This window comes from Stenella coeruleoalba (assembly GCF_951394435.1).
Source record: "Stenella coeruleoalba genome assembly, chromosome: 18".
Classification (NCBI taxonomy): Eukaryota; Metazoa; Chordata; class Mammalia; order Artiodactyla; family Delphinidae; genus Stenella; species Stenella coeruleoalba.
In genome coordinates this window covers 55,849,539-55,993,717 of record NC_137164.1, presented here as the reverse complement: position 1 = coordinate 55,993,717, position 144,179 = coordinate 55,849,539, and positions in this window count along the sequence as shown.

Here is a 144,179-nt window from a genome sequence, read left to right as displayed (position 1 = left end):
AATATTTGGTGAAATTCACCAGTGAACCCATATGGGTCTGGTGCTTTCTGTTTCAAGGGTTATTATTAATTCATTTTCATTGATACATATAAATATTTCAGATTATCTATTTATCCTTTTGAATTTTGCTAGTTTGTGTCTTTCAAAAAGATTGCTCATTTATCTGGGTTATCAAACTTGAGGGCATAGAGTGTCATACAGAACATTTCTTTATCATCTTTTTAATATCCATGGTATTAGTTGTAAGACTCTCTCTCTCACTTCATTAGTAATTTGGGCCTCCTCTCTCTTTTTTTTTTTTTTTGCTAACCTGGTTGGAGACTTGTGAATTTTACTGATCTTTCCAGAGAACAAACTTTTGTTTCATCAATTGCCTTTACTGATTTCTTGTTTTCAGTGGTATTGATTTCTGCTCTAATTTTAATTCTTTCCTGCTTCCCTTGGATTTATTTTTCCTTTTCTGGTGAGTGAATGTGAACATTAGAATATTGATTTTAGATCTTTCTTCTTTTGTAATGTATGCAATCAATGCTAATAATGATCCTCTAAACACTTCTTTTGCTACATCCCACAAATTTTGATGAGCTATAATTTCATGTAGTTCAAAATATAAATTCCTTTTGAGAATTATTCTCTGATCCGTGTGCTATTTAGAAATGTGTTGGTTAACCTCCATATACTTGGAATTTATTACTGATTTCTACTTTTATTCTATTTTGGCCTGAAAACATACTTTGTTTTCTATTCTTTTAAATGTATTAAGGTGTGTTTTATTGTCCAGAATGTGGTCTATCTTGATGAATGTTCCATGCCGGCTTGAGAAGAATGTCTATTCTGCTGCTGTTGGATAAAATATTCCTTAAATGTCAAGTATCCAGTTGATTGACAGTGTTGTTCAGTTAGTTATACCCTTACTGATTTTCTGCCTCCTGGATCTGTCAGTTACTGATAGGGAGCACTGATGTCTCCAACTATAATAGTAGCTTTGTCTATATCATTGCACAGTTCTATCAGTTTTTGCCTTACATATACACATTAAGGATTATTATACCATCTTGGAGAATTGACCCCTTTTTCATCATATAATGTTTCTCTATATCCCTGATAATTTTCTTTGTTCTAAAGTCTAGTTTGTCCAAAATTAATATGGCCACCTGCTATGCACTGAATTGTGTTCCTCCCAAATTCATGTTTAAGTCATAAGCCCTAGTACTTCAGAATGTAACTGTATTTGGATTAAGTTTTTGAAAAGGTAATTAAGCTAAAATGAAGATTATTAAAATGATCCAATATTACTTGTGTTCTTAAAAGAAGAAGAGATTCGGTCACAGATACACATACGGGGGAAAACTGTGTAAAGACTTAGGAAGAAGATGGTAATCTATAAACCAAGGTTAGAGGCTTTACAAGAAACTGTTCCTGTCAACACCTTGATATCAGACTTCTCGCATTCAGAATTGTAAGAAAAGTAATTCTGTGTATTAAGCCACTCAGTCTGTTAGTACTTTGTTAGGATAACCCTAGGACACACTATGGTTATTAACACTTCCCCAGCTTTCTTTTGATTACTGGTAGCATGATACATCTTCCTCCAGCTCTTTACTTTTAATCTGGGTCTTAAATTTAAAGTGGGTTTCTTGTAGAAACCTATATGGTTGGATTTTGATTTTTTTAAATCCACTCCAGCAATCGCTTTTTTATTTGTTGTACTAGACCATTCATGTTTAAAGTGATTATTCATATAGATGAATTAATATCGACCATATTTGCACCTTTTTTCTATCTGTTGTCCTTGTTCTTTATTTCTTTACTTCTATTCCTTTTCTGCCTTCTCTGAAATTGATCACATTTCATGATTCCAATTTCTATCCTCTCAGCATATTAACTATACTTCCCTTATTTTTTTTATTAGTGGTTACCCAAGAGTTTGTAAAATAATTTACAACTAATGTAAATCTCTTTTCCAATAGCACTACACCATTTCATGTATAATACACACACCTCACAACAAAATATTACCAATTTTTCCCACCTGTCTCTTAAAACATTGCTGTCATTTATTTCATTTATCCACATGCTATAATCACTCAATACATTGCTGCTATTATTATTTTGAAACAAAATCTTATCTGTTAGATAATTTGAGAGTGAAAAAATAAAATATTTTATTTTACCTATAGTTACTCCTTCTCTAACGTTCTTGCTTTCTTTATGTGTATCAAAGTTTCTGAACGATATCATTTTTCTTTTCTGTGAAGAACTTCTTACAACATTTATTTCAAGGTAGGCTTACTGGCAAAATATTTCCTCAACTTTTGTCTTAGTATTTCTTCTTCATTTTTCAAGGATAATTTCACTAGATACAGAATTTTAGGTTGGCCTTTGTTTTTTTCTTTGAACATTTCAAATACTTTACGACACTCATCTTATATCAAGAGTAAGTTATTATTAGCAGACCATACCACTTATTATAAGGTTGAGTTGATAGCAAAGCAGAATAAATGTTTATTGTAAGGGTTTTAGTTTCAATGAATATAGAAGATGTGCTTCTTTACCTAACATGAATATAAATTTCAGAATTTATTTTTAAATAAAAGAATACTTACTGCTGAATTATTCATACCAATCAATTCTAGTTTTAAGGGAATAAAATAAAACATTAGATGCTTAAAATAAATGAAAATATTTTGTATTCAAAATTAAATAAAAACATTACAGGCCCTCGGGAGAGATTCTTAGATGTGACTTTTCCAAGCGACCTACTTTTAAGCAGTCATAATTACTTCCAATCGTCTTTCTATGCAATTTATGAAATGAAGGTTTTACTCTTTAATGGGTAATCTGCATTCTCTTAAAGATTGAAAGCAATGTCTACAGCTTAGTTATTCTTCACTGAAGCAAACTTTTTTGGGACTCAATTCTTATCTTATAGTTAAAATTCACATTTCAGGAAATTAATTTCAGGCTTGAAAGACAAGAGGCATACATATATCCGATATGGTTACAGCATAAAAAAGCAAGCAACTTTGATTTCTAAAGTACTAAATGTCATGTTCTGGAACTCTTCTGAGATAATGTAAGTTAGATCCTAATTTTCAAAGAAGTCTACATGGAAATAATAAGTGCAAAATAACAGATCCAGTATGTGTGGTTGATGTAATTAGAATACTCATAGGAAATGCTTCAGTTAACAAAAGGCAAGAGTTCACATCATATTTAAACCAAGGCAGTGTGAACAATGAAGATTTTGAAACATTTTATTAAAAAAACCCTATATTTTCCTAATTTCTTTAAATCTGAAGTAGTTAAATCATATACTTAGATAAATGAAGGTGATTCGATGGCACATCATTTCTTTTCAAGTCTAAACTGTGAACAGGTAATGGTTATGCAGTGTTGTATGTTTTGTTTTGGAGTCCAATGTTCTTTGAGTTTTGTTTTGGTGATATTTTGACTTTATGAAAATCAGGATATTAAGCTTAAATTCTCAGAGCCATAGTATTCTCCTCTGTAAAATGAAGATGATACTTAGCCTGGTAGCAATATAATTGTTTTGAAGATGAATGATATACATTATGAAATAATTCAACCTATTTATATACTAAGTAAACAACGTTAAGTACCAAACTTGTAGTTAAAAACTGGTAAACAACTTTATAAAAGAAAATCTTACAATTTGCTTACCTTCAATAGGCTCTAAAAATCAGTAAGATTATGTCAAGTGGCGAACTGATCTCAGTGAAGATTTATTTGTAAAACAATAGAGTTTTACAAGTGAATAAATTACCCTAAAGGGCTATGATTGCTTCAATAATGTAAAACAACAAAATTTAAAGTAAATTAAAATAATAATTCTTTGCTTTGGTTGCTACTTTCAATTCACTAGTGAAAAACAGAGGTTCAAAAAAATGAAGTTAAGTATACACCTATCTTAAGTCAAAGTTGATATCTGAATACGGGTTTTCCTAGCTCTAAGATCTGTATATGTACATTTTGTTTTGCTTTCCAGTAGACCACCCCAGTCTTCATTTTTTTCTTTTCTTAAGATTTTAGTATTCTCAGCAAGTCTTGGAAGTTTACTTATTTTCTCAAGGAGTTCTAGTTCTATGTTCTCCTTTTCAGTATAATAAAGAATTTGATACATGCTCGCATTTTCTTTTAAGTGCAGTTAAGATATATAAGGTAATTTGGAGAAATTTTCAAATTACCAGAGGCTTTCTTATTCCTTCATCACCCAGGACATCACTTTGCTGGTGGTTTGCTACTTGAATAATTAATTTATATGTAATATGTTTTTAATTGTATCTAAGAACTTATCTTTGTAGCTCAAATGCTTACTTAGGTTTTATTTTGATATTTTATTCTCAGAAATTATATAAAAACAGAGTAGTCTAAAATAATTTAATTTGTAGATAAGAGATTGCTAAACAGACAGTTATAAACTTTTAAGGAATCCTTTATCAAGGATGGACTATAACACCAAAATGTAATAACAGCCCTAGGAAAAGTTCAGGCCACAAACTTTAACACAATTTTTAATATTCATGTGACCTTTAGACTTGCTATTACTTTTCCAAACAGTTTTTCTAGAAGATCTAAGGATATTTAAGAATGAGATCTGTTTGTCAGATGCCTTTTGATTAGTCAGCATAACATTTAAAAAAAAAAATAAGTGAACGTCTAAAATTTTGGAGATAAAAATCAGGATTGGTGAATTATCTATGAGAGAGAGTGAGACAAAGATGACATAAAAGCCTGCTGAACTTCCTTCCTCCCACAGGTGTACGGTATGTACAGCTACAAACGGAGCAATTACCCCCAGAGAAATGCAGAAACAAACTGAGTGAATCCTATACGTTGAGCTAATGAGAAAATACCCACATCAAAGCAGGAAAGGCTGAGACACACTCCCGCCATAAACCCCAGACCCGCACAGCACCCTACAATCAGGAGGGAACCCCCAACTCCCAGATTCTCCCTGAGGAGAGAAGGGTTTGGACCTCATATCTAGTGCCCAAACTTGTAAGACTCCCAATGGAAGGACGGGGCCCAAAACACCAAGCCGTGAAAGCCGATGGCAATGAAAGCCATTGACGAGTCCCACACTACAGCAAACAAAGAAGCGGTTTTTTTTTTCTTTTCTTTTCCCTTAGAAACTACTTATTTTCTGTTAACCTTATTCCATTTTCTAAGACTCCGTGGAAAAACAACATAAGACCACTCAGTGGCTGTTCTTACCGTTCAGAGGCCTGAGCAGTGGGAGCTGCAGTCCTGACTCCAGCAGAGGCCTGAGGCCCAGTCGGTCCTCAGCACGGAGTGGCAGGATGGGCACTGGGGCTCTTTCAGCACCGTCTGCGGCCTCGGGTTGAGGCGCAGTAACCTCGGGAGCTGTAGCAGTCCGTTCACCGTAAATTTCCTACTCATTTGCAGCCTTTTCTGCAGACCCCGCCCTCCCTTTCCAGTCTCTTCAGGATCTGTGGAGATCACGAGCGAACGCCCTCGATTTTCTCGCGAGAAGATGCCGCACATGCGCAGAACTTCCCAGGCCCGGCCAGTTTGCGCGGCTAGACACCCGCTGAGGGAATTTCGTTGTTGCTCAGGTGACGATGTCTGCTTAGCACAGAGGACGGTCTGGTACCGAGAGCCTTGGTAGACAGGTTAATACCAGACACCTCTAGAGACCAAGAGTCGCGGCTCCTGGAAGGCTGCCTGGATCTGGTGATCGGAGGCTTAGGAGCGAAGCTGCGGCAATAGGAGTAGTTCCAGTGACAGCAGCGAACGTCAGCACAGCTCCCTGGTCAGCATTCCTCGTAAGGAATTCCCTGGTAAGCAAACCTTACATCATTCAGGTTTTCAATGACAACAATAGCACGAGCTGCTGGCAAAAGCTTCTCTCAGGTTCTCCTCACTTGTATGATGTAGATGCCATCACTTTACCTCTAGCTGAAGTACTGTTCCATGTGGAAGTCAAGGTTGGTGCCTCCTAAGTGGATTCCTGCTTCAAGGAATTTAGGACATCCTTCTCCTGTATTTGTAGCATGTCGGTATCTTCAGGCATTATAAAAGTTTCCTTTAATTTAGGACGGGAACCCAGAACAACTTCACGTGGACCCTGTGTATCTCCTATAGGTTATTGTTTTGTGGTTTCCAGGGAGCTTACGTAAAACTTAAATGCCTAAATCTTGTGGGCATTTAATAAAGCTTTCAAGAGGCATCAGGAAATTCAGGAGAAGGCAAAAAACTATTTTTGGAACTTCTCTTGCCTTTCACAATTATTAAAATATTCTCTCATATTTTTATACTGTAGGCCATTCCCAAGCTCTTTTTAAATTATGCATGCACAATATGCATGTGATATATTCAGAGGGTGATGATCTGTCCAAGGTGATAGATTTGGTAACTAGCAGAGCCAAAAACAGGACCCAAGTCTCCAAGTTTTAATTTGGTACTGTATGTCTTATACTAAGGGAACCCTTGCAAACAACTTTCCGAAAGCCTGAGAATCAAAGAGTTTACAATATAAAAACCTACCCAAGAAGTCTGTGTGTGCGTGTGTTTGAATGTGTGTGTGTGTTTTAATAGCTTTTTGAGTCTCTGAAATTCCCAGTACATGGCCTTCTTAAAATATGAGGTCAGCTCCTGAAATGATTTTAAAACAACTTAATAACCCTAATTTTATTAATTTGCAGTACCAAGGATTTTATTTTTTCATTTCTGGAATACTTTACTATTCTAATAGTAGAACAAAGTAATATTATTATGCATGCTTGTCATAATGCATTATTGAAAAAACAGTAAAATAATACTGTTTGAAAATCAACTTTTCTTATTGATCAATAAACTTCCCTATACTCAATAGCTGAAATGAACCCCCAAAGTGAATTAAGATGAGTGTGTTTTGGTTTCTCTACCCCAATATTGCAATGTTTGTGAAAAGATATACAATCAAAAATATTTTAATTCAGGCAAACATAGTTATCTTCATTATTCTTACAATATTGACTCATGCTCATACGATACTTGTTGCATGATCTTTTCGCGGGCCTCTCACTGTTGTGGCCTCTCCCGTTGCGGAGCACAGGCTCCAGATGCACAGGCTCAGCGGCCATGGCTCAAGAGCGCAGCCGCTCCGCAGCATGTGGGATGTGGGATCTTCCCGGACCGGGTCACGAACCCGAGTCCCCTGCATCCGCAGGCGGACTCTCAACCACTGAGCTACCAGGGAAGACCTTGTTGCATGATCTTTTGCCAGCCATGTTAAATCTTCCTGTTTTATACTAAGTTTTTTACACATCGAAATCTATGATGCTAATATAATAAAGAATGACTTTAATATTACTTCACTTACATTGAAAATTCATTTTGACTCATATGTCCTTGAAGTTCTATTTTATCTTATATTTAACAATTTGTAAATTTTTTACACATCCCTGCTTTTCTGTTTCCCAAAGAAACTGGGAATGGAAGAGCTATCATATGTGAAAATATCAGTAGATAAAACTGTCACATTCCTAGCATGGTCAAAGTAGTAACTTTTTATTCTGGCAAGAACAGTCTGTTCTAGTATTTCCAACTCAATTATTTGTACAGAAAGGCATCTGAATGACTTTCAGATAACTCGTGATTTTGGTCAAACTTCTATCACTTTTCCTTTTGCCATCCTTTCACCTCTATTTCTCTTTTACTAAATTACGGAATTTTTCAATGATTTTTAAAAAATAATTCACTTTTTATTTGATAAAATACATTTTTGACTTATTTCCACTAAAGCAATGATAATCTTCATAATAGTTTTAGATCTCTGTAAACAAAGAAATAAAAAGAATATATGCCTGCTTTAAAAATTGTCCAAGTGATTGAGAAAAGTTAAAAGTAAAAGTTACTGTAAAAAATACTTTCCTGGGCTTCCCTGGTGGCGCAGTGGTTGAGAGTCTGCCTGCCGATGCAGGGGACGTGGGTTCGTGCCCCGGTCCGGGAAGATCCCACATGCCGCGGAGCGGCTGGGCCGGTGAGCCATGGCCGCTGAGCCTGCGTGTCCGGAGCCTGTGCTCTGCAACGGGAGAAGCCACAACACTGAGAGGCCCACGTACCGAATTAAAAAAAAAAAAAATCTTTCCTAAACATTGAAAGATATTTTATAAGCTCAGCTCTTCATGTATGAATTTTTAATAATTTTGTAATTTTTTGTTTTGCATTTTTAGTTGCTTGGTTCCCACCACTGAAGACAAGTTTATAACCATCAGGATGTTCCTGAAATAATACATCAGTAAGTCCTCAAGGTTATTATAATATTCAAAAATATTAACAAAATAATATACTGGCCAATACCATGACATATACTGTACTGGTTTATGAAAGAATATTTGTGCTCTGTTAAGTAGTTGGCAGGATGGCATGAGTTTTCCCTCAGGTTCAATACTGCTTTCATCCAAGTTCTAGCATTAACTGTAAGACTATTTTCCACACACAGTAAGATAACAGAGTTGAAGTAAGACCTAGAGAGCTCCTTACGCTCCCACTGAGACAGCCACTTTACTTTCTCTCTCAAATATCCTGCCTAAGCGTCCAGTCCCATAAAAGGACACTGTTATTAGCATAGCTACCTACACTTCCGTGGTCATCATAACTCCCTAATTTAGCGTGAGAGCTAGACTCATCATGCCTTTCATTCTAGGTGATCTCAGTCCCCACAAACTAGTGAACCTCCCCCAAATTCCTTAATATTTAGACTCTTAAAAGACCAGCACTTTGATTTGCTTGCTATAATGTGATTCCTCCCTGTTTGCAGTCATCTATGTCCTTCTGTAATTCCCCTCATTCAGTGAAGATTTTCATGTGCTTCCTTGTATATTACCAGTTATATATTTCATCATTCATGATCATTCAATGTAAATATCTATTCTCCATAGTTTCCTGACGTTTTCTCCTCTATTGAATTTTTCTTCCACCTGACCTCAGACATACTAAATGCCACACCTAGGTTTGCAGTGAGTAATAATTGAACCACCTCCTGAATTTCAATATCTTTTATCTTTCTATCACCTTCTATCTTCATAATGCAATCACTCAAATAACTTGATTCTAAATTTTTATAGTCATTTCTATAACCTACAAGTTACTGACCTTTTTTACTTTTCATCAGCCTCTCACAGCCTGACTTCTCTGTATACAGAACAAGTTGTCCACATTTATAATTATCTCCTTGCATATATCCTCAGGTTTGCTCTCTCCCTTGATTAAATTCCTGAGATTGGCAGGGGGGTGTGGATTACAACCACATTTGAATTTTACATTCTGCCTGCAATGCAGCATGTGAATATAGATGGGGACACACACACAAACATGCACGCATGTGCACATTCTCACCTTTCATTAATCAGTATAATCCTCAAGGGAGTTCTCCTATACTTATATCAATTCATTTTTCCTATTTTTCTATGCAACTAATTTTCTATGCCTTCTTCTGAGTCCTCAGTTAGTTTTGCTTCTTACATCGCTGAGCTACTGTAGGCAATCAAAAGAGATCTCCCATATCTACCCAGTGCAAAAATTATCAGACTTTTCCTTTGTTTCCCCTTTACAATGAATGATTTAGAAATATTTCCATCTGAGGCCAAAATCTCCACATGTGCATTGAATCCCACTGGTGTATCGCTACAAAGAATTCCTATTTTTAAGTTTCCCTTTTTTTTTGCCTCAAGAATAATTCCTATCAACAGTAAGAAAATACTTTAATATTTTTCACTGCAAAACAAATGAACAAACAACCTTATCCAACATCTTCCTCCACTTACCACTCCTGTGCATGCTTCTGTTTTGTAGCAAGTCATCAAGGAGTGCTCTACTTACATTATTCTCCATTCTCTCCTGTTGAATTCTCTGGAATCCAGGCCAGTCAGTTCCTTGTCCCCACTACACAGAGGAAAGAAGCCCAGTGATCTCCACTATGCCAATCTAATGACAATTTTCATTCTACGATTCATTCAATATATTAGCTGCATTTGACGTAGATTGGTTTTCCGTGATAACCGCTTTATTTTGGATATCAACTTACTACACTGTTCATTTAAAACCTTTCTCTCGGGCTTCCCTGGTGGCGCAGTGGTTGAGAGTCCACCTGCCGATGCAGGGGATACAGGTTCGTGCCCCGGTCCGGGAAGATCCCACATGCCGCGGAGTGGCTGGGCCCGTGAGCCATGGCCGCTGAGCCTGCGCGTCCGGAGCCTGTGCTCCGCAAAGGGAGAGGCCACAACAGTGAGAGGTCCGTGTACCACAAGAAAAAAAAAAAAAAACTTTCTCTCTAGGTAGGTAGGTAGATTGATAGATAGGGATAGAAATTACATATTTTTCCTTTATGTATCCCCAAAATCTGTACTCTATAACAACCCAAGAAGGCTTGAGCCTCTTCTTTGTAAGTATTCTCTCCCTACTTATTTAATAAACTTCATTTTTAGAGCCATTTTGCGTTCATAGCAAAATTAAGGGGAATGTACAGAGATTTCCCATAAACGTCCTGCTCCCACACACGCATAGACTCCTCTATTATCAACATTTGTTATATGGTACATTTGTTATAATTTATAAACATATATTGAGACATCAATATCACCCAAAATGCACTCTTGGTTTTGTACATTTAATTTTTATGGAGATGAAATATGTCCTTCATTTTAGTATCATATAGAGGATATTCACTCCTGTAAAAATCCTCTGTGTTCCAGCTATTCACCACTTATCCTCACCCAATCCCTGGAACTCACTGATCTTTTTACTGTTTCCATAATTTTGTCTTTTCCAGAATGTCACATAGTTGGAATCATATAGTATTAGCCTTTTCAGATTGGTTTCTCCCACTTATTATTATGCATTTAAGGTTCCTCCATGTCATTTAATGGCTTGATAGCTCATTTCTTTGTAGTTGTGAAAAATACCCCATCGTCTAGAATACCACAGTTTATCCACTCACCTAGTAAAGAACACCTTGGTTCCTTCCAAATTTTGGCAATAATGAAAAAGGCTGCTATAAATATCCATGTGCAGGTAATTGCATAAACATAAGTTTTTAACATCTTTGGGTAAATATGTTTAAGAAGTTCAGTTTGTTGGATCGCATAGTAAGAGTATGTTTAGTTTTGTAAGAAACCACCAAACAGTCTTCCAAAGTGGTTGTATTATTTTGCATTCCTACTAGCAATGAATAAGAGTTCACATTGGTGCACATCTTGCCAGCATTTGGTGTTATTCGTGTTCCAGATTTCTGCTGTTCTACTAGGTATGTAATGGTATCTCATTGCTATTTTAATTTCTATTTCTATGACAACATATGATGTGGAGCATCTTTTTATATGCTTACTTACCATATAATCTTCTTTGGTGAGGTACCTATTAAGATCTTGGCCCATTTTTTAATCAGGTTGTTTTTTTTCTGTTGAGCTTTAAGAATTATTTGTATATTTTGAATAACAATCCTTTATCAGATATGTCTCTTGAAAACATTTTCCTCCAGTCAAGGGCTTGTCTTCTCATTCTCTTGACATTTTGCAGAGCAGAGGTTTTAATTTTAATGAAGTCCAGCTATTCAATTCTTTCTTTCATGGATCATGTCTTTAAATTTGAATCTAAAAACTCATCATCATACCCCAGGTCATCATACTTCTACATCATCTTCCAGAAATTTTACAGTTTTGTGTTTTTAATTTAGGTCTGTGGTCCATTTGGAGTTAAGTTTTGTGAAGGGTATTAATTTTATGTCTAGTTTTATTTTTTGCCTGTGGATGTCCTGTAGTTCCAGTGACATTTGTTGAAAAGACTATCTTTGCTCTATTGTATTACCTTTGTTCCTTTGTCAAAGATCAGTTGACCATATTTTGTGAGTCTATTTCTGCGCGCTCTATTATGTTCCATTGATCTATTTGCCTATTATCTTGCCAACACCACACAGTCCTGATTACTTACATCTATAGTAAGTCTTGAAGTACAGCAGTGTTAGTCCTCCAACTTTATTCTTCAAGCATTGTGTTGGATACTCTGGAACTTTCGCCTCTCCAATATAAACTTAAAATTTTTTGTGTGTGTCCTCAAATTGCTGGGACTTTGATTAGGCTTGCATTGAATCTATAGATCAACTGGGAACCACTGACATACTGACAACACTGAATCTTTCTATACATGAATGTGGAGTATCTCTCCACTTATATTGTACTAAAGTTTTGTAGTTTTCTTCATATAGAGCCTGTCCATATTTTGTTAGATTTATACACTTAAGTACTTTATTTTGGGGGGTGTGAATATAAAGAATATTTTGTTTTTAATTTCAAATTTTATTTGCTTACTGCTGGTATATAGGAGAGCAATTGACTTTTTTATATTAACCTTATATCCTGCAACTTCTTTATAATCAATTAGTTCCAGGATGTTTTTTATAGATTCTTTTGGATTTTCCACACAGACCGTCATGTTATCTGGGGACAAATACAGTTATTATTTCTTCCTTCCCAATTATTCCTTCCTTTTCTTAATACATTAGTTATGATGTTGAAAAGCAGTGGTGAGAGGGTGAATCCTTGCTTTATTCCTGATTTTAGTGGGAGAGCTGAGAATTTCTCACTTTGAGTTTCTAAGTTTGATATTAGCTGTAAGTTATTTATACATATTGTTTATCAACTTGAGGAAAGAGTTTACTGAGAGTTTTTGTCATGAATAAGTGTTGGATTTTGTCAAATGCATTTTCTACACCATTGACTAACATTTAGGTTTCTAATCCATAATGGATTCTATTTCTATCATAAAACTAACCTAAGAGAATTTTCTTTCAACAACAAAAAAAATGTAATGGTCACACTCAGTCTCCCATTTGCACTAGCTATACCAAAAGACTTCTTTAGCGTCAAATGAGTAATATATATATATTATATATATATATAATATATATATAATATATATATATTATATATATATATAATATATATATATTTGGAGTTAGTTTAGTTGGCATGTGGATAATATTACCTCCCAGACATACTTGCTCTCTCTCAGCCATTGCCATAGCTCTGAACATTGTGCAACAATGTCTGCTCTTCCCTAAATAAAAATAATAGCAATCTGGAGAAATCTAACTTCCTATACAGGGGGATGAGTGAGAAAATCCAAATAGCTTTAACCCAGAATCTTCTGGCCTGTTCGGCTGGAAGGACTTCTAATTTAATGTAATAATGTTGAATGGGACTGCTCACTTTGAAAAAGAAAATAGCTGACTTAGGTCAGTTATTCTCTAGGAGCAGATTCTGAGGTGGGGATTCTTGTTCAAGTATTATTTGGGGTATGCTTTCAGGAGAAGGGAAATTGAGAAGGCAAGAAGGGATAGAGAAATAAAGTTAAGCAAGAATATATTCTTAGCTTTAGAAACACAGACAAGTCCTGGAGCACAACTTAGAACTTGAGAACTTTTGTCTCAACTTGAGACAAAAGGCTGGCCTTTGGCATCCCCATGTCAGGCATTAGGCAAGGTCTGCGTAGAGTGGCTCCCATTTGACCATGCTCAATTAAGAAAAGAGGGAAGACTGAACTGTTATCAGGCAACAATAACAGCTGGAGGATGGAAAGCAGGCCAAGAAAGGGGCTAGGGATTGGAAATAGCAACATCTACTCTTAGAACTGACACTTATACAGCTTTTTGGGGCCAGGTTTCCCTACAGAGAGATGCCTCTGAGCTTTTTCATTTTAGATATGGCCCAAAAAACCCATCTTTTGCTTAGCAGTCAGTACTCCTCAGTAAGAGTGAGTCCAGTAAAATTAAATCCAGAAGGTCTGGAGACCTCCATCACAAGATATTTGGAAACACTTGAGCATATCTCAATGCATATCAAATATAGATTGCATCTTAGGAATATGATAGATTTAATAAGTTTCATTTCTGCTGTCACTAACTAGGACGTGGAATTAGTACCTCTGAACTTCACAAAGAAATGGTAACCAAGGTGCATAAACAGTCACCAAAACACTAAGTTGTTCTCTCTTGGTAGTTTCTGTGTGTTTGAATTCTTTGCAATAATCTTAAGTAAAATACATTTTAAAAATCTATTTTTCCCATGGCTCAACTATATAGAGGAAAGTATTATTTTTAATTATTTGATTGTGTTCTTCAAATATGAATATTATTCTGCCTAGTATTTTGCCATAGTTAAAATGTTAAGCTCAATAAGAAAAACATGAAAATATCATTACGATGTTTAGATTTTGCCAAGATTGTGTGTATGGCAGGAAAGGAAGCCTTGAGCTCTCAATGTTTCTAATAAGAACATTGGGATTGCACCATTCGTTCCTCCTTATGTACTCCCTCCTGAAAACAGTTAAACATTTTCCCCATTCCTATTTATCATCCCATGTTTTTCCCTTCTGGTTAATTCTTACCACAATAAATGTGATCAATATTCTCCCAGACACTCAGCAAAAAAAAAAGTAAATTCTTCCCCTTTCTCCTTTCTCACACATTCATTCACAAAAGCTTTTCCAACTTCACAAAATTTTCATTCACACTTCCCTTACTCTTCTTTAGGATTTGCTCAATTTTTTTTTACATATTTGTGGGCCTCCCATTACAATCAACCCACAAAACTGCTATAATATCTGTGTTTTGGAAACACAATCTGAATGTCAACAAACTACCTAAGACTTTACCCTCCCTCCCCATTGCCTGGTTAATAATAGAATACCTTCCTGGTATAGCACGTAAGATGTTGTAATATGACTGTTACATAGCTTTTGATACTGAATCTACATATATCCTGAGTCTGTCCTCTGATCCCATTCCTGCACCTCACGGTGACCTTTCATATGTCTGAAATACATTTCTTTTCGTGCCTATTCTATTCCTCAGTTTCTTTCCACTTGGCTAACCTTATCTTTTATTCATACACCCCTTAACTGTTACTTTATAAGGAAAGCATTTACTGCTTAGTAGTTATGTAGGCAGTCTTTTCTTTTTTTGTGTGCACCCCTTTTACTGGTTCTTAAAATGAGGGTCTACCAATGCTAAACTTTCTCTCTACTTTGGTGTTAACATGTTGTGGTTTCACATTTCCTCTTAACTGTAGGAGGTGTTTTCTAGCAAAAAGAATGTGAGATTGGCTAATTTTTGTTGTTAGAAACAGGAGCAGCACCCCTCCGTCTCACAATAGCCTTTTTTCATGCCTTTATCATGATACATTTTTACTATTTGTTTACTGTATTGTGCACTCCTTTTGTCCCTGATCTAAAGTCAAAGTCCAAGAGAAAGCAGGCTAGCTAATGCAATTTTGTTACCTGATTATTGTTACCCTAATTAATGAGTAGAACTAGAAAGGCAATTCAGTGTTCCCAATGTTATATTTTACGCTTGTGTTTTGGTCATTAGCACTTTCATACCATAACAGTTCATGTAGAAATCTATATATATATTTCCTATTCTTTTTGCTTAAGTAGAAAACCAGAGAATATTTGTTCTGTATTACATATTATAGGCTAGATTTGTAGATTTACTGGAATAAAATAATGCAACTCTAAAATAACAGTAATGTAACATTACTAAGAGCATAATTTAAATTTTGTTTAATTGTAGTAAAAAACACATCATAAATTTTATTGTCTTAACCATTTTTAAATGTATAGTTCAGTGACATTAGGTATATTCACATTGTTGTAAAACTCATCTCCAATATTTTTTCACCTTGCAAAACTGAAACTCTATATCTATTAAAAAAACAACTCCCCTGTGCCCCATTCCCCCAACCCCTGGTAACCACATTACTTTCTATATATATGAATTTGACTACTTTAGATACCTCATATAAGTGGAATCACGTAGTAATTGTCCTTTTGTGATGGGTTTATTTCACCTAACATGATGTCCTCATATTGTAGCGTGCGACAGGATCTCCTTCCTTTTCAAGACTGCCTAATACCCCATTGCATGTATACACCACATTTTGTTTACCTATTCATTTGTCCATGGACCTTTGAGCTGCTTCCACCTCTTTGTTATTGTGAATAGTGTTGCTATGAACACGGGCATGCAAATATCTCTTTGAGATCCTGCTTTGAATTCCTTTGGATGTATACCCAGAAGTAGGATTGATTTCTACATAAACTATAAATACCCCCAAGGTTCCCAAGTGAGACAAAATCCCTATATCTCAATCTAGTTATGAGATTGAGCTCAGAGTCCAGAATTTCTGGTTGATGCTTTATGTCTTCCTGAGGGAAGGGGCACTTGATGAGACCTTAGTTCTGCTCCCTGGAAGGAGCTTCCATGTTCATGATTCTCCAGAAATCCTGTTTTCACTTTCTGGAAGATCCCTTCATTTCCATTGTTTTTGGCATTAGCAACTTGATAGATTGAAAACATTTCATCCTGTTTCCTTTCAGCAGCTTGTAGAGGGGACACCAAGGCAAGCTTTAAATCTCAGAAGTTTTTAGCCTCTTTATTCACGCAGAGTGGAAAACATAACTCTCCTTAATTTAATTGACTTTTATTTTTATTTCTTTGGTAACGGACACTACTCTGAGGCAATAATCACACTCATGATAATTTTCATAATCTACTCCTTATATTTGTATACATCTTTGCTTTCCCATCCCTATGTCTCCCTTTATGATTTAGTCTCAGGTACTGTGAGCCCACAGTGCTAGACTGGGAGAAATGATTAGCTTCTTTTCTCTGAAGTACAGTATTTTGTCCAATTAAGAAACAGGATTTACTGCCAACCACACTATTAATCCTTTAATCTGAGACTTCTTAATCTAAACAGAGCTTTGAACAGTAAGTGTGATGTACATATGATTGGTTTCATGATTATTGTAATGGTGAATTCTAAATGTTTTTTGTAGTCCATGACTTCCTTTTTTAAAAATATATTTTAGAAATTGCATGTGAGAAGCAGCTGTTTTTTCAAACTGCTAAGTTTTTGTACTCCTTATCTCTTTTCATTCCTTTTATCAAACCTGAAAATTAATATCTGACCTTTTTTTGCAGTCAAGAGCCAATCGCCAATCATACACACTTCTAATATTTGGTTTCCAACTTTTTGTCTAAAAGATATAAGGTCATTACATCCATGATCTGTCTTGTTATTATCAAACGTAGCCAGTTTACCAGTTCTTTTTATCACTCTATTGCCTGAGTCACTATTTTTCCATGTTGCAATAAGAGTTTCTCCTATTTTCTGCTCACTGCAGGGCTTTTAAAATGTGCCACACATTGTAGTTATTTGTTAAAGCAGCATCTCCTTCTGTGACTGTGTATATCAGAATGGGGTCTGCTATGCTGAGGTAGTAACAAACTGCTTTTAAATTCCACTGGCTTAGTAAAACAAAATTTTATTACTTACACTTTTTCCAACATGAGTTGGTTGGCTCGACATTAGCCTCACTAGAAAACAAAGATCAGTTCCATTTCATTTTGACTCTGCTTCCAAGATCACCATGACAGTAGAAGAAAACAGTATAAATAGTGTGGCTTGTAATACTTCTGCCCAGAAATGTCTCCTATCACTTAAATTACCACTCCATTGGCCAAATCAAGTCACAGGTCCATTCCTAACTTCAAGGGCATAGAGAAACATAGTCTTATCATGTGCTTCTTTAAAGAGATGGCCCAGAAATCTTTGGTGACTAGCACTAATGTCTAACACAATGTCTGTATACCAACAACACAAAGGAAAGTGAGACAATCTATCCATAAAGAATGAAAGGAAGTTTAGAACTTACCCAGCATAATTTTCTATTAATATATATTCTCTTTCATTGCAAATATTTGAATAGAGCTTTTTTATATTTAATTTTGTTATATTATTTTGAATATTTAGCAAACAGTTGAAGATACAGTAGTTGCAAATTGGTAGGGGTTTCGTTTTATTCCCAGGTCATAAAGCTCAGAACACATGTCCTTAGAACAAAAAATAATGAATAATTATATATTCTTTTTTGAGATGTAGAGTTAATCCTGGTTAATTGTATAGTTTTTATAGTAAGATTATCTGTTTTATCTAGAATATAGTAATCCAGCTTCTTTTGGAATAACTGATATATTCTGATTTTTATTTGTGTAGTTTTTTCATTTTGAAATGCATCTCATCAATATACTTTTTAAAACTTTTAATTAAAACAAAAAGTTTAAAAACACTTTAAAAAGTCTGTAAGGTAAGCTGTTTGGATAAGAGGGAAAGAAAGATTCTTTTCATTCTTTTAAATTTTGTCAAGCCATCACCACCTCATAAAACCCTTCAGGTAGATTTGATATGCTCTGTTGTTTTTCCTTGGCCCTGCTGAATAAATTGCTTTTAATTTCTTATTTAGAGGCTCGAAATGCCACTGAACATGCCAAGATTTGTTTTCTAAACTATGATTCTGCTTGTGTTTTTGTTTTTTGTTCCTTTTGTTTCCTTCTCTATTAATTCAAATGCAGTTGGTGCCTGGCTTCCAGGCATTTGCATCGCAATAACACCCAGTGGCTAGCTAGAGAGCCCTGGCCTGGAGCCAAAGAAGCTGAGCTGTCCCAGACTTCCTTGTGCTTTCACTGCTCTATCAATGAACCTTTGGTATTAGCTGAAAAAGGTGCAATAAATCGGGCTGTTTCTTCAGATGAAACCCTATGATTGAATTAAAGAGCGTTTTAATATTTTACAGGAATCGCAGAACATCTGTTAAAATCTAGCTGGATATGCTGTGGTCTAATGGACTAGAAAAACATTTTGTGACTGTCCACTCTAGTAATTTTCTTGGCTGCCTTTCTTATTGTTAATGTTTCAGCAATTGCATTGTGTGTCACTGAGTGATCAAAGCAATTTCCTCTCACAACTCAAAACTAGGCAGTTACCCTCTTTTTCTTTTTTAAATTTTCTTTTTTTTTTTTTGGTAATGAATTGTTGCAAGTATCTTCATCTTAAAACCTTAACCCCAGCAAACTCAAAGGTGTTTGACTATAGTTCAAGAAAGTATGAATTCTAAACAAAAATTATTACCCTACTACTGGAAAATTCATTTAAGAATTCACATAACACATATCTAAGAAGTAGAATTTTTTCCATAATTGAAGTCTAGAGACAAAATGAAAAATAATTTTGACATTCTCTCCTTCTCACACATATACATAACTGAAAATGAATAAACTTTCATTGTTTCATCATTTCAAAATAAAATGTGAAAAAGATGATACTTTAAAGCCTGGGTTCTATGATATCACTAATGTAAATTTGTTCATCTATTTATCAATTTAATAATTATTATTTATTGCCTTCTATGTTTCAGGAATGATGCTAGATTCTGTACCTTAAAAAAGTTTATAATCTCTTAAGAGAAACTGGTAAACAGATAGTTAAATATGGTATGCATAAACAGAGCACAAAAGAAAATTTGGTTGGGTCAAGGTTCCATTTACAACAAATCATTTTGCTTTGTAAGTCTTTCAGTCTCAATTCTAATCTGTTATAGAGAAGGAATCTGTTCAAATTTTATTTCATCCAGCACCTAGTACCTTATATTGCAAATACTTTTCTTCCCAGTCTTGTTAATTGATAATGTCCTATTATATACAGCATAATTCATGGTACTAACACTACTCTTAGTTTTTCTGTATATCTGTAATTACTCTGCAATGCTAAATGTGTTATCATGTCTCACAGCAGTACAAAATCGATGTGAAAGTGTTATTATTCACCAATGTACAGTTCCTTTCCAATTTAGTACATAGGGGAGGATCATTGTGAAGTTAGGGGTGGTCAGCTTTTTGCTCTGGCCAATGAAACGTGAGTGAAGGTACATGTTGTACCTTCTCAGTGAAGTCTGCCTGAATGACACATTTAAAGTTGCAAGTCCTCCCAATCAACAATCCTTATGACACTGTTGGCTTTGTTTTCTGTATAGTATTTATTACCATTTAGAAAACAACATATTTCATGTAATTGTTGTATGCTTTCCCATGCTCTGAAAGGTACATACTTGAATGTAAGATTAACAAAGGCAAAGTATTTCTTCAGTTTTTCTACTGATATTTTTTTCTTTCTCTTTGGATCTAAAATAGTGCTTGGAATATAGAAAATACTGTGCAAATTAACAGTTATCACTGGGGAAGGGTATGTGATAGGCAGGAGTATATGGTTGTTTCCAAAACACTGGAGATACACATATGTGTGTGTGTGCATGTGTAATAATATATACACATGCACACAGATAGAGTACATATACACACATTTTATACATATTATTTGCACATTATATATCAATATACATTAAATGTATAAAATACATTTCTTTATATAAAAGACACATACATGTATACTTTCATCTATGTATATATAGAATATTAGAGATATACATACATACACTATTTCTTGTGTGCTTGAGTTCTCTTGTTATTACTCTTTAAATTGTTCATTTATATTATACATATTTTTATATATGGTGTAGTTCACTAAAAGCATTAAAAGAGTAAGTGTAGTGGGAGAACAAATTTAGGAGACTTAGATGAGAAAGGATTAATATTATTCCAAGTAGAATATTTCAGTTTAAGGTTCAGAGACGGTGTATTTCTGTGTATTTCTGATTATGATGATGTATTGGTGTGGCAATGGGATATAAAGTTAAAGTGGAATGGAATGAAAATTGCAGCAGTGGATGTGTTTAAGGATTGATGAGACCAGGTTTAATAGCTCTTGACATCATGAAGTATGATGGCAGGTTAGTCAATTGGAATGAGTGTCATTCAGGAGCCCAAACTAATTTGGAGTAACGATGAGTGTGGTAGAATCATCAGATTACCATTATCACAAAGGTGTTGAAATTTTATGCTATGCTTTTAATAATAGCCTTAAAATCAATACATGTTTTCACCTTCCTGTCATTTCCCTTACCTCTTTTATTCGAAGAAGCGAATTCACAGAAGCTCCTACTGCAGGTTCTGTCCCTTCTTGGTTTCTAAAGCAGTGTAGACACGAAGCAGAATGGTGCTGGAAATTTAGTTCTCCTTTCCTTCTTCACCAGCCAAGCATGGTGGACTTACAAACTGCTAAGGCAATCCATGTAGCTTTCTGACCACTCTAATGGAGAAAAAAAAGCATCATTTTCATTAATCTAAGTCTGTTTTCCTATAATCATGATCCACATGTCATAGATTAGTTTTCCTTTGTGATGAAACAGATTAAATCTAAACCTTTCAAATTTTAACTTGCTTGAATCAATAACACATGATTGACCAATAGATTGTGAATTTGTTTTTTTTATTTGCCCTTATCAGAGGTAGCATTTGGGCAATGGATTCACTCCATGACTGAGGTTTCTGAGCCTGATTTCTAAATAAATATGCCATCCCTTGCCATCTCATTTTGGAGGATTGAACTCTTGATTTTGTTACTGTGTTTTCCAGAAGCCTGTCTATTTTCTGTATTCACTCTTGTACAGAGTAGACTAATTATTTCCTCTGAAGAAGCAAAAGTGATTGTTACCATATAATGTTTCATAATATTTGAAAATAAGCATTATGTGATAAATCTCATTTCTTCAGATTTTCCAATTTTGGGCAGAGCTTTTGATCTCCACTACCTTTGACCATTCATCTTGTTGGAAAACACTGTACACAGAAAGGAACAGACGAAAACTGAGTCATAATCCTCCTCTTTCTACACATTGAGTGAAAAATGAAAAAGTACGTACATTTTTGAGAGTTGCAACACACTGATAGAACTTCTGTTAACCAAAAGGCATATTTCCCACATGTTAATGTTAAGCCAGGTAATACCCATTGCAAATATTAGTTGTTTTACTCACTGAAGTATAAACTTCATTTTTCCACTGTTTCAATCAACTTATATTCAACCTGTTGTTCTAGATGCTCATATTACTTTAGGACCATGATTCAAACATATAACTTACTGTCCATTGTCCTTGCTCCCTGAAATCCATAAACTTGTATAATGTTAATCCAATAATCCATAACAAATACTTAATGGAACATAAATTTATTTTAATGAACAAACAATTCTGAAAAGCCAGAAAGGAATCCAAACTTTGACTAAAAACAAGACAAAGATGTTGAGGAAAACAAAAGAATTTTGAACCAAGTAAACCATAAAACAGGTACGGGACATATTTTTTAACATCTACATAGTGGAGAATATAAACATATTCTCTAAGAATCAATCTAGTTGACTCAAGGAAAACACTTTGTGCTAAGTGAAATACAATTTTCAATAAGGGGTAATAAGAGAGAAATTAAGAGCAAGGATAAAATGTTCAGTCCTACACATTTAGTCAAGAGAGAAGAAAAATGTGAGAAATTTGTCTCTGAGAAAATTTAAACATGACATGACAATATATAACAGTTCCAAGGGAAACCCACCAGTTACTGAATTTGAGTGGAAGAAAATAAAATTTATGAGAAACGTAATGGTCCATCAGTCATATTTGCTATAGGTTTTTAGACTGTGATTTAGCAAGAGCTGATAAAGGCAAAAGTTTTGAGTTATTTCTTGATTGACTCAGAATTGAAATGTTTAGTGGAGTAAGACAGCAAATAGGAACTGGCTAATGGCTCCAGTTGTTGAGTAAAAACCTAGAAATTTAAGAAAAAAATATTTTCAATGCTGATAAAATTTAAATCCAAATAATGGGACACATATGATAAAGCCCCGAAGAATTAGGCAGTAGCTGGGTTACAACTGTTGGGAGAAATGGAGGCTTATGGCTGGAGAGGACCAGAGGATCAGATTGTAGGAGTATTCTGGGGAAGAAAAGTCTAGAATTTTTCCCTTTCCCTTCATGTTGTGACTCTGAGAGCCTGAAGCTAGAGGTATGACAACATGATTATGAGGCCAAAGTTGAAAATGACCCAGGTTGTACTCACAAACATGTTCACACTTTCGAGCCAGTAGGAGTGTTCATGCTGCCACAAACCCTCTAAACTAACGTAAGGCATAAGTAAGAAATGACTTAATTATTATACACCCCTGGCCCAGACCTTGTAATCCAGAATCTTGCCAGATCCACTCATATCAAAAAGGCAGCAAAGCAGTAGAACCAACAGGTAGGGTTATATTAAGAATATGCTAGACTATTATTACTAGGTTGAGGAGCCAAGAACTTGAGGGTATCTGGACTGCAGACCTCTGAACTCTCTTTTACGTAACCCTTGGAATAGGGAATAATTCAAAGGAAAGCTACACTCAAAAACAAGAGCACGGTCTGTAATACAGCGATTTGGAGATAAGCTGAGGCAGGGTCCACATGGAATGATGAGGCTCACACTGCAATCATAAATGGACACCCCTCCTCCACTCATGGGGGGAACTCACTTTAGGGGATAACTTCGATTTATAGCTACAAGAAGATATAACTAGACTAGGTATGGAGTACATCAAGCAAATCAAGATTTGTTCACATTGGAAAAATTAGAAGAATTAAAATTAAGAACTCAGAAAAGTTAAAATCCAAAAAGATGTTTAAAAATTGGAAACAAGAAGGAAGAACAATAGTATTGAAGAAGTACTAAGTGAAATATTGACCATGGAAATGATAATACAGTGTATAAGCTGAATATAAAAATATAAATCCAATTGGATAACTAAGGAAACCAGTAGGATATATATATATCATATGTATACACATATATATCTCCAATGAGATATATATATGTATTTGATAATATGTAGATTCAAGTCACAGAAGGTGAACTCTGAAAGGCTGCAAGAGATGGTCCAAATCACTGTAATACAGAATACAAATTATATCAGTGATGATATACACAACTAAATCCATCCAAATATAGAAAATCATAGACCTCGATTATCAAAGCATTGTTTTGGACATAGGCAATTTGGAAAGAGCATTTTTTGAAAGATAGCAAGCTCTTGGAAAGTTAGTAAATTGGAACAGTCATTCTGGAAGCTAATTTTGTAATATTAAATTAATTATGGGTATGCCCTTTGACCTGATGAGCCAAACTTAGTCCAAACATGTAAGATATAAGTATAAGGTGTCCCATATTATTTGTATCAGCAATGTGGTAAACTAGTAACCATCAATAAGGAATAATCACCATCTAGTAAAATATCATGTACTTCCATTCAAAAACATGGAAATGTTTAAATTTCACAGCACAATTTCAATTATGCAAAAGTAAAACTATTAAGCAAAAACATAATTATGCATTTTGTGCAGACTCATGAATATTTAAGGACTTCTATAAAAATATCAGAGTAAGTTCATATACAAGTGCTGGAGGGATGGAAGGAAAATGAGTGGAAATCAGTATTAAGTGAAAAAATTAGAATAACAAAGGGTTTTACATGACTCAATGAATATAATATACTATGAATTTAAGAGTAAGATTAAACTCCCTACATCTAAAATTTTAGTTAAAAACGTATTTTTATAGAAAAAAATTTTTAAAGAAATCACCTTCTTTGAGAAAAGGTATTATATTAGCAGACAACATTAAGGATAGGGAATTATGCATTGCTTATATTGATTATTTCTTTGTTTTCAAGAAGAATGATAATTGACCTGGATATGGTAAAACAAGTAATATTATGAAACAATTCAATTGCAAAGGAAGTAACAAGATTAAATAAAATGCATGACTGTTATATATGCATGGACTTCTTCCATTACAGGTAATATTCCTACTAGATAATGTAATTGCAGATAATATTGGCACACTATCTAATAATTTTTAAATATTTGCTTAAAAGGATAGAGACGCAAAGAGTAATAACTGCTATTCCAATTTTAAGATGGAAAATCATGTGATTTCTCAAATTAAGAATTAGTAAAGGTAATGCCTATCATTCAGCAATATTTCAGAAAAGTTTAAAAGAATCTCATTTAAATCCTTTTTGATATAGTGCATTAATTTTTAGAAACTAGAATAAGGTCAGTAATGGTATCATGTGCAAAAATATTACATTTCCTCTTTTGATAAGATTCTAGACTCATAAATATTACAGATTCTGTATTTGAATTGTTGAACTATGCAATTGGAAAACAGATCACTAACATTATCTTTTTTTAAACATATTTATTGTACTATAATTGCTTTAAAACGTTGTGTTAGTTTCTGCTAGATAACAAAGTGAATCAGCAGTATGTATACATATATCCCCATTTCCACTCCCTCTTGCATCTCCCTCCCACCTTCCCTATTTCACCCCTCTAGGTGGTCACAGAGCACTGAGCTGATCTCCCCGTGCAATGCAGCTGCTTCCCACTAGCTATCTGTTTTACATTTGGTAGTGTATATATTTCAATACTACACTCTCACTTCATCCCAGCTTATACTTCCCCCTCCCCATGTCCTCAAGTCCATTCTCTACATCTGCATCTTTATTCCTGTCCTGCTCCTAGGTTCATCAGAACCTTTTTTTTTTTTTAGATTCCATATATATGTGTTAGCATATGGTATTTGTTTTTCTCTTTCTGACATACTTCACTCTGTATAACAGACTCTATGTCCATCCACCTCACTATAAATAACTCAATATCATTTGTTTTTATGGCTGAGTAATATTCCATTGTATATATGTGCCACATCTTCTTTATCCATTCATCTGTCAGTGGACACTTAGGTTTCTTCCATGTCCTGGTTATTGTAAAGAGTGCTGCAATGAACATTGTGGTACATGACCCTTTTTGAATTATGGTTTTCTCAGGGTATATGCTCAGTAATGGGATTGCTGGGTCATATGGTAGTTCTATTTTTAGTTTCTTAAGGAACCTCCATACTGTTCTCCATAGTGGCTGTATCAATTTACATTACCACCAGCAGTGCAAGAGGGTTCCCTTTTCACCACACCCTCTCCAGCATTTATTGTTTGTAGGTTTTTTGATGATGGCCATTCTGACCAGTGTGAGGTGATACCTCAATGTAGGGTTGATTTGCATTTCTCTAATGATTAGTGATGTTGAGCATCCTTTCATATGTTTGTTGGCAATCTGTATATCTTCTTTGGAGAAATGTCTATTTAGATCTTCTGCCCATTTTTGATTGGGTTGTTTGTTTTTATGATATTGAGCTGCATGAGTTGCTTGTATATTTTGAAGATTACTCCTTTGTCAGTTGCTTCGTTTGCAAATACTGTCTCCCAATATGAGGGTTGTCTTTTTCATCTTGTTAATGGTTTCCTTTGCTGTGCAAAACTTTTAAGTTTCATTAGGTCCCATTTGTTTATTTTTGTTTTTATTTCCACTTCTCCAGGAGGTGGGTCAAAAAGGATCTTGCTGTGATTTATGTCAAAGAGTGTTCTTCCTATGTTTTCCTCTAAGAGTTTTATAGTTTCTGGCCTTACATTCAGGTCTTTAATCCATTTTGAGTTTATTTTTGTGTATGGTGTTAGGAAGTGTTCTAATTTCATTCTTTTACATGCAGCTGTCCAGTTTTCCCAGCACCACTATTGAAGAAGCTGTCTTTTCTCCATTGTATATTCTTGACTCCTTTGTCAAAGATAAGGTGACCATATATGCAAGGGTTTATCTCTGGGCTTTCTATCCTGTTCCATTGATCTATATTTCTGTTTTTGTGCCAGTACCTTACAGTCTTGATTACTGTAGCTTTGCAGTATAGTCTGAAGTCAGGGAGTCTGATTCCTCCAGCTCTGTTTTTCTTTCTCAAGATTGCTTTGACTATTTGGGGTCTTTTGTATTTCCATGCAAATTGTGAAATTTTTGTTCTAGCTCTGTGAAAAATGCCATTGCTAGTTTGATAGGGATTGTATTGAATCTGTAGATTGCTTTGAGTAGTATACTCATTTTCACAATGTTGATTCTTCCAATCCAAAAACATGGTATATCTCTCCATCTGTTTATATCATCTTTAATTTCTTTATTCAGTGTCTTATAGTTTTCTGCAAACAAGTTTTTTGTCTCCTTAGGTAGGTTTATTCCTAGGTATTTTATTCTTTCTTTTTTGCACTAGTAAAAGGAAGTGTTTGCGTAATTTTTCTTTCATATTTTTTGTTGTTAGTGTATAGGAATGCAAGAGATTTCTGTGCATTAATTTTGTAATCTGCTACTTTACCAAATTCATTGATTAGCTCTAGTAGTTTTCTGGTAGCAACTTTAGGATTTTCTATGTATAGTATCATGTCATCTGCAAACAGTGACAATTTTACTTCTTTTCCGATTTGGATTCCTTTTATTTCTTTTTCTTCTCTGATTGCTGTGGCTAAAAGTTCCAAAACTATGTTAAGTAATAGTGGTGAGAGTGGGCATCCTTCTCTTGTTCCTGATTTTAAGGAAATAGTGTCAGTTTTTCACTATTGAGAATGATGTGGGCTGTGGGTTTTCATATATGGCCTTTATTATGTTGAGGGAAGTTCCCTCTATGCCTACGTTCTGGAGAGTTTTTATCATAAATTGGTGTTGAATTTTGTCAAAAGCTTTTTCTGCATCTATTGAGATGATCATATGGTTTTTATCGTTCAGTTTGTTAGTATGGTGTATCACACATTGATTGATTTGCATATATTGAAGATCCTTGCATTCCAGAGATAAACTCCACTTGATCATGGTGTATGATCCTTTTAATGTGCTTTTTTTGAGGATTTTTGCATCTGTGTTCATCAGTGACATTGGTCTGCAGTTTTCTTTTTTTGTGACATCTTTGTCTGGTTTTGGTATCAGGATGATGGTGGCCTTGTAGAATGAGTTTGGGAGTGTTCCTCCCTCTGCTATATTTTGGAAGAGTTTGAGAAGGATAAGTGTTACCTCTTCTCTACATGTTTGATAGAATTCTCCTGTGAAGCCATCTGATCCTGGGCTTTTGTTTGTTGGAAGATTTTTAATCACAGTTTCAATTTCAGTGCTTGTGAGTGGTCTGCTTATATTTTCTATTTCTTCCTGGTTCAGTCTCAGAAGGTTGTGCTTTTATAAGCATTTGTCCATTTCAACCTTCCAAAAGGTTGTGCTTTTCTAAGAATTTCCTCAATTTTATTTTCATAGAGTTGCTTGTAGCAATCTCTTATGATCCTTTGTATTTCTGCAGTGTCAGTTGTTACTTCTCCTATTTCGTTTCTAATTCTGTTGATTTGAGTCTTCTCCCTTTTTTTCTTGATGAATCTGGCTAATGGTTTATCAATTTTGTTTATTTTCTCAAAGAACCAGCTTTTAGTTTAATTGATCTTTGCTATTGTTTCCTTCATTTCTTTTTCATTTATTTCTGATCTGATCTTTAGGATTTCTTTCTTTCTGCTAACTTTGCAGTTTTTTATTCTTCTTTCCCTATTGCTTTAGGTGTAAGCTTAGGTTTTTTATTTGAGATTTTTCTTGTTTCTTGAGGTAGGATGGTATTGCTATAAACTTCCCTCTTAGAGCTGCTTTTGCTGCATCCCAAAGGTTTTGGGTCATCGTGTTTTCATTGTTACTTGTTTCTAGGTATTTTTTGAATTCCTCTTTCATTTCTTCAGTGATCTCTTAGTTATTTAGTAGTGTATTGTTTAGCCTCCATGTGTTTGTATTTTTTACATTTTTTTTTCCTGTAATTGATATCAGTCTCATAGCGTTGTGGTTGGAAAAATACTTGATATGATTCCAGTTTTCCTAAATTTACCAAGGCTTGATTTGTGACCCAAGATAGGATCTATCCTGGTGAGTGTTCCATGAGCACTGGAGAAGAAAGTGTATTCTGTTGTTTTTGGATGGAATGTCCTATAAATATCAATTAAGTCCATCCTGTTTAATGTGTCATTTAAAACTTGTGTTTCCATATTTATTTTCATTTTGGATGATCTGTCTGTTGGTGAAAGTGAGGTGTTAAAGTCTCCTACTATTATTGTGTTACTGTTGATTTCCCCTTTTATGGCTGTTAGCATTTGCCTTATGTATTGAGGTGCTCCTATGTTGGGTGCATAAATATTTACAATTGTTATATCTTCTTCTTGGATTGATCTCTTGATCATTCTGTAGTGTCCTTCTTTGTCTCTTGTAATAGTCTTTATTTTAAAGTCGATTTTGTCTGATATGAGAATTGCTACTCCAGCTTTCTTTTGATTTCCATTTGCATGGAATATCTTTTTCCATCTCCTCACTTTCAGTCTGTATGTGTCCCTAGGTCTGAAGTAGGTGTCTTGTTGACAGCATATATATGGGTCTTGTTTTTGTATCCATTCAGCCAGGCTATTTTTTTTATTTGGAGCATTCAATCCATTTACATTTAAGGTAATTATCGATAGGTATGTTCTTATTACAATTTTCTTAATTTTTTTCCTTGTTATTGTAGGTCTTTTCCTTCTCTTGTGTTTCCTGCCTAGAGAAGTTCCTTTAGCATTTGTTATAAAGCTGGTTTGGTGGTGCTGAATTCTCTTGGCTTTTGCTTGTCTGTAAAAGTTTTAATTTCTCTGTCGAATCTCAATCAGATTAGACCCTGTCAGCCACACAGCTCAGAAGAAACGGGAGAAAAAAAAGAATAAATAAATAATAAAATAATTAAAATTATTTTTTTTTAATTATTAAAAATTATTAAAATAAAAAAATTAAAATGTAATAAAATAAAAAGGAGAGAGCAACCAAAGTATTAAACACATCCCCTATGGTAACAAGCGCTAAAAACTATACTAAGATAAACATAATAATCAGAAACAAGTCAGTTGCAGACAGCAAACCCCAAGTGTACAGTTGCTCCCAAAGTCCACTGCCTCAATTTTGGGTTGATTTGTTGTCTATTCAGGTATTCCACAGATGCAAGTTGTGGAATTGATTGCGGGGATTTAATCTGCTGCTCCTGAGGCTGCACAGAGAAATTTCCCATTCTCTTCTTTGTTTGCACAGCTTCTGGGGTTCAGCTTTAGTTTTGGCCCTGCCTCTGTGTGTAGGTTGCCCTCAGGCTTCTGTTCCGCCCAGACATGATGGGGTTAAAGCAGCAGCTGATTATGGGGCTCTGGCTCACTCATGCGGGGGGGAAGGAGGGGTACAGTATTTACAATTGGAATGTGGGGCGAGCCTGCAGCGGCTGAGTCCAGCATGATATTACAACAGCCTCAGGCGCACCATGTGTTCTCCCAGGGAATTCGTCCCTGGCTCATGGGACCCTAGCAGTGGCGGGCTGCACAGTCTCCCGGGGGTGTGTAGGTAGTGACCTGTGCTTGCACACAGGATTCTTGGTGGCTGCAGCAGCAGTGTTAGCGTTTCATGCCCATCTCTGGTGTCCAAGCTGATAGCTGCAGCCTGCACCCATCTCTGGAGCTCATTTAGGTGGTGCTCTGCTGCCTGTGGGCAGACAGGGTAAGAATCCCTTCTCCTCTCGAACCCTGAAACAATGGTCTCTTGCCTCTTAGGCAGGTCTAGAGTTTTTTCCGGACTCCCTCCCAGCTAGCAATTTAGGCACATCTAGGTAAATATTATTCTGACGATTAAGTCTTTTGATTTCCCTGTCTTAATATAAAATAGAAAAATTTAAATTGGATATTACACGTGTGTGTACATCTATGAATATACCAAGCAAATCTTAAAATTTATGACTTAATCAAGATTATTTGGATATAAATATACAGAGATGTATATCAATAACTAACATGCACATAAAGGTATATGAAAAAATTTAATGTTACGGATCGAAGGGGTTATCATGTGTCTAGCTCCTTACGTGGGCCCCAACGGAGACAAAATAAATTAGATTTCAATTTAATCCTTACTGCAGAGTCTGACATGTGGACATTTATTCAATTCTTCATCATCATCATAATCATGTTTATGAATTATAGTTATTAAATGCATAAAACTTCTATTAATATGTAAAAATATGAAAATTACATCTTTTAGTTGATTACATAACTTGCTCTTAAATGATGTCTGTGATCTAATCTAAAATTAATTACAAAATATTTTATTGTAATTTTTTATGCATTCTGTTTTTAATTGACAAGCAGTTAAGCACATTAGAATATGAAAATATTTAGGTGTAGACTTTTTTTCTAAGGTAAATTTCTTGAAATATAGATGCACTCTTTTTAAAAATGTGAAAAGAAAGCAGTTTAAAAGACTAAGTGTAATGTAATGCAAAATTATCATAGAGTACTGAATGCTTTTCTATGGAGGTATTTCCAAAGTTTTTACTAGTCTTCATTAAACTGTATTGAGGATTTTAATGGAACAGAAGGGAAAAGACTGATTCAGAATTGCCAATTGCCATTCAACAGTCTTTCTCTTCACTATGTCTTCTGCAGTATTGTACTCATAGAACACTGAAGTATCACAGTATTTCTTGTCGACTGGCAAGAAGACAGCTCTGAGGATAGTTGTACAGCCTCTTAGAAACTAATTAGCATTATTACAAAGGATTGTATATTATAATTAACAATTAAACTTAAACTTTCAGAACAGAAGCTGGTCCTCCCTAGAGGAAGCTCCACATAGATTATTGCTAAAGGAAGAACTGAATGAAAATTTCTTCATACACCAGTTACATAATTATGATTTTTTGCTACAGTCATTACTCTTTAAATGTGCTATATATGTGCACCTATAACTTTGAATACACATTTCTATATAATTAGATATTAAATAATATTTGCATTTTTTATTGAAAACATTGTATTGTGACTACTTTTCAAATCTCTAAACTAAGCGCTATTATAATATTTGTCTACACCTACTTTGAATAAACATTTTTGATAAACAAAGGGACAGTATAAAGATCTGAACTACTGATTCCTAACCATATCCCAGTGGATTTTTGAGACATCTGGGACCAAATGTTCTGAAAAATATAACCTCTATTATGTTCAAAGACTTGATATAAAAGTTATCACTTTCAAAGAAGAGTCTAAACCTTAATTAATCAATTTTGGAGGGAAATTAAACATTGCATATGTTACTTTTCTTTTTCTTTTCTTTTTTTTTTTTTTTTTGCGTTACACAGGCCTCTCACTGCTGTGGCCTCCCGTGTCACGGAGCACAGGCTCCGGACACTCAGGCTCAGCGGCCATGGCTCATGGCCTCAGCCGCTCCGCGGCACGTGGGATCCTCCCGGACCGGGACACGAACCCACGTCCCCCTCATCGGCAGGCAGACTCTCAACCACTGCACCACCAGGGAAGCCCTTCTTTTTCATTTTTGTACTTATGACTATATTGTAATTTCAGGGAAATTGAATCCTTTTACTCTCTAATCAGCAACATAAAATTTTGGATGGGATTAATAATGATGTAGGGTGGGTATTCTATTTTCACCTAGCAATTTGGTGCACTTGCTCATAATTGGTAATTTTAAGAAGTAAAAACCTTTTTTGTTTTTGTTTTTTTTCCTTAAAAACTGTAGCTCACTGTGTTAAGCCCATTAGGTACTCAAATATATGTTTTTGAAATTTGGAATTTATGTATATTCATTATTGTTAGCAAATTTCCTAAATGTAAGCTAAGAAACCTAGGAGACTTTCTGTTGAGTGAGCTAAACCTTATGTCATATATATGTGCTCAAATTATTCTTGGCATCAGAAGTATGATTTTATAAACTGAATCGTCCAGATCTATACCAATTATTTTTGAAATCTAAATTTTAAATAGAAAGACTTACTATTTATTTAAACTTTAAAATGTATATTATTATAGATATAGAATCATTTGATATTTTAATGAAATTACCATGTTTGCCACTTAGCCAGGGAGCACAATGGCCATAATTGTTCTGGGCTCCTAATATTCATGCACTTATATAATCTTCTCATACACTGTTCCCATATGATGAAAAGAATGCTGAAGAAGTGGTAATGTGTGACTTCTAGGGTATGTCATAAAAGCCTTTATCATTTCCAAGTTGGTCTCTTAGATGACTTGCTTTGGAGAAAGTTCACCGTCATGCAATTAAAACAAAAATCTAAAGATCCCAAAGAAGAGGTGCAGAGAGAAACTAATACCCCTAGCCAACAATCATTACCAGTTGGCCAGCTATGTGAGTGACCCCTCCAGTCTCCAGGTCGTCAAATAACTGTGGTCCCAGCTGTTATCTAATTACAAATCCATGAAAGACTCCAAGCAAGAAATGTGAATCTGAGCCCTTCCTGAACTATGGACCCAAAAAACTCTGAGATGCAATAAATTATTACCTTTACAAAAGTTATTAAATTTTGTGTGATTTGTAAGATAGTGTTACTAATTAGAACAGATAGTAATCAGCTTCATGAAAGTGTAAAATCTGATTTGAATATTGTTACATAGAAAGGTTTAGAGTAGTCAGGACAGATTTTTTTTTTTTTACTTTACATTTTTATTATACTTTTTATTTTTGAGATGGTTGTAGATGCACATGCAGTTATAAAAAATACAGAGCACTCCCACAAACCCTCTACCCATTTTTGCTCAGTAATTACATCTTTAAAAACTATAATACAACATTTCAATGAAGATATGGGCATTGATACAGTCAAGATAAAGACCATTTCAAACCCACAAGGAGCCTTCATGTTATGCCTGGAATAAACCCACTTGAAGAGCAAATGGGAATTTTAGAATTAAAAAAAATTAATAACTAAAATAAAATCTCAGTAAATGGGCTCAACAACACAATGGTGGAGACATAGAAAACAATCAGTGTACTTGAAGATAAAACAATAGAAATAATAAAATCTGAACAGTGTAGAGAAAATATTCTGCAAGAAATATGAGTAGAGCCCTAGGACCTTTTGGACTATAACCTGAAGATCTAACACCAGTGTTTTTTGAATCCTGAGAAGAGAGGTTAAAACGAGTGGTTCTGAAAAGTACTGGAAGTAATAATGACTGAGTCCTCTCCCTAACTTTGGCACAAACCATAAACCTACAGATAGAAATAACTGAACATCTCCCAGATAGGATAAACTTGAAATCCACACCCATATATATATAATCAAACTTCTGAAAACTAAAGATGAACAAAAAATATTGAAAGCGTACAGAGAGAAATGGAACTTTAGCAATGGGGGGAAAACAATTCGAGTAACAGTCAATTTGTCATCCAACACCATGGAGGCCAAAAAGTACACTCAACCAAAAATTTTATACCCAGTGAATTTACCCATCAGGAATGAAGAGAAACTCAATACATTCACAGATGAAGGAAAACTAAGAATTTGTCAACAATTGACCTACCCACAAATAATGGCCAAAAAAATGTTCTGTGAAAATAAAGGAAATGATAAAAGAAGAAAGTTGAGAGCATCAGTAAAGAAGAAAAAATAATGTAAAAAGAAAATGTGACTAAAAACAATCCATTTTCTTTCTCCTGATATGTTTTCTCCGTTATGTTTCATGGTTGAAACCAAAATTAAAACATTTTCAGATATGGATTTAAATATATGGAGAGGAAATTTTTAAAGACAATTATAAATGTGAGAGATTAAAGAGATATAAAGTGAGATAAACCTTCTACACTTTTCTCAAACTGGTAAAATGTGAACATCAGTAGACTGTGATGAGTTTTATATGTATAATGTAATCTCTAGAGCAACCACTAAAGCAATGCATGCAAATACCTATTAGCATATTAAAATGGAGTTTTTTTAATGTTAAAATCACCCACACTAATGTAGAATAAAGAAAACAAAGATATGAAAACCAGAGATAACACAAAATAAAAAATAAAATGACAAATTTAGCCATAATCTATCAATAAATATCCTAAATATGCATGATTTAAGCATTCTTTTGAAAGAAATTGGAAAAGTTGATTTCAAAAACATGATCCAACTCTATATTATCTACAAAAAAATTACTACAAATATAAAAATTAGGTAGGTTGAAAGTAAACTGTTGGAAAAAGATAAAGAAACATTAATTTAAAAATCACCGTTATTAAAATATTATAAATATTTGTTAGCTCAAAGAAATAAAAATGTAGTAGGCACTTTTGGTGATCATGTGGTATCACATGAGGCTCCCTCTGACTTCAGCCTCAGCTTCAGTGGACAGTGCCATACAATTTACAGTTTGGATTCAACCAACAGTATTCCACAATATATCTGTGTCACACAGCTTTCTAATTTCTGTCTCAGAGCCTTCATTGAAAACACAGGAATATATTCAGCTAGATATGCTTATCTGAATTAAAGGCAATTGACATCATTGGAGGCAGGGAAATGTCCAACCTATGAGGTAGGATTAATGCTTTGGCTACCGTCCTTCAGGTGCACAATTTGGAGTGACAGAAGACCTGGCACAAGTGAGCTACCATTAATACAGCAGCAGCTTTAATAACAACCTTTGAATTACTTTTTTCTTCACCTACCTCCTTCTTCCTGCAATCTCAGTCCTGTTTCCCAGGATCATGACCCATACAAATACCAGCACCCAATCCTAGCCTCTTTTCTGCTTTCAGGGAAAAAAACTATTAAAAGTTACTTTTTTTCTTAGAGGTAATTAGCTAGCTATACTCTTTTTTTTTTTTAACATCTTTATTGGAGTATAATTACTTTACTCTTAGTAATTATAGTAACAGTTTATCTATTTTCTTATTTATTTAGCTATTTAAAAGTTCTTAATATTTAGTCATAAATATTTAATCATAAAATAATATTTTTCTTTGTCATTAACTATTGCAAATTTTTCTTGAAGTAATAGATATATAGTTATGTGTCAATTGATAGCATTTCAAAATATTAAATATAAAGGAGCTTTCATTCCCAGACTGCAATAAGAGCTGAATTGAAAGTAGAATTTGACCCTAAGACAAATTCAAACTATTCTTGGTCTATAGAACACTATGATGATGCTCTGACTTAAAATTTAACAATGTGGTCAGAAAACATTAATTTAAACTTATTGTGAAGACTACATTCATTCTTATTCAACTGTTATTGTCATGTATTATACCAATAATATTAGTTGCTTTTGAATAAACATTTGTATTTTCTCTTTAGATTGAAAAAAGATTTTTCAACAAATCTGCTTCATGTTTAGATTATAATACATGTTAAGCAACATGGTTATATACCATATCACGTATGATTTTATTTGGTTTTATAAGGAAAATTTTGAAAAACAATACTAGAATGATGAATAAAAAAGTTAAAATCTCAATTTTGTCTTCTTGCTGATTTGAAATTATGTCAATGGAAATGACTGAACCATTAATTTAGGCTAAGGAGTCTTGTCTCAATTTTATCTCTTCCTTACATCCCTAAGGTTATGAGATAATGGATGTATTGTTTCCGGGTAAATGTACTTTTTATCGCTATTGCAGGGTAGTAGGCATTTTTGTTTCAATGATTTTCTGTCATTCTGTGAGAGTGATGGAGTCTGTGACTTATAAAACAGTGTCGATAAAAGGTTTTCTTGATACATTAAGTACCTTTGCAAACCCAATGTTCAGTTTCTTCACATAAGAAGAATAGAGTTTGGTGGTACCTGTAATGAACAAAGATCTTCAACAAATGTGATTTGACTCCACGAGGAAGAAGAGCATAGAAGTATCTTCTTTTGATTATAGAGGTTTGTTTCACTTCTTACAAAAAGTGTTTACATCTCTGAAAAAAACTGAAAAATGGTTTATTTTTAATGAATGAAAGTAATAAAATTAATAAAATGATTTTTAAAAATTTTAATGAATGTTGGGCTTCCCTGGTGGTGCAGTGGTTGGGAGTCCGCCTGCTGATACGGGGGACACGGGTTCGTGCCCTGGTCCAGGAGGATCCTGCGTGCTGCGGAGCGGCTGGGCCTTTGAACCGTGGCCGCTGAGCCTGCGCGTCTGGAGCCTGTGCTCCGCGACGGGAGAGGCCGTGGCGGTGAGATGCGTGCGTACCGCAAAAAAAAAAAAAAAATTTAATGAATGAGAGTAAAAATATTCTTAGAAAAATAAGATTCAATTTATTTAATGCATTTTATAAGTGGAATTTCACAACCTGAGTAACATAGTTCCCCACTGAAAAACTATATATATACACATATACACATGTATATACATATACACATATATACACATATACATATATTGTATATATATATATATATATATATAAAACATTCTGATATATAATTTGCCTATTTAAAGCACACAATTTTAGTATAGTCACAGAGTTGCACAACCATCACCACAGTTAATTTTAGAACATTATCATCATCCTTCCCCAAATCCCACATACCCAATAGCAATCACTTCCCATATCCTACCACCACCTGGTTTTATGCAAAATAATAAACTTTTGTTTTTGTATATTTGCTGACAATTTTACTATTTTGGATATTTCATATAAGTGGAATCATATGCTTGTAATAATTTGATTCTTCTAGCTTTCTTTTTTACTTGGTCTAGATAGCTAAAGCATTGTCATTTTTTCTCCTATTTTTTCATAGAACCAACTTTTGGTTTTATTGACTTTATTTTCTATTATTTAAAATTCTGCACTAATCTTTATTATTTTCTTCCTCTGCTTTCCTTCAGTTATTTTGCTCTACTATTTCTAGTTGCTTCTGGTGGAAGGTTGGTTATTTATTTGAGATCTTTCTTTTCCCCCCTGGCTTTATTGAAGTATAATTTTAAAAATTGTCTATATTTAGTGTGCAAAGTGATGTTATATGTATACATTGTATAAAGATTACTACAGTCAGGTTAATTAATATACCTATTACCTCAGATATTAGTCTTTTTTTGTGTATATATGTTGTGAGAATGCTTAAGGTTTATCTCTTAGCAAAGTTCAAGTATACAATACAGTATTATTAACTGTAATCACCATCTTTTTTGTTTTCTTTTATATGGGCATTTAAAATATATTTCTCTCTGGATACTTATTTAGTTGTATCCCTTAAATTTTGGTATGTCATCTTTTCATTTTTATTCATTTCAAGATATTTTCTAGGTTCCTCATGATTTCTTCTTTGAGCAATTGTTTATTTAGCAGTTTCTGTGAATTTCCACTTATTTGTAAAATTCTCAAATTTCCTTCTGATATTGCATTCTAATTTCTTTCCATTATGATCAAAGAAAATTCTTAAAGGATTTCACTCCTTTTAAATGTATTAAAGCTTATTTTGTATCCTAGCATGTGGTCTATTTTGAAGAATGTTAAATGTATAACAGATAATTGGTATTCTATTGTTATCAAGTGACATACTTTAGACATGTCTGTGAGTTCTCGTTGGTTTTCAGTGTTGTATTTATCTTCTTTTTTCTTGTCATTCTTTTGCCACTTTTTTCTCAACTATTACTTTAGAATTGCCAATTTTCACCTGCAAAATTGTTTCCTTAGTTGTTTTCTATATTTGTGGACCCTCTTCTTAGGTGCACATGTGTAGATAATTGTTATGTCTTTCTAATGGATTTACTCTTTTTTATCATTGTGTTTCTTTATCTCTAGTAAATTTTTTGTTTTAAAATCTTTTTTTGGCCTAATATTAATATAGCTACTCCAGCTTTATTATGGTTACTATTTGCATGATATATATTTTCCATCCTTTTACTTTCAAACTATTTGTTTCTTTGAATTTAAAACCTGTCTCCAGTAGAGAGCATATATCTGGTACTTAAAAAAAAATTCTGTCAATTGTTTCATTCATTTATTTGAACTCTTTAATCCATTCATATTGAATGTTATCATTAATATAGTTGAATTTATGTCTCTCAATTTACCTTTTATTCTCTGTATACTTCATGTCTTTTTGGCCTCCACTTGACTACTTTCTTTTGCATTGAGTATTTTCTAGTTTAACATTCTAATTCTCTTAAAAATTTACACTGTATTTATAAATTATTTTCTTAAATCATTGTTCTAGGTCCTGCCAAAGCCTCTTAACTTCACCATGATCCACTACAGATGTATGCTAACTGTATTCTAGTAGATATATATTGCTTACATTGCTATATGCTTCATCATTTTTTGAGCATTTAAAAAATATCTAAATATAATACAAATCCACCAATACATTGATATAATTATTACTTTATATAATTTCATGTGTTTTAGCTAAAATGAAAGAAGAAATGGAGGATATCTATTTTATAGTTATACATATTTATATATTTACATATATACATTTTAACTTTCCTATTTATCATTTCTACTTCTCTACATTTGTTCCTGTGGATTTGAGTTACTATCTAATATTACTTCCTTACTCCACATCAGCTTTGTTCTCACTCGCCTCCTTTGTGCCTCCTTTTCTATTGTCAAAGATGTTACATTTGTATATGTTATAGAACCAAAAATTCTATTGTATTAATGTTGTTAATAAAATTGCTTTTTGACTTGGGTAATGGAAGAAAGGAGAAAAGACATGAATTTGAATTGTTTTTTACAATTACAGATTTTTCTTTATGATTGCTTTGTTATTTGTTTTCAGATTTCTATCTTGAGCCACTTATTTTCAAATGGAAGAACTTATTTTCATATTTCTTGTAAAGTCAGTCTGCTAGCAATAGATAATCTTTTTATCTGTGAATGTTGTTGTCTTTTTATCTTCTTTTGTGAAAGACATATTGCTGGATATAAGGTTCTTGGTTGACAGTTTTTTGTGTGTTTCTTTTCTCCTTTTAGCACTTTGAATATGTCATCCCACTGCCTTCAGGCCTCAGTTTTTTCTGATGAGAAGTCAGCTATTTATCTTACTAGTGTTCCATTGTATGTGATGAGTCACTTGTTCTCTTGCTGCTTCAGTATTTTCTTTTTGTCTTTGCCCCTGATAATTTTTAGTATACTATAATATGTTAGGATGTGGATCTCTTTGCATTTATCTGATTTTTAAATCACTGAGCTTCTTGGAAGATTAGATTAATGTCATTCATCCAATTTGGGAAGTTCTCTGTAATTTTTCAAAATTTTTTCTGCACTTTTCTCTCTCTCCTCTTCCTCTGGTACTCATTTTATTCATAGTTGGTGTAGTTAACAAGGTCCTCCTTTTCTATGAAGGCCTGTACATTTTTGTCATTCTTTTGTCTATTTGTTACTCAGATTGCATAATCACTGTCATCAAATTTACAGACTCTTTCTTCTCCTTCAAATCTACTTTTGACACCTTCTAGTAATTTTTCATTTGTTGTACTATTAAACATCACCACTTTCGTTTTAAAATGATTCTCTTTATTGATATTCAATATTTGGTGTTATATTGTCACCATACTTTACTTCTTTATGCATGATTTCCTTTAGTTCTTTGAATATATTTATAATAATTGCTTTCAAGTCATTGTCTTCTAAGTCCTATATATCAGCCCTCTCAAAGTTTCTTTTGCCTGCTTTTTCTTGTGCATGTTCACTTTCCCTTATCTTTGCACATACCATAATATTTTTTTGTTTAAAACTGGACAGGTTAGATAACCTATCAAATATATATTAATCTCCCCTTTTTCTGGGGCTTGTTGTTTTTCGCTTGTTTGTTTGTACCTCTGGTCTTCTTGGCTTGTCTCTTTTCACATTGAACCATCACCATGTAAGTGAGCTGAGGCAGTGAAAATTGGGGCCCCAGTTTTTTTGGCCTGCCACACCTTAGGTAAAGTCTCAGCCCTTTAAGTGCAAGCTGGGTAGAAGAAGGAAGCCCCCAGCCCTTTGACTGTACTTACCTGGGATTAGCCTCAGAAACAAAGTGTTGGGGATTATAAGAAATCAGGGTGGTCACTCCACTGTCCATTGTGATACTGTAACCCTTGAATAGGAGCTGAGGCAGGGAAAAGAAGCCATATTTTCTTACCCACATTCAGCCTGAGTGGAGTTTCAGTCATGCTTATCTGAGAGTAGGGGCTGAACTGTCCTAAGAGCCACAGACCCTCACTGTTGTTATCAAGATTTATTCTATTTGTGTTGAGTAAACATTTATTCCTTTGCTGTATGCTCTTAGGATAATTTTAAAAGCCTTTGGTTTTTTTGAAAAAATAATTTCCATCAGTTTATATTTGATTTCATTGATTGGGGGTCTGTGGAATTTCTCACACTGTCATTCAGAAAGTAATCCCCAACAGTATAGCTTTATCTAATTTTTGCTGAAATCATTTAGAAAAGCTTGTGAAATGAAATGAAAGTAAAAAATATTAAATTGTTACGAGTTCTGTGCTATTAAAAGATGATTTTTAATCATTTAAAATAAATGTATGTAATGATGTTAAGTTTCTCACTTTGTATTTCATTTTATAATGCAACAAACAAATGTTGTAGTTCACTTAAAATTACCATCCAGCAGGAAATGTTAAAATATATATTCCATATAGAACAGAGTTTAAAAAAAAGTCTTACCAAGGCAATTAAATATGAATTATTAAAGATATGCTCTGTTACTTTCATCTTTACATAATTTACAGGCACTTCCTTTCATCAGTTACTGCAGCCTATCAAAGCAACTGCTAGAATTCACAGTCATTTTCATTAAGTGTAATTGCTTTGAAGTAAAATCTCTAGCCATAGTAATATGGTTCCAAGGTAATACAGAATGTTAAACTGGTTGGTTGGACAAAAAAAAAAAAAAAAAATTCCTGCCTTTTGCTATAATTTGTTTTGAATGTGACTTATATAATCTTCAGGCAAACATACTTCCAAGAAGCCAAAAAGGTATATGATTGGAATACTGTACAAATGGCTAAAACTGTCATTGGATTTTATTGTGAAAGAGGAAAAGTATTGTTACAGTGTCCTGTTTAGCAGGTGATTTATTCTTTTGTTAGGTTAGAGCTCCCCTATGTGGCTATTTGGTTGAGACACACTAAGGATGTACTATATTCTATAATAACAATTAAACATAAATTAACCTCACAGATATCTTCCAATAATAATATATTGAGGTAATCATCTGTAAATAATTTTAAGTCATAGAAAGTAAAATTTTTCTTCCTTTGACTAACACTACCTAAAGGATATTAATGGAATGAAATGTAAAGGATGGAAATAAAATTCAGTGTTTGCCTGGGATTCATGAATATAAGCAAATTTCCATCTAAGTCAACATGCTCATACTCAACAGGCTACTTAAATTTGAGATAATTTATTTCCAAACAAGTATTAGTAAGGTTTATTTTCTATTTATTTAATTAATTTATCAAATTAATACATATACTTTTAAGGATATGAGAACATGTAAAAAGCAGTGTTGTCCTCAGTATACTGAAATTTTAGTAGGGAGTACAATTCATGTAAGCAAACATCAAATAATTCAGCTGTGAATATTTTTTTCCTTGTGATGAGAACATTTAGGATTTAGTCTCTTAACTTTCATAGATAACATATAGCAGTGTTAATTATATTAGTCATATTGTATATTACATCTCTAGTATTTATTTATCTTATAACTGGAAGTTTGTACCTTCTGACTACCTGCATCCAATTCCTCCTCCCTCTGTCTCCCACCTCATAACCACAAATCTGATCTCTTTTTCTATGTGTTTGTATATTTGTTTTTTGAAGTATAATTGACCTACAACACTGTGTTAGTTCCTGGTGCATGACATAGGGACCAGATATTTTTATACATTACAAAATGATCACCACAATAATTCTAGTTTCCATCTCTTATCATACAAAAGTATTACATAATTAGAGACTACATTACCCACACTGTACATTTCATCCCCATGACTCATTTATTTTGTAACTGCAAGTATGTCTCTCTTAATCAGAATTATTTTAATACAATCAATTTTTTCTGCAGTTTTGGTGGCAATGTAAATTTTTGTTCAGTGGTTTAAATTTTAAAATATATGTGTGCTATTTCTGTGTTTTGCTAAGAATGGGGAAGGCATTTTATATGAAAGAACTATGAGCAGCTTGCAAACAATCTGAACATTAAAAATTAGTGTGGAGGGCTTCCCTGGTGGCGCAGTGGTTGAGAGTCCGCCTGCCGATGCAGGGGACACGGGTTCGTGCCCCGGTCCAGGAAGATCCCACGTGCCGTGGAGCGGCTGGGCCCGTGAGCCATGGCCGCTGAGCCTGCGTGTCCGGAGCCTGTGCTCCGCAAAGGGAGAGGCCACAACAGTGAGAGGCCCGCGTACAGCAAAAAAAAAAAAAATTTATGGGCCTACGTAGGTCATGTTTCACTACTTGAATAAAAAACATGTTCAGGGAATAGGATACTCTTCTTTACAACCTATATCATAATCTCAAATCCCTGCTGGAATGCAGGGGCTCCTTGATTGAAGACTTTCTCGAAACTACAGAAAATGTGAAAGGATATAACTGGCAACCACCAGATGCTTTGTTACCACCTAATAAATATTGCCCAGGAATGAATAAACTTAAGTGTACTCACCCACTTCCCCTCATCTATCAGTGGCTGTCATATCAACACCTCAATTCCAGATACTAATAACTATAACCATTGGTGTATAACCATAGTGTATTGATTTTAAACAACAGAAATAACCGTGTCTGGTGTAAGCAAAATAGACATTAATGGAAGTTACCATGTACATCACAGAATTAAAGGGATATTTGAAAAATAAGTCTTGAATAAAGGAACCAAATTTTTCTGAGTACATAGCAACCATTTGTTGCAACCAATCTTTGGGAATATTTTAAGTCTAATGTATTTATGGACTAGGGTAGTTGGAAAAGGTTAAATTTCAGTTCTGGCATCTAAAATTGTTCAGAATAAGCTCACATATGAACCAGCTCATCAGCCCCTAACTAGGTTTACATTCTGGGATTTTCTCAATCCAAAATTTCTAAAAGATCACATTTACCTAAATCCAAAATTTCTGCTTGGCATAGAATGCCTAAATGTCCCATTTGAATTTGAAAGAGTATACCTCTCTCTCTGAAGTCTTACGTTTATGTACGTCATTATACTCAAACTTCCTTTTTGTTTACCCAGAACATTCCCCATCCTTGATGCTGGTTCAATCTGGGATGGAGACAGTGCCTTGATCAGGTCAAGAATGAGACTTCATGTGCTGGAAGGAAGAAGGAACATATATGGTAGGATACTGGAAATTTGGAAAGCCCATGACCGCCTCTTCTCCCTTCCAGATGCTAATGTTTAGAGAGAATATATACAATAACCACCAGTCCAAAAGAGATTCAAAATACTTCAAAGTATCTGAATTTTAATATCAGTAGCACCCAGGACCTCTAGAAGATTTCCAGGTTTCTGGAAAGCTCTATGCCTGGCAGAACCTTCGATCACACAGCATTGAATTTAAAATCTACCAAGAAACTAAGCTTTGTCTCTCAAGTATTTTTCTTGCCCTCTTCCTCCTTTCCCTCCTTCCCCTCCTTATCTTCCTACCCTTCCCCTCCCTGTCCTTCTTCACTTTTTCCTCTTAACTCAAGAACATGCTAACACTGTCTCTTGGGCTGGTGTTTGTACTTTCAGATGATCGTTTAACATACTGGCTAAAAGGGAAGTAGTTTCCTGGGGAGAGAGATGAATTTATGGTAAGGCACATAGTTTCTTTAGTTTTATGTATTGTATATAAGTCCAAATCTTCATTTTAAGATGTAAGGAAAGACTTTTAAACTATAACACATATCTCAGACACTCTAAAAAGAAATAATAAAATCAACAGCATTGGCTAAGTACGAAACAAAGGCTTGAATAGGATAAAGACACTACAAATCAAAGTTTAATGTAAAAATTAAACTCTGGGAGAGAATATTTGTAACACATATAACAAGTAATTGTTTGATGAATCCTAAATGTAATTGCTTGATGAATCCTTACTAAAAGTGCACCTAAAAATAAGAATCAGGCATGGTGTTTAATGGAAAAATAGACCAGATATAGATAGGGAGTGTTACTTTTAATTAAGCGATATGAAACTATGTCCTGGGAAATATCAGAATATTGGTCACTTTGTAGATAAACATATCAAAAGATGTTTGATGCTTACAAATAATCATAACAAGGCAAACTAAAATTAAACACTAAAGATTGATACTTTATTTTTTAATGATTTCAGTATTCACAGTGTTTTTTGTTTGTTTCTTTTTGAGGGAAATGTATTTTGAACAAGTATTTTGAAAGTCAAATTGGCTAATTGACTTGAGCTAAAGATGTGAATTTCCAAAGAGCAATCCTATTCTGGGGAGGTATCCTAGAAAAATAAATGCATGCTTGCTGTGACGAGCATGCAAATTTATTGACAACAGTATTGTTCGAAATAGCAGTAAAAGAAACCTAGATATATTAAAATCTATATAGGAGAATCATTACACAAATTGTTTTAAATCTGTATATGAGATATGTTGTGCACTGGAAAGGAGAGACTATTTAAAGTGAAAAAATCAAGTGAAAGAGCAGTATATACTTGTTCTCACTATGGGGAATTTGTGTATGTGTCACTGACTTGCTCGACACCTATTCCAACCTGTTTCTAATATTTTTTACTGTGCAAGTGGGAGGACAAAAACTATTTTCTAAGACTTCCTTGCAGTTAGGCAGGCCCCTGGGGGTAATTTAGATGTTTCCAATCAGATGCACGCTTGTGTGAATTTGATCTAGGCCTGGATTGTGATGAGGTAAAGAACTGACATAGTCCAATGTGTCCATTTTGCTGGCAGCTATCTGTGTGGTTTGAGGATCCAGGAGCCTCTTGATCTGACAAGGGTGTGACCAGGGATTTGTTCTAGAATCAGCAGCTATGGCAGCAGCTTCCTGAAACTACAGCTTCTTGACTGTTGTACTCAGAGAGGCAAAATTTGTGACCATCATCTGTGTTTGGTTTTAGAAGTCCCTTCCCTAAGCTCAGTTTCAAGTTATTTTCTTAAGCCTTTAAAAAGAAAGTCTCTTTTTGCTTTAACCAGTTAGGATGTTTTCTCTTTTGCATAGTTTTCTACAACCTGAATAAGATACGTACCAATATTTTAAAAATGGCTCTCTGGGATAAAAATCCACAGAATAGCTTCTTCATGGTGCCTGTTTTTTTTTTTTTTTTTTTAACATCTTTATTGGGGTATAATTGCTTTACAATGGTGTGTTAGTTTCTGCTTTATAACAAAGTGAATCAGTTATACATATACATATGTTCCCATATCTCTTCCCTCTTGCGTCTCCCTCCCTCCCACCCTCCCTATCCCACCCCTCCAGGCTGTCACAAAGCACCAAGCCAATATCACTGTGCCATGCGGCTGCTTCCAACTAGCTATCTACCTTACTACGTTTGTTAGTGTGTATGTGCCTGTTTTTTATTTTACATCTGAATGTTCTTTTATTTGTTCCAATCTATGTGTTCCAATCTATTTAAAATTTATTTACGTCTTAAAATTTTTTTGAAAATGTTAAAACTTTTTACTTGTCCAAATTTTACTTATCCTCATAATTATTTTCCATAAATTTATATTTTCACAAAGATAATACAACCGTATGGTTGGAAGAAATGTTTAAAATTCATTTTAAACATTTTAAACTCAACAAAATTAGCTAAATTAAATTAAAATGTTAAAAATTAAAAATTTCAGTCCCCTCTCTGCTCAACTGTAATCTCATTCTTCATTTCTTACATTTACCTTTGTAGTTTAAAATAATATGTTTTCCTGGAAGTTCTACTCAACTCTGTGTTGTAGATCATGTTTCCTGGTTCTCGTGTTCTCAATATTTTTGGTTTGCTTTCACATTTTATTGGAACACATCTTCTAATAACTTCCTGAAAAAGGGATAAGAACAGATACATTTTGGAGATTTTACATATCAGAAAACATATTCTCATACTTGAATAAGTATTTCTCTAGATTAAAATACCAAGTTAAGAAATATTTTATCAAGAATGAGGATTGTTTTGCTTTGTTATCTTTTAATTTTTCTATTAAAACTTGCAGTATCACTCTATTTTTGATCTTTTATATATGATCTATTATTTTCTTCCCTGATCCCGCTCTTAGTTTGTAAGTTTTCCTTCAAAGATTGCAATCAAACCTTCCACCCTGTTAAAAATGTAATTTATTACTTTTCCTCATTTCATTATATCTATTCTCTAAAATATTTTAGTCTTTATGGTGATGTTATAACAGAAAGTACCTTACCATCTGTCATTCTTACTGTTAAGCACTTAGGTCTCTGTTTATTACCCTGTTATGTCAGTTTAAACACTTCTATAAATATTTGTTTTTCCTAAATATATTTAAAACTCTCCAATGCTGCTGTCTCCTGTCCCTTTCCATTATACCAGTAGTTATATATGATCTTGTCATGTATCCTTAGGAAGGAATGTACTAAATCCTTAAGTTTAAAATGCTAGGTTTGACCAGAAGTCATATGAAGTTATCATCACAATTAAAATGTTTTATCCCAGTCCTCTGTTTTTGATATTTGTATCATCTATATTGGCTTCTCATAGTCTCACTCTTCATGAAGGAGGAAACTTTTGGTTTTTTCTTGATGATATTTCCAGAGTTATTAAAATATTTAGTATGTACATACATCTTTGTTACCATCATGGTTGGTGGTAGGACATTGAACACTTAATATGGACAAATAGGTTTGTAAAATGTTTTAAATTAAATTTTGTTTCTAAACTATGTGAAATATTTATATATTTCAGAGTTAAAATGTAAAATAAGATTTATTAAAAAGTTTAGATTTTATTCCTGTTCTTCCTCCATGTTCATTTCCTCTGATTAGGCACACATTTTGTTATTTTTTTTAAAACAAAGGCATTCATTCATAGTCTCTATCTTTTTAACACAATAGTTAGTTAGGAGAGTATGCATACTTTTCTAAACCATGCTTTTTTCACCCAAATTATATTATACATATTGTTATATACTATATAATAATTAGAATATACATATTTACACATATATTTGTGTGTATGTATATATAAAGAGAGTATATGCTGACTTACTTGTGAAGAATGCATTTAAAGCTATTTTAAATGTGTTTTAATTTGTGAGACTTTACTTAATAAGGAATATGTTATTATACTTACTGTTCTAAACTGGCAGTAAAGGTATTCTTAAGAATTTGCAAGTACTTTAAATTTTCAAGACTGAACATTGTATAGCCATCTTGCTGCTCCTTTAGTGAAATGCAATGAAACTCTGAAGTTTAAAAAAAAAAAAAAAGGAAGACTTTATATCATGCAATCATGTAACTTTACATTTATTTATTTATTTAATCTTCATCACAGCCCAATAGAATAGGAATGATTTTTATTTCCATTTTGCATATGGGGAAACAAGCACAAAGTTTTAGTAACTTATATGCAATCATAAAGCTAGTAAGTAGTGGAGCTAGGATATGTAACCAATCTAGATCCAAAGTCAATGTTCTTAAAAAATTTGCTATAAGGTTTAATGAAAAATAAATAAATAAAAAATGTTTCCCATGGTCTATACCTAAGTACATATTTATATAAATTTGAATAATTTTTAATCCCTTCCAGTTTTAGGTTTTTAAAGTGTGAGTTCTTGTTTTCTAAGGACCTCTTGGTGGTAACAGTTTTCTGAATCAGTTCCTACTAAATATATGGTTGGAATCAAAGTCACAAGGCAAGCAAACACCACATCTGCTATAAGCCCAGAGATATTTATGTATATGAAATATATCTATCTTCTACTTATATCTATATCTGTAACTATATTTATATCTATATGCATAATGAGAATATGACATAGTGTGGAAGTACGACAAAGCCAGGAATCTCTTAATTGAAATCATCAGACTTTAGTCGCTGAAGTGCCCCCAACACATCTCTATATCAAAACTAATGGCCTGAGTTCAGCACTGAGCTCCAATAATCTGAATAAATTTCTCATTCCACATGAGTTGCATTGAAACATAAAAATTCTGATATACCTTTTTGGACCAATACAAGAAATTAATATTAGCTTCTACTCTCTTACGTTTCTGATCTTGTGTTAATTCTCTTATATATTCACTGTATTGCTCATTTTCAAAGCTTAAACAGAGCCATCATTCTCATTAAATTTTTATCCCACTTTGTTCTTTGTGGTCTGGCCTATCTCAACTCTCCACTCTCAGTAAGCAATATAAAACAAGTGAAATATTTCTTTCTGTGACCACAATCCACAACCAGGGTTTCTTTTCAGGGGTGCTTCTACTTCGAATTTACTTCACATATTCTAAAATGTGCATTACCTGAGTGCTATAGCATTTGTCATTGTGCATGTCAAGATTTATGAGACTTGCTTAGCTTTTTCTTCTATAGCTCACTGCTCTAGAACTAAATCACTGTAGAGCCCGACCCAAAGCTTACAGTTGAGTAGACCTGTCATCTCTTCCTGGAAACAAACCTTCCCCTCAATAATCTATGACCTGCCTGGCCAGCTTTCTCTTATTCCAATTTATTCCTTGGCATGATAGCTCCTTGATTTGAAACTTTGTGAGTTACTACTGCACTGAGTACAACCATGTTTTTATAGGAACACTGGGTGAAAAAAAAAGTGATGTTACACTCAAAGAATAAATCAAAGTCATGAGTCAGGAATTAGTGAGGACATCAAAAGCACTTTCAGGAGAAATAATTTTCAGCAGCTACCTAGAGAAAATATAAAATCTGATCTCTATCTCTAGACTTTTCTGTGTTTATTAACTAGATTATAAAGCAGAACTCATTTTTTAAGCTGATAAAGGAAAAGTAGGAGCTGCTAAATTAATAATAGTAAATATGCTAAAGAAACATAAATCAGAATAGTATAACAATGGAGCTGAACCTTTGGAACTTGTTCTAGTCCTTTCTTACTGAACTTAGGCAAAAAATCCTAAACCATCTGCATATGCATTTATCAATTTTGTTTTTATGCGTTTGGCATCTTAGAAATCTTGTTGCCCATAAGCTAAATCTCAGATGATATTCCACTGATAGATGGATGTTTCCACAAAAAGGTTTTCTATCTGGCTCACAGATAATTTTTTAACCACACTGTCTCCATTCATACATAAAACAACAGGTTTGTAATAACTTGATTACACATCTATCCTCTAAAATCATATTCTTGGAAATTTATCTATTTATCAATTCATCTATAAAAATTCAAATTCTTTCATTTCAATATAAATTTGAGCAGCATTTCTCTGTGCAGATTTTTGCCATTTGGTTTTCTGATGTCTTCTATATCTTCTAGGAGTATAGATTTAGAAATATTAGAGTTAAAGAATTACAGTAGTATAACATTTGATTAACATGATAACTAATATGACAAAAAAAGAGAAACGAAACAAGCATAGGGAAATATCTGTGATATTAAATAAAATATATTTTAAATACTGATTAAACAAGAAATAGAGATAACATTAGTTTGACTATTTTTTCCAAACTACAAATTTTATCAAATTATTTATAATTTTATATTAGTAAGGTTGCTTTTCATAAGAGATGTGAAGGGAGAATCAATATGCTTACTCCAAATTTCTAAATAAGATTTTGAGTTCTAAGAACTCATATTTAAGGCACATCCAAATAAGGTAATATCTAAGAAGTATTCTGAGCAACAGGCTATATTAGGAAGAGTAGTTTGTTATCTGTCAGTTGGGTTCTAATCCAGTATCAATACCTACTAGGGCCATGTATCCTTCATGTAAAAGGAAGATAAAAATTACGGGAACCAGCTTGGATAACACACATAAATATTCTAGATAAGGTATACATGCACGTTCTCTTTTTCCCACCTAAAAATAAGCAAACCAAAAAAACCCCCCAAAATCCCTGTGAAATCTTATTCCAAATTCTCACTAAACCATCAAAGTCTTTGTTGAGAATACTTGTTATTCTACAAAGAATATGTTTTATTAAGGAAATTTAATTTAAGAAACCATATATTTACTTACACTAAATGCTTTCATTCTAACTAATCAGGGTCTATAACATGTAGGTTATTGCATCCTAACAGTCAAAATACTGGGTTCTCATTACCAACAAATCAGGTTGAATTTTCCATTTAAACAGTATCCCTTGCTCATATTTTCTTCACCAAGTTTATGCCAATCCATCACTCAACTCAACTGCAACAGAAATATAATATTATCCTCAGTGTTCTATTAATGGAAAGACATTGACTTCTTTTAAAGAAAATAATCAGTAGCATGTAATGTTCCTTACACCTAGAGTGTATAGATGAGTCATCAGCTCCTTTTGAACAGAGTTGAATATTTAATCTAATTTAAATTCTAAGAGTCAGTTAAAAAAAAGAAGCTTTTGCAATTCAACACTCCATTTTTTTCTTTTTTAAACTAAAAATCTATACCTCAGGAATCATTCCCAATATATGTTGAAAGATAAACAGTTTATTCTAGAGGTTAGTTAAATATTTTTGGAAGTAAACATTAAATTAAAAATCTGTCTTCAAATAAAACTAAAAAATAAATGTAACAGAATATTTCCAAATTCTGATTAAATTTTATTTTATTTTTATAGTTTTTATTTCCCAACCTTTACTATAACTAAGTCGAGAGATTGAAATCTTTGAGAGTTTATATGCTAAAAGATAAAAAAAAAACTTTCTATTTATATGGATTTCAGGTATTAAATAAAGCAAATACACTGACATATATTACTTAGAGAATACAGTAAACTTTATAGTGAAAAATCATTTCAGTAATAATATCTAAAATGAAATCACCTATAACATAAAGTTTCCCCAAATTATTCTTTTTTTCTTATTGTCATTATAATCAAATCATTGACATTGTAAGTATATAAGGTATATTCACATACACAATTAACATATAATTTTTACTTTGCATTGTATATATTCATATCAAAAAGTAATTCTCAACTAAATAAAATCTTATTTTTCAGGACTTCATTTATATCTCTTTGATTTTGCTTGTAATACAACTGTTGGAAAGACAAAATAATGATTCAGTTTATTAACAAATAATATTTTCAAGAAAATATAAATGAATACTAAATATAACCAATTGGAATATCAAAATATTTGAAAATCCATGAAACATTTAATATCTTCTTAATGGGAAATATAATATTTGTGTCATTCAAAAATATCTGTTAATAAATTAAAACAAAATGATAATGTTTTATCTCAGAACTCTTTGTTGCAAATCTTTTTATCAGCTATATTTATCAGCCAGAATTATTATTAGAGTATTTTTATTATATTAACAATAGATAACAAGAAAATAGAATTGTCATTGATTATAAAGAGTACAAAAGCATAGTCACCAGTTTCACAGCAGAAGAAAACCTTAAAATAAAGGCATAAAAAGTATGCAAAGTCAAAATCTGAGGTTAGCAATTTAAGTGTACTTTACTGAAATAAAGAAAAATTTACTGTGAATAAATATCAGGCACAATTTTTTTTGACCCAAGTTCTTAAAAATTGGATAGGCTACAAATATATGCATAAAACCAAACACCCACACATTTCTTATTGCTGCAATACTACTCAGAAAATATATAGGTTATGCAATGGGTTCCCAGTAGGATATTTAATAATTTAATAAGCCTGACCCTTTATACTACTACTGAACACTCTGGGGACAGTGCTAGTTTAAAGAAAAATTGTATGTTGATGCTGAGTATACTGAGCTAGTCTTAATTGTTAGTGAGTGAATCACATTTCACTGCTTTTTGTTTGTTTAAATTGGTTAATTTCCATGGAGAAATGTGGAGCTCAGCAATTCTTCCAGTTTGATTTTTTTTTAATGTAATGAAAAGAAGCCAAGTTTTCACACTCCAGAGGAAACTTCTTGATCCATAGCACAACACATTAGTGTTTTGAAGTTTTAACTGTGCTTTGCTGAAGTGTATTCTCTTGGGAGCCAGTATACAGTGATATTATGGCATAAGCTTAATATTACTGTCACCAAATATCCATTTTTTGTTTCTGCTATAAAAGTAGCAATTTTATTGTGAATTTCCCTTGCTCTCACCATCACCTCTATTAACCAGTATGGATGCCTTGTTCAAAAATCATTGGTCCTACAATACTCTCACTTTTTCTCAAATCAACAATGTTTTCTCCCTTGTTAAATTACTCAGCTTCCAAATATGCTACAATCACTGCTAAAAGTAATAAAAAGAGAAAAAACCTTCCCTTGCCCTCAAATCTTCCTATAACCGCAATTCTCTCTCTGATACCAAAAGTTCTCAAGAGATATTCATTTTATGATTTAAAGATTCTTTTGATGGCAAGACACAGCAGAATGACACTAATTACATTTGGAGAAATGAAAGACAAAACTCTTTGTTACTTGCAATTCTAAAGGAGAGAAAGCTGCCACTCAGGGCTACAAAGAACAGAACCCCAGGACAGAGACAGAGTACCAGTAATCTGGGGTTGTAGGGGCAATTTATGTATGGCAAAAGAGGTGAGGTAAACTACATTTCATGGGTTCCCTGTAGATTGGCTAATTTAAATAATTCTGTGGGTTCTGAGGAATAGAGGCTGTCTCTACTTTTCTGGCACCTGGCCTCAGGGTGATTAAAGTAGATGCATAGTGGTCTCAGAGTGTGAAAACAAGATAAGGGAAGTTGTTGGGTGAAATTTACTCAGCTACTCAAGAAGGAAAATTGAAGGACCTCTAGTCAGTGCCACAAAACTAGGTCAAGACATCATTTTAAAAAAAGAAAGAAAGCAACTGTATTACGCTATTATATTTGAAATCACCAGTATTTCAGTATTTCTCATATTTTATTTTTCCTGTTACCACTGCAATCAAAATTTTGTCCTCAACTCACCACACAATGATTTGTAATTGAGGTCAGTGACAACAGCCACTTTGACAAATTCAAAGGTTAATCTTCAGTCTTGATCTATGAGTAGCTAGTCTATCCACCTCCCTCTTTGAACATATTCTTCACTGGATTCCCAGCACAGTACTCCATCTCTAGCCATTGTTTCAGTCTCCCTTGACTGTTCCCTGACTTATCAATATTTAAACATTTTATCAGAGTCAGTCCTTAATCCTGTTTTCATGTCTACCTGCATTCACTCCCACATTTCCTTCATCCATCCCAGGCTGTTAAATTCCATGTTTACACTGAGAATTCACAAATGTGTCTCTCAAACCCAGAACTTCATCTCAAATTTATATACAAATGTATTTAACTGTATATCTAATTTACATTTATATCTTACTTAACTTCTTTCATTGTCACATGTTTTTTTCTGACCACAGCCTGGGAAGCTTCTCTGTTTTTAAGGACTCTGTGATCAGGTTTGACCTATCTGGATACTTGAAAATAATTCCTCATCTCCAGGTACTTAATTTAATAGAATTTGCAAAGTCCTTTTTGTCATATAAGGCAACATGAATTATATAGTTTCAGGGTGTCGGGATGGTTTAGAACAAATCACATGTGTACAATACATTACCTAACTTGAAATTAGGAAGTGTGATGCCTCCAGCTTTTTTCTGTTTCAAGATTGCTTTAGCTACTTGGGGTCTTTCGTGGTTACATATAAATTTTAGAACTGTTTTTCTAGTTCTATAATAAATGCCATTGGTAAAAAAATAATGGTCATGAAGAACCTAGGGGCAAGACGGGAATAAAGACGCAGACCTACTAGAGAATGGACTTCAGGATACAGGGAGGGGGAAGGGTAAGCTGGGGCGAAGTGAGAGAGTGGCATGGACATATATACACTACCAAATGTAAAACTGATAGCTAGTGGAAAGCAGCCGCATAGTACAGGGAGATCAGCTCGGTGCTTTGTGACCACCTAGAAGGGTGGGATAGGGAGGGTGGGAGGGAGGAAGACGCAAGAGGGAAGAGATATGGGGATATATGTATATGTATAACTGATTCACTTTGTTATAAAGCAGAAACTAACACACCATTGTAAAGCAATTATACTCCAATAAAGATGTAAAAAAAAAAAAAACGCCATTGAGATTTTGATAGTGATTGCATTGAATCTGTAGGTTTCTTTGGGTAGTATGGACTACCAATATTAAATCTTCCAGTCCATCAAAATGGGATGTCTTTCCATTTGTTTGTGTTTTCTCTAATTTCTTTCATAAGTGTTTTGTAGATTTCAGCCTACAGTTTTTTACTTCCGTAGTTAAACTTATTCATAAGTATTTTATGTTTTTGATAAAATCATAAATTGAATTGTTTTCCTAGTATTTTTTCAGATAGTTCATTATTAGTGTATAGAAACACAACTGAGTTTTGTTTGTTTGTTTGTTTGTTTTGCGGTACGCGGACCTCTCACTGTTGTGGCCTCTCCCGTTGCGGAGCACAGGCTCCAGACGCGCAGGCTCAGCAGCCATGGCTCACGGGCCTAGCCGCTCCGCGGCATGTGGGATCTTCCCAGGCCAGGGCACGAACCTGTGTCCCCTGCATTGGCAGGCGGACTCTCAACCATTGCGCCACCAGGGAAGCCCACAACTGAGTTTTATATGTTGATTTTGTATCATTCAGCATTACTGAATTCATTTATTAGCTTTAACAGTTTTGTGTGAGTGTGTGTGTGTGTGTGTGTGTGTGTGTGTGTGTGTGTGTGTGTAATCTTTAGGGTTTTCCATATATAAGATCATGTGAGCTACAGAAAGGGACCATTTTACTTCTTCCTTTTTAATTGGATGTCTTTTATTTCTTTTCAAAAAATGGTATTGGGAAAATTGGATATCCACAAGCAAAAGAATGAAATTGGACACTTAATGTTACACCATACACAAAAGTTAATTCAAAATGGATTAACAAATTAAACGTAAGACCTGAAACAAAGCTCCTAGAAAAAAAAATAGGAGAAAAGCTTCATGACATTGGTCTTGACAATGATTTCATGGATATGACACCAAAAGCAAAAGCCAAAAGAAAAAAATTGAAAACAGAAAACATCAAACTAAATGGGACTACAACAAAATAAAAAGTTTATGCACAATAAAGGAAATAATAGAGTGAAAAGGAAACCTATGGAATGGAAGAAAGTATTTGCAAACCACATATATGATAAGGAGTTAATTTCCATACTATAAAGGAACTTCTGTAATCAATAGCAAAAACAAAACAAAACAAAACAAAAAACCAACAACTAATAACCCAGTTAAAAATTGGCTAAGGGGGGCTTCCTTGGTGGCGCAGTGGTTGAGAGTCCACCTGCCGATGCAGGGGACACGGGTTCGTGCCCCGGTCTGGGAAGATCCCACATGCTGTGGAGAGGCTAGGCCCGTGAGCCATGGCTGCTAAGCCTGTGCGTCCGGAGCCTGTGCTCCGCAACGGAAGAGGCCACAACAGTGAGAGGCCTGCATACTGCAAAAAAAAAAAAAAAAAAATTGGCTAAGGACTTGAATAAATATTTCTTCAACTAAGACATTCAAATGACCAACAGGTGTATGAAAAGATGTTCAACATCACTAATCATCTGGGAATTGAAAATCAAAATCACAATGAGATATCACCTCACATCTGTCAGGATGGCTATTATCAAAAAAATAGACATTAAGTGTTGGTGAGGATGTGAAGAAATTGGAACCTTTGTATACTATTAGCAGGAATACAAATGATGTGGTCGCTATGGAAAACACTATGGCAGTTCCAACAAAAATTGAAAATAGAACTACCATATGATCCAGCAATAACATTTCTAGGTATTTGTCCAAAAAGTTAAAATCAGGATCTTGAAGAGATATTAACACTCCCATGTTTCTCTCAGCATTATTTATAATAACCAAGAGGTAGAAGCAACCTAAATGTTCATGGATGAAGGAATGGATAAAGTGTAGTATTGCATACAATGGGATATTACTCAGCCTTAAAAAAGGATATCCTGCAATTTTCAACTACATGAATGAAACTAGACATTATGCTAAGTGAAATAAGCCAGTCACAGAAGGACAAATACAGCATGATTCTTCTTATATGAGGTTCCCAAGGTAGTAAAACTCATGGAAAGGAAGCATAGAATTATGTTAGTGTCTGGGGGAAGGGAAAATGGAGAGTTTCTAATAAACAAGAATAAAATTTCTGTTATGCAAGATAAGCTCTAGAGATTTACTGTACAACAATGTGCCTGTACATAATGATACTGAATTATACACTTAAAAATGTGTAAAGAGGGTAGATCTCAAGTTTTCTTACCACAAAAACTTTTTTTAAAAAATTAGGATAAATCACCATTTGATCATGAATTTTTTATACTAAATGGAAACATCCAATGAAATGTATATTGGATTGCCACAATATGAATAACAAATACCTGTATATGGTCACAATCTTGGTCCATAATCTTTAAATATTAGAGAGAGAAAATAATCTTTAGAAAGGAGAATCTAGATATGGAACAAAAACACAAAAGTCATGCTGATCTACTCTAATAGTCATTTGCTATTTGACTTTATAGCATCAATTCTACTTTCATATATTGAATTTCCTAAGAGAATTCAATGTTTTTCCTGTTTTGAATAAAATTTTATTTGGGTAGATCTCCTTCTCAAATGTTAGTGATAGAGTATACCAGCAGCCCCCAACAAAATCATGTTTCAAATTCTACTGCCCACAAATATACAGGTACATGGCTGATAATTTTAAGTTTCAACCTGGAAGGATAAAGCCTCAGTAATTTTTGAGAGGAATGTGGTGATAATGAGGGAGAGGATAGGTGATGATGGAGTCAGTGTAGAAGCTGCAGCTCTGAAATAAGGAGAGTTGAAAACTTCTTGTTACCAAAACCTTCAACCCCTCCATTATCTCACTTTCAAACATTTCCCTCTCCAGTCACTTATCAATCCAGTTTAGTCCTTGAGTTCTCCAACTCCAAACTGCTTTCATCCTATTTAGACTTAAAATCCTTTGTTGCTACATTTTTAAAGCCGCTTATTCTTCAGCCCTCTGATGATTTTTCCTTCCTGCTTTATAGGTTAAGTTTCGTGAACCATTATTATCACCACTCCCTTGCATAAACCCTCAACTTTTCGTCTCTTCACTCTTTTTAACTGCTTCCCCATCATGCAGAACAATGTCTGCACATAGTAGCTTTTCAGAAAGGATTACTTGAGTGAATGGACTCTTTATGTATTGAATAACTAGAAATGTACTGCGTGTAAGTGTGCTTCTAGCTCCTTTGTCTTTTTCAGCATGGGAAACTAGAAAATTAGATGGGAAAAGGATGTATCTAAATTCACACAACATATTCCCAGCAAGATTAGACCTTGAACTCAAGTCTCTTGGCTCCCAGTTCATCACTCTTTTTTCCCAATTTCTGAGTTCTCTGAAAAACCTAATTCATTTTCTCACAGACTGTTTTTGACCCATGTTTAATAACCTACCTTCCACCACAATTGTTGCAGAAAAACATGTTTATGAATAAAGTACTTCCATTTTTAATTTATAAGCAAAACCTCCAAAAATTTGACACTTATATAAGGCATGCATAGATTCATTCTAAGACAAATTTTATTTATAAATGCAAGTTCTTAAAATAATGTAGTTTTTCTGAACTGATAGCTAAATTGAGGAAACTGATTTTGATCCTCTGTAAAGTATTTGACCTGTTCCTAGAATAAAGATATGGGATATAGGGCTCTTTCTCTGAGAAATCTGGGGGTAAAACTAAGATTTTATTGAACACAGTGATTTTAGTTAACGATAAATAAACAAGAAAATTGTACTGAAGTGTTCTTTCTGTAATAAAATTGTTCAGTAATTGTTCACTTATTTTACAATACATTGTTAAATATAAACTATTTCAATTAAGTGTTTTCAAAAATGAGTTAGATGAGTTAGTAACAACTCTCCTGACAATCTAAATCTTTTAAATAAAACACATTAGAGAGGGTTTATGGTTTGCATTTTTTCCTTATTTATTTGTTGATTCTAAGTATTGGATAAAGAGTTTGAAATTTGAATCTCCAAACCTAATACAGAGCAGAATTATCACATTTTGAAAAGGTGAGCCTGGAAGTAGAAAATACTGCTGAATACAATCCCAGTATCAGCTAGACACCGTGACAAGTGCAACTGTCTATGTACTCCAAACTCAATAGGAAATGTGCATGTCATTAGCAATTGTATGCTGGAGTTGTGACTTCCTTAATCATCTATCACATGGTTATGCTAGCTTTCCTGACCTATTGTACTGTTTTTCTTTCTTTAATGCACGTTTACAGACTTGGGTTAAGCATACATCTCAGTTAAGGTATACAGTCTTCATCCATCATCCCTATTTTGTTTTATTTATTTATTCATTATTTCATTCATTCATTGCACTTTTCTTCCCCTTTCTCAGTCTCATTCCCATCACCTTACAGGCACTCCAATATGTTTAACATATATCCTTGAATTTTATATATATTTTATTTTGGGAATACATAATTTTAAAATGCATAAATGACTTGGCAATATAAAACATGTTTCTGTTATCTATTTACTTATGAGGTGTACATATACTAGTTTATTTCTTCTGAGTGCTGTGTTTTATTCTATAGACTGCAACTACTATTTATCTCCTTTGTCAGAAATAAAAATTTAAACAGCTTCCAAATACCAATACCACAAGAATGTTGAAAATAGCTTCTGACACATTTTCTTACAGAAGTGTGTAAGAATTTCTCTGGGCCATATATGATGGCAAAGGATTGATGAATCATAGGGTGTATTTTGACTGAGTATATCAGGCTACATACCATGTTTACTGCACCAGTCAAATTTATACCAGCAATGAAGAGTTCACATCATTTCCACCAGAAGTTTTACCCAATATTTTATCTTTGAACGTGTCATGAATAAAATGTAGTACATTTTTATTTTCATTTACTAGTTAGCTATGATTTTGTGTACCTTATATAGAATTTGAGTTTTGTCCTCTGTAAATTGTTTGTTTATATATGTTCTCCATATGTCTGTTGCTTCCTACTTTATTTCTTAGTGATTTTCAGAAGTTTTTTAAAATTTTAGTTTAGATGTTAGCCACTTGTAGGTTTTTGAGTTTAAATATGACTTTTCCTAGACTTCGTATATGATATGTATATAATTAAATTCATCAGTTCTTCATACTATTTTATATGCTTTAGATATACTATTTTAAAAATTCCTTTCCTAAACCAAGCATATACAAGTTATATTTTCCTGTATCTATTTAATGATTTATTTACTCACATTTAAGCCAGGAAAATCTGAAATCCACGTTTGTAGATGCTGTAGAGATGTCATTTTATTTTCTTCTATGAAGTGAGCCCACTTGCTTGATATGGTAAACTAAATAGATTGTCACTTACATATTGATTTGTTTTCACCGTATTTATCCTACAATAAATTGTATTAGATGAATAGAAGGATAGATAGATAGGTAAATAGATAGATGTAAGTAGATATCTGAACTTTCTATTCATTCCTACTGGTAGATTTGCCCTTTTAAATGGCTTAATAGGTCTAAATGTCTTTTGAATTTTTCCCTTTGCTCTGCTTTTAAAATGACTTAGATACATATGAACATATATGAAATAATTTTGTAGATCATTTTGAAATTAATTGATATCATTTATTTCACCATCTGACAGTGTGCATTATATCTCCATTTATTTTGACTTTTATTTATAACTTTTAGAAAGGATTTAACATTACCTTGATGCTAACGTGCGTTAAATATATTACTGTGTAATTTATAGTTTTTGTTGACATCTTAAATTCTTGTATATTACTAATTTTTAGTTGATTATTGCTCTTGAAAACAAGTCCAATTTATTTCTGTGAATCAATTTTCATACTCAGAACATTACTGATCTTCTTATTTCTAGTCTTTTTAGATTAGAGTGGGATCAAATCTTTTTATATTGCCTGTAAGTAACAATAATCCTATTGCCTTCATTTCTGTCTTAACATCTCTTCCTTTTTTATTGTGTTATAGTTGTGGTTAGAATACATAGTGACATGTGAGCAATGAGAGATTTATTAAACATCACTGTCTTATCTCCGTTTTAGAGAATAAAGGTACCATTTCTCCATCACTTAAATTTTTTGTAGGTGTGTTACTAAGTTTTTTCATGTTAAGAATGTTTTCTTCTATCCTTAAACCACTAAAGGATTTTTGTTTAACATCCCCGTCAATGTTTTGTAATTTTACGCTCATTTTTTTTTTTTTTTTTTTGCCAATCCAGTCAGTGTCAAATCATATATCATTGCTGTTTACTAATTATTACATAGATTGCTACCGGTTACTAATATGTCAACATGATTCTTATTCCTTCAAATTATGGGTTATGCTTTTGTCTATTTACACATATATTTGTCTTTATTTTCTTTATTCTTCAGGGTACCGTATGTAGTCTCTTGCTGTTATTTTGTGACTTAAGTGTGTTCTACATATCTTCTCCCAGTTTGTGGCTTTCTTTATACACATTGTATGGTATCTTGTGAGCAATGCATGTTCTTAAACTTAATGTAGTAAATTTTATTTTCAATGTTTTATTACCATTTCAACTTTCTATGTTCTGTTAAAGTAGTAACCCTCTCTACCAAGGAGATGAACATATTCTGGATTTTCTTAAAAAATGTTTTATATATGTCTTGTACACTTTGACTTCTAAACTATCTAGAAATCATTTTGTTTGTGGTATGATGTTGAGATCAAATTTTACTTGTGATCATATGAAGGGTTTTAACAGCATTATTTTTTTTATGTCCCCATACTAACTCCAAGCAGAAAGTTGCCTTCCATGCCCCCACACACCCAACGTATGCTTAATGTTTGTGTTAGATGATTTATTATACAGCCACTCTAGAATTCAGATTTCTGCTCAGTGGTGTGGCAAGACATGTTGCAAAAAAATCTTGTTTGAAACAGAGTCACTAGCTACGGGGCTGGTCAGCCTCAGCAGAGAAACTATTCTGGTCTGAATCAAATCAAACGTAAAATGAGAGAATAATAGGCAGATAAATTCCTTCTTCTTTCTCCAGGGAGTTTTTCCATGGAGCTAGTCCTTATGATTCTATAGAAGTATCTGCTTCACAAACAACTTAATATTATATCTATTATTAATTGAGATAAAGTGCAGGAAGAGGAGGAAAACTTTGGGGAATTAATTCAATATATAGTCAGTATAGGACAACAAAAACCGTCGTTATTGTGGAATGGATTGATGCTTTTGATGCATACTGAATACCTTGCAAAAGAATGTAATAGTCTCAGAGAAGTTATTTCCTAACCTAGTGAACGCTTTTAAACCAAAGGACCTCTATGGCAACTTTAAATTAGTCTTACCTCTTACTATAGTCACACAAGTGACAGTGCTGAAAAATCTGCTGCTGAGTCTTGTAAAAACTCCAAAGGGAATATTATATGTGCAATACTAAATAGACTTCTATTACCTAATAAAGCACTGATAAGTAAGCTGTACATAACCAAACATATTTGAAACCTGAAAGCCATAAGATACTACCATGACAACAGTGCCATTGTGAGTTCTAATGAATATAACTCAGGAAAATTATACAAGAAAATTGCCATTAACTTACAAGTACAGAGTAACCTTGGTAAATGACACATGTCTGTTAGAAAATGTTAGAATGATGATATAACAGATGCTTGTAGTATCATAGTATAGATCTCACTCAAGGACACACTAGGGGCCCACGTTGGGTCTGAATCGATTAAGATTAAAATATGAGGCAAGGCTACAGATTTTGTATTGTAGTGATTCATATTAGGGAACTGTTTTCCAGGCCTATAGGATGCTTTGTTTTTTCAATTATACAATCCTAATATAATGATACAAATTGTACCCAGTTATATTTGTTGCGGGAACCAATGATTAATTAGTTACTATCAACTAGTCTTGCAGATCATTCTGTTCTAATTAGAGACAAAACCTAGTAGCTATGAAGGTTACCTCTGGTGATTTAGTACTGGTACTAGAATTCTGCCAGATCAGCATCTTACCCACATTGAAACCAAGCAACACATTTTATTAACAGCATTTAACACCCACATCTCTGTTCTTTAGAAAACAGCCAAAAGAATATTTTTATAAGATGCTTGCTCCCCCCTCACTAAAGAATTTCTCAATGCCTGTTAAAATGATTTATTTTTTTAACCTCACCCCAGAGCATATCTAAATGATAGATGTGCACAGCAGGCCATATAAATCTATTCCAACACTTGTATCTTCATTAGACTTGGAATCTTACCTCTCCAATTTGGCAAGGAATTTCTGACATCTTAACTTTATTTTGTGTAGAACCCCCATTGAATTAGGTTACTGTCTACTCTTACTGAGAAATCAATTACTACCACTTTGTGGGAGCACATCTAATTCAAAATCTCTGGTAAGTGAACTCATATTTATAAATGCAACATATAGAAAATTATATTTCTCATTTCCTTGTCTAGCACCACAGGCATACATTTTTATACATATACCTAAGTTTTCTTTATAGATGTGATCACAGAACTTGCATTCTTTGTCTTGTAAGCCTCCTTAAATGAGATTTTGCAGCTGGCCTTGTGCAATATGATATGGTTCTGGATTTGTGGAAGATGCATGGTAGTTACAGTAGGATATGAAGAGAATACTCTTACTTTTACTAGGTGATTTTCTCAGGCAAGATAATTACATGGTCTTTAAGCTTCAGTGAGCAGAAGAGGAGCTTCTTTGGTTGGTGAAAAAAATTTTTGTGTGTTTGGCATTTTCAAAATTTTCTCAATTTCCTGGTCATCTTTAATTCTAATTAATTACCAAAATTCCACACACGAGAATATAAAGCCTAGAGATCCATCCTCTCTTATAATTCAGAAATTTGCAGATTCAGAGCATACATTTGATTTTCAGTATCATTATCACCATGCTGGAGGAAATAAGAAAGTAGAGCATCATAAAAATCTCCATTTTCTATGACTGTGTCTTGAGGTAAGCATTTAAAAGCTGAAGGCCATATTTTATCATTAAATAATTGGTGCAATATGAAGTAGCCCTTAGTTTGTCAGAGTCTTGCTTTTCACAGGCATTATGATCCAGGTGAGTAAAAGTAAGAATTTGAATAATATATGCACCACTGGATTCTCCTGACTTCCAATTTTCTATCCTGTAGTATTGAATTCAGACCAAGTCACATAAGAAATCCAAATTTATCATATCCTTGAATATTTATTAATTGCAATCATTTCTTGAAGTTATTACTTTTGCCTAGAACTCATCCTTGCAAGTAGTAAAATCCATTTCTTGGTAGTTAAAAAAAATTATTAATAAATATTAGGTGACTCACAGAATCTTCCAGATAGCCAGGGAATCAAATTCTGAAGCTACGTAGTTCAACAACCAATGTACAAAAAAGCATTGTCCTAATGTTTAGCATCTAGTTATTGAGTGACAGATAATAACACAACTGCTTCTGAACAACTAACAACTCTGCCACCATGATAGCCAGAAAGTCATTTTCCCTGAATTCTGTGACATCATATTTCATGCATAAGAAAATAAGCCTTAAAGAGGTACATCCAGTTAGTATAATGTAGATCACAAGTTTCCACTGTAGTAAGGAAGACTAGAAATAAGAATTTACAGGTCATATACTAGTAAGTCTAAACTAACAATTGGTGACATTTTCAAAATGTAGGAATTATTTTCAATTATCTTGAGTAGCCTCAATGATACCCACTCTAGGTTTCTTTATTATATTTTTCCATAATATTTTTATTCCTTTTTTATCATTATTGATCCCTTTGGTCAGAGAACAAATAAATAATTGTGTTCAGTCCAATGTCTTTCATTATTATCTTCCATTACATACTATGAATATTTGAGTATGGAAGTAAATTTTATACTCTTAACTGGACATCAGCTGTCAGATAAGCATAACTTTAATCATCTACCTTGATATGTATTACTTTCAGTAGAATGCACAGAAATCTGACTGGAATTGGCTAAAGAAACCATTTCTTATATTCTATTTTCAAAAAGGACTTTTGTTAATATTTATATAGTAATCTAGTAGATATATTTAGAAATACAGTTATTCCCAAATGTTTGATTCTTAAATGATATTGCCACATCAATGTGAAATTCAAATTTTCCTTTACAATAATGTTCAACTAACTGATAATTGATAAGATAAATTTTGGTTATAAATGGATAAAAAGAGTGTTATAAGCCGATGTTAACCTCAATTTAAAATAATTAATTAATTATTTTTAAAAACCTCATATTCTAATATCTACACTCACCTAAAGCAATGTAGAAAGTTTAAAGGACATTAAAATATTACTAGAATCCTACTGACAAGTTTCTAAATAGTTCTACAATTTTTATGCAATTAATAAAATGAATTTCATGAATCCTATAAGCCTTGCACTGAATTATTGGTTTTCTTGTAACTAAAATCCTCTTGATGCATATGCATTCTTTTGATTTTTAAATTTTAAATATATATTTTAAATGCTACCCCTCACTATCCATAATTTATGTATACACATATATATGCATACAGATATACATGAATACATATATTCATATATGTATATATATACTTATATATATAAGTATGTGTGTGTAGATGGATAGAAGGATAGTATGTATTCATATAGCCAACTAATAACACTGAGTGCTTAGATAATATACAGTTATACATTATGATCAGGAATAAGAGATATCAAAATTCAGATAACAACCATCATCATCATAATAAAAATTGAATAACAGCAACTAAAACAAAAGATCTGAGGAACTTGTGTAATGCTCCATTAGAAAATCACCAGTAGTATGACATAATATTTACCTTGACAAATATGAGAGAAGAAAATTAGACAAAGAGTGATAGATATATACACATAATAAAATATGGCTGTAGGAAAGAATATACATTGGCTAAACGTGGAAACTATGTTTGAAAAGAAAGATGAATTTGGTATTTGAGATACTTTACTCTTAGGATATTATAAAGGATATATTAAAGGAATGTCCCATGGCTAAAGTATGTGTAAAGAATACATACAATAAAATATTTTAGGGTATATATTACATCACATTTTTAAAGTGACTGCCATCTTCCTGTTCCAAAATCTAAATTAATTACACAGTTTATTATATATCACCCCAAATTTAAAAAAAAATCCTGATTGTAAGTCATGTTTTTAATTTGAATTCAAAAACCAAACATTCATATAATTGGTCAATAGAGCAAAATTTTCCTTCAATGAGCTCAACATTTAAATTTTTATTTTTTTAGTTTTTTTAGTTTTTTTTAGTTTTTTATTTTATTTAGTTGGTATAAATGTCATTTTAACATCTACTTTGCCTTGAAATGAACAAATCAACCTAGTCCTTACTATGGTTTAAGCCCCATTGGTTTTGATGGAAAACTTCAGCTTTCAAAACGTGTACTCTGAAGCAAACATTATATTTTCTCTAGTCTTTAGAGAAAATAAGCAAAAATAAATTAAGGGTAGAAACTGTGTCTTTGCAGTGTCCTTTTTTTTTCTTTTGTGTCCAACATATTATAGATCCTTGATGAATATTAAATTATGGTGATGACAAAATCCTAAACTATCTCATTCTTTAAATCAACAAACTATGAAATGTTATCATTTACACATGATGTTAAAATAGCTGGAAAAAAAGGAAAACCTTTTATATTTCCTTGGGTCATTTTGAAAAAGCAAAACAATTGGCATACATGACAGCCTCTCATCTATCTGTGTGTTTAATAAAGCCAAATATGATGAAGACTAATGTACCATACTGATGTTTGCAGAATTTCATTAATGCATTTCCAAGACTATCATAACTCACTCACCTCTGTTGAGTTTATGAGCCATGGGTTTTGCTCCAACACATAAAATCAGCTTGCCTAACACAATGCAGAGACTAATAATATCAAAGATGACACTCACATTTTGAAAAAAGGTGACATTTATTTCCCCCTCCCCAGGATAATGGAGTCATTTAATTTAGCACTGAAATTAAGAACTTATACAAAGTCCCTAAGTGATAGTAACTTGTCTTTCATAAGAAAAGTCTGGCATTTTTTCATCACAAAATTCAGAACGCTACAGCAAAGCAATAAGATTTATCAGTTTAATATCCAGAAAACCTCTTTATTTTATAAATTATCATTATCCATTCCTAGTGCTGTATGGAATGAATATTTTTAAAATCCTCAAACAGCTTTTAATAATAAATAGATACAGTTACTCATATATTATACCCCAACGAATAATAGAGACAGAATTTAAGGAAGATATTCTTCAAATATACAGAATTCATCTGTCTTTAGTACTGCATCGAATCAAATAATAAGATCACCTAAAAGATATTTTCATAGGCTGTCTATTCACTACCACCTTTGGTGATTCTATTAGATTTGCACTGTTGCTGTTCTCACAAGAAAATAAAATTACCAAGTGTGTCTATAGCTGTAAACCAATTAACTAAAGAAGCAAACAAATAAACTAAAAATTAATGACTACCACATCAGAATTCTGTCTACTTCTCTGTTCTCTTACAATAGCCCTCCCCTTTAAACTCTATTCGCTCCTCTCCTGCCTCACTGGACTGCCTCTTTTGCTTCATTATGTCCTATTCATTCTCTCTCAGATCTAATGGTCTTTCCTTCCATTCTGTTTGGAAAGTGCTAATGCAGTTTTGCATGGCTGCTTCCTTGTGATCTTATAGGTCTCAGGTTATTTTATTCTGATGTAGGTGGAAGAAGAGGAATCTACCATCCACTTTCAAATACTAGAATAAGGTCAGGGTATTTTCATGGATTTTAGCCCAAATAACATGGAATACTGGAAAAAAATAATTATGTGGCAGCAGATCAAGTCTTATTTTACTGCCTAAAAACTGTGTAACATTGTAATTTGGATACATCACTGAATCCGTTAAAAACCTTTTATTAACGTCTATTAAATGTAATGCTCATACTTACACCACCAAACACAAATTTTTGGACAAGTATCTGACATTAAATGTATGAATTTATAGAGATGTTCAGCTTAGGATTTTCCCCCCTTCAATAGCCATGGTATTGAAGGTAGGGAGGTAGAACAGAAGATTCCACTCATCTCTATAGGCAAGCAGTCCACATACTTGCAAAACACAAAAGCAAGTAATCATTTTCCTAAATGTCCATATTTAAATTCCAATGATATATTAAGCTGATTTAAATTTATTGATAACTTTATTAAATCTATAATATTCCAACAAATGCACACATTTTTTTGTAATTTTTTTGTAATTTTTTTCTGTAATTATTTTACTCATAATCACAGAATAAAAGGAATATAATGAAGACAGCAGTATGAACAATGTAGCAAATTATTAGAAAACTAACTAGAATCCAGGAAAATGGGAAAAAAGAAAAGTTAAAAGCAACAAGATAGAGTTTCCTTAGACCTATATGTATGGGTCTCTCAATTCTCTAGTGAAGAGATAGTATAGTCACTTCTTTACAAATTGCCTTTGGTTTTTATGTTTACCTTAATTGTGAAGCTGTGCTGAGTAGGTTTCAGTACAATCCATAATAACATTTTTAGGTTTCTGACTCACTGGAATGTGAGCAAATTGAAGATAATGGTGATCTATCATTGCATCTTTATACCTAAAATAACACAAAACATAATGTAGGCACTACAAATATGTTGAGAAACATTAAATTAAATTGAACTGAGCACACTGTAAACTGTAAAATGGTATAAACAACATGAACTGTTATTATTTCAATGGTACTGGAGATTCATGTGATAAGGAATTTGAATCAATTTTTATTATGAAGTTATATACACGAGAAATTTTATATGGAGACTAACTTGTCTTCTCTCTGGCAAAAATGTGTTTCATGATTTTCCAGGAAAAAATTTTGAGGGGTATAGATTGGTAGCATATTCTCTATTCATACTATCCGTAAAATGGTTTGATGGACCAAACACAATTATCTCAGAGATCAGTTAGGAGGTGTAATTGTCTTAAGGTGCTATATAGCAACAATATGATATATCCAGTGTCATAATGATTGCTTCTGTGACTTGCATATTGAAAGTAAAACAATAAAGACAGCCGTTAAAATGGCACTATTTTTCTTACTTGTAAATACAAAACTTTTGGTGCATTTCCAATTTTCTTCACCTGTTAACTTCCCCAGAAAGTAATATCTACCAATAGATGTTAAAACAGGTAGAGAACTTTTATCTCCTCTAAGTTAAATTTTTTGCTCTCTCCTCTGCTGCTGCTAATCTCATTAATTGGATCATCAATCTCTAATATTTTCAATTTATCTCTCAAAAATGCAGTGGTTGCACTGACACAATGAAGCATGTATATCATACACACTGCAAAATTATATGGATTAATACTCACCAGGGACTTAAACTTCACTGAACAAATTCCCTCCAAAGTAGAAGAAACTGGTTTATTTTGCTAGAGATCTTCATCCTCCTATCTATTATATTTTGTTCTTCTTGTCTTTTCTGGAAAACAACTTCTCAACTTGACTGCTATTGCTTCAAAAGTTCTATTTCATTACTAAGCCTTCTGGTCTCACTAAGAAATCCTTTTTATGTAAATATAAAAAGGAAACCATGAAAAACTGCTTACCTTGCAAATGAAAAGTCAGATGATACTTCAATTACATTCCAACACTTTAGGGACATTCCACACTTCTCCTTTGTGGTATGCTTTAGGTCAGCCATCTGGATTTCAACAATATTTAGGGTCAAAACTTTGAATGGGGAATTAAACATTTCCATAACAGCTCTCCCATTGCTCAAATCCTCATACTGATTCTGCTTTGCCGCATGCACTACACTGTGTTATGCTCCATGCTGAAAATCGTATGTCATTACTAAGCTGATGGGAAAATTGCTGTAACATTTATCAGTATCACACCAGGCTATTATGTTAGGTGTTCATTCAAGTGTCCCATTCCTAGAGTCTTTCCTCAATCATACTGTATGAAATTTCACTATTCACCTCAGTCAACTTCCATCCTATTATCTTTCTTTATTTCCTTCATAATTCTACTGTATGAAATTCCTTCCTTCTCTTCTCTTTCCTTCCTACCTCCTTTCTTCTGGTTTTCTTCCTGCCTTCTTTTCTCTGTCTTTACCTCTGTTTCTCTCTGATTCACTTTCTCTAACATCATGTTTAACTAATATTATACTGTTTTACTTGCTTATTAACTCTTTCCCTCTCTCTGAGGGGGGTACTTTCAAGGAAAAACAGAAACTATACTGGTTATTTCAGTAGAGAATTAAATATAAGGAATTATTTCGTAGGTATTGGAGAACTGGAAAAGCAAAAAGACAACACTGAAGTAACATAGACATTGCAACTGCAGGCATCAGACTACTACCCCTACAGCTGACATTAAAAATTTAAAAAAAAAAAAAAGAGGCAGAGAGTACGAGAACCTAAGAACTCATAGAATGGGCCCTGCAAAGAAAGGCTCAAACTCCGAGGAAGACACTAAACTGGCTGTTGGTAGTGCTTTAAGAACTTGGAGAAATGGGCCCAATGGAAATGAGACTTAGACTGATAAGCATGGGATGCTATCTGGCTAGTGGTTAAAAAGCTGGGGAGCAAATGATATGATGCAGCAGAGAGAAAATGTTTAACAACCAGTATATCTCATCATTTTTGTACACTGTATCCACACATACATTTATTATAATAAACTTCCATCCAATAACAAATACAACTTTATCCTTTTGCCTAATAAGATGTAACTATTTTTCATGCAAACAGAGAAGTTATTACCCTCTTTCCAAAAGACAGGGCAAGATGCTAAGACTCATTTTATTCAACTCACAGAAACTATCATATCATCCACCTCTGATTTATTTTAAATAGTCCACTAATGGTGTTACAGCCCCCCCCCCACATATGAATATATTGAAATCTAAATGCTACACGAAAAGTTAACTAACAGACAATGTTCCATTTACACAATAATAAAAGAAAAATAGGAGGTAGAAACAAAAAAATTGGAAAGTATATTCACTAGTGTGTGTGTGTGTGTGTGTGTGTGTGTGTGTAACAAGTAGAGGGGGGAATATGCATACCTGCTACAATCCTGTTTTTTTTCTCTAAATGTAAGCCCATAATCAACAAAGCTGATATTTTTTTCATTCTTTTTTTTTAACTACCAATTCATTGTTCTAGGCAGGTTCAAGTTCTTTACCTTATGGGGTGACCACAGAATTCATTTCTTTTTTTTTTCAAAATTCATTTCTGAAAGATCTAACATTTTTTTGTTCTGGCTTTTATTGGTTGCTGTAGTTTTCATTAACGTTTACTTTTAAACATGGAAGTACTAAGTGACACCTCAGATAAATCTGTGGGTTCTAAGCACACTCCTCTTTATCCCTAATGTGTATCAGTAACGTATTTACCTCATAGGTATCACAATCATTAACATCACCCCATAACTATCGTGTTCTTTGCATATTCAGTGGAATGAGGAGATCAAATGGCCAAATGATGACTTCAACCTCCAGTTCAGTGGGCCTTTTTTCTGTGCCCTAGTGGTAAGAGCACAACAAACATTTTTGGTACAGGGAAAGATTTCTAAATGAATTATTAGGTGCAGTAGTGTGACAGGCAGGATTATAAAAGTGTCTTCAAGATACTCATCCCCTAGTTATTCAACAAATATTAATCTTGGTAGTTCTGTGAAAGGACTTTGGTAATGGAATTAAGATTACTAATCAGATGACCTCAACGTGGCATTATCTTAGATCATCTAGGTGGGTTCCATGTATTCATGTGAATCCTTAAAAACAGAAAATGAAGGCAGAAGCGTCATTCAGACAGGTGCAGAGGAGAAATGAAGCATAAGGGGAGGTCAGAGAGATTGAAATTTTATGAATGAGAATACAACTCATTGCTGGTTTTGAGATGGAGGAGAGATTCAATGAGATAGAGTATGGGGGTAACCTGAGATGAGAAGATAAGAAGAAACCCTGTCTGACAGCCAGAAAGAAAATGGAGACCTTAGTCCTACAACCAAATTGAACTGGATTCTGACCAAAAAATTCTGCATGCGCTTTGAAGTGGATTTGTCTCCGGAGCCTCCAGAAAAGATTGCATAGAAAATTGGTAGAAAATCTTGCTACCAGAAGATTTCAGTCCTCTTATAAGCTAAGCCAAGAAACCAGCCAAGACCACCAGACTTCTGACTGACAGAATTCTGAGACAATAAATTTGCGCTATTTTAAGTGAATGTTTCAGTTTGTGACATTTTTTTATGGCAGCAATAGAAATCTAAAGCAATAGTAATTTGATCCTCCCTCATTTCACCCCTTGATTCTAAGATCTATATTTTCTGGCAACGGAAAAATATTGTCCATATTTCGATACTTATCTTAAAGCATAGATCACATATCTGTAAGATAGAACAGTAAACTTTCATGGAATTAATTCTCAACTGACACTATAACTGAGCCTTTAGTATGTCACTCCTCTTTTCTATGAAGGCAGCTGCTTGGGATGATAAAGTATGTGAAAAAAAACCCTGAATTTTATGGCACATGCCCATTTCCACATTTATTTGCTGCAAATAATTCCTTTGTTCAGAAGTAATAAGTCCATAGGTGGTGGTGCTATTAAACATTATGTGCAGGAAAAGCAAATCCATAAATAAGGTATCTTTCTAAACCCGTTAGGACAAATCACTGCCCTTCCTATGAGATGGTAACCAATGAAATCATCCCTAGGAACGGTGCCGTATCAGGGCCTCAGTAATTTTTTCTCTGATGTTGCAAAGTTAGGTATTTAGCAGTGGAAATAGCAAAATGAGTCTTAGCGAGGAAATTCCACATTGTTTAGCCCATGCAGAGCCACTATCCTTTCTACCATGGCCAATTTATAAGTCAGTATCAAGCATCAAGTTGGTTGGAGACAGAATGTTATCCAAAAGAGAGGTCATGTTGTCCATCCGATTATTGAAAGCCTCCTCTGAATTAGATGAATGTTTGTCAGGTCAGCATTCAATGGTAGACAAATAGCTTCATACTCTTCTCATTCCAATAGGTGTATTTATATAGTCCTATGAACCCATTGTCACTAATTTTTCGATTCTGTTTTCTACTCATTTTCCAAATTTCTGATCATACAGCCAAACCACTAGCTACTGCCCACATACAAATGCATATAGATCTATACATCTATGTATTTATTGATCCAGACAAAGGATCTACAAAAATATTGTAGATTGACGTTCTGCCAACTGAGATGATTTTCATTTATCGTTGACTTTCAAGAACACACTTCTGATCGAAGTTCTATTACTGCAGTAGTCTGTTTATGGTTAGATACACTGTATGGACAAAAGGCCTAAGATATTTCCTCTTTCCTCTTCAGTCAATTTGTCATAAGGAACTCTGCAAGAGGCCATGAGAAGAGGAGTGGTAATGTTTTGAGAGAAGATATTAAAGGAATCTGAGCCAGCTTCTCATTAAACTTCTTTGTATCTTATTTACCTGCTGGAACATGATCTCTAATGCATCATTTACATAGGATGATTGATGGCTTCTGTGAATGTTCTGTCTTACAATTTGGTAGCCAGAAGATGCCCAACCAAATTGTTAGGTCAAGCTGCATGATCTCTTGATGTCTTGTGATCATTTTTCAATTTATACAGGGCCCAGTAACAAGCCAGAAAGTATTTCTTATAAGGAAATTTAAAAAATGTTATATGCAGAAGAGGGAAAGATGTTGCTTCATAACAGTCCTAGAAGTTTTCAGTGCCCTATTGGCCTTCCTAAATATTTCACAGAACAGCCCTTTTTTTTTGCCACAGATATTTTATATAACAGTGGAACTGCTTTGGAAAAAGTTCATATGACATCATAACTTTTATTGCAGATGGGACTTTCTAAAGAGTTTTCTCTTGCCCTTGGCCTCACTCACTGAACATTGTCAGTCTTATTTGTTATACAAAATATGTATAACATATTGTTTTCAAAGTAGATGATGCAAAGTGCCATAGGAGGGGTTATATTTATATGCTCTAGTTCAGTGAATACTCACATCATTTAATGAGATGGCAAGACCCTCATTTTTGTGGGGTTTAACTCCAACCTTTGGTTCACAATTTTCTTACTAAGCGTTTTATGGCCATTGCTACTTCCTGCCATTATATTTAATAAGGAATGTCTCATAAATATAGGTGAACAGTGTAAATTGTTCTGTGGTTTTTTGATACTACCAAGATGCTTGCAGACTAGATTATGGTAAAAAGCAGGAAAATTGATATCGCCTTGAAAAAAGACCATGAAGGTATACTATTGTACCTGTCAGGCAATAGCAAGTAAAACTTGTCTCCATAGACATTGGAGAGCATAGATCTCTTTAGAGTGGGTATCCTTCTGCTAGCAAATGTGGCTCAGAGAGATTTGGGTATTAAATATTCTCAGCTCATCTGATTCTATCTATATGACTATAATCTTAGAGTCTTATTCTTTCAAAATAAATACTTCACTGAGAGAGAGGAGAGATCTATGAATTCAGCATATGCTGTGATTCTGAAAGCTATACGATTACAATTTGGTTCTGGTATTCTGTGAGCTCTGTCTTAAAACTATAAGGAATACAAGATTGTTAGGTGATTCTTTTGAGGCTTCCATGGAAGCTCTCTGGTTCTCAATTATGTGAGCTGAGAATGCAAAGTTGTAAGCTTGGATTTTCTTTACATAAACTCTTTGGTGCATTCAGAATCAGAGATTGCACTGATCAGATCCTGTTGTCATCATTATAAATGTAATGGTCATGTACAACAGCCTCTTGCTCCCCAGTGCACTTGCTTCAGCAATCATTACTTCACAGTCAATAACACGTATTAATTTAATAAATTTTATTTTCAGGGAAACCCACTAATATTCCATTTTTCATTGTCAAGGAATTCATTACTGCCTTAAGACAAAACATAACCAAGCAGTTTCATAATCACATGTGTATGGTTCTGTTTTCTTTGGACCATTTCTAATAGCAAGTACTGAATCTAATACCAATTAGAACCCAGTCAGGGAAAGTGAAGCCACAGTAAGTATTTCAACAGAGAAAATTTAGTATAGGATATTAGTTAGGTAATTTTGGGATGTCTGGAAAAGTGAACTGAAAACACTTAAGTAAAACAGAGATAATATTGGGTTATCCAAGTATAGACACTCAAAGGAAGAGTCCCTGTCAACCTGGGGTCAGACATTGAGGAGGGGTACTTCCTGGCTGGTGCTGATACATCAGGAGCGATAAACCTACAGATCTGGGCTCTGAGCAGGGGTCACTGTCTGGCTAGTAATAGTAATTTCTCAGATAGTTCTGAGAAAGTATAACAAGATTGGTTGTGAGTGCTGAAGGAAGTTGGAAAATGGATCAAAGTGGTGTTACTTCCAAGGCAAAGATCCAATGACATAGAGGTGCCAACTGAAACAGCAACCAAAGAGACAGGAAAAAGTACACCCATCCTTTTCCTTCCTACCTTCCTATAGTGTGTCCATTTGGCAGAAGATAAAAGAAGTCAGCTGACGAGAAAAAAAAAAATTGGTTTGAAGAATCCTAGTCCAAGTATTGCAAAGTAGAATATCAAGGGGTTGATTGGAAGCTGAATCACAAGAGCTTAATTACTGATATAATTCCGAACTAGAATATACATTGTGTAATAGTGAGGCTTTGCCAGTCTAATTTATTGTGTTCCCAGAATCTTTGGACTCTCAGTGGAAGGGCCTCAGTACTTATTTGTTGAGTAACTTGTTATAGAAAAATGACTTGATACATATGTAAAATGATAAAATATAGTAGCATGTACCACCTTATATCATTTTACTGGAATATGATAAAAATTTATAAAATCAAAATAATCACAACAAAAATCTATTAGGGTATAATATTTATATACTAAATTAATATCTATATGATTACATGCATTATATTTTATATTGTACTTTAGTTGATATAAAAAAGAAAATACAAATGCCTATTATTTAATTTGAAAATAAAATATTAAAAAGACTTTGGATCTCACAGATGAAGTTTCACTAGCTTATTTCTTTCCTTTAAACTTCTATTCAATATTTATACATACTTTATCTGAAATATTTTATAGCAAGTGTTTGAGCTGATTTTCCTCTTCTAAATTAGCCATTCACAAAATAATAATGTATAAAAGCAAATTATGTATATGAACAGGTTCCAAAAATATGTATTCAATTTTCTCATCAGTTAATTAGTTAAAAAATTAATTCATACATCATTCATTGGAATAATTGGAAACTTATTGTATAACAAAAAGAAATAAATATGGAATGTGTGATAAAATTTGGTAAGAGCTGTAATCATCATTTGTACAGAATGTTAGGGGAGCATGGAAATGTGAGTAATTTACTCTGGCTGCACAAATTGAAGAAAGCTTTGTAAGAAGAGACGATACTAAGATTTTAGCAAATTGTTTTTCACAATATCACTTCACTTTTCACTAGACCTTTTATTTTTACTTTTAAGCCACATTCTATATGCAACTTGCAGCATTTAACTGGGTGGCGAGGCTACCTGGGTTATCATGCCAACCCCGTGGTCTACCAGGGACTATTCTGTCCTTCATATACAACCATATCGCTTTTGATTTTGTTTCTCTTTGTTTAGCAAGGTATATGATGCAAGGTACGTTTATTCCCACTTATTTCAGTCCCTGGTTTGATCACAGTTCCTTTTTAGTGCCTCACTTGCAGTTTTTCATATTTTTAAATATTTTAAGGATAGAGTATGGCAGTCTCTCCTAAGCATGTTGATGTTTCTTGCAGAGTTCAAGTCTTATTACAGTTTGTAAATAATAAGAATTAGCAGATGGAAGACTCAATTAGCAGTAGTACCACTTGACCCTATGTGCTATAAAATCTTTGTCTCAAACAGATAGAGTTAGGGAAATTTTGAGTGATATATCACATGGTTTAGAGAATGGTGTATGTCTTTCTCTCCGCCATAATTCTTCATATTTTGTTCATTGACCTAGAATGTTATTTTACTCCAATTCTTATTCCTAGTTATCTTTCAGTACTTGCTTCAGCATCTTTTTCTACAGGAATATTTCCCTGAACCTTAGTAGACTTGGCTTGATTGTTCTTAACTCCTGGGCTTACTTCTACCAAATAACATGTAAATTACAGATAAATTTTTATTTTTCTGCATCCCACACAGTACTGCATACTCTGTGTTGGTAAGGACTACATCTTGATTTCTGTTTCCTATTCACTTAGGAAAGGGACTTGGAACATACTATAAATTCTCCATATTTGGGCTGACAGTATAAATTAATAATTAGGTAGTTATATTGAATCTTGAGTGTGGTAGACAAGAAGAGTTAGCAGGTGAAATATCCAAATGTTAAGTTTAGAAAAGAATCCGTGGAAAAATATTGCAGCTACAATGTGGATTGAGGCAGTTCACGAATAATCACTTTTTTGTGTACTTGTACATACAACATTTTTTTCTCTCTTTTCTATCTGTGGACTTCCTAAGCCAATTTTAAGTGCCACTAATTTAGTTAAACTTTCACTATTCCCAGTTTAAAATAACTGACACCTTCCTGTGTTCTTTTACTATTTAATTTCTATTTGTTTTACATCATAGTTTCTATCATGCTAGCTTTACATCTTGACAGAGTATAGCATAGTGGTTCAGAGACAGTAGAGCATAATGTTTAGGGAGTACTTACCTGAAGTCAGAATAACCACAATTATCAACCTTGTCAAGGTTGTTAATTACCTATGATACTACAGACAATTTATTTAAAGTCTTTTCATCAGGTTCCCCAAGAAAGAATGGGGACAATAATAACAGCTACCTCAGTGGGCTATTGTAAGGATTAAAAGATACAATATTTACAAAACACTTAGATCATTACCAAACATATGACATGTTATCATGTACTTATTCTCCTCTTTGAATAGTAAACATGTTGAGGACATCAATAACTTTTTTGTTTTACTTTTTTGTTGTTTTTAACATCTTTATTGGAGTATAATTGCTTTACAATGTTGTGTTAGTTTCTGCTGTATAACAAAATGAATCAGCTATACGTATACATATATCCCCATATCCCCTCCCTCTTTCATATCCCTCCCACCCTTCCTAACCCAACCCTCTAGGTGGTCATGAAGCACGGGCTGATCTCCCTGTGCTATGTGGCTGCTTCCCACTAGCTATCTATTTTACATTTAGTACTGTATATATGTCAATGCCACTCTCTCACTTCGTCTCACCCTACCCTTTCCCCTCCCCATGTCCTCAAGTCCATTCTCTATGTCTGTGTCTTTATTCCTGTCCTGCCCCTAGGTTCTTCAGAACCTTTTTTTTTTAGATTCCATATATATGTGTTAGCATATGGTATTTGTTTTTCTCTTTCTGACTTACTTCACTCTGTATGACAGACTCTAGGTCTATCCACCTCACTACAAATAACTCAATTTTTTTCTTTTTATGGCTGAGTAATATTCCATTGTATATATGTGCCACATCTTCTTTATCCATTCATCTGCTGATGAACACTCAGGTTGCTTCCAAGGACATCAATAACTTTTTATTTAGTTTTTTATGCTGCAGTAAATAATACAAATTCTATCAAAATTCCTTGTTTTGTTGTTGTTTTTACCATTTGATCTTTGAAATATGCTCTTTTCCTTACAAAGTTATATTTATTTTCTTTCCCCTCCTTATCTGAAATTGTTTCTTTTCCCTTTCATAATACCCAGAAGTTTAAAAGTACAAACTCAACATCACCAATTTTATTGTGTGTTGCTTTTTAAACTGGTCACACTAAGCCCTCTTAGTAATAATTGTGTTGCCTTAGTATAACTATGTCTACATTATGCTTTTGTGACTAAGCTCCTGACTATTGTATGCTGGAATTTCAAGAATTCATAAGGGAACAAAATAACATGTCATTAACTCTCAGGGAATGTTCACCAGAACTGTTCTGAAAGCTTTGAACCCCTGAGTTATTCACTAAACTCTGACAACCAACCCACCGAGTCCCATTCATTCTTCATCTTTGTATTTGCTCTCACTGAGAAGAATGGTCCAAATAGGGAAGTAGAGCACTCTAACAGATAATGTACCAGATTAGATTCCAGGAAGCTGGGGACCAGTTCCTGGCTCTGACATTCATTACCTGTGTGAAAAAATCAAAGGGATTTAATGTCTCTCGATCCTAATAGCTTCAGCTACTAAATGAGGAGGCTTGTCTAAGTCAGTGGTTTTCATTTTTTGGAACACGGAAGTAACAGAATGGGTGTCAGTATTTTTTTAAGTTAGTAAGTATTACTGAATGCCTGTAGAAATATAAACATGTTCGACACAAAATGTACTTTTTGTGATACCAGATCTCAGTTGGATTTTTGTTGTTACTGTTGTTTGAAGAATTAATGGAAGCAAATGTAAATGTACTAATTACTGCACCAATTATTCCTAAGGTATTTTACATTGTATTCTAAAGATCAAAGAGATTTTAATTTTGGTCATTCATTCAATGGATTCATTTACTTGTTCATTCAGTACATAATTAAAGAAAATATATTTGTTAATATTAGGGATATAAAAATGAATAAAGCATGGCTCCCAAATTTGGAATACTCTGGAAATATCATGAGTGAAGATACATTATAGTGCACAGAAGGAGAGAATGATGTACCTGAATACCTTCTCTGGAGATACAGGTTGCAATGAAATATATAATGTAGTACTTTACATCTCAATCCTCTAGAAACTCTCTAAACAAGGAGCATGGCTATTTAACCAATAAGAATTTCTGCAACTTAAAAGAAGTGAATAATTTATTCTGGGTTGTGTTTAAGAAGCTGTTGACTTTGAAGTTTCTGCCAGATAATTCTGATCTAAAAATTTACCAATTTCTTAAATACATTAATGTGCCCCTGTGGAAAGGAATTTACTTTGATGCTTTTAACACTTTATTGGTACCTCATGAAGCCTAAAACAACTGATAAAAGGTGGTTTTTGTTTTCCAAACTTTGGCTTACTAGTTCTCTTAGGAATCAATGTCAACACTTCCAATGAGGTATTTTGTTTTTTGGGCAGTGGAATGGGTGCTTTCAATCCTTATTCAAAAGAATCAATTAAATATTATTTTAAAATGGTGCAATTTTAAAGATATTATTATCTCCACATTGTATGATAGACAATTATCACAGTTATATAGACCATTTCATATTTCAACTTTTGTTTACCAAATGTGAAGCAAATTCATTATTTTAAAAATTCCATTTGACTTACAGAGTTTTAGTTTTTAATCCCAATTTTCTGTTCTAAATCCCAAAATCCCCAGGGGCAAATAGACACATAACATTTATGTTTTAAGCCATTTCTCATTGTCCAATTAGGGGAAAAAACACACTGTACAATTGCTTTCTTTCCTTTTGAACACATGCCAAAAACCCCCTTATTTCATTCATTGTAGTAAGTGGAAATTTACCAAACAATGTTTCAAAGACAAATCATTTAGCAGCAAAATAATGTCTCTAGGGCTTCCCGTAAAGTGAGGACAAAGTGCTTCATAGCTCTATTTGAAGCTGGTTAATAAGACACAAATGTAATAGGCTTCACTGCATTTAACTTCAGAAAAAGCACCAATATCTTCAAAGGTGAACCTTGGATTATTGCTTCTGCAATTTGTTTAGGCAGCCAATGCACCACAACTCATTCCCAGCCTACAAAGTGCTTTTGTTAGTGGGAAATAGCATACAATAAAGCTAGATTTCCTGGTGCTTTATTGACTCATGATCAAGTAGATGTTGAGAATTTTTTGTCTACTTTCAATGACTCTCTCAAATATTCTAAATGTTTGCAAAATAATAGCATCTTTAAGTACCTTACGGTTTATTTAAGATGATTGTAATTCTTTGGATTTTTTTGTTTCCTTAAACTGTTTTAATATTCTATTTTCAGATTGCCTATATTTGTATGAATCTTAGAACTACTGTAAAAATTATTTATTCCTCTAAATGTGGAAGTTGCACATTAATGTCAATACATCAATGTTCCTAAACTTCATGATTATATTTATTCTGATGGAAGTGAAGCATTACAATTTCTCATAAACATTAACTTAAAGTATGCCATTATAGTGTGTTTTGTCAGTTGTATTTTGCATTACTTTGTAAGTATTATATAGTGTGATGAGAATATCTGGAATGCAATATATTACTACATGCTACCAACATAACTGATTTCCCTAGCATTCTTAGATTCCATAAAGTCTGCCCATTAAACATGATTTAACAAAGAAACATTAATAGTTTATTTAGTTTCCATTTAGTTCCTAATAGTTTCCATTTGTTAGGTGAATAATAAAATATTTGAACATCAAGGTTACTATAGAAGTATAGGACAAATATTTTTATATCAAGCTTCAAATTACAGAAATATTTAAAGACATTTATTTTAATAATAATATTAATTTAGAATTTTCTTTATAAGCATATATCAACCATTGTTTTTAATTCTTTTTAATTTACCTGTAATTATAAATAAATTATAAAATAAATATTAAAATTAATGTTACTGGCACTGAATAAATTTTGTGTTAAACTGATGATTGCATTTTAAAAACAAACATATAAAACTCACATATTTTAAAGAGATCATTACATCACTTTATAATAACATTATCCCTGAGGACAACATAATAAATGGAGTTCTATTACCTGTAATATCTGAGTACTAGAACCGTCCAGCTTTATTGACAACTTGGAAGCAGTATTCTGGCAAGGCATCAGGCTTAGCTATAAGATATTAAATCATCCAAACTCCAGGAAAATCTTGACTTGAGATATTAAGAATATATCCAAGAATCAAAGATATAAGCAGATGTGGAGTTCCTATATAAGAAGGAAATGGAAATCAAGTACATGCAAGTATCCCTTACACCACAGAGCATCTTGTCACCACTAAGTATTTTTTTTTTGATAAATGCTGCTAACCCATAAAAAATTTAATGTGTTGATTTAGTTTTATTACTCCTGTGTGTTGACTTCCACTTGAGATAAAATTGATCATAAGGTTGAAATCCTTGCTGTCAAATAAATTGCACAAAAAATGCCAGTGTTCTAAAGAATAAGCTACAGAGCACACTTCCTAAAATTATCCTAATAAAGAAAGTGGAACTGATCAGTAATGTAGATGCCTAAACAACTTGAAGTCTTTTAGTTCAAGGACACATAATAGAAACTTAAAAAGAAATCCATTTCTTATTTTGATAAGTGCAAAGCAAAATTGCTTCTAGCCTTTGAAATCAAATGCTACTGGCAGTGAAGTGAGTACCCTCAAATCAATATACACACCTTATATTTACATGTAACCCAGAAGCCTCTAAAATCATTATGAATGCCTTAAATTTATATGCAAACTAAAGTTGAAGATTTAGGTGGATTTTGAACAGTTGCAGAGAATAAGAGATTGATCTAAATTTGCAGATGCATTCTCTATCTGTCTCAAAGGATGGTTTTCTCCTAAGAAAAGGTCTGCAATTGAAAACACTCTCTCTTTTAATCATTTTCATTCATATATATATAAATGAATGAATGAATGGATAATGAATGATTGATGTATGAATTAGCAAATAAATGGACACGGAATATTAACTTTTTATATATATATATATAAAATCTAATATGTATCAGATAAAATATACACCTAATTACATATATACCTAGTATATTATATATATCTGAATAATATATATAGTATTATTAATCACTAATTGAGCAGCTGTTATCCACTTGTAGATGCACAATGGTGCACAAAAGACAGTTGTTGTGCCTTTATCATGTAACTTATAGCCTAGAATGATACTAATTGTAAAGATACTGTAATGTCAAGAGATTGTAGAAATTTATATTATTAATAAAAAGAACTGGATCTAAAACACCCAAATAATTAAAACAGAAAATATAAAATTGAAACAGTTCTCAGTTCACAACGGCAGAGTAGAAGGACGTGCACTCACTTCCTCTTGCGAGAGCACCAGAATCACAACTAACCGTGGAACAATCATTGGCAGGAAGACACTGGAACTAACCAAAAAAGACAATCCATTTCCAAAGACAAAGGAGAAACTGCAATGAGATGGTAGGAGGGGCACGATCACAATAAAATCAAATCCCATAACTGCTGGGTGATGACTCACAAACTGGAGAACAATTATACTACAGAATTTCACCCACTGGAGTAAAGATTCTGAGCCCCACGTCAGGCTTCCCAACCTGGGGATCCAGCAATGGGTGGAGGAATTCCCAGAGAATCAGACTTTGAAGGCCAGCAGGATTTGATTGCAGGACTTCGACAGGACTATGGGAAAGAGAATCTCCATTCTTGGAGGGCACACACAAAGTAGTGTGTACATGAGGACCCAGGGGGAAGGAGCAGTGACCCCATAGGAGACTGAACCAGACCTACCTGCTAGTGTTGGAGGGTCTCCTGCAGAGGCAGAGGGCAGCTGTGGCTCACCGCAGGGACAGGACACTGGCAGCAGAAGTTCTGGAAAGTACTCCTTGGAATGAGCCCTCCTGGAGTCTGCCATTAGCCCCACCAAAGAACCATACAGTGCTGGGTCACCTCAGGCCAAACAATCAACAGGCAGGGAATGCAGCCTCACCCATCAGCAGACAAGCAGATTAAAGTTAAACTGAGCTCAGGCCACCAGAGCAACGCCCAGCTCTAATCACCACCACTCCCTCCCATCAGGAAACTTGCACAAACCATCCTCTTAGATAGCCTCATCCACCAGAGGACAGAGAGCAGAAGCATGAAGAACTATAATCCTGCAGCCTGTGGAACAAAAACCACATCCACAGAAAGACAGACAAAATAAAAAGGCAGAGGACTATGTACCAGAAGAAGGAACAAGATAAAACCCCAGAAAACCAACTAAATGAAGTGGAGATAGGCAACCTTCCAGAAAAAGAATTCAGAATAATGATAGTGATGATGATCCAGAACTTCGGAAAAAGAATGGAGTCAAAGATCAAGAAGATTCAAGAAATGTTTAACAAATACCTAGAAGAATTAAAGAACAAACAGAGATGAACAATACAATAACTGAAATGAAAACAACACTAGAAGGAATCAATAGCAGAATAACTGAGGCAGAAGAACAGATAAGTAACCTGGAAGACAGAATGGTGGAATTCACTGCCACAGAACAGAATAAAGAAAAGAGAATGAAAAGAAATGAAGACAGCCTAAGAGACCTCTGGAACAACATTAAACGCACCAACATTTGCATTATAGAGGTCCCAGAAGGAGAAGAAAGAGAGAAAGGACCCAAGAAAATGCTTGAAGAAATTGTAGTCAAAAATTTCCCTAAGATGAAAAAGGAAATAGCCACCAAAATCCAGGAAGCACAGAGAGTCCCAGGCAGGATAAACCCAAGGAGAAACACACTGAGACACATAGTAATCAAATTAGAAAAATTAAAGACAAAGAAAAATTATTAAAAGCAACAAGAGAAAAATGACAAATAACATACAAGGGAACTCCCATCAGGTTAACAGCTAATTTCTCAGCAAAAACCCTACAAGCCAGAAGGGAGTGGCATGATATATTTAAAGTGATGAAAGGGAAGAACCTACAACCAAGATTACTCTACCCAGCAAGGATTTCATTGATTTGATGGAGAAATCAAAAGCTTTACAGACAAGCAAAAGCTAAGAGAATTCAGCACCACCAAACCAGCTCTACAACAAATGTTAAAGGAACTTCTACAAGTGGGAAACACAAGAGAAGAAAAGGACCTAAAAAAGCAAACCCAAAACAATTAAGAAAATGGTCATAGGAACATACCTATTGATAATTACCTTAAATATGAATGGATTAAATGCTCCAACCAAAAGACACAGGCTCGCTGAAAGGATACAAAAACAAGACCCATATATAGGCTGTCTACAAGAGACCCGCTTCAGACCTACAGACATATACAGACTGAAAGTAGGAGATGGAAAAGATATTCCATGCAAAAGGAAATCAAAAGAAAGCTGGAGTAGCAATACTCATATCAGATAAAATAGACTTTAAAATAAAGAATGTTACAAGAGACAAGGAAGGACACTACATAATGATCAAGGGATCAATCCAAGAAGAAGATATAACAGTTATAAATATATATGCACCCAACATAGGAGCAATGCAATACATAAGGCAACAAATACTATTACATTAAATCATGATTATAGTACATAGGCCAGGAAAAATGGCTGGAATCTTTGGAATTCCCTTCACCCACTAACTCAACAAAACTCAGATTTGTTATAGCTTAAAACACTGAGACACATCTTCTTGAGCTACCCAAGCATAGCTGCTTTTCACTAAATAAATTGTTCATGATCTAATTGGTCATTTGCATATCATACAAGGTTTGTGCACCTTAAAGACAGAGAGTGGGGGAAACAGCAAATCTGTTAAGAAAATACAGTTTATAGTAAAAACTAGAGCTACTTTTAGCATAATATATTGAATGGATATGTGCCAACATTTTTGTTAAAGTTTTCGCAAATTCTCCATCTGCCAGAATTGAAAATATGAGCTTCTAGCCTTTAAGAGCTGTGTAACAAAGATCCAAAATTGGAGAATAGAGTATTAAAAAACTGAAATTAATTCACATCTGATTATTTAGAAAGCTGCTAAATGTGAATGTGAATTTTTGATATCTAAAATAACGTCACTAAAAGCAGGCAATTAGGAGACATCTGCGCAAGAAAACAAAAACAGCAAAAACTTTTCCAAAACTAGCACAACAGTGATTTAATTAAACTTAATTCTATATTTAGGATTAAAATTGAATGACTTCACAGATTGCAATCAAGACCACCAAAAATGTACTTCAACAAAAATATTATAATCAGACCACAATTTAAACCTAAATATACTTAAGATGTCATTCTTCACTTGAATTTCTCTCAAAAGCTTCAGATTGCGAATTGCATTATTTTTATTGCTTTCCTTCTCATTTAGCACAAATTGTCTCTTTTTAGTTTAATTATGTGCCCATTAATAGACAAATGGATAAAGAAGATGTGGCATGTACATATGATGAATATATATTACTCAGCCATGAAAAAGAATGAAAATTTGCCATTTGCAACAACATGAATGGAACTAGAGTGTATTATGCTAAGTCAGACAGAGAAAAACAAATGCTGTACGATTTCACTTATATGTGGAATCTAAAAAACAAAACAAATGAACAAACCTAACAATACAGAAACAGATTCATAGAACAAACTGGTTTTTGCCAGAGGGAACAGGGGTGGGGGGATGAGTGAACTAGGTGGAAATTAAGAGGTACAAACTTCCAGTTACAAATGAGTCACAGGGATGTCATGTACAGCACAGGGAATATAGTTCAATAATATTATAATAACTTTGTATGATTACAGATGGTAACTGGACTTATCGTGGTGATAATTTTGTAATGTACAAAAATATTGGATCACTATGTTGTACACCTGAAACTAATATAATATTGTAAGTCAATCATACTTCAGTTAAAACTTGACACAGCAATGGCATTAAAAAATGTTTTAAACATTGTATTAAGTTAAAAATATTAAATTCCACATATAATCTATGGCATAAATGGCACCTGTTCATCCACAGCCTGTACTACAATGAATAAAAATAGGCACATCATGTTCTTGATATTTTCTCATTAAGCTTATCAAGTCCAGAATAGAATCAAATGATGAGGGAACACCATGGTCTGGCCAGTTCACATAATGTAACTGATATAGCCTATGAGATTCATCTTGAAATTCAAGTAAGAGTGTCCTAATGAAGTAGTATGTTCTTGTTTGTTCAGCTTCATAAGAAATTTTAAATGGTGAAAATGTTATAGGGTCTTCTCCATACAAAGGCCAATAGTGCTCATATTTTTTCCTTCCCATCTCAAATTCACGACAGGCCATTACAATGATTACAACATTGTACTCCCATATCATCCTCCAAAAATCTATTACTGTATTTGCTAAAGGTCCTTGGGTTGCCACATATGCTTTTGGCCCATAAGCACCTTTAATATAATTTTCATTGATATAGTCTGAATCTTGAGAAGGAGTCTTTAAAGTCAATTTAACTCAGCTGTGGTCAAATGGCAGTATGTCCTCATATCTGTTCTTTTTAACATTTTCTTCTTTTTCTCCAGTGGCTGTGGTATAAATCTTTTCTGTTCTATACTTTGTTGACAATCTTCTTAGTTGCTTGCCCACTCCTGAGACCAGCTTGAGCAAAGGGCAAGGTTATAGATTTTTGATAAATGGTAACTGGTAAAATAAATATGATGTTAGAAGTCATCTCTAGCTAACATTCTAAGTTTTAACATCATGAATTCACAAATTTGTAAAGTCTAGCTTTAAGGGTTGAAGGCTTAAAAAAGTTAATTTCAAGATACATTGAGAATGACTGTATTACCTATGCATGACCTCACACCAGCAACCTCAGAAATAATTTAACTATAAACCAGAATTCAAGTTTAACTATTCACAATGAGAAATGTAATAACTATGGATGTAGGATAACCTTATCTAATTTATTCTTCCCATGAAATTAGATTTTATTATAGGGCTTTATGTGTGTAGATTAGCTATATGTACCCATCTCAATAGATACATACTTAATACCAAAAATAGTAAAAATCTTTGGCCATCTTACTTCTCTGAATAAGGATGGACACAGAACATAAAATGCAGGGCTTCTTTTAAATAATCCTTCAACAACTACCTCTCCTCACAATCTTCCTTGAATCATTGGTTCTGTGTTCTTTGGGGAATTTGGCATATGTTGTGGTGATTCTCAAAACCTTCAATTTTTCCTCAGAAGAAAATTTTATTACTAAGTTCTAAAAGAACAAACAAAAATTCTAAGATAAGAAAGTTATTTTTCTGTGATTCTTTGGAAAAGAATACACTTATTATGATTTATTTGTTTGACTCACATTTTTAAATGTAATCTTTGAACATTTAGAAAGAATATCACTCCATTGTAAATATTTGTATCATGTACTTTGAGTTGACACATTGCAGTGATATCACGTGTTGCCCTCCTGCTGTTACAAATGAAGGAATTTACAGATAAATTAAGGATCTTGAAATAGGGAAATTATACTGAATCATTCAGGCAAATTCAGTGTAATTATAGGATCCTAATAAGATGGAAGCAGGAAGGTCAAAGTCAGAGAAGATGGAACAATGGAAGCAGAGGAAGCAGAGATCGAAATGTCATAACTGCTGGCTTGCACATAGAAGAAGTGACCACAAGCCAAGGATTACAGTCAGCCTCTAGAACCTGGAAAAAGCAAGGTAACAGACTCTCTCCTGGAGCCTTTGAAAGGAAGTCCTAGATTTTAGCCCAGTGAAAACCATTTAAGATTTTTGCCCTCCAGAACTATAAGATAAAGGTGAAAGAAAATATTAATAAATTTGAGTTCTTTTAAGCCACTATGTTTGTGGTAGTATTTCACAACAGCAACAAATAATTAATACATATAGTTAATCAAAATAAGTCCTCGTAAGTGGAATAAAGAAAATTAGAAAGTTAATTTCTAATTAGAAAAACATAAATAAAACATAAAAGCATTATCCTGAACAAAAACTATATTCTATAAAAATATTCCTTTACTTAATGCTAAACAACTAGGTATTGAGTAATGTTTAATCATGTTGACAGATCCTTTCTGAACCTCAGCCCCACTTTATGTGACCTTAGATAAGCCTGAGATTCCTTTTCTATAAAATGAGCAAAATGTTTATGAAAAGGGCTAGAACAGTACCTCACACATTATAAACAATCAACAAATGCTACTCATCTATTTGTTTCTGGTTATTACATCTTATTACATACCTTGCAAATAAAAGCTATATTTGTAAAATATAACATATAAACTGTGACAAATTTCTAGATCACTGTTCAGTCTTCAATCTGAAAATTTCAAAATTCTGTGAGCATGATAGATTATAATATCTAGTTATTTTATGGCATTATAGTTTAATTAACATGGGAACTACATAATTACATCAGATCAATAATAAAAAAACCCCATAATCTCCCCAAATTAAAAAACAAGGCAGAAAAACACAGTAAGCATTCTAAATAAATTGCCTTTCTTAGTATATGTATTGTAATATGTCAAGCCTGAATTAACAACAAAATCTAAACTCCTATTTAATGCCTCTGAAAACATACAGTCTCCTTCATCTCCCAGCTTAATAGAAATCGGATATAGACATGATGTTAGACTATAAACTGAAAATTCAGAAACCTAAAACAGAGTAATAAATTTCTTTTTAACATCATGCTACCAGCAGAGTAGTCAATAATAATTGTTTGTAGAAAATTGTTTAGCCTTTCCTCAACTATGGCTTAGAAAGTAATTTCATCTGAAAGTATTCTATTTTAGCTGACACTAAGGACCTGCCTTTGTGAGTTCTATTAAATTCTTATGTACTGTGGAATTGTACTTCAGGGTAATTTACAAACTATATGTGTGATTGGTGATTAAAATTATCTTCAAAGACAGAGTTCTGTATTGATAACAATTTTCTGCCTATTGAAAGAGGAAGTGAACAATCAGGAAGGCAATAAGCTATACTTATGTGTTCTTACACAAAGGTGCTCAGTAGATCTCTTCTCAAGATAACTGCAGTCAATTCAATTAATTTCTATAGAGAATCTGTATAAAGTTTTTATTATTATCATCATCATTACCATTATCGTTATTTTACTTTGTCTCAACAATAATTCTGTTGTTCTATTTACCCCTTTTTTACCAAACACATAAAAAAATCAAATATATTTTGGGTAGTGAAGTAATTTTGTATGCAGTTTTAAAGTGATCCCTGAAATTAATTTAGGCACAATAAGATATAACTATTATAATATACATGATATTGTATGAATATTATAAAACTATTAGAGAAAAATATTATAAAATAAATATTAAAATATTATTATAAATTTTCAAACTTTATAGAGTAGTAAGAGTATGACATCTATATTGAATTTAAGTAGATTGCTCTTTAGCTTTTTTTTTAATTGAAAAAACTATTTTAATAGGCACACATTTGCTTTTTTTTTTAAATCTTCAACTTTCCTTTTTTTCATTGAAGTATAGTTAATTTACAATGTTTGCTAGTTTCAGGTGCACAACAAAGTGATTCAGTTATACAGACACACACATATAAATATATTCTTTTTCATATTCATTTCCCTGTTCTTTAGCTTTTTGATTGTAGGCAAGATATGTATTCTTTTATAAGCCTTAACATAGATCCTGGCAAATAGAAGATGGTCCATATGTCTCTCTCTGTCTCTCTTTCTCTCTTTCTTGCTCTATGTGTGTATATGTATATATATGTTTCTATATAAAATATGTACATACACAAAAATATATGATTATAGACAGGCATATGCATGTTTATATAATTATATATTATATTTCATGTATAAAATATATCTATAATATTATATATATTAGCTAAATAAATAAATGAACATCCTACGGCATATACTGTGTCTTGCTGTTGATGGCCCTTTCCTTCTTTGTTAGCAATTTATCTATCTCCATCTATACAAGTACCTCCATCACAGTAAAGATGAAGCAAACATTAGGGACAAAAGTAATATGTACAAAAAAAAGTGAAGCAAAAAACCATTATAGCCCCACTTGTTTCACAATGTATTTTTTGAAGGTGGCCTTCTGGTTTAGAGCTGCAAGCCCATGGCCAAGCTATGTTTCAGGTCTCAGTAATGTTACAGACAGTCCAGTAAACAGAAGTATGACTGTTAGGTATGAGTGAAGAATAGCCTTGCAGATTGTGATATAGGGAGGGATTGAGCCAAAACGTAATGATTTTTAACTAAAATGAAATGAGTTTTCTCACTGTCAGAGAGAGGAGTTATAAGGAGAGAAAGAGTCAAAGGCAACATGAACTATAATAATTGGTGTCAGAATAATTGGTGTCAGAATAGTTTTGGGTGTAAACTAATAATTTTCAATATAGAGATAGGTATAGAAAGAAACATATGTATGCCTGTGTGGATTATGTGTGTGTGTGTTTATGCATGTATAAACATTCATATATTTTGGGATCTATTCTCTGAAAAATCCTGGAAGCAGTGACACCCCTGTAACGATGAGCAAATCTAGTACTCAGATCTTGCATTCCTAAATAATTAGAAATATTTCCAAATATCTTTCTCCACTGCAAGGAATACAGATTCTTTGAAAAAATGACCAATAAAAATCTGGAAAAAACAAAGAATAAAATAAACCTGGAATATTTTGCTGTGTCAGAAAATAAGCAAATTCTCTCTCCAAGATATATCAATTTTAATATTGAGATGCAGCTCATGCAGCTCAATATTAAAAAAACAAACAACCCAATCCAAAAATGGGCAGAAGACCTAAATAGACATTTCTCTAAAGAAGACATACAGATGGCCAAGAAGCACATGAATAGCTGCTCAACATCACTAATTATTAGAGAAATGCAAATCAAAACTACAATGAGGTATCACCTTACACCTGTTAGAATGAGCATCATCAGAAACTTGTAAAAAACAAATGCTGGAGAGGGTGTGGAGAAAGGGGAACACACTTGCACTGCTGGTGGGAATGTAAATTGATAAAGCCACTATGGAGAACAGTATGGAGGTTCCTTAAAAAACTAAACATAGAATTACCATATGACCCAGCAATCCCACTACTGGGCATATACCCAGAGAAAACCATAATTCAAAAAGACACGTGCAGGGCTTCCCTGGTGGCGCAGTGGTTGAGAGTCCGCCTGCCAATGCAGGGGACATGAGTTCATGTCCCAGTCCGGGAAGATCCCACATGCCGCAGAGTGGCTAGGCCCGTGAGCCATGGCCACTGAGCCTGCACGTCCGGAGCCTGTGCTCCGCAACGGGAGAGGCCACAACAGTGAGAGGCCCGCATACCGCAAAAAAAAAAAAAAAAAAAGACACATGCACCCCAGTGTTCATTGCAGCACTATTTACAATAGCCAGGTCATGGAAGCAACCTAAATGCCCATTGACAGATGAATGGATAAAGAAGATGTGGTACATATATACAATGGAATATTACTCAGCCATAAAAAAGAACAAAATTGGTCATCTGTAGAGACGTGGATGGATCTAGAGACTGTCATACAGAGTGAAGTAAGTCAGAAAGAGAAAAACAAATATCGTATATTAACACATATATGTGGAACCTAGAAAAATGGTACAGATGAACCAGTTTGCAGGGCAAAAATAGAGACACAGATGTAGAGAACAAACGTATGTACACCAAGGGGGGAAAGTGGCTGGGGGTGGGTGGTGGTGGTGGTGTGATGAATTGGGAGATTGGGATTGACACGTATACACTGATGTGTATAAAATAGATAACTAATAAGAACCTGCTGTATAAAAAATAAATAAAATAAAATTTTTAAAAAACCCAGTAAGGAAAATAAGCAAATTCTCAAGGAATGAGAGACATCCTGAAAGGTCAGGAGTTCTAATTTTAAGAGGCTCCCACTGGACAAATATGAGACAAGTAAAAGTGAACACACACATACAAAAATATTGTAACAGATTGTTGCTCATTGATTAAATAAGAATTCATAAGTCCATACCAATATAAATAAATGAATAAATATATAAATATGGAGAAGAAAAACTCATCTTTACAGTTAAATGCCAATTAACAAATGCAGAAGAAGTTATGGAATTAGAAAATCACGATTTGGTAACCCTCCTGGCAATAACTGATATAGACAACTATCAATGAATATGAAAAGTAATGGGTAAAAATGTGAAACAGAAAAATTTTCACACAAAGTATAAATTTACACAATTTTACACAAAGTGTAATTTTAGTCACAAAGTATGTCATCACAAAATACTCACAATTTACAAAGACAAAGAGAATGAAGATACCTGACAGATATTGCTATAATTTGGTGATCAAAGTTAACATGACCCACAATAGGGCAATTTTTTATCATGTACCAACTGACATGATGGAATAAAAAGAATATACATTTCATCTTCAATATCCCTGTTAAAACAGCTAAAAAAAGTAATCATGATGAATATCAGTCAAACAAAGACTGACACAGCATTCAGTAAAATAACTACCTGTAGTATAGTACTTTAAAAAACTCAGGATCATGAAAGTAATGAAAAGACTACAAAAGCATTCCATTGAATGTGATTAGAGAGAGTCGACAAGTGAATGAAATGTGTGATGTAATATTGGATCCTTTGCTATAGAGGCCGTGATTGGGACAACTGGTGAAACTTAAATGGAGTCTGTGGTTTGTCACTAGAAGTGTATTGATGTTTAATTTCCTGATTTGGATGTTTGTGTACTTGTTATAGAAGACATCCTTGTTCATAAATTATAGACACTAACTTATTCAGGCTAATGGTTCATCATTTCTGCAAACTGCTCTCAAAAAACCCCAAAAAGATTGATAATAGACAAACAGACAGATATAGATACAGATGTAGATATAAATATATAGATACTGGCAAAGCAGATGAGATGTTAACAGCTGGGGGATCTGGGGTAAGCACATAACAGAATTGTTTACCACCTTTGCACACCCAGAAGCAAGTAGATCTTTTATTCAGGACTTGATATGATGCATTTTATTTTGTTTTTTAATTCTCAGCCACAAATTATCATCTCTACCTTTTCTTCCCTACTCTAAATCCTGGGTAATATTGATATTTTGTTCAGACTTTCAAGGCCCATGCTTTGGTGACCTATTCAATAGGATGGAGATGTGCATACTCATCTCTCTTCAATAATTTGTGAGAAAAAATTCTTCTCAACTGTCACAAATCCCATTTTGAAGGCAAATCAAAATACCTATTAAAAAATACCTATTAATAGCAGGAATATTTCATCAAAATATAACTAAGTCTGATGTTCTTCACTCATCTTTAATTCTGCTATTTTGTTTTCATAAACTCAAAGCTTTTCAGTCACATACAGAAGTGTAAGGAGAATATTTTGCATATGAATGCAAGGTCACTTTAGGTTTTAGCTGTACTATTTGTTACAAAATATCAGCTCATATAGATCGGCATATTCTCTATCACTGAATTAATTGCAAACTTTATCAACATGATTAGGAAAAGAAGCCAAAAAATATAACCAGTCACATTCAGTAAAAAAATCATTTGTTAGACTATATAAATCAGTGTACAACGATTAATATGTTAACTCTATCAGTCATTGGAATCAGGATATTTATTTATTCACCTCATCAATCTGAAAATCATTTCTTACATAGAAATATATATAAAATAACAACACTTACCTCATACACAAGTTCTTTATGAAGATGGAAATATTGAAAATGATCTCCAAGAGATTTCTGGGCATTAATTTTGTAACCTGCAACTTTACCAAATTCATTGCTTAGTTCTAGTAGTTTTCTGGTGGCATTTTTAGGATTCTCTACATATACTATCATGTCATCTGCAAACAGTGACAGTTTTACTTCTTCTTTTCCAATTTGTATTCCTTTTATTTCTTTTTCTTCTCTGATTGCCGTGGCTAGGACTTCCAAAACTATGTTGAATAACAGTGGTGAATGGACATCCTTGTCTTGTTCCTGATCTTAGAGGAAATGCTTTCAGTTTTTCACTGTTGAGAATGATGTTTGCTGTGGGTTTGTTGTATATAGCCTTTATTATGTTGAGGTAGTTTCCCTTTATGCCCACTGTCTGGAGAGTTTTTATCATAAATCGGTGTTGAATTTTGTCAAAAGCTTTTTCTGCATCCATTGAGATGATCATATGGTGTTTCTTCTTCAATTTGTTAGTATGGTGTATCACATTGTTTGATTTGCGTATATTGAAGAATCCTTGCATTCCTGGGATAAATCCCACTTGATCATGGTGTGTGATCCTTTTAATGTGTTGTTGGATTTTGTTTGCTAGTATTTTGTTGAGAATTTTTGCATCTATATTCATCAGTGATATTGGTCTGTAATTTTCTTTTTTTGTAGTATCTTTGTCTGGTTTTGGTATCAGGGTGATGGTGGCCTCATAGAATGAGTTTGGGAGTGTTCCTTCCTCTGCAATTTTTTGCAAGAGTTTGAGAAGGATGGGTGTTAGCTCTTCTGTAAATGTTTGATAGAATTCACCTGTGAAGCCATCTGGTCCTGGACTTTTGTTTGTTGGAAGATTTTTAATCACAGTTTCAATTTCATTACTTGTGATTGGTCTGTTCATATTTTCTATTTCTTCCTGGTTCAGTCTTGGAAGGTTATACCTTTCTAGGAATTTGTCCATTTCTTCCAGGTTGTCCATTTTATTGGCATAGAGTTGCTTGTAGTAGTCTCTTAGGATGCTTTGTATTTCTGCGGTGTCTGTTGTACTTCTCCTTTTTCATTTCTAATTTTATTGATTTGAGTCCTCTCCCTCTTTTTCTTGATGAGTCTGGCTAATGGTTTATCAATTTTTTTTTATCTTCTCAAAGAACCAACATTTAGTTTTATTGATCTTTGCTATTGTTTTCTTTGTTTCTATTTCATTTATTTCTGCTCTGATCATTATGATTTCTTTTCTTCTGCTAAGTTTGGGTTTTGTTTGTTCTTCTTTCTCTAGTTCCTTTAGGTGTAAGGTTAGATTGTTTGAGATTTTTCTTGTTTCTTGAGGTAAGCTTGTGTAGCTATAAACTTCCCTCTTACGACTGCTTTTGCTTCATCCAATAGGTTTTGGATCATCGTGTTTTCATTGTCATTTGTCTCTAGGTATTTTTTGATTTCCTCTTTGATTTCTTCAGTGATCTCTTCGTTATTTAATAATGTATTGTTTAGCCTCCATGTGTTTGTGTTTTTTACGTTTTTTCTCCTGTAATTCATTTCTAATCTCATAACGTTGTGGCCAGAAAAGAGGCTTGATATGATTTCAACTTTCTTAAATTTACTGAGGCTTGATTTGTGACCCAAGCTGTGATCTATCCTGGAGAATGTTCCGTGTGCACTTGAGAAGAAAGTGTAATCTGCTGTTTTTGGATGGAATGTCCTATAAATATCAGTTAAATCTATCTGGTCTATTGTGTCATTTAAAGCTTCTGTTTCCTTATTTATTTTCATTTTGGATGATCTGTCCATTGGTGTAAGTGAGGTGTTAAAGTCTCCCACTATTGTTTTCTTACTGTTGATTTCCTCTTTTATAGCTGTTAGCAGTTGCCTTTTGTATTGAGGTGCTCCTGTGTTGGGTGCATATATATTTATAACTGTTATATCTTCTTCTTGGATTGATCCCTTGATCATTATGTAGTGTGCTTCCTTGTCTCTTATAACATTCTTTATTTTAAAGTCTATTTTATCTGATATGAGTATTGCTATTCCAGCTTTCTTTTGATTTCCATTTGCATGGTATATCTTTTTCCATCCCCTCATTTTCAGTCTGTATGTGTCCCTAGGTCTGAAGTGGGTCTCTTGTAGACAGCATATATATGGGTCTTGTTTTTGTATCCATTCAGCAAGCCTTTGTCTTTTGTTTGGAACATTTAATCCATTCATGTTTAAGGTAATTATTGATATGTATGTTCCTATGACCATTTTCTTAATTGTTTTGGGTTTATTTTTGTAGGTCCTTTTCTTCTCTTGTGTTTCCCACTTATAGAAATTCCTTTAGCATTTGTTGTAGAGCTGGTTTGGTGGTGCTGAATTCTCTTAGCTTTTGCTTATCTGTAAAGTTTTTGATTTCTCCATGGAATCTGAATGAGATCCTTGCTGGGTAGAGTAATCTTGTTTGTAGGTTCTTCCTTTTCATCACTTTAAGTGTATCATGCCACTCCCTTCTGGCTTGTAGAGTTTCTGCTGAGAAATCTGCTGGTAACCTTATGGGAGTTCCCTTGTATGTTATTTGTTGTTTTTCCCTTGCTGCTTTCAATAATTTTTCTTTGTCTTTAATTTTTGCCAATTTGGTTACTCTGTGTCCTGGCATGTTTCTCCTTGAATTTATCCTGTATGAGACTCGCTGCTCTTTCTGGACTTGGGTGGCTCTTTCCTTTCCCATGTTAGGGAAGTTTTCAACTATAATCTCTTCAAATATCTTCTCTGGTCCTTTCTCTCTCTCTACTCCTTCTGGGACCCCTATAATGCAAATGTTGTTGTGTTTAGTGTTGTCCCAGAGGTCTCTTAGGCTGTCCTCATTTCTTTTCATTCTTTTTTCTTTATTCTGTCCACAGCAGTGAATTCTACCATTCTGTCTTCCAGGTCACTTATCGTTCTTCTGCCTCAGTTATTCTGCTATTGATTCCTTCTAGTGTAGTTTTCATTTCAGTTATTGTATTTTTCATTTCTGTTAGATTGTTCTTTAATTATTCTAGGTCTTTGTTAATCATTTCTTGCATCTTCCTGATCTTTGCCTCCATTCTTTTTCAAGGTCCTGGATCTGCTTCACTGTCATTATTCTGAATTATTTTTCTGGAAGGTTGCCTATCTCCTCTTCATTTAGTTGTTTTTCTGGGGTTTTGTCTTGTTCCTTCATCCAGTACATAGCCCTCTGCCTTTCATCTTGTCTATCTTTCTGTGAATGTGGTTTTTGTTCCACAGGCTGCAGGACTGTAGTTCTTGCTTCTGCTGTCTGTCCTTTGGTGGATGAGGCCATCTAAGAGGCTTGTGCAAGTTTCCTGATGGGAGGGACTTGTGGTGGGTAGAGCTGACTGTTGCTCTGGTGGGCAGAGCTCAGTAAAACTTTAATCCGCTTGACTGCTAATGGGTGGGGCTGGCTTCCCTCCCTGGTTGCCTGAGGCAACCCAACAATGGAGCCTACCTGCGCTTTTTTGGGGGCTAATGATAGACTCTGGGAGGGCTCACGCCAAGGAGTACTTCCCAGAACTTCTGCTGCTAGTGTCCTTGTCCCCCCGTGAGCCACAACCCCCCACCCCGCCTCTGCAGGAGACCCTCCAACATTAGCAGGTGGGTCTGGTTCAGTCTCCCCTGGGGTCACTGCTCCTTCCCCTGGATCCTGATGCACACACTACTTTGTGTGTGCCCTCCAGGAGTGGAGTCTCTGTTTCCCCCAGTCCTTTCAAAGTCCTGCAGTCAAATCCCAGTAGGCTTCAAAGTCTGATTCTCTAAGAATTCCTCCTCTTGTTGCCAGACCCCCACGTTGGGAAACCTGATGTGGGTCTCAGAAGCTTCACTCCAGTGGGGGGACTTCTGTGATATAAGTGTTCTCCAGTCTGTGAGTCACCCACCCAGCAGTTATGGGATTTAATTTTACTGTGATTGTGCCCCTCCTACCATCTCATTGTGGCTTTTCCTTTGTCTTTGGATGTGGGGTATCTTTTTTGGTGAATTACAGTGTCTTCCTGTCAATGATTGTCCAGCAGCTAGTTGTGATCCTGGTGTTCTCACAAGAGGGAGTCTGATTCTGCTTTTTAAGCAAGCATTCATCTTGGCTGAACCACAGTTTTGTCATCCCTGTGGGAAGAGGAGCTCAAATCTCAATTATTTTTTTTAACCTTATCTGTAGTTCTTAGAGTATGCCTCAATTCAGAGTTCAAGAGTCAGTCAGAAACTGGCAATTTTATAAACAGATATGGACCTCTTCCTCTCTGGCCCTCTCATTTCCAGGATTTTCCCTTTCACTTTACATTGGTTCTGGTAGTGCTAACTCTATCTTCTATCTCTTTAAATGTTTAAGCTTGTTTTTGTTTTGTTTTTTCTAATAGGACTTGAATTATCCCTGATGGAGATGACTGGGGTTGAAGGTCAAGAAAATATCTATGAAAGAGAGAATGCTACTTAGTGCTATTTTTTATTCAAGTTTGATTTTTATTTACCAGTATCTAAGTGCTTTTGGTTATATTTAGTGGCTTCAGGTGCATTTTTGTTTACCAAAATTTATAGGTTTTATCTATGGGAAGGGTGGTCTTGTTGAAGCTGCCCAGCCATGGCCCAAGGCATCACTGGTGCAGTATTTTTTACACAATGGAAAAAAAAGTAGTACTATATTATCTCTCAAGTATGGTTGACACTTGAACAACACAGGGATTAGGGGCATTGACCTCTTCCCCCTGCACAGTCAAAAATCCATGTATAATTTTTGACTCCCCCAAAACTTAACTACTAATAGCCTACTGTTGACTGGAATTCTTACCTATAATATAAACAGTTAACGTATATTTCGTATTTTATTCTTACAATAAAGTAAACTAGAGAAAAGAAAAACATTATTAAACAAATCATAAAGAAGAGAAAATATTTACAGTACCGTACTATATTTATGCATACTGTAAGTTTACATCATCTGTTTATAAGATGAGTTGTCTGTCAGTACCTATATGAATATTGTTTTATATGATGCAAAACACTGTAGATGATATATATATCACTACTAGACATTAAAATTTTTTAAAAAGATAATGTGAAAAAATATTTTTACAGGTAAAACAATTCATACATTGATAACGGAAGAAGCAGCAACATGATTTCTTTATGGTAGGCTAGTGTAATCTGTATGATTGCTTCATGGTAGCCTAGCCTATACACTAATGAATGAATCATGATAAAATTTTTATGGTATATAGTATTACAGTCATATTCATAATACAGTATTGGGAACATTGTTACATTTGTTTAAAAAATAATTTACCTGTGATTATAGGCTGATATGCAGTTTCTCAGACTATGAAAGAGAGGCCTATTCTAAGTTCTTTGAAAGCAAAGTTATAAGACAGTAAGAAAACACACTGTTAATTTTATATTAAATATTACTCACGGTATGCTTATATAAGGATAGAATGGCATTGACATACATTTTATGCATTTGTGACATACCTAACTTTATTTTTTCAATATTTCTAGGTTATGTGGGTCATATTATGTAATGTAATTCTCTCTAAGGGTATAATCTTAATTGAATTAAGGTAGTCACAGAATACATATTTATTGCATGATACAAAAACAATAGTTTAAGGTTTTATATTGTTCTTTTGTTTAGAACATATTTGTTTGTTTCTTCACTTTGCTTGACTCTCTATGTTATTTTTTGTATATTAGGTAAAAGAGCCGCCTCTCTTAGTCTTGAAGTAGTGGCCTTACACAGGAGATGAACTTTATCATTCAACCCTGGCCTATCTCTTGGTTGTTCTCAAACCTTTGTGATTGTACCAGCAGCCTATTTCATTTTTAATGGACCCCAGTAGTTGAGGTTGTGCCAAGAACTTTCAGTGTTCCAGAAGAGATCTCATTCACTACCTGGATTCAACATGATTGGAAGCAGATGCTCAGGCAGCAGCTTTTAAAGTGTACAAATATATACAGTCCTGTGGGACTACAAGAATAAATCAGGCTGGCTACCAGAGCCAGGCAATTTGGAGGTCTGAAGTTGATGCCCAGGTGTCAGTTGCAAAAACTGGGACTCCAGATGAGCGTATGAGTTTCTTTCTGGGAGATATCAGAGAGCTGTAGTGAGGCAGATGAAGACTGTGAAGATGTTGCCTTCCAGCCTCCTAACGTGTGTTAAATTATTTGCCTCCCTCTCAGGCCAATGTTTGAAGAATACCAAATAAGCCTCTCCATCTGTTGCCTCCAAGCTGAGCCCTAAAGCCGTAGAGACTGACCCTGCAAGCGCTTTAAGAGCCCTTTCGCAGATTATTACAGCCTGTGGTCTTGAGCCCGCCCCTTTGGATTTCAAAGCTACCTTTTGGGAGCTCATCTCTCAGAAACAGGTCTGAAAAGCTGGGGTGTCTGATGTGGGGTTCAAAGCTTTCACTCCTCACAGACAAACTTTGAGTTTGGAGTCCCCTCCTGATTGTGGGTCTCTGTGCCAAGGATGGAGTTTATGGAGAGATTGTGTACCAGCCTCCCCTACCCACTTTGATAAGGGGTCTTCTTTCATTGGCCCCTCATGTAGGAGTTGCTTAGATGGTTTTTAGGTGTTTTGTTTTTTTTTCCAGAGGGAGTTGTTCCATATTTAGCTGCAGATTTGGTGTGTCCCTGGGAAGAGGGGAGCCCAGGATCTTCCTATGTCACCCCTCTTGAACTGGAGTTCCCCCCACCAAATATTTTTAAAATGTGTGAAGAAATATACAGTAGCCATTCACTTACATTCTCTTGTACGTTTCATGTTTTAAAGTATATTTTAAAATTTGTATTATGTAATATGGAGACAAAATTTAAATCAGCAAAAGCACAATTGCAAAAACACAAACAGTATGTAAAAATAGCATTAAACATTTAGGAGATTAATTAGGTATTTAATATGATAGAGTAGAAAGTTTAGGACAAGGCCACAAACTAGGACTGTGGAAGTGCTAAGGAAAATGAACATTAGATAGCCATTACAATAATACCAGAAGGAACTGTTATCCACCCTTTTGAGTGGATCCCCAACAAGAGTGCTTCTGCCAAGTGTCCTTTGAGCCAATAGAATGAGACCGAGTTTGGTTCAGAGGCAAAGGGAAGCTTTATTCTTTATCAAAGAATGGAGAAGTGCATACTCCTGCTCTAGAGCACATGCACGCCCCAAAAGACTGTGGGTAGGGCTGCTTTTCAGGGTTTCTGTCAGCGGGGAGGGGGTGGAGTTCTCGCCTGTGGGGCGCAGGCGTGCTGCACACTGTGCCCCAGACTGAGGTGCCGGGCGCAGCATCTTTGCACACGGCCCACCATCACCATGTTGAATTGAGGTGTCGGGCATAGCACTTCGCAGGGCACATGGTGCTGGTGTGTCAGGCACAGCGGTTCTGCACTAGAAACTCTAACTCAGTGTGTTAGGTGCAAGGCCTCTGCACACAACCCACTATAGGTGAGTGAAACTAGACTAAGCCCAAAGGAAGAGATTAGAATTTATCACCTGGATTACATCTTATTTTTTCCTGGGACACAAGTGGGCTTTGCCTGTGACAGTACTATCCATAAATTGAATAGGCAGTTGGCGAAGACGTAAGTGACAAAGATGACTGAAGTTTTATTCATGATTTGTGCACATATTAGGGCCAAAATCTATACCACAGAAACCTAGATTGGCATAAGACTGACCAGGATACTGTGGTAGTAAAATGCACTGTTTTCCTGTTGGTTTAGGGACATCCGTGATGGAACATTCATACGTGAATGTGTAACTGTTAGTTGTAGATTTGGGTCTGGATCTTAAATGAGTGATGATTGCATAGAGGTGATGTCTGAAGCCATTTCCTTGGTTAGACTCACCCAGGGGTAAAATTACAAAAAAAAAAAAAAAAAAGAAGGAAGAAATCCATACCTATGCATTCACTAAATCTAAACTATCATCTAAAAGAAGAAAAAATAAAACACTCCTTAATATAGAGGTAAGCTATATATTATGTATCTTTAGAAAGTGCAGACACAGCATATGTGACATTCTGAATATGGGCTTCAAAACCTGAATCAGCTGTTGGTTGCCATGATATGTCCTATGAGTCAAGGCAAGTAACATTTCTGAACTTCAGTTTTTCCCCTCTGTAAAAATATCTAGCTAAACTTTGTCACTTTAAAAGTTGCTTACTTTTCCATTTTGCAAGGAAGAAAGGAAAATATCTGGGAATGGGATAAAGATAATGTTAATCATATGAGGAAAAAAGAAGGACTTCAAGTACCTTCAACTTTCTTCCCAGGATATCCAGCTACCCTAGAGACAGTTCTGAAGCCAGAGGGAGGCTCGCTTTCATATACTTACTTGTTCATGGCTATTAAATGTACAAAATTCTCCACAAACTTACCACCTTATGTTGGCTTTGTTTTCTCTATCCCTTCAGGGGTCAACAAAGGAAACTGCTGTTTCCCAGTTGTAGTACACACCTATTCCTAAGCCACTCTTCTCCCAAATGGTAAGACGTGAATCAGTCACTTTATCTTTAATTGTAGCAGTGTATGTATATTCATATGTCTATTGACAATGAAATATTTTAGCAGTTCCAAGTACTTCTGAAAGTGCCATTCAGACATATGGTACAATGTGTTTATACCTATCGCGGACCATCTGCTATCTAGGCTCAATTGCACACTTATTTTACTTTTAATTCACAAAGAAAATGGAAAATAGAACTGGCCCATGTACCACAATTTGGCTGAGCTTTAAGCAGGTGCAAATTCAATAAGAAAACATATTTGGAACTATAAAAACCTCACTTGTTCTGTCCCCATGTGGGTGTATATTCTTTCCAAACCAATGCAAATGTTTCAGTTCCTTATGTTTAGATCTGTTGCACTGAGTTTATAATGGGGTCAGGTGGGATGAGACTGAGTTAGAAACCAGAGAGCTCTATAGCCTTTTGCTAAAAGAACAAGGGATGTTTATATTAATGCTTGCAATACAATTTTCTTGGTGCCACCCAGGTTTTATATTTATAAGAAAAGTAACAATTGTGAGGACTATTCTTTTTAAATAATTTTGCTTTTAATGTTATATGTATTGTACATAGAATGAAAATATAATGTAAGATTTCCATAGGCAAATCATCTTTCTTATTAAAAATGTGAAAATTTGTCAGAAACCAAACCACAGATGTATACCACAAAAAAGAAAGGAAGGAAGGAAGGAAGGAAGAAAGAAAAAAGAAAGAAAGAAAGAAAGAAAGGGAAAGAGAGAGAGGGAGGGAGAGAGGGAGGAAGGAAGGGAAATTAGGTAATATACTCAGATAGCAATGAAGACATACTTGCAATCTCTTTACTCTTAACTCTGATACAAAAGTATTTTTCAATAATAGTTCTTTCCCAAACTGCTCAGATGTGCTAATTGTTGACTAGGTAACCTTTTGATAAGTAATGTTTTGGGCTGAATTTTAATACAATGTAACTTTTTCAACTGAATCATCATAATTCCAAAGCTATTTTTGCCAGAAAATGTTTGAATATTTAAAGTTGACACTCTTTAACCTAAAATATTCTTCATTGTCTGGGTTCATTAGGTAGGAACTGCTGGTGAATTTTTCAAATAGAGGCTAAATATATCATATGTCAACACTTCTTTCACTTGATATGGTAATTTGATATATGAAGGATATATATCAAGCGTCACTTGATATGCAAGTAAAAATTTTCTTTATAAAATTTTTCCTCAAAATGTTTTGTTTGTGAGGTTGGATATATATCATCTGGGGCAAATACATACATACATATGTACATACATACAAATAATGTCCCAGAAAGAAAATATAGGTACATTATAGGAACCCACAGGTATAGGTTACTCTTTAGTTTCAATGGCTGGGCAGTACTATTGTTACAGAAAAGAGTAGGAATCCATAGAGCTTTCCTTAGGAAATCCATTCTAAAAGTAAGTTTTGATTGAGTATTTGAAATATGACATGTTGAAATGAGGAACAACATACTTGGGATGAAACTACAAGTGCTGAGACTAGTTTCATATGAAACATTTAAATAAATATTTGCATTACTTTCAAATTCTTACTGCTTCTAAAATTTAAAGGTAAAGAAAAAGAAAAATGAATGGCATTGATTTAAAAATTTTGTGAAATCAAGGACTCATTAATACCTTTAATCAGGATGGTGAATAAGTTTAATCTCATGTTTTTTTTTCTTTTTTTTAGATTCCATATATATGTGTTAGCATACAGTATTTGTTTTTCTCTTTCTGACTTACTGCACTCTGTATGATAGACTCTAGGTCCATCCACCTCACTACAAATAACTCAATTTCATTTCTTTTTATGGCTGAGTAATATTCCATTGTATATATGTGCCACATCTTCTTTATCGATTCATCTACCAATGGACACTTAGGTTGCTTCCATGTCCTGGCTATTGTAAATAGTGCTGCAGTGAACACTGTGGTACATGACTCTTTTTGAATTATGGTTTTCTCAGGGTATATGCCCAGCAGGGGGATTGATGGGTTATATGGTAATTCTATTTTTAGTTTTTTAAGAAACCTCCATACTGTTCTCCATAGTGGCTGTATCAATTTACATTCCCACCAACAGTGCAAGAGGGTTCCCTTTTCTTCACACCCTCTCCAGCATTTGTTGTTTGTAGATATTTTGATGATGGCCATTCTGACTGGTGTGAGGTGATACGTCACTGTAGTTTTGATTTGCATTTCTCTAATGATTAATGATGTTGAGCATCCTTTAATCTGTTTGTTGTCAATCTGTATAACTTCTTTGGTGAAATGTTTGTTTAGGTCTTCCGCCCATTTTTGGATTGGGTTTTTTTGTGATATTGAGCTGCATGAGCTGCTTGTATATTTTGGAGATTAATCCTTTGTCAGTTGCTTTGTTTGCAAATATTTTCTCCCATTCTGAGGGTTGTCTTTTCATCTTATTTATGGTTTCCTTTGCTGTACAAAAGCTTTTAAGTTTCAAAAATAAAAGAGCTTTTAAGTTTCATTAGGTCCCATTTGTTTATTTTTGTTTTTATTTCCATTTCTCTAGGAGGTGGGTCAAAAAGAATCTTGCTGTGATTTATGTCATAGAGTGTTCTGCCTCTGTTTTCCTCTAAGAGTTTGATAGTGTCTGGCCTTAAATGTAGGTCTTTAATCCATTTTGAGTTTATTTTTGTGTATGGTGTAAGGAAGTGTTCTAATTTCATTCTCTTACATGTAGCTGTCCAGTATTCCCAGCACCACTTATTGAAGAGGCTGTCTTCTCTCCATTGCATATTTTTGCCTACTTTATCAAAGATAAGGTGACCATATGTGCGTGGGTTTATCTCTGAGCTTTCTATCCTGTTCCATTGATTTATATTTCTGCTTTTGTGCCAGTATTATACTGTCTTGGTTACAGTAGCTTTGTAGTATAGTCTGAAGTCAGAGAGCCTGATACCTCCAGCTCTGTTTTTCTTTCTCAACATTGTTTTGGCTATTCAGGGTCTTTGTGTTTCCATACAAATTGTGAGATTTTTATTCTAGTTCTGTGAAAAATGCCATTGGTCATTTGATAGGGATTGCATTGAATCTGTAGATTGATGTGGGTAGTATAGTCATTTTCACAGTGTTGTTTCTTCCAGTCCAAGAACATGGTATATCTCTCCATCTGTTTCTATCATCTTTAATTTCTTTCATCAGTGTATTATAATTTTCTGCATACAGGTCTTTTGTCTCCTTAGGTAGGTTTATTCTTTTTGTTGCATTGGTAAATGGGAGTGTTTCCTTAATTTCTCTCAGATTTTTCATCATTAATGTATAGGAATGCAAGAGATTTCTGTGCATTAATTTTGTATCGTGCTACTTTACCAAATTCATTGATTAGCTCTAGTAGTTTTCTGGTAGCATCTTTAGGATTTTCTATATATAGTATCATGTCATCTTCAAACAATGACAGTTTTACTTCTTCTTTTCCAATTTTGATTCCTTTCATTTCTTTTTCTTCTCTGATTGTTGTGGCTAAAACTTCCAAAACTATGTTGAATAATAGCGGTGAGAGTGGGCAACCTTGTCTTGTTCCTGATCTTAGAGGAAATGGTTCCAGTTTTTCACCATTAGCCAGACTCATCAAGAAAAAAAGGAGAAGACTCAAATCAACAGTATTACAAAATGAAAAAGGAGAAGTAACAACGGTCACTGCAGAAAAACAAAGGATCATGAGAGTGTACTACAAGCAACTATATGCCAATAAAATGGACAACCTGGAAGAAATGGACAAATTCTTAGAAAAGCACAACCTTCTGAGACTGAACCATGAAGAAATAGAAAATATAAACAGACCAATCACAAGCACTGAAATTGAAACTGTGATTAAAAATCTTCCAACAAAAGTCCAGGACCAGATGGTTTCACAGGTGAATTCTATCAAACATTTAGAGAAGAGCTAACACATATCCTTCTCAAACTCTTCCAAAATATAGCAGAGGGAGGAACACTCCCTAACTCATTTTACGAGGCCACCATCACCCTGATACCAAAACCAGACAAAGATGTCACCAAGAAAGAAAACTACAGGGCAGTATCACTGATGAACATAGATGCAAAAATCCTCAACAAAATACTAGCAAACGGAATCCAGCAGCACATTGAAAGGGTCATACACCATGATCAAGTGGGGTTTATCCCAGGAATGCAAGGATTCTTCAGTATACACAAATGAATCAATGTGATACACCATATTAACAAACTGAAGGATAAAAACCATATGATCATCTCAATAGATGCAGAAAAAGCTTTTGACAAAATTCAACACCCATTTATGATAAAAACTCTCCAGAAAGTAGGCACAGAGGGAACCTACCTCAACATAATAAAGGCCATATATCACAAACCCACAGCCAACATCATTCTCAATGGTGAAAACAGTTTCCAAATTTTAGAATCACTGTCTTTTACATAATCTACAACCCAATCTGGTTTTTTTTCTCCTGAGTTTTTGGCAGCCACTCATTTTATGACCTTGATCATAGAATGATCCTGATGTTTTAATTCTCTACTTAAATTAATGGTTGACATTTAACTCACCTGAGCACAACATTTTAGAAAAGTATCTCATGTTCAAGCCTATTGAAACCATCCAAGATACATCCTGACAGTTTCACAATTTATCTCTTAAAAATTGCCTGAGAAAGAAGAAAGGGGAGAGCTTACACATCAAGGTGTCTGCTGCTCATGTCAAACTATCAACAGAAATAGCTTTAGGTGATATCATGCTCCATGGTTTATTGACGTCTGATTATAATGTAGAGAAAAATAAGGTGAACATTATTCTTTTGCACTTCATAAATAACACATATTTCTGACTGTTGATGGTTTGCTATGTCTAAGGCTGGTCTTGGAAAATCATAAATTTTGAATTATTTATCTTTATACGATAAAGAAAATTTCACCTGTAGATTTTTAAGTGGTTTAATTATACCATAACCTGACAAATGAGTAACCAGTATGAAGACATAAGTAGTAAGTAGTTGACTAAGGTAAATAGATATAGTCAAGTTTCATGCATGTGTGGATAACTGAAATGAAGTATTTTATGTTAAACTGCTATACATGAATCTGAAACATAATGAAAGTTAATAAGGTGGGAAAATAATTAATTGGAATTTTAAAAGCTTCAAGAATAAATGTAGATGTTTAAGTAAACTAACAAATAGGAAAAATAGAAAGTAATTTCAGTTTTAAAATGCTAGTTTAATGATACTCATTGATATCAAGCAAAAAGTGAATAGTTTTCTTTACAAATCAGAAGCCAACAACACATGCTCATAGAAGAAATGTCAGAGGGCACTTATAGTTTTTTTATCCACACTTTAGTAAAAATAAATAATATAATATATCCTATGGTAGAGTAGAAAATATTCAGGCATCCTTCTTTAGAAATACTTTAAAAAATTATATTATTCTTATAATAAAAATAACTTGAATGCAACTCTTAGTGTGGGATCATCTTATTTAGGTTCTATTCTCAGCATTTTCTGAAGAATTTTTTTTAGTTTAGAAAAGAATAATTAATTTCAACAAGAATGATCTATTGGAAGCTGCTAACTGCATAACATAAAATGAAAAATATGCTGTAGGAATATTTAACTAATATATTAAATAAAAGTATAATGCTTATGACCAATTAAAAGAACAATAATAGTGACTTATCCATTGCAGGGGGGAAAGAGACTAGAATACAAAGAAAAATATTTTTTCAAAGGAGAATAATGATATTAAGTTTAGATATTATTAAATTAGATGGGAAGGATAAAGTAGGCCAACTATTAAAGAGTAAAACAAAGCATATGCAAAGATAGAGTTGATTTGCAAATGGACTGATGAAGTTCCGTCTTCATATCTGAGGATGTCTGAGTGTACAGTTTTCAACTATTGGCCAAGATAAGGACCGCAGATCTATGATGTGCTGTTTAAGGTCCAAACATCCACTGATGATCAGTTTTATTACTGCTGGTTTGGTCCTGGCCTAACTGATTTAATAAGCCTAGTAGTAAATGGCCTTCCCTGGGAGTGTCTACACCTCCTAGACTTAGTCCTCGGATGCTTGCCTACATTGTATGCCTCCTGCCACAACAGCCATTTTGCCTTTAAAGAGCCTATTTATGAGCATATTCTGTGAAGTCACGTTTACTCAAATATCTAAACTAAAGAAACCTTTGCAACGTCTAAGAGTGAATAATAAACTGATTAAGCGAGAGAAGATAAAACAACAGCAAAATATCTCAATCATTAAAAAAAAAAAAAGGCACCATAGAAGGAGTAAAATAGAATCAGAAAAAGGACAAAACAGAGAATACGAATAGTAAGATGCTAGAAATTCCTCCAAATATTTAAGTAATCACTTGTAAATGTAAATATGTGGAAACACAACTAAGAATACTTTGGATTCTTGTTTTGCATTTATCTTTTTTTAAATGTTACTCAAAAACTTTTCCAAATGCTTAAATTTCATCTGAAATAGATATTTTAGAATAAAAACATTTTGTCTCCTAAATAAAATAAAGTTTATTTACAATATATTTTTCTTATAGTTAATGCTGAAACACTGGCCCAGAAAAGGAGATTCAGCAGCCTGTTTTCTCAACCCACAGGTTTACCATCTATGATTGCAGATACTGAAAAAGATGCATTTGACATTTCAGTGAGTATTCTGACTCATGGAAAAAGGAAACTAGTCCAAATAAACTGGGCCAGCTGTAACTAAGAAAAGAAAATATGACAAAGACCATCTTTCTCTCAGCTTTATAAGATGTTAATCATATGATTCATGTCTTATACCACAGATTTTTTGAATAATATTATGTGTCAGTTAAAATGTGACACCATTTTGAAACCAATCATGCTAATTAAAAAAAAATACTTGAATGTTTTAAAAGGTAAATGTGATGAGCTCTTTTTTTTTCTTTGTGGTACGCGGGCCTCTCACTATTGTGGCCCCTCCCGTTGCGGAGCACAGGCTCCGGACGCGCAGGCTCAGCGGCCAGGCTCACGGGCCCAGCCGTTCCGCAGCATGTGGGATTCTCGCGGACCGGGGCACGAACCCACGTCCCCTGCATCGGCAGGCAGACCCTCAACCACTGCGCCACCAGGGAAGCCCATGATGAGCTCTTTTAAAGATGAAAGTCATTTGAAGAAGTCATGTCGTCTCTTACAGGGTAAATTTTCATATTTCACTGGCTGGATAAGTGTACATGAAAGCTGAGAGATTGAAAAAGTCTTGAATAGTTCACACTGGTGAATGCCTGCCAGATGCAAAGTTAGTAAAGAAATCATGTCAATGTACTTTTCAATGATAGAGTAAATCTTCAAATTAATAATTTATTTAAAACATGAAGACTGAGTCAGCATTTTGTCTTTAGGATTGTACTTTTTGACTTATGAAAGGACTAATACACAGATGTGGCTGTACTTGTTGTTTGCTTGCATTGGTCCAGAATAAGTGCAAACTAGCCATCATAGAAGATAATTTATGGAAATACTTGGCAATAAACACAAGCAATGCTGAAATATACAAAGTGCTGAATAACCTTTTGAATGGTCACTTTTTATCCCAGAATAATTGTACTGACATTTGCACTGTTGGTGCAAAACTAATGGTGAGTAAAACTTCTGGTGTCAGCACAAATCAAGGTAGAGACTCCAAATTATACCAATAGTCACTTTTCTTCACCATACACACCTACAGTTAGGAAAAAAAAAAGGTGTTACTTCAAGCAAGTATTAGAAATGTAGAAGCCTGTATCCATCTCCATGAGCTTTATATCTTCCCAATACTTTAGAGTTTTTCTGATAAGATAATGGAGATATTAACAATTATAATTTATTATTTTAATTATTTTTAAAACGAATAATAAAATGTGTCAATATTAGGAAGATTTGTATAATTCATTGAAGAAATATTTTCCAAATGAACAATATATGATAATACAAAATCATATATGGGTAAAAGATCCATTCAAAGATAGTAATGGTTTTTTACTATATTAAAGTATGAAAGATTTATTGATATGGTTTCAGATTTCTACATTATAAATAATCTTTAAGAAACGATCACTTGTCAAGTTGGAGTATAGTATCAAAAATAGGCACAATTATCTGAAAAAGGCTACTAAAATATTTCTCATTTTTTCCAACATTATTTCTGCACAAAGTTAGCTTTTCTTTGTATTCTTCAAGCTGAAAAAAAAAGAAAAACTTATTGCAACAGATTGAATGCAGAAATGAAAATAAGAATCCAGCTCTTTTCTATTAAGGTATAAAACAATAGTATTCTTCTCACTAATTGTTTTAAATAATGTGTTATTTTCAATAAAATGTATTAACATATAATAAGCATATGATTATAATTATAAAACAATAATAATTTTTAATCCTTAAAAGCAAATATTTTTAAATATCTTAATTTTAATTATTAATAGAGTAATTATTGATTATTATAGACCACATAAACAAAATCTTTGGGAGATTTTTAATTTTTTTTTAAATTATAAAGATATCCTGAGATCAAAAAGTTCATACCTTGCACTTGTTCACTAGGATCAATATACATAAATGTTCAAAGAAGCAATTTTTACCATTGTAACAGCCTATAAACAACTAAATACATTTTAAGTGATGAGTGGATAAAGGAATCATGTTGTATTAATTTATGAACTTTTTTTTTATCATGACTATTTACAGCAAAATTTAAATTTAAGAAAATGTGATGATTTTAGTCACAATGCAAATCCTCTAACATGAGCTCATAATAAAAATTTTAGCTCTACATGGGTGTGGGAAAGAGCTCTATATTTTTTCTTTCTTTTTCTTCCAAAATTCCGCTTATTTCTGTTATACTGGTTCTAGATTATTCTGTGTCTCCTCATATTCCTCCTTTAATTTTCAATCTTTCTGTTTGAAAGTGATAAATTTTAGAGTTCAAAGATACTCTCTTTCTATGTTCTTAGTTACTGTTGTCAGATTTGATACTGCTCTGCTGTTGCAAACCTAGGTATTAAAGAATTTCACGCTTCCCCATTGAGATTTGGGCAAAGTGCTCTTTGTAATCACCTAATAGCTGAGAATGGCTTTTCTTCCTTTTCATTGCACTGGAGGAGTAGAAGTAACTAACATTTTCAGGGACTTTGAAGAATGTGTATCCAGATATGTTTCAGGTTTCATTCCATCATTCATATATATGTATATATATGTATATATATGTGTATGTATATATAAATATATAAACTCTCTTAAAATATATAGAAAGATATAAATGATTAAGTGAAATCTGAAAATGCCTTTCTCAATGGGATGTCTTGTCTCTGTTATAACCTATGTCAACTCTGAGACATTTATTTAAGTTACAGATAAAAAAGAATTTTGCTTTTTACAATCACTTAAATTATTATAAAATAAAGACAGTTCTACACACTGCATTTGGAAAAAGCCTCTAATAAAATAATTGTATGTCAATTAAAATAAATAGTATCCTAATTTCAGAACCAATGATTTTTTTAATCATATGCATTTTACTTCCAAAAACAGTGTATTTTTGTTGGAATTCAATTTCAAAATAAGTATGTAAATATTAAGAAGTCACTGATATTTCAGTTGCAAAATTACTCACTGGAAAATATCAGTGTTGAAATAAATTTATTGTTAACACAAACATTGATACATATTCTATAGATTTCTAATTTTTGAATATGCAACATTTTTATAGAACATTGTTTATTCTTTATATAGGATGCATCTTTATAAAATTAAAGTTTAGCACAACGTAATGAGAACTGAAGGTTGGAAGGCAATATAAAGAACATTTAATCTGACTTTTTTTATTGAATACAGAGGGTGTTAAGAACGCTCAGTCATGCGGTTTTGCATTCTAGTAACCCCATTATTAAATAAAATTTCAGCAGACATAATAAATATACTTCTCAACTTTTTCTGTATTTTTTTAAAATCAGCAGGGCACTTTTCATATTTTTACCCATGAATGAATTATGCACTTTACTTTAAAAATTACATTAAAGTAAAATAACAAAAAACCAAACAAAACCCCAAAACAAAACAAAACAAAATCAAACAACATATTAAGTTTGATCCTGTTACCTGAAATTCATACTCATATGCTAGTTGGCATTTATTAGACATGGAGAGGAGAGAACACAGTGTTGAGTCAACCACAGCTTGAATCATTAACCACAGAATAAGAGCTCACAAAAGTAGTAATGGTTCCTCCTCTTACTCACGTTCCTTGACACAATACCCCCTGATACCATAGCACTGTTAACCTCAGACTCTAATAATGTTACTAACCATGGTGATTCCTTGACAGTTATTATCCATTTGGCAAACTATTCATCTTCTATCCCAAAGGTCTTTATATTACCTTATGCCTTTTTTTCTTTTTTACTTCCTATTTTTTTTTTTTTTTTTTTTGCGTTACGCGGGCCTCTCACTGTTGTGGCCTCTCCCGTTGCGGACCACAGGCTCCAGACGCGCAGGCCCAGCGGCCATGCCACACGGGCCCAGCCACTCCACAGCATGTGGGATCTTCCCGGACTGGGCACGAACCCGTGTCCCCTGCATCTGCAGGCAGACTCTCAACCACTGCACCACCAGGGAAGCCCTTACTTCCTATGTTTTTAAGCCAACATTTCTCAAGAACTCTCTAAAAATACTGCTTTGGTTTTCCTATTATGAAAGTAATGTATGTGCATTATAAAAAATAAATATTACTATAATTCAGCATACAAGGTGAAACCCAAAAAATTATAATGCATATAGTTTCAGGCATAGAGCAGAAGGCTTAAGATGAATGGCTCTGGAGCTTGATTGCCTGGGTTCAAACCCTGTCTCTGCCAACCTTTAATGTATATTCTAAAGCAACATAATTAAGCTTTCTCCAATTCAGCCTCCAAGGGAATCAAATAATACTGACCTCATAGGGCTGATGTGAGATTTAAAAAATTAATTAACACTTTATTAGCAATAGTGACCTCATAAGCTTGAAGATGTCTAAGATTAGTTACTCATTTGTGAGGATGAAATTAACCTCAGAATACTATTTAACACTCAGTAGGCATTAACTTTATATTAGCAATATAAAATAGGGTGTTTTTACCACTTTAAACTCATATTAGGTATAATAAATGCTCTTTCTTCTAGCATGACCATTTCCCTATATTTCTAAATATCACTGTTTTTAATAAATCTCTACTATCCCATTGTATGTGGAAAACATAACCTAATCAAACAGTATGATATTTTGGAATATGTATATTGTTTCCATTCTCAGTTTTGGAAAGAAGGCCAAATTTAGCACCATTTTACACATATTTTATGCAAAGCTGTTTTATTCCTTAAGATGCTTTTCTACTATCAGAATTACTAGAATTAGGGGTATTCAACTCATTCAAAGAACATTTAGTGCATGTGTGTACAGTTATCCCTCAGAGTCCTGAGGTGGATTGGTTCTAGGACCTTCTCAGATACCAAAATCCATGCATGTTCAAGTCCCTTATATAAAATAGTGTGTATAACCTATGTACTCTTTCCATATACTATGTCATCTCTAGATTACTTATAATGCCTAATACAATGTAAATGCAATGTAAATAGTTGTCAATACAATGTGAATTGTTGCCAGGATGGAGCAAATTCAAGTTTTGCTTTTTGGAATTTTTTCAAATATTTTTGATCCGTGGTTGGATAAATCTGCAGATGTGGAGCCCACAGATATGGAGGGCCAACTGTACGGAGGCTGGTATTCATCTCAGCTCACTGACAGATACTGCCAGGGTTTCTGTCCCCATGGAGACTATATCCCATGGTGAATAACTTGCGCTTTTGATACACACTGTCAAATTCCCAAATTGACAAAGCTTGTCCCACATCATCTTCTCACCAATGATGTATGAAATACTATTCCTTAAATGTTAACCAGTAGTGGATATTCTGAACAAGCAAGCAACAACTAAACTAAGAGTAAAACAACAATAGCAACATTGACAAAAATAAAAGCTGTGCAATTTCATAAGAGAAAAATATGTCACTATTTTATTTTGCTTTATTTCTATTGAGATTTATTTTTAAAATATATACTTTAAGCATTCATACTTCATAGCTTCTGAATCTACATCTATCTATGTATCTATGTATCTATCTTCTATCTATATTTCCCCTGCCCACTTGTCATTTGCACTATGTAGCAGAGAATACTAGCTGCCAGTGTGGTCACTTGGGAGAAATACATTTCTCATTCTTCCTTGCATATATAAGTGGGCATATGATGCAGTCTGGACAATGAAATATCAACTGGTTAGAGCTACAGGTAAAAATCTTTTTTCTTTTTAATTTTACATGATCAAACATAGTTTCTAATGAGAGAGGATATATACATAAATATTCTCTTTATATTCTACTTTATTCCCATTTCAGCCTACATTACATCAGTTTTGTCAGTTGCTTTAAGCTGTAATGTATGATGTAGAAAACAAGTACTTTTCATGTGTTAAAATGCACCGAGTCCAAATTTTATAGTAATGCTTATTAAAAGCACAATGTTTAGAATAAGAGCAACTGATTTTAATCCTGACTACCATTTATTTGCTATGGACAAATTGATATCTCTGAATTTCAAAGTCTTCTGTAATATAGTGATAGCAATACTCATTTCATATGATTAATTTCTATTAATCAGACATTAGGTAATGTCTGTAAAACAGAAAGTATATGTTGAATCTTAAATATAGTGCCTCAATAATTTCTTGTATGATTGTTGTAACTATTGTTAACACTCTTTTAACTAGAATGTTGCTTGTGACCACAAAACAAGGTCATATGTCCATTTTGTGCTCGAATTATGGTGCCCTCCAGAAATTTATTGTTGGGAATTAGACATCTCTTAGTGTGTTCTTCCAGTTCTAATGAGAGTTGACAATGAAGTGTCTCACGTACACTCAAAAAAACAGCCTGTCCCTTATATTCACCTTAAAGTCAGTTTTCTTTCTCCTTTCTAATTTTGACTGCATTTATCTGTGTCTACTGCTCACAAAGTTGTTTGAAAAGCCTCCTTGTTTCCAGTGTCCATGATTGGCATACTAGCTTTCATGCACCGTCTACTTTTTACTGATGCTGCTAAAATTTCTAAGTATTCTTTGTATTCAAACATTGATAACTTTTATGAAGAGGTGGGAAGAATGGCTTTATCTCTGATATTCTGCAAAAGTTTATCACTTGTGGTCCTTCATATAAAAGCTTACACTAAGATAGCCCTGCCACAGCTACAAGCCATACTTCCCTATCAGAATTTCACAAATATCTCTATTAATTTCTTTTTCTCATCTCTAAACATACAAATCAACTCTAAATGTCAGCAGGTAGAATATGCAAACATGATAAAGCAATCTTGATCATTTGGTGTCATACAGCTCCTCTTCTCCCACAAAAAATAATGGGTATAAAGCAACCTTAAACATTTCCATATATTATTATTATTATATGGTAGCTACATATTTGTTGTTATATACGGTTACTACAACTATTCAGAACATAGGTTAAAAATTGGGAATTAAGACTATATGATTCATAAATACTCTAAATATTGAGCCAATGAAACATAAGTTAAAATCTGTGAAGTTGGGATGCCAGAAACATTGATTTCACTACCTGAAATATGCTGCTTTCCCTTGTAAAGTGAGAAATACTATCAACAAAAGCGTTTTTGAGTTTCAAATTTTGAGAAAGTGATATTTAAAATGCCCTTCAGATAACCAATAGGAGTCTTAACAGTAAAGAGGATTAGCATGTCTAGAAATACTCATAAACTGGAAAAAGGCAGAAAAATTCATCCTTTTTAGTCTCATTATGACATGTTGGAGTGGAACTAAAAGACATATATTCTAAATAAGAGATTTAAAGTGCTGATCATACCAGATAACCATTTTCTCCTTTATTGCCTTATTGTTTTGATTATTATGTTGTGAACAATATCTTACCCAAAGAAGATTTTTATGAATATTAATCAGGAACACAGGTCAGACATCATTTGTATAATACTGTTAAAGAATAAAAAAAATTTCAAATATGACAACAAAGGAATACAAATAATTTAAGTATGACATCTTACACTTCCTATCATCTTAGAATTTGTAAAATGCTTACAATTTCTCATACTATTATCACAATTGCTGTTTAAAGAGATATGATATTGACAGGTTATGGATAATTACTTCCATTTTACAATAAGAAAAATGGTGAGATTAAAATACAATTTCATTGATTTTTTTTAACATATCAATTCAGAGATTTGGACTAGCTAAACAATGATGTAGGGCTGTGACTGAAGCAGTGGCATGAAAGCTAAGTGACGCAGATAGCAATACATGACCTAGAGAAAAATACAGGCTTTAAAGTGAGAGTTTGAATTTTTGAATTTCAGTGATCTGTAATGTGTAAAAATATATTTAATCATTCAGTGTCTTTTTTCTCAGTAAAAGTCAGGTAATACACAATACCCCAAGGTTCTTCTGTGAGGATTTAATGAGAAAAAAACTATGTAAAATTCCATTCAATTTCTTAGCACATGATATAAAAAACTTAATCAACAGTTTTCCTTTGCCATTGCATTTATATTAACCACAACCACATGTATATTAACCATTTTTTCCAGTCCCACCCAAGCACACACACACACACACACACACACACACACACACACACACATTATTTAATCTTTTAAAAAACATTACACAAATAATTGAGATCTGTGATTGCTGTCTTTGTTATAAAAAGCTTTATCTTCTGATTTTTTAAAGAAAGCTTTCAAGCTATTATGTCAAACTTAAATCCACATCTCTTTTAGAAATGGACATGCTGTCTAATATTTAAAGAATAAATACATATGTTTTCTTTCCTTCTAACTTAATGGATAGTTAACATTGAAGAAATCCGTTTTAAATACTGGAGAGTATTGTTCCTTCAACTCAGGATTAAAAATGAAATGTTATATGCCTTTAGAGTGGCCCACAATCTTTAAATTATTTTTAAGGACTTCCACATAGGACTAGAACTGCACTTTCTTTGTAACCTTATGATCAAAAACATGAGTGAAAAGATCGGTAGGGGATCAGTTGATAATGATTTAAGTAACTTCTTCACAAGTAGCAACTCCATGTTGCTTTTACCTTATTTCTAACACCTACAAAAGGTGTTAAAAGCCTGTCAACACTAGTTGAGAATTTATCCCAAGTGTGTATTTATGAATTTTATATTGTGTAGACACTCAATCTTTGACAATCCAGAGGGATCTTTTTTTTTGAAAGAATAATAAATAGGCACAGCTGCCATGGGGACTGTATAGCAAGTAGACAGGTTTCTAAGATCAAGGCATGGTTAAGGTCAATATCTCAATTACCCTTTGTCCTGTAAATGATTCTTTCCATGTATAAAGTGTCTTGTCAGGATAACATGATAGAAGATTGTGCACTTAGTGCCCAGGATCTATTTTTCTTTGGATTAACAGAGGGTTTTGCTTTCTTTCCTTCCTGCCAATCTTCCTTTCACAAGGAATAAATTGCCTAAATGGAGAGCAGGTTGTTAAATGTCTGAACTTTAAGATCCTAAAAGTACTGGTAGTTTGCCATATTGAAGGTCTGACAATGAATGGCCTTGTTTTTACTTAAACTCCTCCCCATTCAGATATTGACAATATAGAGAATGGGAATCTCCTGTTATTTCCTGCCACAGTTTATGTTCATTGGGAGAAATTAATATCTTTACAGAACTTCTGTTTTTCATTTCTTTTCATCCTGACTTCTACTAAAGTATTCATTGGAATGGTAACTTTCACAATTCTAGTTACTATGAAAACAGAACTCTGAAGATGCTATCCTACAGTGTGTTTTTAGTTGCAGATCTACCTAGAGTGAATTGGGAAGACAGGATAAAAACAGGAAGCAGAGACTGGGAAAAGAAATACAAAGAAGACAGTATCATCTTCAACCTGGCTAAAACTGTATCTATGTGTGGTCCCCACATCCCTCTTGAAAGGCAACCACTGCAGCATATGTAATATGTTGGAGATTGGATTTTAACCCAGTTTCCAACATTTATTAGCTTTGTGACTTTGGTTTGAAGAAGTTACAAACTCAACTTTGCCTCCATTTCTGTATTTCCAAAATCAAGGTACTATAAGTTAAATGTGTAGAGTGTGTGGGTAGCTAGCTAGAACATAGTAAACACTCAATAAATGTGCTAATATTGTCATGGCTCAGCATCTCTCGGATATGTGCCCTTGACAGACACCTTCAGGTCTAAGTCAAAATTTTTGGTCAGGTTTTTTCTGATAGTAATTCTGTAGTGATTATATCATACCCCAAATCTGACTGTAGCTAAAGGTATCAAAGTGCAATTTTCTTTTTCCCCCCTCTTAAAAGTTATATAAAAATCCAGAAGTGTGTATTTAAAGAGTTTAAGTAGAACTAGTAAAATTTTTGTAAATATTTTTATACTGTGGAAAATATTTCAAGTGGCTATTACTGAATTCCTAATTTTCCAAAAGCTTTCACTATTGCTTAAGTGCAGTTTTAAATGTGTGAGCCCAAAATATCAAAGCACAGGAGATATTGCAGAAAAAAAAAAAGGGAGAGAAATTCATTTTACAAAATACTATTTTGTGTTTTGGGGCAAAACATTTTCTGTTTGAAGTGACTGAGTCAGGCTTATAGCCTTCATTATTGTGCATGAAGTACCTAGTTGAAACGATTCCAGATAATGGAATATATAGCTATATAGCTATATATCAACACTATATTAATTGCTCATTTATATACTCCTGCCTAGTAAAACAGAAAACATGCTAATCACTAGTTTAAAGAATTCAGCTTATGCTTTGCAAATATCATAATGTTAAGTTGATTCCAAATGATTAGAAAATGTAGAAATATTAAACATATCAGCCATCCTGCCTAAATTCTCACACGGGCACATGCACACACACGTGCACATGCATCCATACACACATTTTATATGTGTATATCTATATATGGTATATATTTGATATTTTAATGTTTTTTAGCCCAGTCCATGTGTGATAAATATTTTGTATGGGACAGAATGAAGGGAGTTGTTCTTTTCTTCTCCCTTTATGATTTTGATTCTGCTTTCCTAATTTGTTGAGAATATATTTTCTGTTTCCATTTTTTCTTAAGCACCCTCCAGTATTTTCATTGAGTACGCTTCAGAATATTATCAAACAAGTAGATTTAAGGCTCTACCCTCATCTAGGCTTTTTGTCATAATGACTTAGAATTCCACTTTATAATTATTTATACAATTAAGATCAATGTAACAAACAATGAGAAATTATGTGTAAAGTGTCTGGCACATATCAAGGACTCAGAAGTATAGGACTTCTCTCTTTCTATGTCACAACTCAACTATTGTTTTCTTCCTTCTCACCATCCCCCATTTACTAACATGAAAAACTGTAGTCTGATATCTTATTTGGATTATTAAGAGACTTTCTCTAATTCCTTTACTGTAATTCATTTGATTATAAATTAATGTTAACTTATACGTCTCTCTTGTCTCATCCTCATCTCTGTTATAAAGATCCATTTATTGATGAAGAAAAAACTTTTTTTAAGAATTTAAAATTTTTACTGATCACTGGAGCAGAAGTTCACAAATCAAATTTTGAATGGATAATATATTTCTCACAAAAACTGTATATACAAAGAAAATATAATTCCTGAGAAATACTTAACAGTATATTTTTTATGAAAGCCCAACTTTCTCAAGTCAAGAAGACTCTGAATATTCAGCCATAAAGTCTGCAGTTTTGCTAGCCCAACGTAGAACACCACCTGCCAGGTGCACTAAATCAGCTTTACACAGCCTTACGCAGAATCAGAATCTTTACTAGCCCTGGTCAGAAAACAAAGCATTTAATGAAATCCAAAATCATAAAGTAATGTAAAGGTACAAATTTCACATTTGCTCATAGGAAGCACAGGCTACTTCCCAGAAGTTTTCTATATTGGCTTTCTTTCCTCCAATGGAACAATCCCAAGTCATTGCTTTCATTTTTTTGAATAAAAGATTTGGGAAAACTTATCTTGTAAACTTGTGAAGTGAAATTTGAGTTAATGAAACTATGTTTGAAAGAAGTTTGTTTGAATACCTTGCTGCTTGTATTCAGCTTTCTAACTTATAGAGGCACAAGTTCATGAACTTTTATTATGATACTTAAAAATAATTCTGTGAACATTCTGGAAGTCAACTTTACATATAACTACTTTTTTTATCAGCAAACTTATCAGTTTTACCCACCCCCTATGATTACAAAGGCCTAGTGCATTCATTTATAAACTTTCTATTTTGTTTCAATATCCAATTCCCCAACATCTAAAATATATCAAAACAGCAAAATAAGCATGTTGACTCTATTTGGAATGACCAAGGTAAGGATTATTTTAAGAGTACTAGCACACCCCATAATACGCTGAAAAGAAGCGCTGCTAGAAATAAAACTAAGATATACTGATCATTAGAAATTCGTTTAAAATAAAGAATAAAATGACCTTTAGTATATAATTGCTTCTAAGATAAGATCAACTTAATGGTATATGTGCTGGTAGGTAAAGGTCATCTTTAACTGAAGTACTTGTTAGCACCATGATTGTATTAACTGTATTATGTTAACTTGATCATTTAACCTTGCACACTGTCCATGTGTTCAGTCCTTTGGCAGTCCTTGCTATTCTTGCACTTTTATCCTTAGTGCTTCAGATTGGCATGCCTTTTCCCTGTCTTTCTTTTCACCCAAACCATATTTGTTGGTCAAGGTTTAGCTCACAATCCACAATATGCGCCTTTAAAACTCCAGCCTGTTTCTATTTACATAGCTATGTGTCTGAAATCTTCTCCTTTTCTTCCTCTTTTCTTCTTTACCCCTCCTCATCCTCCTCTTCCTCCCTCTTCTTCATCTTTAATTAAACTTACTCAAAATCTAGATGTTGCCGCTGTTATTGTTTGGATTTTTTTCTTCCACAATTAGATTTTAAGCTGCTGAAGAGAAATATTATATCCTATAGTTTAAAAAATATAATTGTAAACTTGTAAGATCCTTTGGTAGTCAAGAAACATTGTGGAGCACGTTAATTAATCTATTGTTTCATTAGTATGTAAAGTGAAATAAATACGTGGATGAGCTTGAAATTTTATTTGCTAGAGAAGTCATAGGTGGATGGTGAGTGCGAGATAAAGAGCAAAATCAAAGATGTTCCCAAACCTGAGGAACTAAAGAGGTTGAAATATCCCTTTATTGACATGAGCATGTATGTGAAACAGTAGTTTTGGAGTAAAATTTAGAAGTTTTGACCTGAATATGATAAATTTAAAGTGTTGATTGGAGTAGGCTGGTTGTATATCAGTGAAGATTACAGAGGAGAGTTCATGTTAAAGATAAAAACTGGGTATATCTCTCAAGGTTTAATTAGAGAAGCAGAACAATCAGCATAATTTATATTGTATGTATACACATAACACATTCATTCATTTGTTTGTTTTTGGTTACAGGAATTTGACTTTAAGCAATTTAGGAACTAGTTAAGTAGTCTCCTTAAGGCTCTTCTAATCAAGTGTGATGCTGGAAGTAAAAGTAAACAGGACAGGTAAGTCAAGAAGGGAAGCTGGATGTACAGTGGGGGAGAGCATGCAAGGTCAAGCTGGAACCCATAAGGATAAGCTGGATTCCCATGCAGATGGACTGAAACTTGTCAGTTCTTGTTGCCTCTGACCTTGATGGAGGAGTGTAGAAATTGACTCCTTTGTGGTACTGATAAACACTCCTACTGAACCCAGGACTATGAGAAGCTAAGAAAGGATCCAGAGGAAAGTGAAGGCATTCCAGGCCCATCCACTGCCTCATGCCAATGAAGCCAGCAGATAAGCGACAATATGTGTGAGCTACTACATGGCCTCTACTCTATTCTTACCTTCCAAGTCTCCAACAGGATCTCTTGTGAAATGTCTGAGAAATCAAGATTTATTTGTTAAGGCAGGTAGCAGTACCTTAACTAAAATGAATGTTGATAGAGAGGAAGAGGTCCTTGGACTGATTGATCCTTTGGACACTGCAGACTTGTCATATGGTTTGTCGTCTGAAATTGTTTTTTAATTGAAAGACAGAGAGCATACTTAGCCATTTTGTTTATTAGAAATTATTTCAAAAATGCTTTCAGTGAGAATGTGTTCAATGTCTATCCCCTATCATCTTTAGAAGACTTAAGATCACTTTCATATTTTTATTTAGAGCATTGAATAATGTCCAGTTATTTTTCCTTTGTTATAGAGAGATAAAACAGGAAAACTTATTTAAAATGCATGATATTAAGATAGGGAAATTATGATTATGTAAAAGAATGTTTTTAATTGCCTAGAAGGTTAGGGCAATACTTTCTTAAAAGGTAAGTGGAATTTAAATACACAAGCAAGGCTCTGCTCTGGACAAGTCATTCAGTGTCATGAGAAGGAGAGTGAAAATCTGAAGGATTTATAGTCTGATGGGAATTGAATTTTATCTGTGAAATGATGATTATGTTAAGCATGGAAAAGAACAGATCCAGAATTTAGGAATTTACCTGCTTTGGGATATCGGTCCCTTAGTCTACTACTTATTCCAGATGCGAGTGTTTTTGATAATCTCACCACCTCTCTCCTCGTGGATTTGCTCCAGGAAAAGGATCCTTCCTATCTCTATTAGATACTCACCCTCTTTCAATTTCTTGTGTATGTATCCATTTCAATAACAACCAAAACTACATAGAACAAATTTCTCTATGCTACTGACCCTCAAACTGCCTTTCTCTTTAACCTCTCATTCAAATTATAGAAAATATATTCTATATTTTATGAGTCCAGTTTCCTGGATCTCATTTGCTACTGACATTTTAAATCCAACAATTCCTCCATGCCTGAATTAAAAATGTTATCTCTAAAGAAATTAAAAGTCTCCAAGGTACGAAATTTAATGAAAATCATTTCTGGCCTTGTAAGACTGTATCACTCTATGGTGCCATCAATGCTGCTGAGCTCTATCCCCTTGGAGGGCTACACTCCCTTTATTTGCTCAGATTATCCTGGTGCCTCTTAGACAATTTTGTATCATTTTCTTTTCTGCTTTTACTCTGTGTGCATCATAAACTCATAATCTTTATTTCTTGTTCTCACCTCACCATGTGCTTTACACATATGTATTCAACTATATTCTTGACATCCTCTCATGGGCATCCAGGAGCTACCTAGCTCTTAGGTACCTAGCTACCTAGCAAAGAATTACTATATGCCAAAATGAATCAACTATCTCTTTCAATGTTGGGTTAACTCAGTTTGTTTCTCCCCCCCAATCCCACTACCATTGACTGGAGAACCCTAATTCATCTTTTTTTTTTTTTTTTTTTTTTTTTTTTTGCGGTAGGCGGGCCTCTCACTGTTGTGGCCTCTCCCGTTGCGGAGCACAGGCTCCGGACGCGCAGGCTCACGGGCCCAGCCGCTTCGTGGCATGTGGGATCTTCCCGGACCAGGGCTCAAATCCGCATCCCCTACATCAGCAGGCGGACTCTCAACCACTGCGCCACCAGGGAAGCCCCCTAATTCATCTTTATGGGAAATAATAATAATTCATAGCTCATAGGGTAGATTCAGTGACGCTATACATATAAAGTTTTAGTAAAACTGGCTCAAAAATTGTTGGTGTTTTCCAATTATAATTTTTAAAATTTTTATGCAAAGTCTCATGAATTTTTATCTTAGGCTATTAGGAACTCTTGACTAATTTCTCTGCCTAAAATGTGCTCCCCTCTGAAAAAACAGTTTCCACACAGTTATATTAGATCAAATATTCAGTTCTATTTATGAAATGCTACAAGTTAAAGTGCTTCATCTGTGTAATAGTCAAATAAATTTATGATTCCATAAAGGTATAATACTCTAAGTCATATGGCCTCTTCCTTCATGCCCAACATCATCTCTTGCCCACAGCTGGAATGGCAGACCTTGAATTTGAACCCAAGTAGATTGGCCCCAGAGTCTTCATTTCTAATTGCTCCACTCTGCATCCCCTCAACTCTACGTTGATTTGTAAAACACACTCATTTAATTCCCTGTCTACACCAGATGGAATACTCTTTTGGAAAAGAAGATAAGTAAATTGACTAAAAAGATATTTTATTTGCAGATTTACCTAGCTCTTGCTTAGTTTACAAAGACTGTAGGTTTGAGTTTCCAAGACATAGAAACAGAATCCTCAGTGGGAAAGAGTTTATTTGTTCTGTTCAATAGATAAAATAACCTATAAAAGTGTCAGGCACATAGAAGGCACTAAAAAATATGTGTTGAATAAACTAATAAATTAAGGAGTAATAAATTCTAGAGTGATTGAAAATAGAGCTCATCTGACAAAATTTTCTTAACTTCAAAATATATTATGAAGGAATTTAAAAATGTTGTGGACTTAGATTTGTTTTAAGTATAATACTCTTAAATGGAGCCTGAGTTCATTTATCATTTGTTTTCCTATAGTACTACATGATTCAGCGATTTGTATTGGTGGTTTCCATTCTAGGAATATAGATAGAAAATAAGGACGTTTTTCTTCTAACCATATCCCTCTAAATTAAATATAGATATATTTGTCTATACTAAAAATATTAAAAATATAAGTGTTACTTTTATCAAATGAATTTAAGTTTCCAAACTCATTCTAGGTTCTTCACACACTAAAGGGAGAAACTTTCTTGTGTTGGATGATTCAACACCAGAAAGAGCCATTAGCAAAGCCTCTAATATGTTGAGGATCAAAAATAGGATAACAAGCTTCTGGAACGTGAAGGTGGGAGAGGGCATTATCCCTTAAAATGATCTTGGGATTTTAGAAATGTGCTTTTATTATACTCTTTGAGTTTTCTAGATAGATGGGACAAACTGTTCTTATAAAATGGAAACTGGGCTTGGAAGATGAATTGACTCTACTTTAAATCGCTTTCACTCTATGACCTTGGCAATGAAAAGACCCGCTCCAGTGATGTAATGTTTAAGGTTCCCTCAGCTCTGATGTTTGATGAAATAAATAAGATTCTAGCTTTTCAGCAACAGAAAATCATTAGATATCTTACATGTGTGACTGATTTGTGTGCCTATGTAAATGCATATGTATAAGTTTAGATAGGAAGTGGATTAGTGTTTGACTGCAGGGTTTTTTATCTTCTGCAATCTACCTTTTATTGCCAAAATAAACAAAAAGAGATTTAATGTATTCTACTGAATTCCAAGTAACATATTGATTTTTTTCGTAACTTCTAAATAACACTGTTGTTCAGTATAAATAATAGCCAATTCTGCTTTTTTTTTTTTTTTTTTTTTTGGTATGCGGGCCTCTCACTGCTGTGGCCTCTCCCATTGCGGAGCACAGGCTCCGGACACACAGGCTCAGTGGCCATGGCTCACGGGCCCAGCCGCTCCACAGCATGTGGGATCTTCCCGGACTGGGGCACGAACCCGTGTCCTCTGCATCGGCAGGCAGACTCTCAACCACTGCGCTACCAGGGAAGCCCATACTCTGCATTTTGATATTATTGTTTGTATCCATTTGTAAACCAAATAAACTGTCATATGTCAAGTGTGACATTAATACATCAATATAATTCAAGTTCTGCCTCTGTTCTTTCTTTTTTGCAGGAGATTAAGAAACTACTTCATTAAATAAATGGAGTTCATTCAAAGAATGAGGACAGGAAGCAGGATTACCTGGTTAACAAAAATAAGGTACCTGGTTTTTAACCTTTTTTTTTTTTTTAAGGAAATGGGAGCAAAAATGCAAAAATAGACCCTACTATTATAGAAAAAAAATGTCAGAAAATTTTGGAGGTGGATACAGAATCAATCAACATTTGATCAATAATTGCAAATCTGCAGTCAAAATTAGATGGCATTATGTGGAAACCAATAGGAAGGCCATGCAATGTGTCAAAAATTGATATTATTCTATGCTATATAATTGCTATTAATCAATATAAGCATATTACAACAGTTTTCATGCAATTACCAGGCTGTATACCAAGGCCAAGGTCTGTTCTAGGTGTCCCTAAGATTTGGAGACATTTAGCAAATAGCAGTGTAAACAATAATGGGTTTATCAGTAGATGATGCCCACATTGTTTTTTTTCTGGGCCCCTAGAGACTTTATCTATTAAGTCCCAGTTTTACAAATATTAACTTTATTAATTCTAATATTAATTCAAGTTATTTATTGTTATTTATAAACTTCATAAGTCTTTCTGAAATTCTTCACATTGCAAAATAGTAATTCCCAAAAACAAAAACATAAAAAAACCAGAAATAAAACAAATGAAAATAAAACTAGAATTCACCAAACCTAAACAATGATAAAAAGAAATCAAATGTCCCACTATACAATTCATTACCATAATAATCCATGCTTTAATTTATCTGTTATCTGGCATAAAACTATACAATAATGGCTTAGATCTTTATTTATGTAGATATATATATATATATATATATATATATATATATATATCAGGTCTTAGAACATAGACCATATTTCTATTCAGTATACTCTTTTCTAAAAGAAAGTCTTGTGGAAAAGTTTAACAAAGTCGTAAAATAATTGTTCCACAAATATGGAAACAAGCAAGAAGAATAACGGGACATGGATACAATGGTATTAGTTATAAAAGTGCAACAGCCTCCTTTAGGACATTTCCTTTTGAGCATCTATGCCAGAATAACCTTGATGTCAGAGGACAGTTTGAGTAGGCTAAAAGGGTTAAAATAATTTCCCCTCTGCAAAATTCTATTGACCACATAAATATATTTGGCTTTTCATTACTTCTGTGACTTCTTTTTAGTACCTCTTCATAATTTTAAACTCAAGTAAGGTGTGTGTGTGTGTGTGTATGTGTGTGTGTGTGTGTTCCTAAGTATAGATATCAAAATTTATTTCAGATCTAGCCTCATCCCACTTAACAGTGCTATTTCCATTTTGGAATAAGTTCCAATAGACAACAAGTTCCATTTATGCTGCAAAATAAGACATCTAGAGACATCGTTGATTTGGTAACCTAAATCTTAGTTGCCAGTTAAGAAGAGGATTTAAATGCTAAAAAGATAAATTATAAAAACATGAAGATATGCTTTTGCTCAAGCATTATTAACAACAGCCAATTGGAAGAAAAACAATTATTATAGTAAGAAAAAGTATATAATATGCCACTGAGGGGATGTTATGGGGAAAGATGTGCTAAGGTCTGAATATTCAGGGCTCCTGAAAATTCATTCCTTGAAATCCTAACCCCCAAAGGTGATGGTAATGGTAGGTGAGGCCCTTGGGAGCCTATTAGGTCATGAGGGTGGAGCTCTCATAAATGGGATTAGTGCTTTAAATAAAAATATCCTACAGATTTCCCTTGCCCCTTCCACCTTGTGAGGACTCAGTGGAAATGTGCTGGCTATGAACCAGGAAGAGGGCCCTCACCCTGCCAATCTGCCACCTTGATCTTGGATTTTTTACCCTCTAGAACTGTGAGAAAATAATTCCCGTGGTTTATAAGCTATCCAGTCTGTGGTATTTCTTTATAGTAACCCAAATGGACTAAGACAAGGTGGAAAATGCTTTCCAAGGTGTCCTTGTAAACTTCTAGAAGACATGGGTCTTCTAAATATAATTATTATTTATATTATTTAAAAGGCAATAGAAAACCACAAGTACCTCTGCATATTTTATCTCTCTCTTGAACTTATGACCTATTAATACATCTGGTTACCTCAAGGATATTTCTTTAAAGATAGCCTAACCACATCTCAAAATCATAATTTCAACCAAATTGAAATTATAATATTATAAAAATTTCAAACCAAATTTTTCCATGTCCTCCCCATCTTTTTAGGTAAACTTGCAAAACATATGTCAATCAAGATCCTTTTATAACTAAGAAAAAGTTGATCACCAAATACTTTCATTCCTACCCCCTTGAAATTGTTCTCTTTTTCTGTTCTCAATCTTAGGAGTAAGCCAAAATATATAATATTATTATTTCTTCCTGATATTTAAACCTTGAATCAGTTTCCTCTAAAGATTCTTCCACATCTGCAGTAAATTTTTCTGTGAAAAATACAAAGAAAATCATATTATTTTCTGCTCCAATACCATTCTTATAACTCTAGTAAAAACAGATTTAGTTCAAATTTCCTTACATAAATTCAACAGTCCACATTCTGCCATATCTTCAACTTCTATAGCACTAAAATATCCTCTTCATCTGTCAAAACACAATCAAATGTGTTTTTGTTATTTCTGTGATAGATAGAATATCCCCCTAAGTATTGGGTTGGCCAAAAATTTCGTTCAGGCTTTTCCGTAAGATGTTATGGAAAAACCCAAACGAACTTTTTGGCCCGCCCAGTATATCCATGCCCTAATCCCTGCAACCTAAGAATTATGTTATGCTACATGGCAAAAGGGTTTTACAAATGCACTTAATGTTTACAGACCTTAAAATAGATTATTCTGGATTATTTGGGTGGGTACACTATGATAACATGAGCCCTTAAAAGATAAGCACGTCTCCACCTGGAATTGGAGAGAGATGGCACAAGAATAAGTCAGAGGGATTGAAATCACAATGACTCAATTCCTTGTTGCTGGAGGGATCCCCATAGAAAGTATAAGGAACATATGTGGCCTCTAGGAGCAAAACCTGGTCCCAAATAACTGCCTGCAAGGAAACAGGGACTTCAATCTGACAACTACAAAAAAACTGAATTCAGTGAAAAACCTGCATGAGCTTAGAAACAGATCCTTCCTCAACCTCTAATAGGAAACCCTGACCTGTGGTTAATTTGGTTTTGGCTTTATAATACCTGGAGCAGAGAAACCAACTAAACCCACCTGGACTTCTGAGCTGTAGACCTGTGAGATAAAAAATAGGAGATGTTATTGGTCCCTGAGTTTGTGGGAATTTGTTATAGCAGCAATAGAAAACTAAAATAAAGCCTCCCTTTGAAATAAACATTATCCCTTAAAAGAAATATTTCATCCTACTTTTTCTTACACAACATATTATATGTATATGTTGCATTATGGTAATTTGTATATATTTTTGCTCTTAGGAAATATAAATGCTTTGCTACAGATGTTCTTTGAGCTACTTAGTATTCCAGTCTTCCTAAACCCACCAACATGGGATGCACGGCAGATTTGATTTCCAAAGGTAACCACAACAGTATCTCCCATTCCGTATGTGCTGCTACAATGTGATTTGCCATTCCTCCAGGAAGAGATAGAGCTTAATTTTCTAACCACTTAAAACTGGGTGGGTTCTGTGACTGTACTGACAAAAAAAAAAAAGAAAAAAAAAAAAAAAAGGGCAGGCGTGATTCTGTGTTAGTTCTAGGTGTCCTCCTTAACTGACCTGTTAACTTCTACTTCCTCTCTCTTGGAAGCCAGCCACCATAAAAGAAATGTAACTACCCTGGGATCACAAAGTTGTGAGAAAACTTAGAAATCCCAGCATATACAAAGACCCTGGAAGATGAGACGTCATAACTATGGGATTTAATTTACAGAGAGAGGAGAGACTAACAAATACTGAGACAACAGATATGTGAATGGAGAAGCCGTCTTGGAAGGCATCCTTCAGTCACAACTACTCCAGCTGATACCAAAAGGATCACAGATAAACTACTCAGGTTAGCCCTTTCCAAATTCCTTAACCTCAAACTGTGAGCAAATTAAAATGACTGTTTATGCCACTAGGTTTTGGGGCACTTTGTTACACAGCCATAGATAACTGAAATAAGTTGATCAGTTAAAAAAAATTTCTGATCATTAAAAAATAATAATGATTATCAATTCCCCAATTCTACCGTCAAAGCAGATACATTCTTGGTCTTGTAAGTATATATTGAAGAGTTTGGCTCCTGGCCAAAAATCCTGTGAGTGATTTTTCAGACCTAACTATAGATCATTACAAAGTCTTCACCCGGCAGCATCATAGAGGAAAGCTGCCCTCCCCACACTGGCTTGTTGCACAGTCAGTGCACTGCAGTCTCTGAAGGGAGGTGCAGTCAAGGACTCAGACCTCCTGGGGGGCCGTACACTCATGCATATCTGCGTTCTTAACCCAGTTGCATTAATCAGAAGCCTCTTTATCTGGGGCCTTTGGCCAACAACTTCCTCAGGTGCCTCTGCTGAGGCCTTCTAACAAGGGGAGAGGGGAGGGAAAACTTGAAGACACTTTTCTCCATTCTGACTCAGTTCTCAGTACTTTTCCACTCTTAGACATTCCCTCTCCCTCGCCCCTGGCCCCTGGGTTCATAAAACTATAGGAACCTTTTGTTCCAGGCTCCCTCACTGGTGATGTCATGCCCATGACTGGGCTGATCCAACGGACCTTCAGCAGGGGGAAAATGGAAGAGGAGGAGTCGTGCTTTCTTTGGTTTAACCTCCTGCTTAAAATATCACAGTAAGTGATTAAAGGCTTGACTGTTACTCTCATTTTGGCTTGTTGTTTTAATTGACAGCTGACAACTCATGTCTTTCTCTCCAGCTCGGCTGAGGCCCTGACATACGTTATTAGTGAATATAGCTGATTGTTTTTGTCAGGATATGCTGTTTTATGTTATGATGTTTTATATTGAAATACCAACCCCTAAATCTCAGTAGCCAAAACAGCAAAAGATTACTCCTCACCCAGTTAACACATCCTTCATGGGGTGTCAGATCACTGCTCAACACAGTCCCTGAGGGACCTGAATTGACAGAAGAGCTACCATTTTAGCTTTGCTGGTTACTAAGTGACAGGCAAAGTATGTCCTGGAGGATCTTGCATTAGCAATTAAATACTGTGGCCCAGAAATGGCACTTATCTCTTCTGCTCACACTCAGTCTTACTTAGTCACAAGGCTCCATTCAACTCTAAAGGGGCCAAGGAGTACAATAATAATATCATATTTCTGGAGTCTGGAAGTCAGAAATATTTGGCAGGCAATTGTTAAACCTACCTCTCTGAAAATAGCTTTCTTGTTAATATCCATTCCCTTCCCTTAGAAGGTGTATCGCCTGCTTCCAGGAATTCTACAAATTATTCAAAGTGAGGTTCCATAGGTTCTAGTGAGTTATTTTCTGATTAAATATTCATTCCCAAGTCTCAATGCTCATGTTAAAACTGTGTGATTACTGGGACTTCTCTGGTGGCGCAGTGGTTAAGAATCTGCCTGACAATGCAGAGGACACAGGTTCGAGCCCTGGGCCAGGAAGATCCCACATGCTGTGGAGCAACTAAGCCCATGTGCCACAACTGCTGAGCTGGTGCCCTACAGCTTTCAAGCCACAACTACTGAAGCGCATGCTCCTAGAGCCAGTGCTCCATAAATAGAGAAGCCACCGTGATGAGAAGCCCATGCACTGCAACGAAGACACAATACAGCCAAAAATAAATAAATAATTAATTTAAAAAACCCCAACTGTGTGATTAGTAAGGAGTCATGATCATGCAGTTGAGAGGGAAAGCTTGTTCAGAGTTTCTTGTTTGCAAAGAATGAAGTCAAAGCCATTTCCTTTTTTCTGTTCACAGTTACATGGTAGACGTTTAAGATCCTTAGCTAGAGCATCTGATTGACTAAGTGTTAATTATGTCCTGGAAGTGGAGGAAAAGGTTGGAAAAACGTTGATCCAATAGAAGAACCTTCTGGGGACTCCCCTAAGGTTCTGTACTGTAAGGATAGGCATCAAGATTTACAAATCTATCAGGGTTACAGAAATTGGGAAGCAGTGATTTTCCAAAAGGAAATTAGAGTTAGAAATGAGAACTGAAAGACAGCAAATATCAACTATTGCTATGGAATAAAATTTGCTCAAGGCCAATTTTTACTGACAATTACAAGTTATCCCTGATTCATTTACTGAAAACAGTGCATTCTAAGACAAAACATATTTAGCATGACCTTCCTTTTTCCTTTTCTCAATGTGAAATGAACAAACTAATAGTCTACAGAAAATTCTCCATATCCTTGAAGGCAGAGACTGCCTTGCTCATTTGGGAATGTCCCCTGTGACTTGCTTCCTGACTAAATGCCTGAGCCAAAGTCGCTTCCTATGATGACAGCAGGTTATTGGCAAATCTCCAGAGAAATATTGTCACATTGAAGTTGATACTAAATTAGAACAATGCTATTTGGCTTGATAGGAGTTGAAGCCATTTTTCTGTCATATAATAGATCCCATATCAGTACCCTTCAAGAAACTGCCCTGAAAGCATCAACTATATTATTCTTTCAGAAACTTGGTCAGATAAAGGAACTCTTTAAAAATAAAAGAGAAGATTATTTTTTCATTTAGGACATAATGTGAATCCATGTCATTTAAAAAATGTTAATTTGGTTAAGAAGAATGCCTTCTACATTGAACAGAATCCATGAATGAGTATAATTGGGGAGCATTAAATTCAGTGATTATGGCAGAATACTGATTTAGAACACAGCTACTGGGTCAAGTGGGATCAAGGGGCCCCAGAGTCCCTTAGAACCATAGAAGTCTTCTGAAACCTGCTGTTCTTTTCCCCATAATAACTTGAGCGATTATAAAGGGAAGACACTGGTTACTGGAGGATGCTATAGCTTAAAGGCAAACCAGTCCTGACTCTTTCGGGGTGATTTACCTGCTTTTTGGTTTCTTTGGTTTGTTCGTTGATTTTAATCTATAGCAAAAGAATCATTTTGTTTGTGGATAAATATCATAAGCAAGCAACATGAGGCCAGCCATACCACAATGAATGAGCTTAAATACTAATTTAATATAGTAAACTAGATCTGAAGTAAACCTCATTGAAAATTCTCACCTTTGTTATTTTTCCCAAATGCTTTAGTAAATTGCCAAAATCCCATGAAAAGTAAATAAATAATAAGCTTATGATCTGAATGTAGATCTTCTGGAAACTAATCTAGATCTCTAAATAAGTAAAACTTGCAAAGCGTTGTTACAACTGCTTTGTTAAAACATTTATGGTGTAGATTTTGAAGGTGAACAATATTTAACACTTGCAAAGAATAATCAGATTAATATAAAAAATAAAATTTTGAAGCAGTTGAGTAGGTTACTTGACCTAACTAAGTCTCAGTTGCCCTCCTACTAAAAGAGGTGGAAAGAAATAGAGTTATATGTGTTATAGCATCTGTTACAATAGCTGTCACAGAGCAGATAATAAAGCTGTATTGCCTTCCCTGCCTTTTCCTGCTCTCTCTTCCTTAGTCTTTATTTCATTCTTATTTCCGCTTTCCTTTCCTTACCTTTCCTTTCCTTTGCCAACTTTTATGTTCCTTGCTTTCCTTTTCATAAATTATTATGTTTAATTTCAAAGACTTAATACTCTAGAAAAAAATCAATCACTCAGTAAAAGGAGAAAATACTCAAAGCTGACCAATTTTGTAAAATAGGAGTTTTATTTTTAAAATTGTCGTTGTTACTGCTTTATACAGACATTTGAAATAATATGTTCTAAAACATTCTTTATTTGTTCTCTGATTTAATCCATCAACAAACATTTTTGGGGGACCTTTTGTAACCTTGAGTATGATCAGTGAGTGTTAATTAACTGCAAATATTTTAGTGTAAATGCCAGTGCAATCTATTTCAATCTTAATCTACATGAAAATAATTTCTCTGTTGCTAAGTTTAAACATATTGCATGCATTTTAAATCATTTTTAAATTAAAATGTCTCCCAATTTAAATAGAGTTCATTAAATTATCATGTTGTCCACTAGATTAATATTGAATATGCTAAGCCATATTGCCCAGGTTAAAACAGAAATCTATACTAAAGTTAACATTATACAAGCAGTAATATCTCCTAAATTCTATAGCTGATGGAACTCTTATTCATCACTAGATGGCACTCTAAATTTAGACTGTGATATATGTTTTTTCAAGTAGAAGTACATTACTTGTATTTTATAAAGAAATTCATCATATGAAATAAACAAATTATCGACCCCTCTCCCCATATACAAAGTGAGATTTCCCCTACTACCTGTTGGTGATGACTAAGAAAACCTGCAATACTTAATTAAAACAATATAAAAAATTTTGGCAATATAATATGATAAAAAGACTGAACTAAAAAGAGAATATGAAGGTTATTTTAAAATGTTTCTCATAAATTTTTCAAACCTTATGTTTAAATTTTTAATTTTAGGGTTTAATTTATATGTATATATCCAATAATATAGAAAATTTTAAAGTATCTTGATTTATGTATAAAGAGATTACTACCTTTGAAAAAGCTGCCTTCTTAAAAACTAATTTTTTTATTCATACGTAGATATACAAATAGGGTGGATACAGTAAAAATGAAAATTTTACTATGGTTAAAATATGTTTTCCTAATCAAATATAATTGTGGGCTGCCCCAAACAGACAACGATAACTTATGTGATTCCTGTTTTCTCACATTATATAAGTTCATCAAGTTCTTAATTTCTCTAGAGATATTTTAGCTTCATAAAAATACTAAGTTCTTTCTTGTCTTATTCTCATATGTAAGTGATGACTTCCCATATAAAGTGACAAGAATGAACCTTTGGAAATGTGATCGTGATCATTTGAAAAGTAACCAGCCAATGATCTTATGATCCTGGTGTAATTGAAACCGTCAACTATTCTCTGTCCAGGGACAGCGGCCCTGATGGTTAGCATAAGGGGCGATGAGGTTTCCCGGCCTCACATTCAGACTGTCAATTAGACCATATTAAGGCACACTTCTAGCAGGGCTAATGCCGCTGCTAGAGAAAACGGGCATTTGAGGATAGCCGATACTTACTTAGAAATTTCTGTATTAGAAGCTAACATTTTCCATGGATGAAAGTCAATAATTTATCTCTGACTTTTTGCTAAGGTCACGACTCCAATTACAATGTAAAAACGCATGAATTACGAATGGTTTTGGCTTTGCTAATGACTACAGATTTTTTTTTTTTCTTTTCCTGACTGCGCACTAAAGATCAACTTTTTAATCCTCTGGGTCAGATATGTGGGAAATGACTATTATATTCTTCCTTTCCTCATTAGAAAATGAGATCTTTGAATAAAATCCCTTTTGAACAAATGGAAAAAAAAAAAAGTAGAGCTCTGTTGCATTGCAACAAAGTTTCTTTTTCACTAAGTTTCTACATTGTGAGAGGAAGGGGAAAATCCATCACTGTGAACACTGATAAATGGGTGGAATTTTAATATTCATATTTCTGATTCAATTACTGTTAATGTGATATAAAAGGAGAAGGCAAACTATTATGTTACTTTGAGATATATGAAATACATATATATTACCTAAGGGGGATAAAATATTCTTAGAATTGTTATTGTCTTTAAATACTCCAAAAATGTTCTGATGCATTATGAAATATAAAGAAAATGAATTTATTTTAAATTTTCACTTCATTTGAAGTTAAAAGTTATCTTTGTTAATACTGATTTGTTATGGATAGTACAAAAGGAGATCAAGAATTCAGGGAAACGTATTATTATATACATTGCTTGTGAAGACAAAATTGAAAACAAATATTTACTAACCAATATTAAATTTACCAAGATTTGATGTGGGATGCAATAAAAGGGCTATAAAATTAAAATGCTTTGGTAAAAAATAAATTATATTATTCAAATGGTCACAAATTAAGAGAAATAAAGAGTTGTGTCAGAAGGTGGAACTTTAGGAAATATACCTAAAACAAGCACAAAGTTTGGCCCCAAATTATTCACAGAAATCAGATTGGAAGCTACCAATGCCTAATTCAATGCATCAGCGTATCGGAAGTCTCTCTAATAAACTCAGGTACATTTGTCAAAAGAATGAGGGACTTGGAATTAGGCAACCTGGATTTGAATCCTAACTTTGTTCTTTCTAGCTTTGGGAACTTGGAAAAACAATTTAATGTATTTAAGCCTAGGCTTCCTTGTCCTAAAATAAGAAAAAATACCACCTAAACAACCCTACTGTCAATTGCCTATTTGGCAGAAGACCTAGAACTGAAATGTCTGGAAACCATGATCAAGCATTCATTTTATAGATTAGCTTCTTCTGGACATAACAGCTTATTTTTATGGTCTTTCCTCAAATTCCAGCTCAGCTGTATCATTGATTCTTCCAAACTCTGTCAATTAGTAGGATTTAAAACATCACCACAGATTTTCTTAAAATAGAGTGGAAACGTGTATTTGAATTATTTAAAAATGCAGCAAGTAACTCTATTTATTACATAAGATTCTGCTTATTCCAAAATGTGTTTGAGGCAGCTACATATAACTTTTACTCTAAAATATACTTGGTTGATGTGCTTGGTTAATGTGCTTGGTAACGTGGTTCACTTACCATTATCTTTAGCAACCCAGGAGGTTACCAACTTTAGGTTACTTTTTTTTTTAATTAAGAAATACAAAAACTAAAAAAAAAAACAATGTAAATGATTAAAAAAAGAGAATATGAGAATAAAGTAAGAATATATTTATTCTAAGTATTTAAACATGAAAAGAATACTGGGGCTCAGACTAATCTGATTCTACTTCTTGATGGTATCTTCTAAGTTTTGCTGATCAAAATATTGGTTCACAGACCTGCAGCATCCACACCAACTGGGAACTTGTAAGAAATGCACATTTTTCAGGTCCCAAACCATACCTACTGCATTTTATTTATTTTAATATTTATTTATTTGGTTGTGCCAGGTCTTAGTTGTGGCAGATGGGCCCCCTAGTTGCAGCACATGGGCCCCTTAGTTGCAGCACATGGGCTTCTTAGTTGTGGCATGAGAACTCTTAGTTGTGGCATGCATGTGGGATCTAGTTCCCTAGACCAGGGATCGAACCTGGGCCCCCTACATTGGGAGCATCGAGTCTCAACCACTGTGCCACCAGGGAAGTACATTTTACCCCTAGTGCATTTGAGCATCCTCTCCAGTTGATTCATAAATACAAGGTTTGAAAAGCATTGCTATTTATGTAATTTACATAGATTTATAAACTGAACAAACTGTCCTTCCATTATTTTACATCTTTGTCATGATTTCATTGTTTCAAAGGGCCCATGGAGTGCAATAAACTGCCAGGCAAAAAATGTTTATGCCATAGTAACTTTAGCCAGCTTTTCTACAGAAGTAGAAAGTTGGAGCTTATGTAGTTCCATTATTTTCAGGATGTTAATCAATTAGACAAGTTGAAAAATGCCTTTCCATACAGAGAGAAAAAAAAAATGGTTTAACTACTGATTTTCCTGAAGTGAAAAGTCATTGAGTCCATACTACTTACATCTCTGTATATCAGTCTGTTCCTTCCTGAACCAGTGTTTTCTAAATATATGTAAGAACAATCATCTTTACTCTGTCCCTTTTCAACCATTTTTCTTTTCTTTTTATCCTCCAACATGCAAATACATACAATATGGTCAAGGAGCAATAATGGATAAAGAGAATAATCTCCAGAAATGTTTCATTTCTTTCTAGATTAAAAGCCATCTTTGGTTTGATTCTTAGGCCAAATAATCACAATCATCATCACTGCAAATACTTGTGCTTAATGTAAAATGACATTTCCAATTGACTCCTCAGTGGGTTATATTTTAAAACACAGTTAACACTCAATATTTGATAGCCATCTTCTCTGCCTCTTATAGAAAAATTGCATTGTTATGCTAAATTTAAATTTGTTTTGGACCGTAGAGCATCCAGTGTTACTAACAACAACAATGGCTTATAACATAAAACACTTTCTAAGCTATTATTAAGTATTAGGCATAGTGATTATCAATTTACTTCCATTGCACTGTAAAATAGTTATGATTATTATCCCCATTTTATAGATGAGAAAACAAAAATTCAGAGAAGTGAAGTGACTTTCCCAAAACTTGACTCTTTGCAGATCCTGCTAACTTTAAAAGCCTTGCTAAAAATTGTACTATGCCTTACCTTAACTGGAGAATTCATATCTTAAAAGGAAAAAAATATGTATCTTTCTGTATTTCCCTCAGGGCTTAAACATAGAGAACATGAAACAACTATTTGTGACTGTTCAAAAGGCTTTGCCTCAAAATATATTGGTTTGGAATTTTTATAAATAAAAAAGCGTGTATGGAATTATTAGATAAATGAATCGTGTACATAAATTTTGTAAAGTCACTATATGCATTTATCGTTTGTCCAAATATTTTTCCTTTCATGATTCAAGTTTCCAAACAATAGTTTTTCCTTCTGCAAGCAGTGAACTAGTCCTTCTCTTTAGTCAATTATGTATAACACAATGAAGAGAACCGAGAATAAATAGATGTTTAATATAAATTATCAAAATAGATCTAGGCTAACTTATCTAAAATAGCACCAGTGCTGCACATTTAATGCATCACAGTAGATTCATTATAAATACTTTGTTTCACCAGCAGAACTAGAAGGAAATATATTATTAATTTTTATTATCTATTCAACTATAATCTGCAAAGAAAGCATTAATAAACAATTTTTCTCATGTATGCACAGACTGAGAATTACCTTTTTATATATCAGTACTTATGTTAATTTACTACTTTTGTTTAAAGTTTTATTATTATAAAAGTATATATAAAAATAATTTCACATAGCAATGTCATACAAATGAGAGTATAATCAACAGACAAATTTGAAGAAAAATTTCAAAGGTGCTTACAAATTATCACCTACATTATGCTCATAGAAAATTATATTTATGATTGCTTGTTTTTTCTAGTATAAGAAAATCTTCCAAAGAGGGGTGACAGAATAAAAATTCATTTTTTTCTAGTACATAGTATACTACTGCCTTTAGAAAAGAACTGGTTTAATATTCAGAAAATGATTTTAGATGTTAGTATTAAGTGCAATTGGAAATTCAGAATGACTTTATTTCTAGTAAGCAATAGAAAATGTTGTATTGTGATACAATTCCTTGCTACTAAATAAAATATAATCTAGCATTTTTAAAAACTGTAAAGTGCTGATTATTTTAAGCTACCTTGCAAAAAACCCTGGTATCAAAGACATTGGTACTTAAGACTTTGCATTTTAAGAACTTAAATAACAAATAATTATTTTATAATTAGTCACATATATATTTGAGATGGAATATTATTATGGAAAGTTAGGATAGATATATTATTTTACAGATAAATACATTAAAGCTGACAAAAGTTAACATATAAAACAGCATAATTAGCTCTTTGTGTTTCGTATGCTTCTGTGACAAACCAAATATACCTACACCAACCATACTACACAAAAATTATTGATCATGTGTTTGTTCCCATAAGAACATAAGGTTCATAGGGATAAAAATCTCTATTGTCCCCCCACACCCTATTGCTTCCCCTTATCTTCTGTTTTATATTACTCCATTTACCTCATGGCACTTATCATGAAAAAATCTGTATATATGTATTTTTTCTAATTTATTAAAATGTATACACTCCCTTTGAACAGAGAATATTGTGTATATTATCCATTGCTATATTCTGAGTGTCCAGGAGAGCACCTGGCAAATAGTACGCAGTAGAGAAATACTTGTTGAATGAATGAATGAATGAAGAAAGAAGGAATGAGAGAAAGAAAGAAAAGAAAGAAAGAGGAGAAAAGAGGGAGGGAGGGAAGAAGGAAGGAAAGAAGAAAGGAAGGACAGAAGGAAGGAAGGACAGAAGGAAGGAAGGAAGGGAATAAATAGTATTTATGCATTATTTATGTTCACAGCTTACAGCACAGACCCTTTAACAAAAATAGGTGCTTAATTAATGCTTTCTTTTTCTTCTATTAACTAGCTAGGCAACATTTTGCAACTAGTTTAGTATATTAATATTTTATTTTAATAACCTATTGATTTAAGGGATTGGTTAGATGATACATTCAGATATATTTACCATCAATAATCATACACTTTTTGTATATAATGTACACACATTTGTCAAACCACAGATAGCAATTTTAAGAAAACAATTTTTAGTGGATTATGGATTATACTAAATATGGAAAAATCCTTGAAAATTGATTAAATCACATGGAACAGTAAAATCGTGGGAATTATACTCTGATTGAAAATGTTTTTAAAATAGTCATATTGAACTTTCAAATATGTAGTAATTTAATTCACTAGGATACAGGTTTGAAAATCACAGGCCTACAGAAATGAAAATGCTAGGAGAGAGCAAATGAAGAAAATATACTATGGCCCAACTGCTAGGAACTAAGAACCATACTAAAAAAACTCAGAAAAACAAAAAAAGGAAAACAAGAAAACAACACTTAGAGATCAGGTGTAATTAATAAGGGTGTCTGTCGTCCCATTTAGTAGGAAGGCAGCTGCGGCAGAATGTATTTTCCAAAAATGGCTATATTCCACATGAATTTTAAGAATCTTACCACCTTCCTATCAAGGTGAAGAATCTATGCCTTCTCCTCATGAATCTGAGTGGACCTTTGTGACGGCCTCCACTAGAAAAGTAAGTCACCATGTGATTTGAGACTAGATCATAAAAGGTGATATACAAGTTAGGAGCATTTAGCCTAATGGTAAATAACAACTGTTATAACAATGACGTGTTGAATAGAGCACCAATCTTATAAAAATAATGAGGAATTTTATTTGGGAAAAATAAATATGGAGTAGAGATCAGATTGTCTGATAAATGAGACAGTGTAAATAGTTATGTATTACCAAATCACACTGTTAAATTAATATGTATATTTAAAGAATGTCAACTTGAATATAAGAAAGTATGAAGTGAATACAAATTCCTGATGTGAAATTCAGATGGTATGAAATATAAAACATTAATAGAACATTTATATACATATAAACAAATAATTTTGAAAGAAACAAAAGATTAACATTTAAAATATTTTGAATAAGTAAGACCAATAGTCATGGTCATATTTTTACATTTTTCTGTCTCTGACTTTTAATTACTGTTTTATATTGTGCATAGGCTAACCAATAATATAATTAGAAATGTTTCTTATTTTATTCCTTTTTTACAAGTAGTAAAACAGACATCTTAGAGAAATATTTTATGTTAAAAATATACTCAGAAAAATATCATATCTGTTTATTTCATCCTATATTTTGATTGCATGAGCTTGTTTTACTACATAAAAAAATCTATTTAAAAAATCAGGATCCTGATTACACAATGTTTAACTGTGAAAACTGTATCAAGCATGGAAAGGAAATAGTAACCTTGATTTTACCAAGCAGTTAAGTAATGTTCCAGGATTTATGAATGATTATAGAGTTTCCTAAGAAGTATGTAACATAAATGTAGATACAAAACACTCTGCACTGATATTTTGTGTTTTTGTGTTTATCTATTATAAAGAAAAATAGGTTTTAGTATTCAATACAGGTCACATTTTTAATCTATGATAATTCCTGCTTCTGAAAGCAAAGGATGAAATAAATTCAAGTACATGTTTTCCATAATACGGTGTATCTGTGGGATTGTCTAGGGTCATGTGGTTTTTCACTATACCACTAGGCTTCAAAAATGTTACTTTCTACTTTGGAAAAGAAGTTTGGTAAATTGTGATCTGTGGAAGTGACTAAGCTGAATTTAACCATTAATTTTCCTCTTACCAGCTATGTCACTTAACACCTCTAAACCTGAGTTTCCAAATCTTTAAAATGAATATAAGTTTAACTGAGTTACTTTAAAGATTAAATGGAAAAATTGCAATAGTTCATGTAAGATGTGACTGTCATAAATAATCACAAAATTCATTGTCTCTCCCTGAGATAAATGGACAAACAGGCTAATTACTGCCAATGGGAACAGGACTTCTAATATATTTCACTTAGGCTTTTATTTAGTTTGGGGTTTGTATGAATCTTATGACAGTATGTTTTTCTCTCTTGCAATGCTTCCATTTGCAGGAGGCAGGGACTTGAAGATATGAAGTAAATTATGAAATATCTTGATGAAGGACTGAATTTTCAATTTTGACTCAGATATTCTAGTTAATATTTCATAACAGATTATCTAAACTAAATCTGGTTTTGCCCAAGTGTTTCTAATCTTTCATTTTAAAACATAGTTGCCATTCGTTTAGTTTCTATTATTGTCAGCATAGGGCTCCCCTCCAGGTAATTGTGGCTTCCTGACATCCCACAATGGTACCACATAGGAGTTTCCATATAGCCTAGGTAACCATTTGGAGAATCTGGCTCATCATCACCAAGGACACAATTTATTCTGCACTTGACAAACACATTCAACTGATTTGGGGATCATTCTGCATACAATGGTAAATCATACGATTTCTTATCAAATGAGTAACATATACAGGATGGCATTTTACAAATATGTAGATGTGCACACATTTGATTTTTGTGTATGTCCTCAAAAAACATGTTCAAGGTATTTAAGTTTCTTACCCACAGTAAACAAATAATTTGAGGAGAGATAATGGGTGATTTTTAATTGAATATTTAAGGCAAGAAACTATTTTAATAATATGCGTGTGAAATAATAAAGACTAACTTATATACAGTAGGACAAAGTATTAAAAAAAGGAACATTATAAAGGAATAATCAACAAGTTCTGATAAATACTGATGCTGTGAGATGGGGAAAAGGATAGAGGAGGAGGGGGAAAAGAAGATAGAAGGGAAAAGACACTGAGTAATTAGGTCATGATATCATTATTTAGTTGCTGATCTGGTTTGGAATTTTCCTCCTTCAAGTTCTGCTGATATTTATATTTTCCTTTTTTTTTTAAACTTGTGTAGTATTTTCTCTTTTTAGACTGTATTATAGAATGCACTTGTTTGAGGACTGAAAGGATGAATAATCTCAAAGTTCTAGTTCTTTATTATTGTACATTTAAACCTAGATTTACCCACTTGATGTTTTGGAAGAATGCCAACTATAGTAAATTTTTGTTATTCCCAGTAGTCATGTTCTATAAAGTCTCTGCAAAAACGGAATTAGTGAATACTAAACCATTGTACCTAGGGGAAATACAGAATTAGGTTCCTGCAAGCTCCTAGTCCTAACATTTTTGTCAACAAATCAACACATAAATTTGTTTTATGTTTGTTTCTTTTAAAGACATCTTATTTAAAATAGTGTTGATTTATTAACACTGAACTCACAGCCAATAGCACCATAACTCATGCCTGAATGTAGCTCATCTAAGACATGTATTTTCTCCGGAAGGTACATCAGATCTTTCCTGCACTTAGTGATGATGGACAGCACTTTGAGACCACCCCTGGGGCAATTAAAAAAGTGAAGTAATCAACAAAAAGCACAAAAATGGAAGAACTGTGGCACTTAAATAGACCACAAAAAGGACACTTGCTTACAGTTTGAGAGCTAAAGCAAGAAGGTAAGCCATCATCTTGTTTGAGATCAGCTGTAAATATGTGTTGAGTAATTTGAACTTTTGCCATTCTGTAAATGTCTCCAAATGACCAGAAAACACTATGAGTATTTTGTTGTTGTTGTTTCTGTTTTTAACTTTT